Raw genomic sequence first — 144,179 nt, forward strand, 5'->3', positions numbered from 1 at the left:
CTATACCCTTCAGCAGTCACCTTTTACTACCCTCTACCCCCAGCCCATTGCAACCACCAGTTTGCTTTTTGTCTGGTTGGGTCTGCCTATTCTGAACATTTCATATAAATAGAGTTATATAGCCTTCTGTGTATGGCTTCTTTCACTTAACATAATGTTTTCAGGGTTCATCCATATTGTCACATGCATCAGTGCTTCATTCCTTTTTATGGTTACATAATATTGTATGGTTACACCACAATTTGTTTATCCATCTTTTGGGTATTGTGAATCATGATGCTATGAACATTTTCATATAAAAGTTTTTGTGTGAACACATGTTTCTAAATTTTTTGAGCAGAAATGTTGGGTCAAGTTACAAAGAAATAACTACATGTCATAAAACATTATAAATAGCATCGAATTAGTAGATCTGGATTCTAGCCCTGACCACAGCACTTATTGGTTACAAAGTAAAGCTAAGATATCTAAGCTCAGAGCCCTTTGGTTGGCTCATTTGTAAAATGAATATTTTATTCACTTTGCTTTCCATCTATCACTGTTGTGAAGCTCAAATAAATAATGACTGAATATGATATGAAATGATATGAAAAATCATAGCAATATGGTTTTTCTTGCGATGGGTCCTGGGATACCCAATCCTGCATTTCTATTGAAGTAGAAAGTCACTCACATACACTAATGATTCTCTGAAGAAACACTTACATGGTAGAAGTGGCACCCCAAATAGTTTGGAGGTTCCTCAATAAATTAAACACAGAATTATAAAGAGCAAATCATTTTTAACCATCTGTTAGTACTAAAAACTGATATATCTTTATAATGTCCAAATATAGAATTTTCATGTGTTAGGCAGAATCCAAAAGTGTGTATCTCAATATAATCAAATAAGTTTTTAAAAACATTTTAGAAAAGTTAGTGGAACACACTAAGAAATACTGTTTTCAATATCATTCTCATGGAGGGTTGCAGTTCTATACTTTCTTTTTTCTAAAAATGATTCCATCAATAGATTCCATGCACACCATTTCACTTAATCTTCATCTCAACAGCAAAAGATGGTAAAACCCTCAATAACAGCATTTTCTTGATATTTCGGGAATAATATTTGGAGGTATTATCAGTGCAGTTCAATAGCCTTAACAAAAGATTTACCTTTTTCGGCAGAGCAGAAATTTAGCTGTCCTATCTCTATAGAATCAGAATTGGTGTAGAAAACATTTTCCTTTTGCATTCTTTCATTTAAAGAAAGGGTCACAGAATGTGGGCCTGAATGAGAGTCACATAGCTTTGGATTTCATATGGTCTCCAAACACTATAAGCCGCAACCCTTCAATCAAAATGGAAATTATAGCCCAGAGCTGCATTTCTATCAGAGAAAAGCAAATGTTGTGATTTCTGAACTGAAATCAAATTTAACTGGAATGATTCAATAAAATGATGGTATCATTATGAATGTTGCACTTTTTCTTAAGGTTTGATTAGTCTAGACACCTGAGTTGAGAAATAACTGTTGCTTGGTACTTCAAAGCACACTTGGCAACTTTGATTAAATATTTATGTTAAATGTAGATGACTTAAAATAAAATGTGTCCCAATCAAGACACCAGCAAAGTAGATATACAACCTTGTCAGTTTCAGAGTATTGGTTTAAGGAGGTTTAATTTGAGATTCGACCAACCTGAGTAGCGCAGCCCTCATATTTCCATTACTTAAAGGGAGTCGTGACAGCCTTTTGCCTCCCGTGTAAGCAGCGCACTCTCCAGTCCCTCCCAGAGACCCTCCGAAAGAATAAATAGTGAGTGAAGTGGTCGGTTGTTTCTCTCTTCACAGCTCCTCTGTAACAATAGTGTGGCCCCATACTGCTCTCTCTTGTACACAAAATTGTAAAATACTTAGGGCAACTGTAACTCATCATCTTTCCTTTTAAAAAATGTTCTTAGTTCTTATTCTCAATTACTTGAGAATGAATATCTATTTCCTCAATTCAGAATGTTCCGCTCTCCTTTTCCTTTAACCTATTCGAAGTCCATCATGCATTTGTATTACATTCTCACAGAGAGCGTTAATACCTTCTAATTTCCCAGGCAGGACCTTGGAAGTCATTCAGTTTTTCGTTTTCATTCTCCCCACATTCCTTCAGGTGCTAAGTGTTGTCAGATGTCCCCATTATGTTTTGTATCCACCGTCGTCTCGCATGCTTCCCAAGGCTCCCCTCCCTCACTCTAACACTAGTTAGGTCCTGCCTTGCTGCACTTCTAGTCTACCTAGCCACGTGATTCCAGAGAGATCATATGTAAGTCAAACCTGAAGTTTTTAGCTGTTTGGATTCCACATTTAGACCTTGATCATTCTGAAGGCATTTCTTTCTCTCTTTTTTTAAGATTTATTTATTTATTTTAGAGGGATGGAGAGAGAGCAGGGGGGAGGGGGCAGAGGGAGGGAGAGAGAGTCTCAAGCAGACCCTGCACTAAGCATGAGCCCAATGTGGGGCTCGATTTCACAACCCTGAGATCAAAACCTGAACCAAAACCAAGAGTCCAACGCTTAATCCTTAATCGACTGTGCCACCCAGCCTTTCCAAGGCGTTTCTTACATATTTACAATTTGACTATGTTTTGGCTTTTAAATTTTGTATCCTATGCTATGGAGATAATCAAATCATTTTTATTTTTATTTTATTTACTGGACATGCCTTAAAAAATTTAAATAATCCGTATTTTCAAATGTGAAACTGAAAGACCCCTATGCTATGCTCGCTCATTCAAGAGGAATCGCTGCTGTGTGTTGTGCACTTCCCAAGAAATTAAATGTCTTCAGTGGCTTCCTAGTGCTGACAGAATCAATCACACTCTCCTCAGAATTCCATTTTTGGACCTTCCTTCTCTTGTTTCTCGCATATTGGAGCAATGTAGAATGTGTAATCTGTGGCTCTGCTTTGCTGTGCTTGTTCATTTCTCAACGTTCAGACTAAGCAACAACTTCCTCTAAAAATTTTCTTATTAGCTTCTCTTTTAATTAGGTCTCTTTGTTAAAAACAAAAACAAACAAACAAACAAAAACCAATTGAAGTTAGGAACTAGCAGTGACTTTTCAGGATATATCAGTTATTTAAAAATAAGAACTTTGGGGCACCTGGGTGGCTCAGCCATTAAGCGTCTGCCTTCAGCTCAGGTAGTGATCTCAGGGTCCTGGGATCGAGCCCCGCATCCGGCTCCCTGCTCCACGGGAAACCTGCTTCTCCCTCTCCCACTCCCCCTGCTTGTGTTCCCTCTCTCGCTGTGTCTCTCTCTGTCAAATAAATAAATAAAATCTTTAAAAAAATAAAAATAAGAACTTCAATTATGGTAGATTTCATGGAAACTGGCATTAAAATGGAGGCACCATGATTATCTCCTTCCATGCTGTTTCCATTTTTATCTTATGTCATTTCTGATGCTCTCTAAAACCAGGACCTTCTTCTCAATAATTCACACTTTTTATTTACTGTTTCCTCACGATGTTAATTTATATGTAATTTTGATTGCCTTGGCCCTGCTTGAAGTCACATAAGCTTCTACCTTTTGTCTCTCTGATTGCTTCCCTAGCTTTTATACTTTCCAATCACAAGTTCCTAGAATAAAAATATTTTTCGTACAATGTACTTTTTCCATCTAGGTCACAAGACATAAATTCTGGATTCTCCTAGGGTCAGGTTCCCACTCTTGGTGGCAATTGTAAGATGGTTAATTATACCTATCAACTTGGCTAAGTTATGGTTTCAAGTTGTTTGGTCAAACACTAGTCTATATGTTGCTGTGAAGGTATTCATAGATGTGATTAAAGTTCACAAACCAAACTTAACTTTAAGTAAAGGAGATCATCTTGCTTGCATTGGCAATGTGGGTGGGTCTTATCCAATCAGTCAAAGGCCTTAAGACCAAACATAGATTTCCCAGAAAGAAGGAATTCTGCCTCAAGAGTGTAATGTAGAAATCCTACCTGAATTTCTAATCTAATGGCTTATCCTATAGATTTCAAACTCAATACTACAATAACAACTCTTACCTGAGTTTCCAGCCTGTCAGGCTGCCCTCAATTTTTTTTATCTTGTCAGTTCCTACAATCAGGTGACCCAATTTCTTAAAATAAATCCCCATATTTATATCATTTGTATCATCTATATCCATATTTATATTTTATATATCCTGTTGCTTCTGTTTCTCTGGAGAAGGTTGACTAATACAGATTATAGGATCAAGAGTGCTTCCCGAGGAACAGAATCTTAAGGATGATTTTCTGGATTAGGTTTGGTTTCTAGAATTGGTTCTCTATTTTTATTTTATTTAAATACACTAATGATTTTATTTCTACTAGTAAAGAAAGCACTGACAGTCCATGACATGTTGTGGTAATAGAGATAGGCAAAATATCACCATTGGATACTTTTAATCAATACATATAGAAGGTGAGGTTCTGGGTGACCATGTACTTGATACCTTTGAATGTTTTTGTCAAACGAAGGAGAATAATGAGATTGGCAGTTTGCTTCTCATTGTGTTGGACAAAATGTCGCCAAATAACACCACAAAGTGCAGAATGTCTATTGTTAAAGAGACTATTGTTTGGAAAGTAGTGGGATCCCAGAAACTGGAATGGGAACACTGAACTAAATTCTACTAAATACTGTGGAATCTCCTTTCACAATAGAAGCAGCCCACTCACCCCCACCCGATGAGGTTATTCCTGCTTTTCCTGAGGTAGTTGGTCTCACCAAAGGTACTAACCTTGCAAGGCAGTACTGATTCTCCTCATGGTCCTTCTCTCCAGATTTATCCCCACCACCCATCTTTGCTTCTAGACTTGTAATTAAACTCAAGTTCTGGCAAATCCCAAAAGGTGAGATTCAAAGTGTGACCCATGAGGGGATGTGCTCCAAAAGAACTGCATGATTTTTCCAATTCATACAGACAGAAATCCAGGGGCTAGGGATGGAAATGAATATGAAAGATGTGGGATAAGTGTAGAAGGAACATAAATTTGAAGCTGGTTTAATTTACTGATATAAACACACCAAACAAGATCTGCATTTAATAGATAGCTGGAGGGGTAAGAAAAGACTCTAACAGTTTGTTGGGTTGGTTGACTAAAACATGGACCAAAAGGTGCTCTACATTAAATGAAGTTGAGATGCCAGAACTATCTTGGTATACTGTAGAGGAAGGGACAGAGAGGCTAAGGGGGATTGGAAGGTTAGAGTAGATCTACCATGTAAAGCCTGTTCATCTAATTCAGGAAGGTCCAGAAGATGCATCCTTCACTAAAACTCTGAGGAACAAATTTGTGAGGGAAACTCCAGCATTCTTGAAGAACTCTCTGGTTGCTCTTCTCTGTAGATGAAAAATTACAGTGTGAACTGCTGCCAGTGAACTGGTATCCTTAAATACAATAGGAATAAATGGTACCAGGGTACCAGAGACCAAGCAGTGCCAATATATCATCAGAAACAAGGTGGGCATGGTTAACATAATGCACAGTGGAGCCAAAGCAGTAATCAGAAGAGAATGATGTATAGACATCTATGGTTAGTTGATCTTGGTCCTGTCAGAAGAAAACTAGTTTGACAGTCTTAAATTCTCACTTGATCTGTACAAGAGGAAGGGTTCTAGATCAATTCTAGAGAATCACAGTTCCACATTCAATTCCCACACATGAGCCAGTTTGTAGATCCAGAATGCCTTGAATGAAAGGGAACCTGGGTCACCCTGAGGAAGGACCATGGTACACTGCCAAAATTTATTCTGATGATCTTTCTCCCAGCCCTCCATAAGGGACCTATGGCTTTCCACCAGGATGACGGTGCATTGTGGAAAAAGGAAATAATCAGAGTTTGGGGGGATTAATGGACACTGGCTCTGAACTCACACTAGTTCCAGGAGACTGAATATGTCACTGTGACCCACCAGACAGAACAGGGGCTTATGGAAGTCTGATATCAATAGTTTTCAATCAAGTCCATCTCACAGTGTGTCCAGTGGGCCGCCAAATCCAGGCTATTGTTATTTCCTCAGCTCTAGAATGCCTAACTAGAATAGATGAACTCAGCTGTTGGCATAATCTTCACACTGGTTCCCTGAATAGTTAAATAAAAGATACTATGATAGGAAGAGCCAAGTGGAAGTCATTAGAACTACCACCCCCTAAGAACAAAGCAAGCCAAAAGCTTCACATTTTTTGGAGGAAGTATAGGGATTAATGTCACCATCAAAGACTTCAAGAAGGATTCAGGTGTGGTGATGCCCACCACATCTCCATTCAACTCACCTATCTGGCCTGTGCAGAAAACAGATGGATCTTGAGGAATAACAATGTATTATTGTAAATTTAACTAGGTGGCAACTCCAATTGCAGCTGCTATTCTAGATGTGGTTTCACTGCTTAAGCAAATTAACATATCCCCTCACAAATGGTATGCAATTACTGATCTGTCAATTGCTTTCTTCTTGATACTTGTTAGCAAAGACTGCCAGAAGCAGTTTGCATCAAGCTGCTACCAGCAATACACCTTCACTGTTCTATCTTCGGGCTGTATCAGCTCTCCATCCCTTTATCATAATTTAGTCCATAAGGATCTTGATCATCTTTTCCTCCCACAAGATATCATACTGACCAACTATACTGATGGCTTTATGCTGATTGGACCTAGCAAGCAAGATGTAGCAATTACTCTAGACTTTTTGATAAGGCATTTGTATGTCAGAGGATGGGATATAAATCCAACAAAATTTCAGGGGCCTCTTACCTCAGGGAAATTTCTAAGGATCCAGAACTGTAAGACATGTTGAGATATTCTTTCTAAGATGAAGATAAACTGTTGCATCTGGTCCCTCTTATAACCAAAAAGAAGTATAAAACCTAGTGGGCCTTTTATGATTTTGGAGACAATATATTTCTCACAAGGGTGTGCTACGAGAGCGCATTTACCAAGCGACTAAAAGATGCAGTTTGGGGTGAGACCCAGAATAAGAGAAAGCTCTGCAAAAAGTCCAGCTTCCTGCCAATGATGCTTGAAGTAGCAGTGCAGATAAGGATGCTGTTTGGAGCCTTGGGCAGGCCCCATAAGGGAATCACAGTGCAGATCCTTAGAATTTTGGAGCAAAGCCCTGCCATTCTCTGCAGATAACTACTTTTGAAAAATAGATTTTGGCCAGCTACTCCACCTTAGTAGAGACTGAATACTTAACCGTGGCCCATTAAGTCATCATGCAAACTGAACTGCGCTTTACGAACTTAGCGTTGACTAACCCAACAAGCTATAAAGTTGGACATGCACAGCAACATTCTATCATAAAATGGAAGTGGTGTGAATGAAACTGGGCTCAAGCAAGCCCTGAAGGCACAAGTAAGTTAAATGAAGACCTAGGTCCAAGTGCCCATGGCCCACATTCTTGCTACGTTACTTTCCACCCTCCCCAGCTCCTATAATTGCCCTCGTGGGGAATTCCTTATTATCTGTTGACTGAAGAAGAGAAAACTCAGGTCTGGTTTATAGTTGGTTCTGCACATTATTGAGGCACCACCTGCGAGCTTCTGGGATGTCCCTGAAGGATGGTGGTGAAGGGAAATCCTCCCAGTGGGCAAACTTTGTGCAGTGAACCTGGCTGTTTATTGTACTTGGTAGGAGCAATGGCTAGAGGTGTGATTGTAAACTCATTCATGGACTGTAGCCAATGATTTGGCTGGATGGTCAGGGACTTGGAAAGAATATAAGAAATTGGTGACAAGGAGGTCTGAGAAAGAGGTATTTGGGTAGAACTCTCTGCATGGGCAAAAAAAAAAAATGAAGATATTTGTGTTTCATTTGAATGTTCATTAAAAGGTGATCTTAGCGGAGGATTTGATAATCAAATGGATAGAATTCCCCATTCTGTGGATGCCAATAAGCATCTTTCCCCAGGCATCACCCAATGGGCTCATGAACAAAGGGGCCATGATAACAAGGATGGAGGCATGGAATCAGCAACACAGACTTCCACTTACCAAAGCAAGCCTGGCTACAGCCACCAGTGGGTGTCCAATCAGCCAGCAGCAAACACTGAGTCTTCCATGCAATACCATTCCTCAGATGACTGAACAGCTACCTGGTGGCAGTTTGGTTATACTGGGCCTCTTTCAACATGGCAGTATTTTGTTCTTACTGGAATAAACACTGTTTGAATATAAATTCAATTTCCCTGTGCACAATACTTGTGCCAAAATTATCATCTGTGGACTTACAGACTGTCTTATCCACTGCCATGATATTCCACACAGCATTGTTTCTGTTCAAGGAACCCACTTCACAGCAAAGTAAGTGTAGCAATGGTCCTATGCTTATGGAATTCACTGATTTTACGTGTTCCTTGCTCTCTGAAGCAGCTGGCTTGATACAATGGTGGAACCACCTTTTGAAGATTCAATTACAGCATCAGATAGGTGGTAATACCTTGTACGACTAGAGCAAGCTTCGTCAGAAGGCTGTCTATGCTCTCAATCAGCATCCAATATATGGTTTCTCCCCTAGCCAGGATCCACGCATCCAGGATTGAAGGGGTAGAAATGGAAATAACACTACTCAGTATTATTCCTAGTATTCCACTAGCAAAATGTTTTACTTTCTGTCCCCATAACCTTATTCACTGCTGGTCTAGCAGGAGGAATTCTTCCTTCAGGAAACACAACAGTGATTCTGTTGGATTGTGATGATTGCCACCTGGCCACTAAGGGCTCCTCTATTTCTGAACCAACAGGAAAATTATTGCTGAGATGATTAATCCTGATTAACAAGGGGAAATTGGACTGCTACTCCATAATGGAGGTAAGGAAGAGTATGTTTGAAAGACAGAAGATCTGTTAGGGTGTCACTTAGCACTACTATGTCCTGTGATTAAAGTCAGTGGAACACTACAACACAATTCAGGCAGGACCACTAATGGTGCAGATCCTTCAGGAATGAAAGTTTGGGTCATCTCACCAGGTAAAGAACCATGATTATCTGAGGTGCTTGCTGAAGGCAACATAAATATGGAATGAGTAATGTAAGAAGGTAGTTATAACAATCAGCTACAACCATGTGACCAGTTGTAGAAACGAAGACTGCAATTATTATGGATAATTCTTTATTTTGTTATGAATATGTTTGTGCTTATGTGTACATGTGTGTGTAATATCCTTATTTTCTTCCCTTCCTTATTCCTTTAATATATCATGTATGGTATTTAAGCATCACACAAGGAATTTGCATCTGATTCCAGGGGAAAGTTTGCTTAGTTGTATGCAGGCTAGTTGTATGTTAAATGGATGTATTACTTAGGATTGTCTTTATTTGGAGATTAAGTATGGTTTAAGGGAGTGTATGTAGATACCAAGTTGACAAGGGGTGAGCTGCGATAATTAATTTTATGACCATATATAGTCAACTTGGCTGGGCCATTGTTTGGCTCAACCACTAGTCTACATGTTATTGTGAAGATATTTTATAGATGTGATTAACATTTACAGTCAATTGTCTTTAATAGGAGATTACCCTGGATAATGTGGTTAGGCTTCATCTAATCATTGAAGGCCTTAAGAGCAAATGCCTAGCTTTCCCGGACAAGAAGGAATTCTGCCTCAGAACTGTAACATAGAAATCCTGCCTGAGTTTCCAGACTGCTGGGCTGCCTTACAGATTTCAGACTTGTCATTCCCATAATCACATGAGCTAACCCAAGTTCTTAAAATAAATCTATTTATCTGTCTATCATCTATATGAAACTCATATCTATCCTATTGGTTCTGTTTCTCTGGAGAACCCTGAGTGATACAGAGAGCAATCTCCATTTTAAGAAGATGATGGGTTGACACCATACAGCATTTCTTTGACAGGACTCTGCTGTATTATTAGGGTAATGTTAACTGCTATTACAAATAAACCCCAAGACAACAGAACTGAGAATAGAAAGTCATGTCTTGGTCACAGAGAGCATGTGTTCTTTGTAAGTAGTTTGTTCCACATAGTGGAAGACACTCAAGTCTCTCCTATAGCATGTGTTTGCCTTCCACCAAAGCCTCACTGTCCTTCCGACTAGATGTTGGATCAGGAAATAAAGTAGAGCAGTTACTCTTTTTTATTAGGTTCCTTGGTCCAGAAGGAATACACATCAATTCCATCCACACTGTATTGATAGGAACAAATCACGAGTCCCCACACATTTTTAAGAGAGCTTAGAAAATAGAGTCCCTGGCTGGGTTGTCACACCTCAAAGGCACGTCTATAATGTGTAAGAGAAAGAAAAATATTCAAGTGCATCCACACTCTCTATCATACCCACCACATATAGTATTTTGGCAATAGCAACAATACCACTGTGTGTGTGTGTGTGTGTGTGTGATATTCCTTTGCTAAGCTATATGGTTTTAAATGTCTGGAGCAATAATGACTTGAAAGTCTATAAATATTAATATATTAAAGTATATTTCCAATTAAAAAAAATGATTTTTTGGAGGCAAAGTTAAATACACAGTAGTTTGTCTTATGATTTAAGCCAAAGAAAACTAAGGCAATTTTGAGATGCATTATGGATATTATGTCACAGAAAAGGAACATTATTCTCCATTTTAGGACACTGCAATGTTCTGCTGACCTGCACTTGGAATGCACTGTTCTGTCCTGATGACTCAGATATAAGAATAATGAAGTGAACAGGTTGGGATTTAGGGAACAATAAAAAAGAGAACAGAGTTGAAGAGAGTGGTTAAGGGAAGGGCAGAGGAACCACATAATACCTGCCAAGTACTAAAAATAGGAATCTAGAACCATGTAATTCAATTCTGACCATGACTGATGATTGAACTTGATTTTATTTTTCAATACTTTCATTTAATTCTATATCCTTCATTATAAGTGAATAACACTCCAGTATAGTAAATCACAAAATGGAAATGAAGGCTGTAATTTTAATTAACATATTTTATGATGTTTCTGATTTGTAGGCATTTGATCAAATTTTCATTTACAGTGAGCTATTTTTTCTTTCTCATGTAGTAATGTTTGACATTACCATTTCTTTCTTTAATGAAATACTAATATTTAATAAAATGAATTCAAATTGTAATATGACTTGTCAGGAATTTTTCTCCCTCAAATATTTGTATAATGGAAACTAAAACTCACAGCCAGATTCAATCACATTCGATAGGAAAAATTAAGCATGTTTTTATTATTGTCTTGTTTCCTTTCAGCATTCCCTTCCTCTTACCTCCAAGTGGCCAGAATAAATGATTCATGCTACTCGTTCTTACTCCTGATTCCCTTTCAATGCCTTATCTGTGTTCTAGAAACAATGGAAACTCACAGATACTCATTCAGGATACAGACCTGGGGCATTCACACTACTAAAACTAGTATTAAAATATGTATTTATAACCTAAAGAGACACTATTTTAAAATACTTTTTCTTCATCTTTGGCCAGATAGATAACAATTTTATCTGCTGATTTCATAGCAAATAGAGGTTCTAATAGATCTTGATTCTGGTGCTCGATAGCCGCAGAGTGCTGCCGCGCTCTTCTAGCCAAATTCATGATACATCCATGTATTCACTCACCCATCCATTCAGTCAACTAGACACATAAACAGATGGTTAAAGTACAGTAAATCACCTCTACCAGGATATCTCTGAAAGCAGGGATCATATTTAACTTTCTTTGCACTCCCTGGACTTCATGAGCATCCAATAAATTCTTTTTGCCTTATATGGCAGTTAACAAATGTGTTTTAAATTTAAGTATGAAACAAAATAGTCCTGCACACATGAACTTCCTCAACTCCCCTCACCTCATCTCTGTGAACTCTTCCTCATCCCCGCGAGCGCCCCTTCTCCTGTCCCTGCGAATTCCTGTCCCCCATCTCTGAGAACTCCCCCTCCCCAACCCCCAGGACTCCCCATCCCCCATCTTCCCCAGAACTCCCCATCCCCCATTTCCCCCAGAACTCCCCATCCCCCATCCACCCCAGAACTCCCCATTCCCCATGCCTACAAACTCCTCCTTCCCATCCCTATGAACTCCCCCTCTTTCATCTCCACCCATTCTTCACCACCACTTCATCTCTCCGAATAAGAAAAGAGATAGAAGTCAACTAACTGCCACATCCCAAAGTCTCTCCTCAGTTTCAACTCATTTAACATTTCTGTGGAATTTATCGAATTTGCGTATTCACTTGTTCCAGAAACGGGACAGTGAAAAGGAAAGAAAGAGAGAGGAGAAAAATATTCTCACATTGTGAGATGACAGGTGAAATGTGAAACCCAAAGGAAATCAGTTATCACACTCCTGGCAGGTGGTAATTTCTCTGAATATGTTACTATTATTATTACTTTGAGATCATTAAAGACATCAAAAACATTTGTGCCTCCGTGCTTTTTTCTATGCAGCTATTAGTGTTTAAGATGTGTCTTTGTTTACATTTTCACTTGTCAGAAAGATGCTTATCTTTGGAGAATAATTGAAATGTCACTTTCTCTGATTACTTCCCTGATCCCCTTTATGGGGAAAATTACCAGTTCCTCCCCTGATTCTGTTGTTTCCAACAGAAATAATGCTAAATCCGTAGCAATGAGAAGTCAGGTATAAAGTAATAGTTTGACACACGGTATTGCCCCTGTCTCTCTACGTGAGCATTAATTCTGGGAGAGAATAAGGATGGAGAGAAGGCTGTGCTGGTGGCCTCCGTCTCCCAGCTGCCAAAACACAAAATGTCAAGTTAAAATTACAATTTCTAAAAAATTTTAATCAAACCAAAATGGATCAGAATTGTGCTTAGTTTTTACATTATGTAACACCGTATGTTTAATGCATGAAAAAGAAAATACTAACATTTAATCTCTAAATTTTAGTCTTTTTAATGATTTAATCTCATCATAGTATATTTGCATATATACAAACAGCACATTCCCTAGGTACCTGCACATGCTTCTGAAAAATAATATTATGACATAAATCTGTTTTGTGTGTATATATATATATATATTTTTAAATTAGCAATATATTATGAGCATTTTCTCCAGTCAGTAGATATTATCCTATGTTGTATATTTTCATGCCTTCATTTCACATTAGGTGATGTTCTAGGTTCCTGATTGGACCAAGAGTACAGGATTGAAGGTGACTAGGGACTGGGATTGCGTTTCTTTGGATGTCATTGCCATTCTTAAATGGGTAGGAGCACCTTGTACCAGCAGTGAAAATTCATGGAAATACAGAAAAAAGAGATGATGAATACTTAACATGGCATATTCTTCTCTCTCTCTGTCTCTGTCTCTCTATATTATAGTCTTATTTATATACTTTAAATATATAATTGTTAGCATTTTTTGCTCTTACAAATAATGCTAAAACATATATTCTACACACAATAGTATGAAAAATTACTGGGAAAGGAATTGTTTTACCAAAGCATACACAAAATTTTAAATTTTATTTAATATACATTCTCAATCATCTCTATAAAATGTTCCTACCACATTTAACTCCCTTCCCCCTGCCCAGTAACTGCCTCACAGTCCAACCAGGACTGTGTCCCCATTTTTGCACATGATGGCCTATTTTGCAGGGTAAAGTGAACAGTCAGGAGAATAGAGCTTATCTTTCATTTTTCAATTAAAATTTCTTTAGTTACGGTGGCGCCTGGGTGGCTCAGTCGTTAAGCGTCTGCCTTCGGCTCAGGTCATGATCTCAGGGTCCTGGGATCGAGCCCCGCATCGGGCTCCCTGCTCTGCGGGAAGCCTGCTTCTCCCTCTCCCACTCCCCCTGCTTGTGTTCTCTCTCTCGCTGTGTATCTCTCTCTGTCAAATAAATAAACAAAATCTTTAAAAAAAAAAAATTTCTTTAGTTACTACTGAGTGCAAATATTTTACATGCCATTTCATTTGGGGGAGGGCGTTAATTTGTTATATATTGAAATTGTGGAGACTAATCATTTGTCTCCAGTCTACTTGGCACATAATTTATTTAGCACTAATCAGAATAGTAAAGGTATGTTTATGTGCCATGATTTAAAAAGTACATCTCTTCTCATTTTTAACTTATTTAATTTACTTTCATTCTCAATAAATTGTACTACTTCATGTAGCTTTTCTTTTTTTTTCAATATTCTTTCTTATAAATCTAGATCTATAGAAATCTAGATTTCTATAGATTCTAGAGCATAAAGGGTGCTCTCAGAAGTAATTTAAAGACCTGTTCAAATTACTCACAGATTACACTTATATATGACTCCATGTGCCATATCAGATAGGCACAAAGGAGAGGGTTAAAACCAAAGGAAAATGCCATAGGAAGCACAGTATTAAGAAATAAGTTGCATTTCCTGGGCTTGCCATGGTGGTTACCTTTACAGGAAAAGTGCTGTCCTTGTCTTCATTAATAATCTACCCTGAAGAAAAACTTTTTTAAATTAAAAAAAATAAAAATAAAAGTGGCATTACTTAAGCATACAAAAAAGCTAACTACTTATTTTCCATAGCAAAAAGTCAATCAATATAGTCAAGATTTAGTAAAAAATCTTAGCTTTAAAAGTCAAAACCAGCACAATGAGTTTGTCATTTAGAAATATGGAGATAAGCAGCCGAAGAAACATAGCAGTTAAAAGGATGCACAAAATGGCCGCATGTAGGAGCTCTACTCCAGGTCACGAGCAGGCAGGAGCTCAATGGAAAGTTGGATGTTTTGGCTTTTTAAAAACATGAACATAATGTTTAGAGATATTGAGAACTTCTACACATACCTATTGGCCATTTGTATGTCTTCTTTGGAAAAAAATATTTATTCAGATCCTCTGCCCATTTTCTATTAGATTGTTTTTTTTTTTCTATTGAGTTATATGTGTTCTTCATATGTTTTAGGTAATAACCTTATCAGCTTTATGGTTTGCAAGTATTTTCTCCCATTTAATAGGTTGCCTTTTCATTCGGTTGATTGTTTCTTTTGCTGTGCAGAAGATTTGTAGTTTGGGGGCGTCTGGGTGGCTCAGTCATTAGGTGTCTGCCTTCAGCTCAGGTCCTGATCCCAGGGTCTTGGGATCCAGCCCCGCATCGGGCTCCCTGCTGGGTGGGAAGCCTGCTTCTCCCTCTCCCACTCCCTCTGCTTGTGTTCCCTCTCTCACTGTGTCTTTCTGTCAAATAAATAAATAAAATATTAAAAAAAAAAAAGCTTTGTAGTTTGATGTAGTCTTACTTGTTTTTGCTCTTACTGCTTATGTTTTGGGTGTCATATCCAAAAAATCGTTGCCAAGACCAATGTTAAGGAAGTTTACTTGTTTTCTTCTAGGAGTTATATGCATTCAGGTCTTAATATTTTAGTATTTAATCAATTTTGAGTTAATTTTTGTGAATGATCTAAGATGGAGGTCCAAATAATCAGGGAAATGCAACCTAAAACTACAGTAAGAGAGCTTACACCTGTTAGAATAACTATTATCAAAAAGATAAGAGATAAATGTCGGTCGGGATATGGAGAAAAGGGAAACTTTTTTCACTGTTGGTCGGAATGCAAATTAGTACAGCCCTCTTATGGAAAATAGTATAGAGTTTCCTCAAAAATTACAAATATAACTTCCATATGATCCAGCAATCCTACTTCTGGGTGTATATCTAAAGGAAATGAAATCACTATCTCTTTGATTTGATTCTTGGGATTTCATTTTCTTCACCATTCTTCATGATACTGTTATTCATTTTCCTCACCATTCATCTCTTGATAGACACTAAGATTGTTTCCAAGCCTTGTGAGTAACTTATTATTTGTGAATATTATTATTATTATGCATCCCCACAAAAAGAAGGATATCTTACTATTTGTGACAAGATAGATGAACCTTAAGGTATTATGCTAAGCAAAATAAGTCAGACACAGAAAGACAAATATTGTATGACCTCACTTATATGTAGAAACTAAAGTAGTCAAATTCATAGAAACAGAGAGTATGTTGGCAGTTGTCGGGGGCTGAGAGGTAGAGGAAATGGGGAGATGCTGGTCAAAGAGTACAAACTTTCAGCTATAAAATGAATACACTGTGGGGATCTAATTTACAACATGATGACCATAGTTAATGATACTATATATTAAACTGTATGGTTAACAAAATTGTACACTTGCAATTTGCCAAGAGATTAGATCTTAAATGTTCTCACCACACACATAAAAATGATAGCTATATGAGGTGAAGTCTGTGTTAACTGCATTGTGGTGATCATTTCACAATATATATATATGTCAAATCATCATGTTGTACACTTTAAACTTACACAATGTTACTTGGCAATTATGTCTCAATAAAACTCGAAGGGAAAATAAATGTTTTAAAGACACCAAATTTGGAAGGCTTTATATGAAAAATAAGAATGCAAAGAAGCCTAATGAATTTTATCTTGATTACATATTTAAAAATGTTTATGTGCATAACTTTAATAAAATAGCATTTTAATTAAATACAAATAGGAAATCATGTTGAACATTGTAAGGTAAGTTCCCTTTCTTCCTTTGAGTCTATATTCAGTTCTAACTATGATCCATGTCCTAGTGCAAGCCAACTCTGGTTAGGAGAAACCTGAAAAAAGAGCACTGGGGACAAATTAGACACACACATAAGCAGAGGGATGTTGCTTGTATCAATGGGGTATCAGTCCCTTCCTGCCCTTCTAGTTAAATACTAAGCAAACAGGTGGAAGGGAGTGCCAAAAAATTTGCCTCCTGGGTCATTCAGATAACAGAGCCAACAGTTTCACGGAAAAGAACCAAACTCTTTTACTTACCAGTTTAAACCAGATGTCCAAATACTTACTAATTAGTGAAAAAAGGAAACAGACTAAGCTTATTTTTCATGAACCTACAAAAAGATTATTGACATTTTATGGTTAAATCGAATTTTATGTGAATGGCTTATTTATGATGGACTCTACATAATTGAAGTAATAACTCCATAAAAACCATTCACTTTTGCCTTTTCCCAAGTGGCTTTATTTACTCTTCCTCATGTTTTCTGCATGTGTTTGTTTGGATGCCTATGTGCATAGAACACTCTCAAAATTCAGAAACTGACCTCATATCCTGTGTCATTCTCCTTTCTCTTTTTCTGCCTCTTTTACACTTAAACAGCCTCTTGTACAAAGTATCAGTATGAGTCTTGTAAGTATGTGTTTTATTTGTTACAAGTTCAGGGGAAATGAAAGTTGTTCCTGATCATGGATGGTTTTGTCTCAGCTTAATGACATTAACCAGTGAGGAGTAATTTTTTCCAGAGCCACTGGATTATGAAGAAAGGTAATGACATGTTCTCATCTATTCTGCATTCAGGGCCACATTTATATTACTCACCCACTTGCAACTGCTATGTTTGAAAAAGATTGATAATTTTACGTTATTCCTTGCATTGGAGAAAAATCAGTAATATACAATCATTCTATTCAGTAAAAAGCATTCAAGTTTTCATATAACCAGAAAAGCAAAAAATAGTTATATGAAAATAAATAACTGAAAAGGGTTGTGCTATTTATATCAGTGATCCTAGGGAGACTATTTTGTTCATGCAATGACTATAGCACCTTACTGTATACAGAACACTATGAATCTTCAGAGTGTTAAAAATTATGAAGAATGGGTCCAATTGAAAGCACTGCAACTATCCTTTGAAAAATCTGATGGAACATATCAACATTTTGCTCTGTGTTACATTTGATGTAAGGGACCAAACAAAACTTAAAATATAAAGATATGTTGACATCTATGTTAGCGTAAGAAAGGAGTCAAATAAAATAACTAAATTAATCTGAATGAAGTAGACTGAAGATAATCAAATAACTCTTGGAATTTACATATTCCTTACTTATTACTGAGTGAAGAAGTTCTGATATTTAAGAAACTTTAATATAATTATTAGCATTTGGGGATATCTGCATTTGGATGATTATAAAATCAAATGAATATAGAATAATATTAATCAAATAATTAAACTATTTCTGTATAAATGGGTATTGTTTCAGGACTTATTGGTTCAAAAGTACACATAAATAACTACTACAATCTTTAAAATTCATAATAAGACATTTAAATACTAAATTATTTATTCATTCATTTAAACCAATGCTTAATAGGTACCAAAGAAGCTGTGTTAAATAAAATGTAGGACTCCCAGATTTATAATGGAGACAGTAATCAAAAAAATAATATGCTACAAAGAAGTATATGGTGCTACCAGAATGTATATTAACCTCCTACTCATGGGAATAAGGCTATCAGACATCTCAAACTCAGCTCAAGAAATAAATCTTTAAGTTTCATATTGGAAAAGCATATACCCATTGCTTGCACTATTTGTCATGAATATGTCCCAGTTGAACCAACATTGTAACAGTCCATATCCCATTAGAGGGAAGAGTACTGTCAGAGCAATTGGAACAAGTGTAGGCCCTTCACTGTCAACCGAGAGGTAATTGTAACAGGAATCTCCAGCCCTGATCTTGCCATGATCTCATGGACTTTTAGATCTTATGAGTTGCAGCATTGTCCATTGATATTGGGAAAGTCTCCAGATGGATATTAAATATGGCATAGATCCAAAGATATGTCACCCCAGCTGCCACACAGGCACAAAAAATTTGAAGAACCCCGCTAAGACTGTAAAACTCTGTAAAATGGATGCTACAAAATGATTTAAGAGAAGGCTCATAGTGTCTTTGGGAGATAGATACACAAACCATTATGAAGGTTCTTCCCAAGAAAAAGAGGGGAGGAAAAGAACGGTCATCAAGGTAACATTATTTATTTCTTTATTTAATATTCTATTTATTTATTCAAGAGAGACAGAGATAGCGAGAGAGATCACAAGTGGGAAGGAGGAGAAACAGACTTCCCGCTGAGCGAAGAGCCGGATGGGGGACTTGATCCCAGGACCCTGGGATCATGACCTGAGCCGAAAGCAGACGCTTAACTGACTGAGCCACCCAGAGGCCCGAGGTAGCTTTAAAGACAGACTCTGCACCAGTAGTCCTTAATGGGACACAGTAAAACTCACTAAAATTCAACTTCAGTACCCTCCTTATCAAGATTCCTCAACAGGAAATGCTGCTCTGGAATACTATGCCACAACCATTTTTTTTTTTTAATAGAAGACATCTGCTGAAGGTGGATCTTGTCAGATGTTACATTCTGAAAAATAATTTAGATAAAGAAAGTTTCCTCTAGTTATATATAGATAGCAAGTAAAAACATCCTACTAAAATTTTTATCAGTTGTTCTCCTCTCCTACCAAGTTAGACCATTAGTTTATTTGCCACAGATATTTTTTTTTCCATTTATCAGATGTGCCTGTGTATGTGAGTGAGTGTGTGTGTGTGTGTATGTGAGTGAGTGTGTGTGTGTGTGTGTGTGTGTGTGGTGAGAATATCTTGTCAGTCGAGCAGTTTTACTTTCAACTCAGGCAAGTTCCAAACATCGTACGGATTCACAGAAGAGCAAATTGCTTATTGCCCCAGAAGACTCCCTGTGTTGTGTTATATGAGCAGGGCCAAGGCAAGTTCATGGAGATCTGTTAGTTGGAGATTAAAGAGGCACTTTTGCGGTACAAAGTAAGGCAAGAACCTTCTTAGAATGGCAGGGAGCTTGTTCATAAATTCATTTTTTCAGCAGTTCCCCTGATTAAAAGTCATCACAGACCAAAATTCCCTGGACCAATTCAAATATGTGAACTTACTGTAAATCATTAGAAATGATCATTTGGGTCATTTGTGTTTATGGGTGACATACTAAGACAAGCTTCGGGAAGAAGATGAAAGTATATTTTATCTTTCTTCAGGTTATTACTGACTGAAAGGATGTTTGCAAAAAAGTCATAATATTTGATACTAATTATTGAGTAGCCAGTAAAACAAAATGTGTGCAAAAAATTAATAATTGACAGATACTGCCAATTTACTAATATAAAATATGTAAATTTTGTTTCTTACCTGAAAGTATCATCAATTTTTAAAGAAGCATTAAAAATGTTATGCATGGTACCTATTTTCTCAAAGTTAAAGGTGTTTGTAGGAAATATACCACTTATTAGATATGACCTAAAGAATATAGGTAAACAAACGACATATAATTACCTTGGAAAATAAAGGGCATCAGTAAAAGAGAGTAACTAGGTATTCGATTCAGTCTTACTCAGATTAGAGTAGATATTTTGGATTTCGATAATTCAATAATATCATAAAATAACAACTTTAATTACATGGGCTTTGTGTGGCATTTCAAATATAAACATTCACAGAGGTAATATACAAGTCTCTCAAGTTATGCTTACTGAAGATAGATTAATAGGGGAGAAAATCATTCATTACAATACTCATGAGATTAAATACTTCATGCCTTAAACCTATTGCAAAAATCCCTATGTTTCATTCCTGTGTATAGTTGAAATCAATTAAATTGGTGGATAAATAATGAATGCTTCCTGTAAATAATGCAAGGAGTTTATTTGGCTAGTATCACATTTCCTCTATGTGAGTGATTCTCTATGTTGGATGGATACACGACCAATAATCTTACATCTTAAAACAAATGAACAAAAAATACTGCAGAGATGTATTCATTAAAAATAATTCAAGGACTGGGCACTTGGGTGGCTCAGCTGCTCAGTGGGGAGTCTGCTTCTCCCTCCACCCCTCACCCCACTCCTGCTCTCTATCTCCTTCTCCTCTCTCTGTCAAATAAATAAATAAAATCTTTAAAAAATAATAAAATAATAATTCAGGGGTTATTTTGTTGAATGTATATAACCTTGTATATTTTCCTTCATTAAAGCATTAATAAAATTAATATCAAATAATATTTATCTCTCTCTACATATGAGAATATATATATCTCTAGAGATAAATGCCTGTCTTTAGGGATGTACTCATAATTTATTTCAAAGAAAACCATCAATAATTCTTTAGAAGTTTGTTATATCTATGTTTTTATTTAATTGGTAACCAGAATAATCCAACACCATTCTACATGTTATTTTTATCATATTAAAACTTGATAAAAGAAACTATTATTTGACAAACTAGATAAATTAAATACACACTTAGATTTAGGGAAGGGGTTTGGAAATAATTGCAATTTAGGATGAGGTAATTGTATAGACAATGATATAGGAAAGTGACCCAGTTGGTTATATCTAGGAATTATTAAAATAAGCGGTATGGAGCTTTGGGCTGACCATTGACTCTAAAGCCTCCAAGGAATGGCACTGGTCTGTCATACAATTGCATGAGTGCTTGTTGCTCACTGGAAAGCACCCAGATGAAGATCACCTTAGGGCTGACCAGTCATACATAAGCTCATAAATAAGTTTTTATCTTGGAAAAGTGGTACAGAAGGTAGAGTCTATAAGGGAGCTTTGATAGTGGCCAGAGGGAGACCAAAAAGTTCCAAGTGGAACTTGGCCTCATATATCTCAGGGCTAGTAAATGAACCTGATTTAAGAAAGAAACACAGTATATATTATAAAAGCTTATCCAGTGTTGAGTGTCACTGCATGCCATGCAATGTAATTGTAGTGACAAAAAATACTTGATTCTTAGTCTTAATTTAAAAATAAACAGCTTATTTGAGGTGGAAGTCACAGTTCGTTGTCTTTTAATAGCCACTTCTTCCTTTCTTCAGCAAATGAACCCAATTTTCTTCATCCACTGAGCAGCCATGTCTTCCATGGGAAGCTGGAATCCTCCCTAGAGCCAGGAGCAGCTCATAATCATTGACGTAGGCCAGTTATGGTCTCATTCCCCTTACCAGGTATGGTTTTAACATGGGTGTGAAACAAATTCTGCCCAACAGATACTAAAGAAAGTGTGCCGGAAGATCCTGGGAAGGTTTTTCTCATTTGTGAAAACAGACATAAGATAGGAATTTTCTCTATTCTGCCCCTTCGTGCACATGAAAGTTTGAATGGAAGCAGCCATCCCAGCACTCTTAGGGAACAGCAGGAGAATTATTAGAGAAGGTGAACAGGAACCATGATAATACTGAGACTTAATCAAACAACCATTGCCCCTTACCTTATATTTGCTTTTTTATGATATAAGAATGTTCTGTTGTTTGTAGGCAAAGCATTCTCATACATATGCTAGCAGGTTGTGCGTAAGACTGCAAGGTCTTAAAAGCAGGTCAAGAAAAGATTATCAAGGAGGCAGAAGCCAGACAAAGGAGTGTGGGCTTTACTTGGTAAACAATGGGGGTCACTGATGGCTTTTGAGCAGGGGAGTGACATGACGAGAGCTGTACTTTAAAGGATTAATTTAGAAGTTGTGTGTGGGAAGGGTTTAAGAGAGGCTTAGAACATTTCACCACTTGGAAGGCATTGTTGAATATTCATAAAAACTAGTTTATCGCTCAGCATAAATAATTTTTAAACACAAAGTAAAATACAGTATGTGTTGCCATGGAAGTGACAAAGCTTAGGAAAGATAATGACAAGCAAAAAAGATGGTGCCATTGTAATTTAAATTAGTATAAATCTTTCTAGAATTTAAGTACGTTTTCAGACAGAGTGTTTTGAATACATAAGGAAAAGATTATGGTTATTTTACAGTTCTTACTAAAAAAGAAAATAGCAAAAGAGGTTTCTACACATGAGACTTAATAAAGCTAAAGGAGGTCAAGTTCACAGAGTCAAAAAGCTGACTAGGGTTTAAAAGAGTGAATGAAGCTCCAATGCAGAGCACAGCTCTGGTCTCAATGTTAGCCCTTGTGATAGTGGTAGTCATTGTGATCATATGATGATAACCACTAGACGGTATTGGCCCCAGTCGAGAGCTAAGCCCTGGATGTGATATGCAGGGGCACGCAGCTTCCCGACATCTTCCACAATCATTCACATTTGCTTAGTGATGAGGCAAAAACACATCACTGCTAAACTCAGAGATAGGAGAAACACAAGTAAGTGAGAAACATAAATGGTGAGCACCTGCGTGGCTCAATCGTTGAGCATCTGCCTTCGGCTCAGGTCATGATCCCAGGGTCCTGAGATCAAGCCCCGCATCCGGCTCCCTGCTCCGTGGGGGGCCTGCTTCTCCCTCTCCCACTCCCCCTGCTTGTGTTCCCTCTCTCGCCGTCTCTCTATCTCTGTCAAATAAATAAATAAAATATCTTTTAAAAGAAGAAACATAAATGGTTAAACCATATTTATGCCCAAAAGCATGAATTAATAAAGGGTTTGAAAAAGAGGATAGGTGTGCTATGGATGTGAATCTAAATTTCAGAGTTTAAAATTTGAAAGAAGTTTTGAACAACTACTTAGGAAAACACTGTATATACAAAGAGAGAGAGGTTATGAAAACTAAAATATTTCCTCAAATAAACCGAGTGCACACAATAAATGTTACATTAAGTCAATGGCAGGGGTGGGGAAGTTGGTGGAGAGGAGCAAACACACTAAAAATATTAAACATCTTTGAACATAGAACTAAAGACAGCAACCTCACAAAACTTGACCGTGATATTCTGGCAAGGCGTTTCATATTTCCTAGAGTCACTCTTTCCTATTTCTGGTACAGAAGGCAGGGCATATTTCCCCTCACTGGACAGAAATAAATGAATTAAAAGAATTAAAAATTGAGCCATAAACTCCGTCAATTATAAGGGCTTCCACACTTTATAGTTCATCCCCATACACTTTAAATAATATTCCAAAAGCAGTGGTTCTCTGAGCCCCGCCCCCAAAGTTTCTGATTCAGTAAGTGGAAGGGAAGGGTGCGGAAGTTGCATTTTCCAAGTTCCAGGTGATGCTGCTTCTGCTTCCTCACGCTGAGAACCACTGCACACAATTAGAGGAATCTACAGATGCATCTGTCCAAATGTCCAGGGGTTCCCATTCAAACTCCCTCCAGGCTTCCCAGCCAAACTTCTCAAAGAAGCTGCCTGGAAATGCTGTGTCCATTTCTTGAACTCACATTCCCTCCTCAGGCCACTTCAGCTTGGTGTCCATTTGGGGGTCCCATCCCAGCCTGGACGCACCCTGCTGACCACCCTATGCTCTGTGTTTGGTAACAGCTCTCCTTTCCTGTTTTGCCCTCAGACACCAGTGTCTTTACTTGTGTTCAGTCTCCTCTGTCCACCCAAGCTTCTCACTGATTTCCACATTGCAGCTACGTTTATCTCCTGAAAATTCCAATAAGGTCAGATGAACTGCCTGTTTAAATTCCTTAAATTTCTTCCCACCTCTCCTAGTGTTTCTTCTACCTGGATTGCATCCACAGGACCACAGGCAGTTACTCATTACTGAGGCTTAGCAGTCTCTCCCTATGGAACGCAGTCCTTGCCGATTACACTTTGTAAGAGCACCTTGAACTTATTTGTTTCCTAGGAATGTTGTAATAAAACGCCACAGACTGGATGGCTTAAATAGAAATTTCTTTTCTCACAGTTCTGGACACTGGAAGTCTGAACTCAAGGTTATGGGTCAGATTGGGTTTCTCCCGAGGCCCCTCCCCTTGGCTTGCACGTGGCCACCTTCTTGCTATGTGCTCACATGGTCTTGTACGTGTGCAAGCACACTCCTGGTGTCCCCCCGTGTGCCCTAATCTCCTCTTTTTATCAAAACACCAGTCAGATGGGAATAGGGCCCACCCTAAAGCATCACTTTAACTTAAGTACTTCTTTAAAGGCCCTATATCCAAATACAGTCACACTCTGAACTTCTGGGTGTTTGGGCTTCCACAGATGAATTTGGGGGAACACAATCAGCCCATAACAAACACTGCAGTTCTTTTTTTTTTTTTTTTAAGATTTTATTTATTTATTTGACAGAGAGAGGGATAGCTAGAGCAGGAACACAAGCAGGGGGAAGTGGGGAAGGGAGAAGCTTCCCGCCGAGCAGGGAGCCCGATGCGGGGCTCGATCCCAGGACCCTGGGATCATGACCTGAGCCGAAGGCAGACCATTGCAGTTCTTATTAGAAGAACTAACCTAGAAGAATTAACCTCCATGTCCTCCCCACTGGGTATTCAATGCTGAATCTGAAGCACCTGCCAGAGTGCGCCCAGCAGAAGGGACCGAGGGAAGCTTGTTTTCTACTGAATGATGGGATCGAGGTTGGGAGAAACAGGGATAAACAAACTCAGAGCCAACTTTCCCTCCACTTGAGTGGTGGTTCCCAAACACAGACTCATCAAACACAGTGCTGGTAATCCACATGGTTTTGTGGTGACCTGGAGTCTGCTGTTCCAAGACAGAAGAATCAAATGATTTAAGGCAAAAGTGCTCAGAGTCTAAAAAACCACTGAATGATTGTGTGAAGTGGATCACCCAGCCTCAGTTCAATCCCCGGTTTATATTCTCAAGCAGCTAAAAATGGAGAATACAAATAATCAATATCTAATCTCTTAGTTCAAATTCTCATTATTGAATCTTACACTGCCTGAGCAAACATGGGTACAACACTCAAGGCCAACCCATTCATTCTATTATGCTGCTGGTCAGGCTGACCAAGACACACTTCCTAATGTAGACTATTGTCCATCACCAGATTCCTAGATGTTCCATTGCAGTTATATAAAAAACACTTGATACAATGTTCCACTTTGTTATAAAACAAAATCACTGCTCCTTGGAGGGGAGAAACAGAGAAAGTTTACAGAAATATGTAAAAGTAGAAAATGTTGTCATGCAAGAAATAGCCATCATTAACACATTTTTCTATGTGTCTAATTTCCTATGCATATATTAAAAATGGATGAATGCTTTATGCAAATGTACATATTTTTAAAATGCTAATACTCTGCTTACTGATTTTTTTCCCAGGGCTTTAGTCCTTCTAATTTTGATAAACCCTTTAGATATTTTAGGTCTCACTTCTTATCTTTTATCCATGTAGAGTGGTTTTGGTATATGTTGTAATGTGGAGAATATAATTATTATTATGTTTCTTTTATTCTTCTTTTTAAAGTAAATAAAATACTTCCTAGCTTTAGAAATTAAAAAAAAAACAAAAACAAAAACACATAGCTCATTAAAAAGTTCAAGTGAGGGACGCCTGGGTAGCTCAGTCTGTTAAGCATCTGCCTTCGGCTCAGGTCATGATCCCAGAGTCCTGGGATCAAGTCCTACACCGGGCTCCCTGCTCAGTGGGGTGTCTGTTTCTCCCTCTCCCTCTGCTGCTCCCCCTGCTTGTGCTCTCTCTCTCTGTCAAATAAATAAATAAATAAATATCTTAAAAATTTTTAAAAAGTAACAAGTTCAAGTGATTCAATGAACCTTTGAGTAAAATGAGATAATGATCCAGTACCGCTTCTCTCCCTACACCCTAAACCCACCCCTCAGAGGTTACTACAGTTTATATTTTTCATGTAGATTATAGACGTTCTCTCTGTTATGGATCATTAGTGGGCTAGTTTATCTTTTTTTTCAAATCGAATTTGGTCAATAAATCATACCACAACTTGCTTTTTTATACTTAACATTTGCTTGGAGGTCATTTCACGTTACCAAAATAATTTACATCATTTCTCTTTAAAGTTGTACAACATTCCAAAGTATGAATGTTCTATAATGCGTTTAACTATGCAGCCATGGACTGGTATTTAATTTGTTTTTAGGTTTTTTTTCTATTGCAAATAATATTGCAACAAATATTCCTGTACACACTTCATTTTACACAAGAGTTATGAGGTATGTGGGACTAAATTCTGAGTTTTAAGTTATCAATTAAATTTTGACAGAATTCCAAACTGGTTCTAAAAAGTTTGGATCGATCCACATTCCTACCAACAAGTGTATAGGAGCAATCTTTTTTCACACATCATCACCAACTTAGCATATTTAAAATTATCTTCATTTGTTCCAACAAATGGTCAAGAATAGTATCTAATTATGTTAATTTGCATTCCCATATTTTCTTGTATGTAAGATGTTTTATTTTTTATGTTATCACTTATTTTTATTTCATTATCTTTAAATTATGTTTTCAAATTATTTGAAGGTTTTATATTCATTTGTTTGCCTTTTGTTGAAGACTGAAGTCTTTTACCTGCTTTACTGATGGTGAAAACCGGTCTATTGTTAACCTTAGCTTACAACTATTTTCACTTTTCTGTGGTACAAATTCTCAATTTCATATCTTGCTTAAGTAGGTCCCACTGTAAAATATAAATATGTCCCTACATACTCTTATTCAGTATTTTTAAATTCTGTAATTTAAGTTTAGATCTTTCATCAAGCTGGACGTGGCTCTTCATGCCATGGAGGGGTCAATGGTCATGGATGGACATGTAATCAAGGAGGATTTTTATCTCCTGTCCCTATAGCTTTCCTTCCCATTCCTTCATGAATTTGTCCCAGATTTTTGTCTCTACCAGCTTCCCCAGTGATCTCCACATTACCAGATCCACAGGTTATACTTTAATCATTTGCATTCAACCTGATAGTTGTCTTTAGTATTGACATCCACCCCCCCTTTTCATGGTGCATTTTCTTAGTGTCTGGAACTCTACTCTTAATTCTGGCCCCATTTCCTTTGATCTCCTTGGCCGAACCTCTAAATATTAGAATGCCCAGGGCTTACCCCCTGGACATTTTCTCTGGGTCAATATTCTCTTCCTCAGTGATTCCATGCGGCAAAATGTCTCGGTTTTGGCGTGCCTAAAAATGTATTTATTTTTTTTCTCACATTTGGATAATAGTTTGCCCTACATGCATTTCCCTCAGCCGGACAAAAGCATGGGCTTTGGAGCCCTGTGTTTGAATCTCTATATACTGTTACCAGCTGTGTGACCTTAGGCAAATTATTTAATATTTTTGTGTCTTCACTTCTTTCTCAAGAAAAGGAGGGTTATAATAAGTACCCACCTCATCAGGTTGATAAGAAGATTAAAAGAGGAAACAGTTTCAAAAAACTAGACAAAGCCTGTGCTAAATATGTTAACTACCATTATTATTTGATGACATTATGCACGAAAATAGTTGATGTTAATTCTGTGTCTTTTTACTTTATAAGTAACCTCTTCAAGGTTTTCCACTCTGAAAGGTTTTAGGATTTTCTCTTGGAGCATAGAAATTTTATGAGGTTAGCTCTAGATGTGAATCTTTTATTCTCCCAAAATATATTGCCTTGGCACCTGGTAATCCCTTCAATCTGAAAGCCTATGTCTCCTCAGGTCTCAAAATATGTCAACAATCAATTCTTTGATTTTTACCTTTTTTCCATTCTTATGGCTTTTCCTACAGAACTTCTATTAAATAGACAGGGAAACTTTGTGATAAATGCTCCGTGTCACTTATCTCACTTTTCACACAGTTTTAATCTCTTTTTCTTTTTATACCATGTTCTTGAAAGTCTTTCAGCTCAATCACCCAGATCACTAATACTTCACCAGTGTAAATCCTGCTTTAAATTGTATTCTTTTGGAATTTACTGGCAATTTGTAGAATAATTTAAGTTCCTTCTTTGCTTATCATCATGCTCATTTATTATATAGACTAACACTCTCCAAGAATACAAATTATATTTTCATTAAAATCTTCTCTTTTCTGTTATCAAAAATAAAATGCAGCAGACAATTAAGGAGATGACCTTATTCAGGCTATTGCAATAAGGAAATGTTCTTTAGTGAAGAATATTTCAGAGAAAAGGAAGAGGATCTTGGGTTTTATAAGGACAGGTAAAGAAGTAAGCCTTAAGGTAGAATGGAAGTAGGTCTTATCTGAGAATATATGGTAGTCCTTTGAGCTTAGCCATTTGTCAAAACACAAAAAGGTCAGGGATTTCTCTACCTTTGCTGCTTTCCAGGAGCAAAGGAATTAGATAATACCCCTAAATCTGTTTTTTGTTTGTTTGTTTCATCTAATGGTTGAATTTAGTAACTCACTTTCATATTATTGAGTTACCATAAATTTATGGTAATTCTTTACTTTATGGTCATGTGTGTATACATGTGAAACAAAACATGATACCCCTCAGTTATTTTCATTAGTCACATAAATCATCATAGGTGCAAACATACTCTTTAACGAAAATAATCTGGAAAGTTAGGATTTAGGAACAAATGCATATATCAATATATCATCTACTTCCTTCTTAACTTTGCTATGGTTCCTCTTGCTGAATCGTTTGTGTTGTTTCTGTGATATTGTCAAGTGGTGAACACAGGGCCATGGGTCATATAGTGAGTATCCCTCTTTTGCTGTTTCTTTTAATTTGAATAGCCACATATTGCTACTGAAATGCCACCAATGCCAAGAATATAAGTAGAATTTTTGAGGTAGATTTTTAAAATTCAGTAGAAAGTATACACAGGGCCTCATTAGTAGTCCTTTATCAAGCTAGTTGTAGAAACTCAGTTATGCAAATAATGGTCGAATTTGATTTCCAGATAATTTTAATAGTCAAATAAAGAGGAACAAAGATCTCAGGGACTCATCCATCCTGCCTCACTCCCCTAGTCCCATTTATGATCTACAAGACAGAGATTGCAGAAGTCTCCAAATCTGGCTCGTCTCATAGCAATTTTAAGGGATGGATTTATTTAAAACCATGGTGACCAGAAGTATACTGTGTGTTTGTATTTACAGTTGGGTGTCTCAATAATCAGTTTGGGAGTGAGTGAGGAAAATTATACTGCTTCTCACAGGACTACAGTCCATCTGGGAACTTCCAGAATCAGAATACTCACATTTATTTTTAGTCGCAGCACTCCAATAATCCTGTTGAAAACAACTTAAAAATCAAGAGAGAAAATACAGAGAGAAAACCTGTTTGAAGACATTGGAGAGATACTGAAGCAACCAGGACTTAAAGGAAAAAAAGTCCAGACAAAGGGGAACCTCCCGGACAGGTAAGCCAACATTCCCTCAGGCCAGGCTCTTTGCCAATTCTAGATCTACAGCAAAACAAAAACAAAAAAGTCCCCAAAACCCCCCAAACCAAAACAAAAATGAAACTGAGATCTACGCAAAAAACTAAGATCCACACAGAAAACAAGTACAAAAAAACAGAAACCTGAATTTTTGTTTTGTTTTGTTTTACGATCTTGCAGAATAAGAAGGGGGGTGGGCAGGAAGAGATCCAAAGAACTGGATTCTAGTAAGAAACAAAGGTCAGAGAACTCTAAACTCAACACTATAAACTCACAATCCCTTTCCCAAGCCATTTATCAAATTCCAAAACAACTCAGAACAGAAGATTGAGCAAAAAGCCAAACAAAAAGCCTGACATCCTTAAGGTCAAAGAAAACAAGGATTAGTGTTGAGGATCCAACTCATCTCTCTTGAAAACCAGAATCCAGGGATCACCTAATCCCTCAGAATACCTGAGGTAGATAAACCCTAGGAATGAGAGGAAATTTGAGGTTGATAAAGCCAGCCCTACACAATTTTGAGTTAGCTTACTCTCTATTTGGATTGTGGTAATTAGCCCATCTTATCTGTTGTAAGAAAACAACTTATTAACCTACAATTTTCCTAATGTAATGTATAGCATTTAATGAAAAATTACAAATCATTCCAAGAAATAAGATTAAATGAACAAAAAAAGCACAAAATATTTTTAGAAAATCAGTTTCAAAGACAGTCTAGTTATTGGAGTTTTCAAACAAGGATTTAAAAAAGGATTTAAAACAGTTATTTTAGGGATGCCTGGTTGGCTTAGTCAGTCAGTTAAGCAGCTCCTTCAGCTCAAGTCATGATCCCAGGGTCCTGGAATCGAGACCCACATCGGTCTCCGTACTCCCCGGGGAGTCTTCTTCTGTTTCTGCTGTTCCCCCTGCTTGTGCTCACTTTCTCTCTCTCTCTCTCCCTCTCTGTCAAATAAATAAATAAAATCTTAAAAAATAAATAAAAAATAAATAAAACAGATATTTTATGTTAAAAAATAAAAAAAATGCAATGCATTAAAAATAGTCAACAAGCTACTAGAAAGAAAATGTTGCATAAAAAAATCTTATGTTAATCAAGTTGAAGGAAAGAAAAAAGAAGAAAAAAAGAAACATAAAACAAGTAGTTTGAATAGGAAATAAATAAAAGGCAGAAGGAAAAGAGACAAATATATCACTAATTACATTAAATGAATATACCTAAATATTTTAATTAAAAAGTGACGGTCATCTGGATTAAAAGGGACTATATGCTGCTTACAAGAGACAGAATTTAAATATAAAGATGGAAGTTTAAGTAAATTTAAAGTAAAGAAAAAGTCACTACAAAAAACTAACCAAAAGAAAGCTTATGTTGCTTTACTAGCGTGTGCGTGTGTTTTTAATATATAATGATGTGATAACATAAAATGTGCAGTGCATCTAGACATCTGCTTAGAGCAAAATTTGTAGTCATTAATACAATATTAGAAACTAAGGAAGTTTGGCACTAAACTCATGATCATCAACCTTAATTATCATGCTATAAAACCTTAATCTATTTTCTCTCTTTGCATGACACATCTATTTTATGCTTTCTTCTCTCTCCTCAAATGCAGTTACATATTTCCTACTGAGAAATTAAAGTAATTGTGTGAGAATTTCCATAGGCCACATGTCCACATCTCCCCACCTACCAGCACGTTCAAGCTCATATTCCGCCTTTCTGTCTGTTGATAAAGAACACACAGTCCATGTGTCTATCTAATGCTAACCCCTCCAACTAACTGTGAGGGCCCATCCTTCTTAAATCTTCTTTAATATAGAATTATCTTTATTGACTCATTCCCATCAGCACACAAATATATTTGTGTCTCCTAAATAACAACAACAACAGCCCTTTCCTTCCCCCCCCCCCCCCCAGCTTCCCTTTCCGGCTTGTTCCCATTAAACACACTCTAATCAGACCTTTGACCCATCACTCCACCAAAACTTCATCTTGTCACAGCTAGAAGAAACTAGGACAGTGGCATGAAAATGATGTTCTTTGTAATTTTCTGTTGTCATCTTTGGCAATAAGGCTCTTACACTATTAAAAACAAAAACTTCTCTTGTCTAGTCTATCAGTTACCTCTAGTACCTAAATCCATTATCAACTCACAGATGTCCTTGAATTTGATCTATCAATGGCATATGACAATATATTATTCTCTGCTCCTTAAAACATATCCTCACTTGATCTCCAAATACCACATTCACTCAGTATTTTTCTACCTCATTAGTTCCTTTTATTCAGCCTTATGCTGACCCACTGTCCACCCTGTGTTCTTCACACTGCAATAACCCTGGGCTCAGTCTCTGTTCTTCTATTGTCAACCACACTCACTTTCTTGGCAATCTCTTCAAGTCCCAAGGATTTCTACATCTTTTACATACCCGCAACTTCAATGTTTATATCTATAGTCCAGCACTGTCTCCAAAATTCCAGATTTACATATCCAACTGTCTGCTTGATTTATCCATGTAGAGATTTAATAAACCCCAAACTGAATTCCTATGTTAGAAAATCATCACTGGGGCGCCTGGGTGGCTCAGTCGTTAAGTGTCTGCCTTCGGCTCAGGTCATGATCCCAGGGTCCTGGGATCGAGCCCCACATCAGGCTCCCTGCTCAGCGGGAAGCCTGCTTCTCCCTCTCCCACTCCTCCTGCTTGTGTCCCCTCTCTCGCTGTGTCTCTGTCAAATAAATAAATAAAATCTTTAAAAAAAAGAAAATTATCACTGCTATAAAAAAGAAAGAAAGAAAGAAGAAAGGAAAGAAAGAAAGAAAGAAAGAAAGAAAGAAAGAAAGAAAGAAAGAAAGAAAGAAAGAAAGAAAGAGAAAGAAAGAAAGAAAGAAAGAAAGAAAGAAAGAAAGAAAGAAAGAAAAAAGAAATGACTAGAATAAAGAGAACCTGGAGTGACACTTGGGATAGACAGCGGGGATGGGGTGCTGAGTTATTTGGGATGGTCCAGGTAAGCTTCAGTGAGTAACGACATGGAGCTGGTAATGGAGTCAATCAAGTAGATACTGTTCTGTTCACCAGAGGTACCTGAATAAAGAGAAAAGAGTGAAACAAAGAGAACACTATTGTTAATAAAATTAACAATAAAAATATAAATTACAGGGGTACCTGGGTAGCTCAGTCAGTTAAGCATCTGACTCTTGATTTCTGCTCAGGTCATGATCTCAGGGTCATAGGGCTCCATGTTCAGTGGGGAGTCTGCTTGAGATTCTCCTTCTGCCTCTCCCCACCACTCTCTCTCTCTCTCAAAAAATAAATAAATCTTTAAATATATATATATGTTACATACAAATAAATATGCATTTTATTAAAATCAGGGAAATAAATAAATTATACATTTAATGTTTTGTAAATAACAATAGTCTCTTAATTTTCTTCCCCTAGAATCAACATCAAGTGAATGAATATTTTTTCCTAAATCAATCTTTTAAAAATTTCCCATTTGAAGTTCAGCTACTCTAAATACTAAATAATAAATAACAGATTATTGACCTTATATATATTTACTTTTGTGCAATTGAAAAATATAAGTAAATATCATTTAGAAAACCAGTTCATTTTTTTCATCTCTCCCTCCCTACCTTGAAGTTCAATTTTATTGTATTCATGGTCCTTTAACATTTTATTTTAAAATAAATTGACACTTTTCTTTTAATTTGTAATAGAATATTTTTTAGAGCAGTTTTAGGTTAACAACAAAATTGAGCTGAAAGTACAGAAATTTTCCATGCATTGCCTTCTCTGTTAAAAACACCTCACATCAGAGCCATGCATTTGCTACAATTATCATCCAAAGTCAGTAGTTTCTGTTAGAGTTCACTCCTGGTGTTGTATGTTCTAGGATTTGGACAATATATAATGGCATATATCCACCATTGTAGTATCATGCACAGTGAATTCCATGTCCTAGAAATCCTCTACATTCTGCCTATTAATCCCTCTCCCTTCCCCCAACCCCTGGCAACCACTGATCTTTTTTACTGTCTTTATACTTTTGCCCTTTAAGGAATGTTATGTAGTTGGAATCATACAGTATGTAGCCTTTTCAGATAGGCTGCTGCTTCTTTTTTTTTTTTTTTTCTTTCAGATTGGCTTCTTTTATTTAGTAATATGCATTTAAACTTATATGTCTTTTCAGGGTTTGATAACTAATTTTTTAAGTGATGAGTACTATTTCATTGTCTGGATATACCCCAGTTTATTCATCTATTCACCTACTTAAGAACATCCAAGTTTGGTTGCTTCCAAGTTTTGGCTGCAATAAACATCCACATATAGGATTTTATGTAGACATAATTTTCAATTCCTTTGGGTAAATACTAAGTAATACAATTACTGGATCATATGGTAAGAGTATGTTTAGTTTTGTAAGAAAGTAACAAACTGTCCTCCAAATTGGTTTTACCATTTTGCATCCTCAACAGCAATGAATAAGAGTTCCTCTTGCTTTATATCCTCATCAGCATTCATTGTTGTCAGTGTTCTGGATTTTGGCCATGCTAATAAGTTTGTAGTGGTTTGTTATTATTTTAATTTGCATTTTCCTGATGACATATGACATAGAGCATCATATGTATACTTGCTCTCTATATATGTATATGTTTACTTGCTATCTATATATCTGTTGATGTGTATGTTAAGGTCTTTGGCCCATTTTTTAGTCAGAATGTTTTCTTATTAAGTTTTTTTTTCTTTTTTTTCAAGATTTTATTTATTTATTTGAAAGAGAGAGAGAAAGCACACATGAGCTGGGTGAGGGGCAGAGGGAGAAGCAGACTCCCTGCTGAGCAGGGAGCCTGATGCTGGGCTCAATCCCGACTCTGGGATCACCACCCGAGCCGAAGGCAGACACTTAACCAACAGAGCCACCCAGGCGCCCCTCTTATTGTTAAGTTTTAAGAGGTTTTTGTATATTCTGGATAAGTCTCTTCTCAGATATATGTTTTGCAAATATTTTCTCCCCATCTGTGGCTTGTCTTTTCATTCTCTTGATGGTGTCTTTCACAGAGAAGAACTTTTTAATTGTAGTGAAGTTTAGCTTATCAATTCTTTCTTTCATGGATTATGGCATATCAAAAAAGTCATTGCCACACTCAAAATCATCTAGATTTTCCCCTCTTATCTTCTAGGAGCTTTATAGTTCTGTATTTTACGTTTAGGTCTACAATCTACTTTGAGTTAATTTTTGTAAAGAGTTTAAGTTCTGCCTCTAGATTCTTTTTGTTTTGTTTTGCATGTGAATGTTGTTATTCTTTTTTTTTTTTAAGATTTTATTTCTTTATTTGACACAGAGAGAGAGAGCACACAAGCAAGCAGAGTAGTTGGCAGAGGGAGAGGGAGAAGCAGGCTCCCCCCTGAGCAAGGAGCCCAATGAGGGGCTGGATCCCAGGACCCTGGGATCATGACCTGAGCCGAAGGCAGTAGCTTAACCAACTGAGCCACCCAAGCACCCCACGAATGTTCAGTTATTCTAACATCATTTGTTGAAAAGTCTATCTTTGCTTTATTGTCTTTACCTTGTTCCTTTGTCAAAGATCCATTGACTGTTATGATGTGGGTCTGTTTCTGGGCTCTCTATTCCAATGATCTGTTGGCCTATTCTTATGCCAATACCACACAGTTTTGATTACTGTAACTTATAATAAGTCTTGCAGTTGAGTAATATCAATCCTCCAACTTTTGTCTTCTTCAATATTGTGTTGGCTATTCTGGGTCTTTTGCCTATCTATATAAACTTCAGAATCAGTTTTTCAAGGGTGCCTATTTAGCTCAGTCAGTGGACCATGTGATTCTTGATATCAGGGTTGTGAATTCAAGTCCCACACTGGGTATAGAGCTTACTTTTTAAGAAAAAATCAGTTTTTCAATATCCACAAAATATCTTGCTGGGATTCTGATTGAAATTGTATTGAATCTATAGATCAAGTTGGAAAGAACTGACATCTTGACAATATTTTTAGTCTTCCTATCCAAGAGCATGGAGCATGGACTATCTCTCCATTTACTTAGCTCTTACTTGATTTTGTTCATCAGAGTTTTGTAGTTTATCTCATATATATCTTGTATATATTTTACTAGATGTATACCTGAGTATTTCATTGGGGGGTTGTTCATGTAAGTGTTCTTTTTTTTTTTTTTTTTCCAAATTCCATTCTTTTGTTGCTGATATATAGGTAAGTGATTGACTTTTGTACATTAGGTTTGTATCCTGTAACCTTGCTATAATTGCTTATTAGTTCCAGCAGGTGTTTGTTGATTCAGATTTTCTGCATACACAATCCTGTCATCTTGTTCAGACAATTTTATTTTTCCCAATCTCTATAACTTTTATTGACTGATTGCATTAGTCAATACTTCCAATATGATGTTGAAATGGAAAGCTGAGAGAAGACATATTTATCTTTTTCCTGATATATTTTGATTGATGCATTTAGACCGTTAATGTTCAAAGTGAGTGTTGATACAATTAGATTAATATTTACCATATTTATAACTTTATTATTTTGCCATTGTTCTTTGTTCATATTATTGTCATCTACACTTTTTATGCCTGTTGTGGTTTTAATTGACCATCTTACATGATTATATTTTCTCTTCTTAGTGTATCAGTTATACTTTTTTCAGCTTTATTGAAATGTTATTGACAAAGAGAAATTTGATATATTTAAGGTTTACAACTTGATGTTTTCATATAGATACCATTCTGAAATGATCACCACAGTCAAGCTAATTCATATATCCACCACCTCACGTAGTTACCATTGTGTGTGTGAATGCTTAATTAAGACCAATCCTCCTGAAAATTTTCAAGTAAATGATATAGAAGTGTTAATTACAATAAATGTACTATACATTTGATCTCCAGAACTTATCTTGTGTAACTGAAACTTTATATTTTTTACCCAACATCTTCCCATTTCCTATTCCACCATATACCTGGTAACCACCACTCTACTGTCTGCTTCTATGAATCTATTTTAAATTCACATACGAGTGAAACTGTGCTTATTTGTCTTTCTGTGTCTAGCTTATTTGACTTAGCATAACATCTTACAGGTTCATCCTTTTTTTTTTTTTTTCAATGGCAGGATTTCCTTCTTTTTTAAGGCTGAATAATATTCATGTGTGTGTGTGTGTGTGTGTGTGTGTGTGTGTGTGTATGACATTTACTTTATCAGTTCATCTGTCAACAAACATTTAGATTGTTTCCTTGGCTTGGCTATTATGAGTAATGTTGCAATGAACATGAGACTGCAGATATATCTTTGAACAAGAAGTGGGATGGCTGGGTCATATAGTAGCTCTATTTTAAATTTTTAAAGGTTATTTTCCACAATGGCTATGCCAATTTACATTCCCAAAAACAGAGTACAAGATTCCTCTTCTCCACATACTTGCCAACACTTACTATTTTTTGCCTTTTTGAAAATAGTCATTATAACAGGTGTGAAGTGATATCTCATTGTGGTTTTTGTTTGCATTCCCCTGATGATTAGTGACACTGAGTAATTTTCATATACCCATTAGCATTTGCATGTCTTATAAATGCAGGTTTTTTGGAAGGAGTATAGAAATTCCTTATATATTTTGGAGATTAACTCATCAGATATATGGTTTGCAAATATTTTCTCCCATTCCATAGGTTGTTTTTTTGCCCTATTGATTGCTTTCTGTGCAAAAGCTTTTAGTTGATGTAATCCTGCATGTCTATTTTGGTTTTTTGCCCTTGTGCTTTTGCTATGAGGAAAAAATCATTGACAAGACCAATCTCAAAAACTATTTTCCCTACATTTTTTAAAGTAGTTTTGCAGATGCAGGTCTTTTATTTAAGTACTTGATCCATTTGGAGTTTTTTTTATAGTGTGAGATAAGGATTCAATTTCATTCTTCTGCATGTGTATATCAATTTTTCCCAATACCATTTATTAAAAGACTATTCTTTACCCATTGTGTGTCTTGGTACCTTTGTCAGAGATCAGTATGCCATAAAATGTGAATTTATTTGGGAGTTCTCTATTCTGTTTCATTGTTCTGTATGTCTGTTTTTGTACCAGTACCATATTGTTTTGATTACCATTGCTTTGTAAAATTTTCCCACTTTATTGAGAAATAATTGACATACACATGATGGTTTGATTTACATATATTGTGAAATGATATCCACAGTAGGTTCACCCAACATCCATTTTCTCATATAAATACAATAAAAAGGAAAAAAAGAAAAAAAATGTTCTGCTTGTGTAGAGAACTCTTAAGATTCATTCTCTAATGATTTTCCTGTATTTCAGACAGCAGTGTTAGTTACAGTCATCATGGATATTGTACATTATATCTGTAAGACTTATTTATTCTATAACTGGACTGAAAGTTTGTACCTTTTGACCAGCTTCCTCCACTTTCCTTTCCCCCACCTTCTGCTTCTGGTAACCATATTCTTTCTATGAGTTTTGTTTTGTTTTTAGATTCCCCATGTAAGTGAGAGCATACAGTATTTGTCTTTCTATGTTGGACTTATTTCACTAAGCATAATGCCCTCAAAGTCCATCCATGCTGTCCAAAATGGTAGGATTTTCTAATTTCTTATGACTGAATAATATTTGGTTGTCTATATATACCACAACTTCTTTATCCATTCATCCACCAATGGACACTTACGTTATTTCCATGCCTTGGCTATTGTAAATAATGCTGCTATGAATATGTGGGTGCAGATATCTTTTTGAGTTATTGTTTTTTATTCCTTTGAATATATTCCCCAAAATAGAACTGTTAGGCCACTTAGTAGTTCTATTTTTAATTTCTTGAGGATCCCCTACAATTTCCATTGTGGCTGTACTGATTTACAATCCCACCAACAGTTTGAAAGGTTTCCTTTTTCTCCACATCCACTCTAGCACTTGTTATCTCTTGCCTTTTTGATGATGGCTATTCTAATAGGTGTAAGTCAATATCTCACTGTGGTTTTAATTTGAATTTCCACGATGACTAGTGATATTGAGCATCTTTCAATGCACCTGTTGGCCTTTTGTATATCATTTTTGGGGAAGTGTCTATCCAAGTTTTTTATGCATTTTTAATTGGGTCATTTGTTTTTGGTTTTTCTTTTTCATTTTTTTTATTATTGAGTTTGTTAGTTCTTTATATATTTTGGATACTAGCCCCTTGGCAGATACATGGTTTGCAAATATTTTTTTTTCCATTCTATGGGTTTTGTTTTCACTTTATTGATTGTTTCTTTTGCTATACAGAAGTTTTAGTTCCATGTAGTCTCACTTGTTCACTTATTTTGTTGTTGTTGTTGTTGTTGCTTCTGCCTTAGGTGCCATATCCAAAATTCATTAATAAAACCCATGTCAACAAGCTTTGGTCCTATGCTTTTTTCCTAGGAGTTTTATATTTTCAGGCCTTATGTTTAAGTCTTTAATCTACTTTGAGTTAAGGTTAGTGATTTTTGTAAGATAGAGGTCCAGTTTCATTTTTTAAATGTGAATATCCAATTATCACAGCACCATTTATTGTTAATATTGTCTTTTTCTCATTGAGTATTCTTGGTTCCCTTGTCAAATATTACTTGATCACATATGATTGGGTTTATTTGTGAGCACTCGATTCTCTTCCATTGTTCTGTCTTTTTTTTTTTTTAATGCCAGTACCACCGTTTTGATGAGTATAATTTGGTAGTACAGTTTGAAATCAGGAAGTGTGATGCCTCCTGCTATGTCCCCCTTTCGCAGTATTTATATGGCTATTTGTGGTCTTTTGTGGTTCCATACAAATTTTAGGATGTTTTTACTACTTCCATAAAATATGTTACTGAAATCTTGATAGGAATTGCATTGCATCTGAACATGGCTTTTGATAGTATTGACATTTTAACAATATTATTCCTTTTAATACATGAACACAAGATACCTTTCCACATATTTGTTTAATTCCTTTCTTCAATGTCTTACTTCAGAGTAGAGATCCTTCACCTCCTTAGTTAAATTCATTTCCTAGTATTCTATTGTTTGATTCTATTGTAAATAAGATAAATGTCTTTCTTTCCCAGAAAATTCATTGAAATTGTATAGAAATGCTACTAATTTTTGTAAGTTGATTTTGTATCCTGCAACTTTACTGAATTTGTTAATTAGATAACAGTTTTTTGATCGAGTCATTAGGATTTTCTATATATTAAGTCATGACATCAGCAAATAAGGACAATTTTACTTCTTCCTTTCCAATTCTAATAACTTTTATTTCTTTATCTTCCATGGTTGCTCTAGTTAGGAGTTCTAGTACTATGCTGAATAGAAGTGGTGAGAATAAGGACCTTTGTCTGATTCCAAATCTTGGAGGAAAAGATTTCAACCTTTTACCATTAAGTTTATAACAGACTTAGCTGTGGGCTTCTCATATGTGCTTTTTCTTATGTTCAGATGTGTTCCTTCTACACCGAATTTATTAAGGATTTTTATCTTAAATTGATGTTACATTTTGTCTAATGCTTTTTCTACATCTATCGTGATGATCATATGATTTTTGTCTTCATTTTATTTATGTGATGTTTCACACTGATTATTTGCTTGAAGAACCATCCTTGTATCCCAGGGTTAAATCCTACTCAATAATTGTAAATGACCCTTTTAATATGCTGCTAGATTTGGTTTGCTATTATTTTATTGGTCTTTTTCCCATCTATTACTCATAAGGGATATCGCCTTGTGGCTTTTATTTTCTAGTACTGCTCTTTTCTGGGTTTGGTATCAAGATAATACTGGACTTGTAAAATGATTTTATTTTTTGGAAGAATTTGAGAAAGAGTGGTGTTGATTTCTCTTTAAATGTTTAGTAAAATTCACCAGTGAAGCCATCTGGTTCTGGGCTTTTCTTATTTGAAAGATTTTTTTTTTTTTTATTACTGATTCAATCTCTTCATTAATAATTGGCCTATTCGGATGTTCTATTTCTTCCACATTCAGTCTTGATAAATTCTATGTTTCTAAGAATTGTTTCTATTTCTTCTGGGTTGTCCTGTTTGTTAGCATATAGTTGTTCATAGTAGTCTCCTGTGATCCTTTGAACTTCTGAGGTATCTCTTGTAATGACTCTTTTCGTTTACAATTTTGTGGACTTAGGTGCTTTATCTTTTTTCCTTGTTTAGTCTAGCTAAGTGTTTGTCAGTTTTGTTTATCTTGTCAAAGAACCAACAAAGTTTGGCTAAACTTTTCTACTGCTTTTCTGTCCTTTATGCTATTAATTTCTGCTCAAATGTTTAGTATTTCCTTTCTTCGGCTACCTTTGGGCTCAATTTATTCTTCTTGTCTGGTTCCTTAAGGTACTATGGTCTATTTTTTTGATGAGTCAAGTTTTTGAGCTCTGAAGATGAAGATGGTGGTGTGATGCTGGCTGAGAACAGTTGAGTATGACTACTGGCTTGGTTCCCTACATAGCGAGGCTGCAGGATGGGCTCTGCATTTGCCTGGGCTAGGCTTACTAACTGGTTGGGACTTAGTACTCTATATACAGTGGTAGATGGGCTATGAATTAGTTTTCCTGTCCTGGCAGGGCAGTAGAACAGAACCCAGGGCATGTAAAATTTATTATTTGAGGATGTGAATCAAGCCAGAGTGTGCACTGAGCTCCCCAGTCAGGTGAGGCCACTGGTTTTGCTCTGCAGATAAGGCTAGTTATGGGTTGTACTCTCTGTCACCTCTGATTTATTTTGATTACCATTTGCTGGAATTATCTTTTTTCATCTCTTCACTTTCAGCCTATGTATAATCTTAAATCTGAAATTAATTTCCTCATTCATAGCCAGCATACAGTTACATCTTGGTTTTTATCCATTCATCTACCCTGTCTTTTGATTGAGGAGTGTAATCCATTTCCATTTAGAGTAAATACCAATAAAGACAAATTTACTATTGCCATTTGTTAATTGCCTTCTGTTAGTCTTGTAGCTCTTTTGCCCTCTTTTTATCCCTGTGTTATTTGTTGTTTGTAATGTAAGCTTAGATTTCTTTCTGTTTTTCTTTTGTGAAACTTCTATAGGTATTTTCTTTGTGGTTATTCTATGGTTTATATAAAAGATCCATCTTATAAAAGTAGAATAAAGGCTGATAGCAACTTAACTTCACTTTCATACAAAACTAAACTTTTATTTTTCTGCTCCACATTTCTATGTTATTAATATCACAATTTACATCTACTTATATTGTGTACCCATTAATACATAATTTAGTTATAGTTATTTTTAAAACTTTTGTCTTTTAATTTTATACTAGAATTAAAGATGATTTACCCACCACCATTATGATAATTCTGTATTTGATAATTATATTATGATAATTCTCTATTTGTTTATATATTTATATTTACCTATCAGTTCCATATTTATTCTTTCATGTTGCTATTTAGCTACGTTTTTTTCCACTTGAAGAACTCCCTTTAACATTTCTCAAAAGGCAAGTCTAGTGGTGATTAACTCCTTCAGCTTTTGTTTGAGAAAATCTTTCTCTCTCTTTAATTTTTGAAGAACAGTTCTGCCAAGCATAGTATTTTTGATTGGCAGTATTTTTCTTTCAACACTTAGAATATATTATCCCACTCCTTTCTGGCCTGCAAAATTTCTGCTGAAAATCTGTTAGTCTTATGGAGATTCCCTTTTCTGTGAAAAGTTGCTTTTCTCTTCCTGCTTTTTTCAAAAAAAAATTTTTTTTTGAATTTTGATAATTTTATTATAATACTTCTCACTTTGGGTCTCTCTGGATTTATTGTGTGTGTGAGTTCTTTGAACTTCCTAAATTTGGATATCTGTTTCCTCACACAGATTTAGGAAGTTTTTAGCTATTATTTCTTTGAATAAATTTTCTGCCTTTCTCTCTCTCTCTTCCTTCTGGGTCCCCCATTTTGCCTACTTGATGGGTATTAATAGTCTACTTGATGGTGTCTCATATTCATTTTTTATGCTCCTGTGGCTTGCAGATTTCCAGTCATTTGAATTCAAATTTGCTTATTCATTCTTCTACTTGATCTAGTCTGCTGTTGAACTCTTCTGTTGAATTTTTAAATTCAGTGACTGTATTCTTCAGCTCTATGTTTTCTATTTTATACTCCTTTTTTTACTATATCTTTTTTGAAATTCTCTGTTTATGCATTTCTTTCCTGATCTCAAAGAGCATCTCTATGATCATTATTTTGGAGTCTTTGTTAGGTAAATCATTTATCTCCATTTAATTATGGTTGATTTCTAGACATTTATCTTGTTCTTTTATTTGGAACATATTTGCCTATTTCTTTATTTTACTTAATTCTCTGTGTTGGTGTCTGTGAGTTATATAAGATAGTAACTTCTCGCCACCTGGATAGGCTGACCTTGTGCCTGAAAAGGCCTTCAAAAAGTATCCCTATCAGATTCCAGGTGTCTCTCACACCTCTGTATTCATCCCAACTACCTTTTTTTTTTTCTTAGCAGGCCCAGTAATATATATTTTTCCATTCTAATCAGTGCCCCAAGACAGACAAGATAGAAGCCAGTTCCTTGAATAGTAGCTGGAAAATTGGGGTTCCCTAGTTGTATAGATCAATTCTTCTCTCTTCAAAATGAATCTGAGAGCTAGACTTTATTTCCCAATACCTCTGCATTGAGCTGAGAAGAACTTTTGCAAATGTCTTCATGCTTGTTCAAACCTCATGCTTTCTCAAACTGTTGCTTTGCTGTCTGTAGCCCCCAGGACACTAATGAATGTCTGGTAGCATCAATTCTTGGAGAAAAGCCATAAGTCAGAATCTTGGGTAGCTGCTAGAAAAATTGGGAGGCACATGTGTAGTTCAACTCCTTCTAGAGAGAACCTGGAGGTTTGGTTTATTGCTGGAGTAAGCCAGGAGAGGAGTCACAGAAAGTATCTACACACCTTTTCAAAGCTATTGCTCTGTTTTCTAAAGCCCCGAGGAAGCTAGTGAATGCCGCTCTCACTACCTCCCAGGTACAGGGGAATTAGAATCCAGACCCTAAGGGAGCAGCCAGAGAAGTTGTGGTGCTAGATGTGCAGTCTACTTCCATGGAGAAGCTAGGAGCTTATCAGCTGCTCACTTTGTCCTAAGCCAGAAGGAAGAGCATGAAAAGTGTCCATTTGGCTATTCACAACTGCCACTTTGTTACCAATAGTCCCCAAGGGACTAGAATGCCAGGCCTGCCAGCTTCCAAGGACAGGCAAGTTAGTAGCCAGTCTCTTAGGAAGAAGCTGGAAAAGTTGAGTTATGAAACGTGAGTTCCAAACCCTTGTGTTCTAAGACAGAAGCTGGGAGTTGGGGATTCCCTCCCAATTTTATGGCGCTGTGCAGAACATAGGGTTGATGACAGCAAAAGCATGTTTCAGTGATTCCTACCAGTTTCAATGTAGGTAGCCTCTCACTTGCTCAGTATGCAGGAGTCTCTCAACCAGTTTTTTTATTTCTCACAAAGGGAATTGAGGCATGTATGGCTGTTGAGTCAGTATGTCGTGAGAGGAGGTAAAGTCCAGGGCTTTCTATTTGGTACCACTTCACAGGCAGCACAAGTACCTTATAACAACAAAATAATCCTAATTCCTTTCTCTTGTCTCTTGTATTACTACTGGCGTTCATTATACTTATACAAAAGCATATACCTATATAATATAATCACATATATATAATATGTGATATATATATACATATGTGTGTGCATATATATGTGTGTGTATGTAATTAAAAACGTTGGCATTATTATTTGCAACAAGCTTTAATCTGTTAGATCAATTAAGAATAAAAAAAATGTCAGAAGAAAAATAAATCGCCTCAATCACCTCCCAAAGACCAGGGAGTTAGAATCCAAGCCTGCAGATTTTCTTTTTAAGATTTTATTTATTTGAGAGTGAGCAAACGAGAGAGAACACTAGTGAGGAGAGGGAGACTCCTCGCTGAGCAGGGAGACTGATGAGGGGGCTCGATCCCGTGACCCTGGGATCACAACCTGAGCCAAAGGCAGATGCTTAACTGACAGAGCGACCCAGGCGTCCTGAAGCCTGCAGATTTTTATTTTACTTTTACTTATTCCTTTTCTAATGGTTTTCTTTCATTATGTAAATCTGGGTTTCTGGACTATATAATTTTACTTTTTTCTGAAGAACTTTTTAAAATTTCTTGAAAGGCAGGTCCAATGGAAACAAATTCTCTCAATTTTTGTTTCTGAGAAAGTTTTTATGCTTTCTTTACTTTTGAAGCATAATTTCAAACAGAATTCTAGGTTTGTAGGATTTTTCCCTCAACACAAAATATTTTACTCCGTTCTCTCCTTGCTTGCATGGCTTTTTATGGGAAAACAGATATAATTTTTATCTTTTCTTCTCTATGGATAAGAGGTTGTTTCAACTGACTTCATTCAAGACTTTTCCTTTATCTTTGATTTTTTATAATTTGAGATGATATGCCTAGTTGTAGTATTTTTGTCATTTCTTCTACTTGGTGTTCTCTAAACTTTGTGGATCTGTGGTTTGCTATCTGATATTAATTTGAGTGAGAGTCTCAGTCATTATAATTTCAAATATTTCTTCTATTTCTTTCTGGTTTTTCTTTTCTATAGTCTTCCCATTACCTCTTTTGTAGTTGTCTCACAGTTCTTGAATATCTGTTCTATTTTTTCATCGCTCACTGTATCTCTTTTTAATTTTGGAGCTTCTACGGAGATATCCTCAAACTCAGAGAATCTTTCATCAGCTGTGACCAGTCTATAATAAGTCCATCACAGATTTTTTTTTTTCATTTTCTGTTACAGTATTTTTCATCTCCAGCATATCTTTTGAGTTTTTTCTTACAATCTCCATCTCTGTGCTTACACCGGCCATCTGTTGTTGTTTGGTGTATACTTCACTCATTAAAGTTCTTATCATATTAATCACAGTTGTTTTAAATTCCCAACTTGAAAATAAAAATAAATTCCTGATTTAATGATTCCAACATCCTTGCCATATTTGAGTCTGGTTCTGATGCTCACTTTATCTCTTCAAACTATGTTTTATTTTTTCTTATTTTTTTTCTTTGCTATTTAGTGTGACATGTAATTTTTTCTTCATGATAACCAGACATAATGTAATAGGTTAAAGGACTACTATAAGTAAGCCATTAATAATGTGGTGGTAAGGTGGAGAAGTGGGGAGGGGAAGATTTCTGTATCTTATTAGGTCTCAACTTTTAGTGATCCTGTGTTGTGAACTGCAAACTTCACAGGTCTTTTCAGATCCCCACCCACCCACCTTAGGTGAGGCAGAATGGCGAGAGGGATCTGAATTGGGTATTTCTCTTCCCTCAGGTCGATTAGGTTCTGATAAAACCCCAGCAGGTTATACTCTGGTTAAGTAGTTTCTCCTGAGGGTAGACCTTGTTAAAAAGAACAGGATGCTCTGGAATATTTAAAATAGTTTCTTTTCTTGTTCTCTGCCAGAAGGACTATGGGATTTTATTCTGATATTCCCTGTGAGAACCTGTTCCAGTTCCTGGAGAAAAAGCTCACTAAAGAGTGGGCACCTCTGGAATATTTAACTCTTAAACTTTCCCACACTGAGCTTCTAGCAATTTGTCAATAAAAGTTAGGTTTTTCTACCTGGCACCTGTTTCTGTGGAAGCTTCTGCTTATGGGTTTCTGTTCTGGTAAATCAATATTATCTGTTTCTCTCTAACCAATTTAGGGGGCAGCAATTTGCCACATGACCTCACTTCTCATATGGGTCTAAGAGGTGTTGACTTTTCTGTTTGTTCAGCTTACATTTTTTTAGCACAGAGTGGTAACTTCCAAACTCCTTACATGCCAGGCAGAAAAAAAAGTTCTACACTTTTTATTTTTAAGCTTACTCTACAGAGAAAGAAACACAAGTTGAATAACATGCTAACCATTTTTGTCAGGTTTTATCAGTTCTAACACAGATTAAAACTAAAAGGAGATTTTATTACCCTTAACTTTTCTCTCAAGGTTTAGTTCATTCTTAGACTTTATTTTCCTAACACTATTGCTAAAGGTCAGCCCCACTCTTTTGAAAATAGGAAAGGATGACTGCACCATTCTATGTAGTTAATTACATTATATTTTTATTTTGCTTCAAAATTTTACCAAGACTAAATCAAGTATTTATGGTTACTCTATACTTATATCCGGACACCAACTGTTTGTCCCTCAGATAAATGCACTTCTAATTAGGAATGGAGAAGAGAAAACTGAAAATGCACAACAATCTTTTTTACATTTACTGAAAATTTCTTTTATCTGTTTGGAACACATCTTTGTTCTGGAAATGATCATCCATCTGTCATAGTAGGAAGAAAATGTAATCCTTTGCTCTTTAGTTCCTATTTTCCCATTAGGCCATACAAGGGGAGGAAATGAGTTCTAAGCTATACTTTTGATTTATTGCATAGCTGAACACATTTACACAGAGAAAAGTGCTATTTTAATTTTACACACTTCAATAAACACACATATATATGTTCAACCTTTAAATGTAATCATAAAAGTGACTGAGAATTCTTGAAATAGAATAAAAACATACATAAAAGTTTTACTTATAATAGTATTGTTCAGAATCCTATTGTCCAAAATTAAGGGTAGGTTTCTAGTTTTTTTTAAGTGCACATTCTTAATTTAGCCTTCCAAAACTATTTACAAATTACATTGTATTATCTTTTCTTCATTACAATATGTTCATGCTTATCATGCTGGAACAATATGTTATGGAATTTAAAATTCTGTTAGTAGCCCTACAATGTTTCATGAATGCCTGAAACATTTTTTCTTGTGGTCAGGTTTTTGATACTGTTATTCTAAGATTCAAAACAGATCAAATAATTTTTTCATAAATGTTTTTCTTCAGGAAATTCTGATTCTTACTATCACAGAATTTTCAAAAGTACATTATCACATAATCTCTTATATTTATCGAGTACTTACTATTTCAGCTAAGGCATACATTTTGAGTGAAATTTCCACATCAGCTTCCCCTTCTACCCCTCACAAAGTATCCAGATATATATCTAGGTATGAATATTTTTAAATGTACTAAGTGCCCATTGGTGACGTTTTTTAAAAATTCTTGAAACTTGACTTTTTCTTCTTTCGTTGACTTAGTGCTATTTTCTCCCCTTATGTCCTCAATGTCTGGTCCTCATCTACCTAATATTGTATTTCTATCCTTGGAATGGCTTTTGCGAAGCTCTTGTTAATTTTCTCAGCAACTCTTATCTGCACATTCGTATTTATTTCTTTATTTTTACATATGAATTTCCTCATCTAATTTCTATTATATCTGCTTTCAACTGTATTCAGCATGTTTTTAAGTACCTCCTTTACACTTGCTATTTACTCATTTGAAAATAGTATTTTCTAATCTCAGGTTGTTTCCTCTAAACTAGTAAAAATTGGGGGGATGTTCTGTACAATGAAAACTCTGCCTATTTGTGCTGGAGTCTCAATAACATTAATGGAAAATAACTTATAAAATAGTATATGTTAAACCAAGGCATATGCCACTTTCCATTTCTACTCATTAACTTATAAAATAATCACTGTAGCTGCTGTCTATGTAGAGAATAAGGTAGAGGTGGGAGGCAAATGAAATCACTGAAGGAGGAGACCATGCAGATTTTGACTGTAGAAGTGGGAAAAAAAAAATAAGAATGACCTCATTAAAACATCGTAAATAGAACCAGCTAGACTTAGTGATGGACTAAGGGCTGAAGAAAAGAAAAATGTGAATAATCATTTTGTTTTGAATTTTATCACTGGTTGTCTTTTACTAAAATGTGGTAAAGTGAGAGTTGCATATGGGTGAGAGATCAGGGGCTCAATTCTGAACACCTTATGCTTGAGGCACATGTGACATAACCAAGTGGTTATGTCAAGTTGGGAGTGAGATAGAAGATTCAAAATTTCAAAAGAAAAATCCAGGGGAATTATAAATCTGAAAGTTCATGGTATATAGGTGACAGAAAATAATAAAAATATTGCTAAAATTTCTTGAGTACTAAGGCACTGTGCTAAGTGTTTTAAATGTGTTATCTCAATTAATACTCAAAACACACTTTACCCTAAATATTACCAACTCCATTTTACTGATGATAAATCTGAGACACAGAAAAGTTAAGCAACTTGTCAAAAAAAGACCATAAAGCCTGTGACTGTCAGAATTCAAAACCTTAAACCCTGTCTAAAGACTGCACTATATTATACCCATGATGGACCATGAGAGGGGAAAAAAACATAGAGACAAAGACTTAATGCTAAATAACTTGGCATTTAGAAGATAGGTAAATAAAAGTAATGACTAAAGACAACTAAGAATCCCTGATGAGAAATGTAAGCAGAACCCCAGAATAATATATCATGTAATTGAAGAAAAGGAAACTTCAGAAAAGAGGAAATTGTTTATCTGTTTCATATAGTGCTGGGGTGTATCGTAAGATGAGGACTGAAAATGAGCATGGGTCTTGGTAGCTAGGAAACTTATAGTATCCATAATGTTTTGAGTAAGAAGAGTTTTGATGGGCATATAAAAGCCAGACTGAAATGGAGGAGTCAACATGGTCACGTGTGTTCACACGTAGACGTCTCCTGTGCTCCAAACGACAACCGCAACAATAATGGAACCAAAAAGATATACTCATGCTCAGTAACAAGAACAGAACAGAAATGCAAACCTCAGAGCAATTGCTGCGAGCCTTCTAATCTCTGAGCCTAGGAGACCAAAACGATCCAGTTAGGATAAATTAAAAAAAAAAAAGTAAGAGCCAGACTTGAAAGTAAGGGTAGAAATGGGCCACTCTACTGTTTACCTGTCTGCTTTCAAAGAGAGAAAAAACAATCTTGTATGTAACCTGGACCAGGTGCTAAAGGTTTTAGAAAGTGAGCCTAGGAAAGAGAATTATCTCCTCACCAGGAATTCAGCCGAGTTACTAGCTGGGTCTATGACTAGCTCTGCACAGGAAGAAACCCCTCACCTGCCTCTTGAAGACACTGTCAGACTGGGACCTGGTGCACCGGGTGGAAAAGGCCAGGTAAATACAGCTAGGAAGAAATAAGCGTAGGGTGGGGTGAACCAAAAGAGAGAAAAAATTAAAGACATTTTTTAAAAACACTCAATATAGGTCTGTAAGCCATAACAACAAAATGTTTGATGCAATGTAATGCTAAGAAAGGCAACCAACAGAATGAATCACTGAAACATGAATGCATTTCAAGCGAAAATAATTTTATGAACAGCACGACTCTAGAATAAGTATATTTTGGATGAGATAAAGAAAGATGTAATGCCCAGTAGAACAACACAAATTTGTAAAGCAAAAATAGACATAAGGAAAACCGTATCAAGTTAATAAGCAGAAAACTTACTAGGCCCTTTATGGTATATATATATAAAATGGTGTATATACATGAAAAAGTGCTCAATATCGCTCGGCATCAGGGAAATCCAAATCAAAACCTCAGTGAGATACCACCTCACACCAGTCAGAATGGCTAAAATTAACAAGTCAGGAAATGACAGATGTTGGCGGGGATGCGGAGAAAGGGGAACCCTCCTACACTGTTGGTGGGAATGCAAGCTGGTGCAGCCACTCTGGAAAACAGTATGGAGGTTCCTCAAAAAGTTGAAAATAGAGGTACCATATGACCCAGCAATTGCACTCCTGGGTATTTACCCCAAAGATACAAAGGTAGGGATCCGAAAGGGTACGTGCACCCCGATGTTTATAGCAGCAATGTCCACAATAGCCAAACTGTGGAAAGAGCCAAGATGTCCATCAACAGATGAATGGATAAAGAAGAAGTGGTATATATATACAATGGAATATTATGCAGCCATCAAAAGGAATGAGATCTTGCCATTTGCAACGACGTGGATGGAACTGGAGGGTATTATGCTGAGCGAAATAAGTCAAACAGAGAAAGACATGTATCATATGACCTCACTGATATGAGGAATTCTTAATCTCAGGAAACAAACTGAGGGTTGCTGGTGTGGGGGGTGGGGTGGGAGGGATGGGGTGACTGGGTTATGGACACTGGGGAGGGTATGTGCTCTGGTAAGCGCTGTGAATTGTTGAATCTCAGATCTGTACCTCTGAAACAAATAATGCAATATATGTTAAGAAAGAAAAAAAGAAGAAGAAGAATGTAGCAGGAGGGGAAGAATGAAGGGGGGAATCAGAGGGGGAGACGAACCATGAGAGACGATGGACTCTGAGAAACAAACTGAGGGTTCTAGAGGGGAGAGGGGTAGGAGGATGGGTTAGCCTGGTGATGGGTATTGAGGAGGGCACGTTCTGCATGGAGCACTGGGTGTTATGCACAAACAATGAATCATGGAACACTATATCTAAAACTAATGATGTAATGTATGGGGATTAACATAACAATAAAAATTTTTTTTAAAAATGGTGTATATATATATATATATGTATGGTATATATATGTATGTGTATATAAGGTAATATAATATAATATTACATATAATATATTGTAGACTTACTATTTTTCAGATAAAGAACATTACATTATTTAATTCATTTTATCTTCATAACAATTCAGAAGGCAGCTGCTTTTTGTTATTTCTACATAAAACACCAAGACACTGAGGAATGGGCATGGTCAATGACTTGCCCAAGTTTACACAGCTGGAAAGTGATAAAGTGACATTTGTACCCATGCAGTCTGATTGCGTGACCCATGCTCTTTATAATTACTGTTTGCTACTTTTTCCTGCTTCTCCATGCTTTCCTTCCTCATTTTTCCCACCTATTCCATCCTCTTACTTATTAATTTTATATTCAAGTCATTCATTCAGGTTTGCTTGTTTATCATTGCCTATTTAATTTGTCCAGGAACACAAGTAGTGTTAAGGAATTTCACATTTAATATTTTTCCCTCAATTTTTTTGTGTATTGTAGTTTTTAACTTCTGTATTTTGTAATGTTACATAAGAAAATCATTATTAATGATTTTATAGAAGTTAAAAATATGAAAAAGCATATGGAGAAAAATGGAAAGATCCTCTTCAAATATCCAAAAATTACTTCTCTTTTGTGAAGTAATCACCACTGGGAAGTTTTAGGTTGTACTTCCAGATCCTTTTTCTACTATATATTTCTTCAGTATATATTTACATATATGTTGTTTACATATATATTAATATATATATTGCTTATTTATAAATATGTTTTTAAAATTCATTTTTCTTTAATTTTTTCCAATTAAGAGTATGCGTAGGAGCTATTTTCATATTATCACTGCTAATATATGTCACCCATTTAAATTGCAGTATATCACAGTATAAAATCCTAAAACTTGGCAATTTTCTTATTGGTATTTATAAAGGTTATTCAAATTTTTCACTCTTAAACAATGAATCTTAAAAGAATATTCTAATTCCTGCCTCTTCTCAATTATTTGTACATGATATTATTTCTATAAAATAGAAACCTAGAAGTAAAAGTCTTATTATTAACAAGATTAAACATTTATTCAAGTAAATATTGCCACTCGTACTTCTAATTCTATGCATTGCAGTTTATATGCTAACAACTCTGACTTCTTTTGTTTTGTCTTACTGATCCACAGAAGTTCTTAATATATTTTGAATGTTAACCCAGTCTAAAATCAACTGCAAATAATTTATTTTATTCTGTCACAAATTTTTGATTTGTTATTTTTTTCCTATCAAAACGTTAATTTTCTTGTGATTTCTGAGCTTTGTCATGATTTTATTTTTTTAAGATTTATTTATTTATTTTAGAAAGAGAGAGGGAGAGAGAGGAGGGACAGAAGGAGAGGGAGAATTTCAAGCAGACGCCCCACAGAGTGGAAAGTCCAATGCAGCATGACCCTGAGATCACGACCTGAGCTGAAATGGAGTCGGATTCTTAACCAACTGAGCCACCCAAGCGCCCATGAGCTTTGTCATGTTTAAAATAAGCATTTAATTCCCCAAGACTGAATCTATATTCTTCTGTATTTTCCTATAATAATAACTTTTTTATAATAGGGAATTTAATCATTTCCTCTTTATTATGCTTACTAATGTATTGGGACATCCATATTCTTATTTGTTTCTTGCCCTTACTACACCTTATTTTTGTTGGTTCTTTATTTCTCAACATTGACCTTTATTTGATTCATTTAAGGTTCTCATCAACTCTGCAGTTATTCTTTCTGGGATTTAATAAGCAAATGTACCGTGGTATCACATGACTATCAGATGTCTATCTGCCATTTTGGTGCCACATATCCCTATCTGCAGAAAGATCTGGACTTAGGTCTAGCTTCCCCCTGGTTGCTCCTTCCAGTGATGCAGCTCTATTAAGCAGAATGAGATCTGTGTGTAGTGTTCTCTGAATTTTAATCTATAAATTAAGGGACAAGTGTGAGGTTTGCCTCCACTCCCTGACCTCAGGAAGAGGACTTTGCTAGCCATACTCTCATGCCCACATTCTGTCTTATGCTGGTGGCATTGTATCCCTCAATAGTTTATCAAAATGATTTATGACAAACCTCCCTAATTACTAGAGATAATAATAATTTTTTTCCCATTTGCCTTATTTTTATCAACAATTGGTTCTTTCAATGTGAAACACCTGTCCTCACACTGCTACTTATTTCAAAAATCTCCTTGACTGTACTTTAAAATATTGCTTACATTTTTATGTTTCATATAGATGATAACCATAATACAAACATACCTTTTGTCTCTTGTGGCAAATTTATGCACATATTAGTCTCAGTATTTCACTAATGTATTTACTCTGGTGACCATCAATGTAATCATTGACATACTTAATTTTTTGACTACTTATTTTATTTCTTTATAAAATGGGAAGTTGAATTATGTTTAAGAATGACCATATAATGTTAAAAGATTCATCCAACTACAAAAGAGGGATATGGAAATATTCTCTTCTAAGTCAATTCCAGAAGCATGGCAAAAACAATAACAGAAAGTATTGAAAAATAGACACTGCTGGAGTTTTTACTTACTGTTTTTTTGTTTGTTTGCTTGCTTATTTGTTGTTTTAAATTCCAACTGTTTTTTAAATGGTGTACCAAATGTTAACAAACAACTTCAAGATAAATAAAGGATCCAGGCACACAGGTGATGATGTGATAAGGTGAAAAAGAAAAGACTGGAAGTACAATACTAGCTAAATGAACAAACAAGAAGCTGAAATCACATGTTCTAACATGTTGGAAGTGAGGCAGATGAAACAGCCTCTGAAAAATAGATTCAGGACTTGCGATGTCTGTGAAGTGATGGATATGTAAAATATTGGGACTTTCCTGGCTTGCTTTATAATTCTCACATACAGTCTCTGAGACTTATTTAACACTCTATTGAAGTTTTAATGACTAGATAGTATTTATATTCTTTATGCCTCTTTCTGTAATTTTGTTTTGAGATGGCATTAGCAGGAAACCTGTGATTTTCAATATATTAGATATTCTTAGTTGTAGAGTGTTGATTTATGACAAAATGTGAGGGTCAGTCTTACATAAGTCACCTGAATTCATGACAGTGTATTATTACCATAAAAGCCTGCTCTAGTTTCAAATGTTCAGTTTTATTATTTTTCTACTCCTGCTACCTAAGTTGATTTTTCTTCACTATTTAATAGCAAAGTGAAACAGATCTTTCCCCCACATGACCTAGTTGACAAAAGTCAGAGAAGCAGGGAAAAATAAGATTCCTTATGAGAAATAATCAAGCAAAAATTAAGGAGAAAATGTCATGCAAAATAGCTATCGTAGTATTATAAGGTTTGTAATATTTAAACTATTAAATTTGTATGTGGAATCATTGAGGTGTTTTAATATCATTAGGAACAAAAAATTTTAAAGGCAAGAGAAAATAGATTAAAAATAAATTCAAAGCAATGAAGTAAATTTTTGGTAATCTTAAATTTGATTCAAAATATTGATACAAACTCAAATTTATTTTTCTTTCCAAAATAATACTTATCTAGCTCTATGCCCTGAGAAGACCTGAAAGATATGACAAATCTGTAACAATAAACACCCTTAAAACTCCAAGTGTGTCTTCAAATGCCAACCCCAACAAAAAGAAATCTTGGGGGCACCTGTTTGGCTCAGTCAGAAGAGGATGCAGCTCTTGATCTCCAGGTTGTGAGTTTGAGCCCCAATATAGCCTGTAGAAATTACATAAACAAACAAACAAACAAGCTTTAAAAACAAATAAGTAAAAAAGAAATGTTGGGGTGCCATAAGCCTCATGATGGTGGTCTGAATCATTTCTTTTTTCTCTTGCCTAGGATTTGCAACTAATCAGACATCCATAACGGAAAAAATTGCCTCTGCACAGCATATCAGGTCACCAAAGAAATCCACATATCTATGTACCCAAAAGTGAGTGGACTGGACCATAGAGGAGGCAGTGGTGTAGAGAAGGTGTTAAGTCCAGGAGTGGGACAGTGTGACTTCCTGGCAGAGGAGGTACAGGGAAGGCAATGAATGGGAGTCTTCCCAGATACGCAGTCTGCCCATAGAGAGACCTGTTGCTGTCTTTGAGCAGAGACCGTAGTGACTGAGGGGGTGAAAAGGAAAAGGAGGGCACCTGGGTGGCTCAGTCGGTCAAGCGTCTGCCTTCAGCTCAGGTCCTGATCCCAGGATCCTGGGATCAAGTCCTGCATCGGGCTCCCTGCTCCAAGGTGGGGAGCCTGCTTCTCCCTCTGCCTCTGCCTCTCTCTATATCTCTCTCTCTCTCTCTGTCTCTCATGAATAAATAAAATAAAATCTTTAAAAAAAAAAAGAAAAGGAAAGGAAATAGTGAGACAAAAGGGTCTGAAGGAAAGTGTCTCCTGCTGTCTGCCCCAGGATTCTGGACCAGGGACTTCTTGGACCCTGACCGCCACAACCAGTGGACGGTTCCCCAACCAGGCTGTGGGGCACGCTCAAAGCCCCAGCTGCTAAGAACACGACTCCTGCTGGCACCCTTTTATTACTACTGTGTTTTTGTTTGTTCGTTTGTTTGTTGACACTCTTGCTCCCAATCTTAACTTCCAGTCTGCCGTGGTAAGACAAATTAAACACTTTGACTAGAAGCACCCATTCTAGAAAACAAAAGGAAGATTTCTAACTGCCAACCTGTTGAATTGTTAGAATCAAAATAAGCAAAGCTTTGCCTAGATAAGAAGGGTGCTGCTACTTTAAAAGTGATGGAAGAGGCACTTTTCATCAAATGCCCTTAAAATTTGTGGTAATATGTTATCATAAAATGAAAAAAAATAATTTCCTAAGAGCCAAACCCAAAGATATAGAATATTGTGATCTGATAAAGAATTCAAAATAGCTCTTATGAAGAAATTCAGTGAACTACAAGAAAACTCAGAAAGACAATATAATAACCTCAGGAATAAAATTAATGAACAGAAAGAGTACTTTACCAAAGGGATTGAAATTCTAAAAAAAAACCAAACAAAAATTCTGGAACTAAAGAACTCAATAAATGAGATAAAAAATGAAATGGAATACACTGCAAATATAGTGGATTCAATGAAAGAGAGAATTAGTGAGCTAGAAGATAGGATTATAGAAATGATTCAGGTAGAAGAGGAGAGAAAATTAAGGTTTAAAAGAAGTAAAGAAACCCTATGAAAGCTATCAGACTCCCTTAGAAAACTAAAATAAAAATAGTGAATATTCAAGAAGAAGAAATGTAGAAGGGGCAGTTTATTTAAGGAAATAATAGCCAAGAACATCCTAAATCTGGAGAAGGAACTAGATAGGCAAGTCTATGAAGCTAATAAAACATCTTATTATCTTGATGCAAAAAGAGCTACTCCAAGCCACATTATATTAAAACTGTCAAAAGTCAATGATAAAGAAAGAATTTTAAAGGCAGCCAAGGAAAAAAGACAAGAATCTACAAAAGAACACCCATTAGGCTATCAGCAGATTTCTCAGGAAAAACTCTACAGGCCAAGAGAAAGTGAAATCACACATTCAAAATATTGAAAGATAAAAACTGCCAGCCTAGAATACTCTACCCAGCAGTTATCCTTCATATATGAAGGATAAATAAAGGCTTTCCCAGACAAACAAAAATTAAGGTAATTTACCACCACTAGACTTGCCCCATGAAAAATGTTGAAAGAAGCTCTTCAAGCTAAAGCAAAAAAATGAAAATACACAAAGTTGATAAATTGTCATAATTAGAATACTGTCACTCTTTTTTAGAATAATATATTAGGCTCTTAATTATAGCATAAAAACTAAAGCAAAAGAGCATTAAAAATAACAATAGGCTATTACAATTTGGTAATCGGCATAAAAAGAGATAATTTGTGACATCAGAAGTATAAAAGGAGAAAAATAAAAGGATGGAAACTTTATAAGCAAATGAAAATAAATTGCTATCAGCAGTAAAAGGAATATTTTATCTATGATTTTTTTTTTTTGTAAACCTCATGGTAACTACAAAGCAAAAATCTAGAGCAGAGACATAAAGCATAAAAAAGAGGATACTGAACATTGAGCAAATCACCATGGAAAATCACCAAATTACAAAGGTAGATAGAAACAGAAATAAAAATAAACAATGGAGAGAAAAATAATCAGAGACCAAAGATAAAATGGCAACAGTAAATCTTTATATATCAACAATCACCCTACATGTAAATGAATTGAACTCACCAATCAAAAGGCACAGAGTGGCTGGATTGATTAAAAAAGAGAAAACAAACAAACACAAACAAGATCCAATTATATGATGCCTACAGGAGACTTAGCTTTGAAGACACACATACGCTCAAATTGAAAGGATGAAAAATGAAATTTCATGCAAACAATATCCAAAAGAAGGCAGGGATAGTCATACTTACGTCAGATAAATAGGACTTCAAGCCAAAATAGATAAGAGACAAGGAAGGTCACTATACATTGATAAAAGGGGTCAGTACATCAAGAAGATATAAGAATTATAAATATTTATGCTCCCAGGCACCTGGGTGGCTCAGTTGGTTAAGCGTCTGCCTTCGGCTCAGGTCATGATCCTGGAGTCCTAGGATCGAGTCCTGAGTCAGACTCCCGGCTCAGCGGGGAGTCTACTTCTCCCTCTGACCCTCCCCCCTCTCTCTCTCACTCTCTCTCTCTCTCTCTGTCAAATAACTAAGATCCCAACACCTGAGCACCAAAATATATTAAGCAAATAATAACAGATCTTAAAGGAGAGATAGACAATAATACAACAGTAGTAAGGGACTTTACTACCCCATTATCTACAGGGGACATATGTCCTGACAAAAAAATCAAGAACACGTTGGGATTGAGCCATACTTTAGAACAAATAGACTTAACATACATATACAAGGCATTCCATCCAATAGCAGCAGCATACACATTCTTCTCAAGGGCACTTGGCACTTAGCAAATTTAAGAAAACTGAAATTATACCAACTATCTTCTCTGACCATAATGGCATGAAACTAGAAATCAAAAAGAGGAAAGTAAGAATATCTACAAATATGTGGAAACTGAACAACAAACCTGTAAACAACCACTGGGTCAAAGAAGAAATCAAACAGGGAATTAAAATTTATCTTACAGGGGCACCTGGGTGGCTAAGTCAGTTAAGCGTTTGCCTTCAGCTCAAGTCATGATCCCAGGGTCCTGAGATCGAGCCCCGCATCAGGCTTCCTGCTCAGCAGGAAGCCTGCTTCTCCCTCTCCCACTCCCCCTGCTTGTGTTCCCTCTCTCGTGTTCCCTCTCTCGTGTTCTCTCTCGTGTTCTCTTTCTCTGTCAAATAAATAAATAAAAATCTTTAAAAAATAAATAAATAAAATTTATCTTACAACAAATGAAAATGGTAATACAACATATCAAATATTGTGGGATGCAGCAAAAGCAGTTCTAAGAGGAAAGTTTTTAGCTGTAAATGCATATATTAAGAAATTAGAAGGATTTCAAATAAGCCTCCTAACTTTAACTAAAAAAAGAAGAACCAATAAAGCCCCAAATTATCAAAAGGAAGGGAATAATAAAAATCAGAACAGAAATAAGTAAAATAGAGAGCAGGAAATAATTGAAAGAATCAACAAAACTAAGGGCTTGTACTCTGAGAGTATAAACAAAATTGATAAATATTTAGCTAGACTAACTAAAGATAAAAGAGAGCAGACTCAAATAAGTAAAATTAAAAATGAGAGAGGAGACATTACAACCGATACTATATAAATACATAGAATCATGAGAGACTACTATGAATACATTTCTAGAAACACACAACCTACTAAGATTGAATCACAAAGAAATAAAAAATCTAAACCAATAACAAGTAAAGAAATTGAATCAGCATGAAAAAAATAAAACAAAAAACAAAAACAAAACAAACAAAAAACCCACAAAAAACAAAACCTCCCAATAGAGAAAACTCCAGAACAAGGTATCTTCACTGGAGAATTCTACCTAATGCTTAAATAAGAATTAACATTAATTTTTCCCAACCTCTTCCAAAATATTGAGGTGGAGGAACACTTCCAAACTCATTCTAAAAAGCAAGCATTACCTTGATATCAAAATCAGATAAAAATATCACAAGAATTTAGACCAATATCTTTAATGAACATAGATGGAAAATTCTCAACAAAATATTAGTAAACCAAATTCAACAACACATTAAAAGGATTATACACCATGATCAAATGAGATTTATTCCTGGGGTAGAAGAATGGTTCAATACACACAAATCAATAAATATATCACATCAATAAAATGACAGATTAAAATAATCTCAATAGACACAAGAAAAGAATTTGACAAAATACAAGATTCTTTCATGATCAAAACCCTTAACAGATTGGGTATAGAAGGAACATACCTCAACACAGTAAACACATATACGACAAACCCAAAGCTAACATTATAGTCAATGGGGAAAAATTGAAAGCATTTCCTCCAAAATCAGAAACAAGACAGATGCCCACTCCCACCATTTCTATTTAATATAGTGTTGGAAGTCTTAGCTAGAGCAATTAGGCAAGAATTCAGAATAAAAGAAACAGAAGACATCCAAATCAGAAAGGAAGAAGTAAAATTGTCATTACTTGCTAACAGTTTGGTCTTTTATATAGGAAATCCCAGAGTCAGTCAAAAAACAGTTGGAATTAATCAATGATTTCAGTGGAGTGGAAACATACAAAATTAACTTATAGAAATCAGTGGCATTCTTTTACACCAACAATGAAACATCAGGAAAGGAAATAAAGAAAAGTATTCCATTCACAATAGCATCAAAACCAATAAGATACTTAGAAATAAATTTAACCAAGGAAGTGTAAGATCTGTACAATGAAAACTATAAGACTTTTCTGAAAGAAATCAATGAAATGGGAAGATATCTCATGTTCATGGGTTGCCAGCATTAATATTTTTATTTTTATTTCTTTTTTTTCCATTTGCAATAACATGGGTGGACCTAAAGTGTATTATGCTAAGCAAAATAAGTCAGTCAGAGAAAGACAAATACCATATGATTTCACTCATGTGTGGAATTTAAGAAACAAAATAGATGAACCTATGGGAAGGAAAATAAAAAAGAGGGAAGCAGGGGGACACCTGGGTGACTCAGTCAGTTAAGAGTCTACCTTTGGCTCAGGTCATGATCCCAGGTTCCTGGAATTGAGTCCCACATTGGGCTCCCTGCTCAGCGAGGAGTCTGCTTTTCTCTCTCTCCCTGTGCCTCTCTCCACCTCCCACCCCCGCTCGTGCTCTCTCTCTCAAATAAATAAATAAATCTTAAAAAAAAAAAAAGAGGAAAGCAAACCATAAAAGACTCTTAACTATAGACACCAAAGTGAGGGTTGATGTGGGGAGCGTGTGGGGGATGGGCTAAATAGGTGATTAGTATTAAGGAGGGCACTTGTGATGAGCACTGGGTGTTATGTGTAAGGAATGAATCGCTAAATTCTATTCCTGAAACCAAAACAAAACAAAACAAAAAATCCCCCCAAAAAACAGAATTAATATTTTGGAAATGGCCATACTACCCAAAGCCATTTACAGATTCAGTGCAATCCCGATCAAAATGCCAAAAGCATTTCTCACAGAAATAGATACTCAAAATGTGTGCAAAACTACAAAACACCCCGGATAGCCAAAGCAATCCTGAGGAGAAAGAACAAAGCTAGAGGTATCATGCTTTCTGATTTCAAACTATACTGCAAAACCATGGTAATAAAAACAGCATGGTACTGGCATAAAAAATACGAACATATATCGATGGAACAGAATAGAAAGCCCAGAATTAAATCCCAACACATAAGTCAACTAACACTGAACAGGAAGCCAAGAATACCTAGCGGGGGAAAGATAGTCTCTTCAACAAATGGTGCTGGAAAAACTGGAGAAAAGCATATAGCACAATTGAATTCCACCCTTGTCTTGCCCACTCACAAAAAATTAACTCAAAATGATTGAAAGACTTAAACATGAGACCCAATACCATAAAACTCCTAGCAAAAAATATAAAGAAGTTTGTCGATATTGGTCTTGGCAATAATTTTTTGGACATAATGCCCAGAGCAGAAACAACAAAAACAAAAATCAAGAAATGGGACTACATCAAACTAAAAATTTCTGTACAGCAAAAGAAAAAAAATTACCATGGCCTATTTAGGGTGGGGATTTTGAGATGGGGAGATAATGCTGGATTATTAACAAAATGAAATGGGAGAGAAATTTTGCAAACTACATACTGAATAAAAATTAATATCCAAAATATATGAGAACTAACACAGTTTCACAACAGTGACAAAACTAACAATCTGATTTACAAAAAAGAGTAGAATTAAGTAGACATTTTTTGAAAGAGGATATCAAAATAGCCAGCAGATCCGTGAAATGATGTTCAACACCACCAAGCATCAGAAAATTGCAAATCAAAACCACAATGAGATGTTATCTCATACCTGCTAGAATGGGTATCATCAAGAAGACAAGAGACAACAAGTGCTGATGAGAATGTGGTGAAAAGGGAATCCTCACACACTGTTGGTGGGAATGTTAAAATGGTCTAATAACTAAGAAAAACAATATGGAGTTTCCTCAAAAGATTAAAATATATCTACCCTATGATCTAGCACTTCCACTTCAAGGGTATATACCCACAGGAAATGAAAACAGGATTTCAGTGATATATATGCACACCCATGTTTATCACAGCATTAATCACAATAGCCAAGATAAGAAACTACTGAAATGCTCATCAACAGATGAATGGATAACAAGATGTGGTATGTATACCTAGTGAAATATTCTTTAGCCATGAGAAAGGAAGATATCTTTTCACATCCAACAACATGGAAGGACCTTGAGCATATTAAGCTAAATGAGTCAGAGAAAGACATATACTGCATGGTATCACTTATATGTGGAATCTTAAAAGTTAAATTGTAAAGTAAAATGGTGGTTACCAGTGGATGGGGTGGAAGGATAAGCATGTGTTGTTTAAGGGTACAAACAAGTAATGGGTAGTAAATAAGCCATAGAGATCCTAACCAAAGGACTGCCCTTGAAAGAAGCTATTTTATCAGAGCCTAACCGATCTAGAAGAAAGGAAACACCCAAATTGACCCTCCTGTAGCCTTTAGTGTTGGGAAGGGAAATACCCAATTCCAGCCCCCCTGGACTTCCTGTATCACCTAAGTTTGGGGGTGGGAATAAAGCTGAAAAGTACTTGTCAAGGTCACAGCCCGTGGACACAGGCTCACTAAAACACTGAAACTTGTTAAAAGATAAACTGAAGTGTATCCAAAAATAAAAATAAAAAAAATAATAAAGTTTATCTGAAAAAATAAATAAATAAATTCTGATTGGGCAGCGCCAGACCAGAAGTGATTAAGAGTTCGGGGAGAGACTTTATGGAGAAAAGGTGGAAGCAAAGTGAGGAAATTATTGACTGGCTCTAGCTTAAAGCCTACTTGGCTCTTTATGCTTGGTTATCCTTAGGTTTCAACTTTGTCATTTATAGGTTAAGATTTGGTTGGCTTAGGTAGACCTCTAGAGCATTAGGGACACTGCAGTCTACTGGACCCCTTGTTTAATTAGTTCGAATCTAATCATTTCAGTTGCCTGAGAAATCATACAAACATATGGCAAGAAAACCATTAAACCATCATCAGTTATCTGAAGATGTTCATTTAAAAAAATACTTTGCTTCTTAATAATTTCATTTCTATGTCTACAGTGAAGTGGCAGTTTGAAATACTGGCATTAGGTGAAGCTGTAGAAGAGGCTAAATCAGCATTTCAGCCCTGACTCTGCAGTGTCCCTTGGGTTAAATACCATGGCCTATTTAGGAGTCAGTTTTCTCATTTGTAATGAGGATATAATGCCAACTTCTTAGTGGTATTTGTATTCATTTCCTCTGGCTCCTGTAACAAATTACCCCAAACTTGGTGGCTTTAAACAACAGTTTTACAGTTCTGGAAGTCCGAAGTCCAAAACGGGGTCACTGGGCTCAATACAAAGGCATTTTCCAGGCTATATCCTTCTGGAGGCTACAGGGAACATCCATTCCTGTGTCTGTTCTAGCTTCTGGATGCTGCCTGCATTCCTGGTTTCATGCTGCCTTCCTTTATCTTCAAAGCCAGAAATGGCTGGTCAAGTCTTTCTGGTGCTGCATCTCTCTGATGTTGACTCTCCTGCATCCCTTTTTCACTAATAAGGACCCCTGTGATTCCACTGGGCCCACCCAGATAATCCAGCATTATCTCCCCATCTCCAGGTCTTTAACTTAATCATATCTACAATCTACACATTCCCTTTTGCCATGTAACCTAACATATTCACAGGTTTCAGGCATTAGGATGTGGACATATTCGGGGCCATTACCTGATTCTGCCTACTACAGTATTTTTGGGCAACTTATAAGAGGAAATATGTATAAAGTTTAAAATCATGTTTCCAAAAAAAGATTCCATTTTTTTCTTACTCTATCCTCTTCCTCCCCTTCCTCCTCCTCCTCCTCTTCCCCCTTCTTCTCCCCTTCCTCCTTCTTCTCCTCCTCTCCCATTTTATGGCACGATGTATCTTTAAATTGATTTCCACAACTTTCATTTGAGGATCTAATCTGATTTTAATGTACTGTATTTTTCCTCCTTCTGATATTATTTTCTACCCTCTCCCTTTCAATATTTATTTTAGCATCCTTGAGTTTTACAAAAAGTAATCCTGCTTGACAGTCAGTTTCTGCCTGCTATTCCCTCATGATTGACTATTTATATCTTCTTTCTATATTCTCACATCATCCACATGCTTTCTATTTGCCTTTGCTCTGTCACCTCTTAGGATGCATCGTTTATGAACCATTTTCTTGAGTGTTTTGACAATTATGTTACCTCTAGATGAGCAGTTTTCCTCTTGAGATACTAAATACATTGACACTTCACACTTGTGCAAAACTCAAGATATCTCCTTGTTGCTCTGTTTTAAGGGCAATGTTTCATGGTAGGTTTTCACATTCTAATGCTGCTCGCACATGTTTGGAGAACTATTAATGGGAAAGAATTTCATCACTCTATATCTGAGCAGTACAGCAAAGCAGAACTTTACCAAAGTGTCTAGTGAGCAAGATCAACACAGACAACTAATATAGCTAACCTAGTACACAAAATGACGTTAAAAGGAAATTGAATTCTAGAAGTGCATCATTTAATTTAATATTGCTTTCATGGATTGTGAAATTGACTGTGTTCCCTCTGATTAATTATTAAGCATTAATAGTAATAATTGAGACATGCTAGAGATAAGTATATTGTAGAGAAATGTATTAATTACTAAAACTGTTTAAAATGACCAATAATATAATATTATGTTGTAATATAAACAAAATCTAAGTCTAAATAATTCCAAGAATCTAAAAGAAACCAGAAAATGTCCAACAAATATTCAACAATTGGTCAAATAAATATGTGGAACTATCTAGTTAATATATTATTTTTTTAAATTCTATCTCAATATTTATCATTATAGAAACACATTATCCAAAAAAATAATTGCTTTTGTCCCTTTGCGTTTGCCTTTGCTGCCCGGATGATATTCCACTGAGATAGAATGTTATAGTTACCCTGTAATAATACATATTTTCTTGTAAAGACAGAGGTCATCAGCCCTCCATTAGCAGTGTAGGCAAATCAGCAATAGTCGAAATTATATATGTGCTTTGCATAATATTATAAATAAATAAAAATAGATGACACTGATCTTGTTTGACCAGAACTCAAAAGCATCACTGCTATTTCTTTGTAAGGCCCTGAATTAAACTGTAGTGCCCTGGAGAAAAATTATTTTAGTAATATGGTACTAAATTTCAGATGTTATACTTGAAACTTGATTCTCAATGAGTGGAGCTTCCTTCACTTGGACCAAGTCAAGTTAGCCAAGACTGGGCCATACAAAATATATTTGCACCAGCAATCTCTAGGTCTAAAATCTAATATCAAATGTAATGAGAAATTGGAATTTCAAATATAAAACTTGACTTAGATTAACACATCCAACAGAACTTTAGGACATATGGTTTCCCAAAATATGAGAAAATATTGGCCTGCGAGATGTTGAGTTCTGATAGGAGGAACTAGAAAATATGGACAAAATTAGGGTACTCTGAATTCACAGATAAGTGACAGGAAAAATGAAGCAGACTCCCTTAGCTAGGGTGAAATGAATGAACCGACTCCCTCAGCTAGGGTGAGGTTTGTAGGAGGAATGCATATGAATACACCTGGATACTGCCTTTCCCGGGACCTGGACCAAATAGTTGACATCTGGAAGGGTTTTGGCAATTTGAGGAGAAAGTAGAGAGGAAATGTCAACCATTTCTCATCCCTGGATTTAGATGGTGGTGTTCAAGGCATCAAGGCATGCTTCAGAGGAACGTGGCAATTATCTCAACATTCTCTGGGTTTGAGGCTGTAACACTGACTCATGAATAGATAATGAACCCAAGCTCTACAGGAAGTGATGACGGAGCTGGTCACTCAGTTCAGTGAGACCAAGAAGTCAAATAGAAAATCCAGAAGAGAATGGCTCTCAGTAAAACGTGTTAGAAATTCCTTTGACCTTGAGGAGACAACAAGCACAGACAACTGTTCCAATGAATCTTGCTGTGAGCCTGATTATGGGATGTTATAGATTTTGTTCTCTGGAATCATGAGAGCATTGTTACTAGTATGTCCTGGAAAATCGCAATTGCAAATGCAGTAAGCACGATTCAAAACACATTATATCTTTTACATTGTGCAAATGACTTGACATTGTCTGATTTAATAAAGCAATCGTACAAAAAGAATACTCTTTACAGATGAGAAACGTGAGGCATGGAAAGGTCAAGTCTTTTGTATAAACTTACTAAACTAAAAGCTAAGCAGGCATTCAAGCCAAAAGGTCTGATTTCATCATTTTTCTATTAAACATACGAATTCAAAAAACACTTAGATTAGGCTGAGAGATAGATATACAGCCCACCCTTCATTAAAAGTCCTCTAGCCTTTGAGAACATACATCACTAATAAATAAATGCATAATGAATCTTAGTTTCAATATTAACCACGTAAAAGTAACAAACTATCATTTTTATCTGTAAGCTAGGTTAATATTTTCTAAAGCTCATTTGCAATTGAAAATAACATAATGTGTTTGTTTTATCTGGTCTTGGCAAAACTTAATCCCCCCGCCAAAATGCAAGATGATGTATTACATAAGTATGAATTTTCATATAAATTCTATTATATATGCAAAATCATGCAAAAAAGGACTTGAGTTATAAAGAAGATACTGGTAGTAGTTGAAAGTTGAAGAGGGAGACAGGACTTCAAGATTAGAGTATTTTATCCTTTTCTCCCTTTGTATGTGAATCCATGCTTCTATTTCTGATTGGACAGGAATCAATCATAAATTTCCTTCCACCTTGTCTCTCATCTCTTCACTTTCTCCCTAATTTCTTTAAATTTGACTTATCTATCCTGTTTCCCCTTCCTTCCTTCCTCAAGAGAGGGAGGACATAGGAGAATGTATATATTGCAATTCTTTGGTTTTCCTCTTCAAGTCTTAATGGAGACAAGTAGTGATTTATTTGCATTGCTAATTACCACATATAGTGTTACATAAAACTTTAAAATGGTGAGAAATATCACCATCATTTCTTTTTTTACTTTATTTTTTTATACATTCTTGGATGAGATCCCTACTAAAATATGTAAAAGTTCTAACGTTTGGCAACTCTATATTTATTTTATATAAAGAATCTTTATTGCAACAAATTTAATTGACTTAATTGATTTAATTTCATTAAAATAATAGTCTCAAGACATCCAAATAACTGTATTGACTTAAAAAGAGCTTTGTAAATTAAAGGACAATTGTCAATTGACATAAAATTGAGTAAGTGGTTAATTCATGGAAATTAACTATTTAAGCTAATGAATTGTAAAACTGTATTAGTGTTATCTTGATCATCATAAATGAATTATTCTGTTATCTGTTAAGCTTAGGAAGGAAGCAATTATAAGACTCTTTCCAATCCTATTAAGTAAACCAAGGACTCCTTTTCTTTTGTAGTCCACTTAATTTGTATGTTTAAGAAAACTATTTATAGAGAAGCTTCAGTGCATTGGGAAGATCAATATTCTCCTAAGGTTGGTATTTTTCAGCATTTTCTTTAGTTGATGATTTATAAGGTGCCAGAAATACTAATGGAATCTTTAACTCTTTGTCAGTCTCTATTTTCTCTAATTATCTATATTTTAATTATGGGTAAATCTTATACAAATTAAATAATACATTTGGAAATTTTATAATTGTATTCTGAGTTGAATTATGGTGTCAGAGAGTTCAGTCTAGTCTAGAATATAGAGATTGTGAAAAAATAATCACTAAAATTAATGGCTACTCACATTTAAATCACCATAAGTGTAATATCTCACAGAACTGAAAATATGATATAAAATGAAATTTCAAATTTAAAAATCTACTAAACAATGTTAAAAAATTCAAACACAAGACTTAAGTTATAATTAATAAGAAAAATGCTGGAACAATATAAAACCATCATTTTTCACATCTGATCAAGTACAAGTGGTGCTATATAATGCTAATATTTAAACTAAATATACCAATAGCATTTTTCACAGAACTAGAACAAATTATCTTAAAATTTGTATGGACCCACAAAAGACCCTGAATAGCCAAAATAATCTTGAAAAAGAAAAACAAAGCTGGAGGCATCACAATTCCAGATTTTACCTTACACTACAAAGCTGTAGTAATCAGCACAGTATGGTCCCAGCGTAAAAATAGACACACAGGTCAATAGAACAGGATGGAAAGCCCAGAAACACACCCATGATTATATGGTCAATCTTTGACAAAATAGGCAAGAATATGCAATAGGAAAAAAGGTCTCTTCAACAAATGGTGCTGGGAAAACTGACAGCTATATGCAAATGAATGAAACTGGACCACTTCCTTACACCACACCCAAAAATAAACTCAAAATGGATTAAAGACCTAAATGTGAGACCTGAAACCATAAAAATTTTAGAACACAAGCAGTAACTTCTTTGACACCAGTCATAGCAAATTTTTTTTAGATAAGTCTCCTGTGGCAAGGGAAATTAAAAGCAAAAATAAACTAAGGGGACTATGTCAAAATAAAAAGTTTCTTTCAGTGAAGGAAACAATCAACAAAACTAAAAGACAACCTAGTGAATGGAAGAAGATATTTGCAAATGACATATCAGATGAAAGGTTATCATCCAGAATATAGAAAGAACTGATACAACTCAACACCTAAAAAACAAATAATCCAATAAAAAAATGGGTAGAAGACATGAACAGACATTTCTCCAAAGAAGATTTACAGAGGGCCAATTCATGCATGAAAAGATGCTCAACATCACTCATCATCAGGGAAATGTAGGTGAAAACTAGATATCACCTCACACCTGTCAGAATGGTTAAAATAAAAAACACAAGAAACAACAAGTGTTGGCAAGGATGTGGAGAATAAGGAACCCTCATGTACTATTGGTGGGAGCACAAACTGGTGCAGCCCCTGTGGAAGACAGTGTGGAGGTTCCTGAAAAAGTTAAAAGGAACCCTACAATTCAGTAATCACACTACTGGATATTTATCCTCAAATACAAAAACAGTAATTCAAAAGGATACATGCACCCCTATGTTTGTTGCAGCATTATTTACAGTAGCCAAATGAAATCTTACCATTTACAACAACATGAATGGAGCTAGAGTATATAATGCTAAGTGAAGTAAGTCAGAGAAAGACTAATACAATGATTTCACTCATTTGTGGAATTTAAGAAACAAAATAAATGAATAAAGGAAATGAGAGTGAGAGAGAGAAACCAAGAAATAAACTCTTTTTTTTAAATTTTTTTATTATTGTTATGTTAATCACCATACAGTACATCATTAGTTTTTGATGTAGTGTTCCATGATTCATTGTTTGTGCATAACACCCAGTGCTCCATGCAGACCGTGCCCTCCTCAATACCCATCACCAGGCTAACCCATCCCCCCAACCCCCTCCCCTCTAGAACCCTCAGTTTGTTTCTCAGAATCCATCGTCTCTCATGGTTCGCTTCCCCCTCCGATTCCCCCCCTTCATTCTTCCCTTCCTGCTATCTTCTTCTTTTTTTTTTTTTAACATATAATGTATTATTTGTTTCAGAGGTACAGATCTGTGATTCAACAGTCTTACACAATTCACAGCACTCACCATAGCACATACCCTCCCCAGTGTCTATCACCCAGCCACCCCATCCCTCCCACCCCCCACAAACTGAGGGTTGCTGGAGTGGTGGGGGGTGGAAGAAATAGACTCTTAACTACAGAAAACAAACTGATGGTTATCAGAGGGGAGGTGGGTGAGGGGAGATGGTTGAAATGGGTGATGGAGATTAAGAGAACACTTATCATGATGAGCACTGAGTAATGCATAGACCTGTCGTATCACTACATTGTACACCTGAGACTAATAAAGCACTGTATGCTAACTCTACAGGAATTAAAATAAAAACCTTAATATCATTTTAAAAGAACAATAAGAAAGCAGGTATCTGATGTAAAAAAAATATATAAATAAAATTTAAAAAGTAATAGGATACATTATTCAAAAAAATAGCAATAATGTAAAAGTGGGCATAATAGTGTATCAAATTGTACAACTACACAAATAAAATGTGACATCATTCTTACATGTTTTATAATTATCAGGATAAATTCATAGTTAAAAAAATTATTAGGGGGAAAAGGATTTGATATCCTGAACTCACTCAGTTCAATAAAACCTTAAGTAAAACAGTATTTTTAGCAATAAAAATACCTTAATCACCAAATGTTTAATGTTTCATTATAATTAAGTTCTATGATATAATTAGTTGAGAAATAAAGCAGCTGATGATTAAAATACACTACTGACTTATCCCAATGTAGTCCTATCTGTTTTCAGAGATTGACTAGGTAGTTATAGTTGTGCTTTGGTTAAATAGAAGAAAGACACATCCATGTGGATACCCAGCCATCACTCTTGTCCCAAGTCTGAACGTCTGTATTCTATCAGGAGAAAAGTCAAGAAAAGCTATATGACATCCTTGTAGAATACCTTTTGATAAATTTCATTCTATTCCTCTATTTTTCCAATGTGACCAAAAAGTTTTAAAATGACAATAAGAAACTATGGATCATAATGATGATTATCATAATAATTATATAAAATTCCCTAAACATTATCTTGTAAAGTAGAGGGTACTCAACTTTAAATATATTCATACTGATATGTGATTGCAAGATTGGTACACCTCCATTTAACCTGTAAGTCACATATAAGCTCAATAAGATTAAATGATTTGACCAAAGTACACTGCTGGGAGGTGGCAATATTCAATTATCAGATGCCAATCCCAATACAAATGTCATTATAACTCAAAGCTGCCTTCAGTTCTAGTTCTGTTTCTACCAATAAGTATCTGATCAACAACTGGGCAAGCTCACAGTAGATATGCACTGCCCTGGGTGCCAGGTCATGTGGTAAGCGTGCATTTAACTCAATGAGAAACTACCAACTCGTGTCCACGGTGTCTGTACCATTTTGTATTCCTACAAGCGGTGGACAAGAGTGTTTCCAATTGCTCAGCATCCTCACTAGCAACTGATATTATTACTTTTTAAAAATTTCAACCATTGTGGGGCGCCTGGGTGGCTCAGTCGTTAAGCGTCTGCCTTCGGCTCAGGTCATGATCCCAGAGTCCTGGGATCGAGCCCCGCGTCGGGCTCCCTGCTCCGCAGGAAGCCCGCTTCTCCCTCTCCCACTCCCCCTGCTTGTGTTCCCTCTCTCGCTGTGTCTCTCTCTGTCAAATAAATAAATCTTAAAAAATAAATTAAAAAAAAATTTTAACCATCGTAGTAAGTTTGTAGTGTATCACCTCAGAGTTTAATTTGCATTTTCCTGGTGGCATCTGGCTGGCTCAGTCAGAAGAGCAGAACATGCGACTCTTGATCTCAGGGTCATGAGTTTGAGCCCCACACTGGGTGTAGAGGTTAGTTAAGTAATAAATAAATAAATAAATAAATAAACTTAAAAAACAAAGACTGTGCGGTACTAGCATAGTAATAGACATATAGACTAATGGAATAGAATGATGTTGAGGAGCTTTGAGTGTACAAAATTTACATTTGCATATTTGTTTAGATATTTTGCCCAGTTTAAAAATTGGGTTAAGTTTTCTTTATTTTTTTTTTTCAGTTTTGAGTTTTGAGATTCTGTATATTTGGGATACAAGTTCTTCGTCAGAAATTTGGTTTGCAATGTTTTCTTCTAATCTGAAATTTGTCTTTTCATTGTCTTGACAACGCTTTTAGCAGAAAATATTTTTAAATTTTGATAAAGTCCAATTTAACATTTGTTCCCTTCATGGGATGTGCCTTTGGCATGGTATCTAAAATCTCTGCATCACTGAAGGGTCACGTAGATTTTCGTCTATGATTCCTTCAAAAACTTCTTTAGTTTTACATTTTACCTTTAGTGTATATGATTTATTTTTTCTTAATTTTTGGATAAAGTATGAGATTTAAGTTGTGGTTCATTTTTTTTTTTTTTGCGTAAGTGTGTAAAATTGTTCCAACTCCAAAGCTCTCCTTTCCCACCACATTGCCTTGTAACTTTCATTAAAAAATCAGTTCACTATATTTGTTTTGGTCCATCTCTGTATTTCTTATTCTGTTCCAGTAACTCTATTCTTTCACCAAAACCACTTTTTTTTTGATTACTGTAGCTTTATAACAAATGTTGAATCAGGGCGCCTGGGTGGCTCAGTTGGTTAAGCGACTGCCTTCAGCTCAGGTCATGATCCTGGAGTCCCGGGATCGAGTCCCGCGTCGGGCTCCCTGCTCAGCGGGGAGTCTGCTTCTCCCTCTGACCCTCCCCCTCTCATGTGCTCTCTCTCTCTCTCTCTCTCTCACTCTCTCTCAAATAAGTAAAAAAAAAGTCATCAAAAAAAAACAAAAACAAAAAACAAATGTTGAATCAGGTAGTATATTTCCTCCAACTTTGTTCTTTTCAAAAATTGCTTTGCCTTTTCTTGTCTTTTCATATATCCCCTTTCCTTTTTAATTATACAAAGTTCTGTCTCCCCCACCTGGCTCCTTCTCCCCTTCCAAGCATAAGACTATTCTTGGAGAGGTTTAGTTCCTACTTAGACAAAGATAACTGTCATTGCGAGGTATTGAGGGATGGAGATGTAGTAGTGCACAGCCTCTGGCTGGTGAGCCTGCCCCTTTTACCTTCTCCTAGTGCAGTTCTTTTAGATGTCAAAATCTTATGTTAGCTTATGAATTTGCATTGTTATTTTTCATAACAACTTCCTCTGAACAAAATCCAGGTGTTTGGTCACAGGAGAAAGACACACAGATGGTGACTCCTTTTCTTCATTTTCTGGTCAGTCTTCCTAATAGATCTCATGACTGATATATTAAGATAAATAAATAAATAAATAAATAAATAAATAATAACAGAAAAAGCAACTTAGAAAATGATAGAGTAGCCAGTGTTTCAAAGAAAAAATCTGGAAGAATGGCTAGTCCTCAATGTCAAGAATGAATTAACCCTTAAAAATAGGTTATTATTGGACAAATTACACTAAAGAATAGATTAAACAGATAATAACACAAAGAATATTTGGTGGAAAACTGTAATTGTCCTGCGTAACACCATCCCATTATTTAAAGACTGTTATCCACCCAAAATCTAATGGCTTCATAAAATGACTTTATGAAAACATTTCTAAAAATTTCCCTGATGAAGAAGAATCCCAGAAAATTCACATATAAATATAAGAAGACAAATAAGTCATACATGTATAATTTTGAAGGATTGTAAACAAATAATGCCAAGCCCAGTCATTGTTGTTCAAGTATTAAATAGGAAAAAAAAATCCGATATTGATCATAGCTCTCAGTAACACTGTATCCTTCCTGCCAAACATGGGAGGGGAATGTACATGATAGGCTACTCCAGTTACATGCCATATAATGGAAAATATGAACTTTTCACCACCATAGCTAGTGAATACCACCACCACAGCAGGAAGTCATGGTAAAGAAGGGATAGGCACTAAGCATTCCAGGTTCTTACAGATCTATATTAATATTGCTTCAAAATGTACTTACACAATAGAATCTAAACATTATTAATTAATATTGAAAGATTAAAGATGGATTAAGAAATAACAACCTAATATGTAAACAGAATCTAAAAGAACCATACTGTGCTATCAAAATCAGGCAAGTCAGTAAATGACAAAAAGAAAGCAAAAGTGTGCTAATTTCTTCATCTTAACTTGAAAAGGGAGTCAGTAGATATTATTTCACATATTAATAAGTAAATTTAAAGATAACCACTGGAACAATTTAAAAATGGAGACATAAACCAAATAGCTACTTTTTTTTTAATTTAAGAAAAATTTGCCTCCATAGGAAAAAATGGAAAGCCCAATAAAACAGCAATTTATTTTTAATGAAGAGGGAAAGAAATGAGCTAAGCGTATTCCTCAAAAATTTGGAAAGATAACTTTGAACATGTAGAAGGAAAAAATAGATTAAAAAGTTTTAATTAAAGGCATGTTTAAAGTAACTTTAAAAAAAACCTGGGATCCCAATTTTCAAAACAAAATAATAAAATGTATAATATCAAATCTCTAGCTTATGTGATAAAGAAAAAGGAGAAACAAATCAAATGAGAAAAAAGAGATGACTACAATGAACAGTTAAAAAGATATATATATAGATATAGATATATAGAAAAATATAATAAATAATAAAGTATTGAATAATAAATTAGAAACTATGAATTTTTGGTTTTCTTGGGAAATACGCAAAAAATTGGGTGAATTCAAAGAAATTCTGAACAGATCAGTAACCACCTGATAGAGATGTGGAGAATCCCATCCTAGAAAGAAATTGGTTACATGCCCTTTTTTTAAAACAATCAAGGAAAAAGATAATTTTCTTTTCATGAAAACCAATCCAAAGTATGAAAATTGGAAATATTTCTAGTTTAACTCGTGAAACAGTCTCATTTCTAAAAAGAAATACTGAAGATCTGATGAAGATTGAACGGAAAAGAATATCAATCTCAGGAAATGAGGAAGGGAAGTCATCTGAAACAAATATTTGCTAATTAAGACAAATTAATAAAAGCTAATGCATAGAATATAACGTAGGGAATTACTGTTAGGAAAAATGCTCAGATGATAGGTCACATCACCAGAGAATAACCATGTGACCACCTTAACAGCTGTCTAATATGTGTGATAGGATTCAAATCCATCCTTGATTTTGAAAAGAGAAAATGATCTACATAGAAGGATATTTCAGTAACATGACTGGATAACTACTTAATAAAAACAATTTAACCCATATTTAAAACAGACACCATGATTAACCATTATAATGTTAACATTCACTGAGATGTCTTTGCCATTTCAATAGACTTTCTCAAAACTACGTATAATGTTCAGAAGTGAGATGATAAATAATTACTGTTGCACAAGAAAACTAAAGAGAACAAAATAGAAAATTACTAATAAGCTAATAAAACAGATCAGTTTGGTGCATTTTTTAAAAGATGCATATAGATAAATGTGTTGGCTGACACTACAGTGGTTATCATATATGTAAATATATGATATATACACAATATATAAATGTATCCAATGAACATGTTGTACCTCTTAAACTTACAGGGTGGGACATGTCAAATGTATTTCAATTACAAAATATATTGAAGAAAGATAAAGAAGCAACCTATTTTCTCTATATCAAAAATTATGATTAAAAAAATTTAAAAATAGGCAGTAGTAACAAAAGTCTAAAATACCTAAGAATAAAAGTGATAAGAAGTGCATGATACACATATGAAGGTAGCGTAATTCTTTACTGGGAAACCTAAAATTAATCTCAATACATGTAAGTATAACATCCCATTAGAAGAATCAGTATTCTGAACATGTCGATTCCTCCCAAATTAATTTATATATTTTATATAAAGCAATCAAAATCTCAAAGATATTTTTAAGATCTGTTAAGATAATTCTGATGTATATCTAGAAAAATGCATGTGTGGGTATAGTCAGGAAAGTATTGGAAAAAGTGGAAAGTTTGTATTTCCAAATATGAAATTAGGCAAGAAAATACAGAAATTGAAAGAGCACAGAAAAAGTGACTAAGGAAACAGAATAGTGAATCTAGAGAGACTAAAATTTTGCAAGAATTTTGTATATGAAAATGGATATATTCTCTATCAGTGAGGAAGGAGTGCATTATTCAGTGGAGGAGATTTAAACATTTAAAAGAGAAGAATGACAGAACCTGGAGAGAGGGGGAGAGGCGAATAGGAAGGGGGTAAAAGCAAAGGATGGGGGAGAGGCGCGAGGGGAAAGGCTAGGATGGTGAAAGGGAGAGAGAGGCCTCTGAGATTAGGCACCTTGCTGGGGACCCATAATACTTTTAAAGATCTACAAAAATACTTTATTTCCCTCAAAAATAAGAAGCAGCAAATTAGCGTTTAGGTCGAAGGCAATGTTCTAAAACATATAATATGAATGTATCCCCCTTTATACTAATGCGTATCTCATATGCATATATATTATAACTATATATATGCATATAATTATATACATATGGTTCGGTTTGGGTTTGGGCGCGCACAGGCGTTTTAAAGCGGGGAGGCCCCACAGGGGACCCTGGAGGCCTTGAGGGGAACGGGCGGCAGGTCGCCCCGCGCTGTCCTCCGTGCGCGCTCGGCTCCGCGCCTCAAACCCATGCTGGTCGTCCGGCTCCCGCGGGCCGAGTCCTGGGCTAATGCCGGGCTGCTTCTCCTCTCCAGGCAGGGGCCGCAGGGGAGGCTCCCTGCTCCCTCTGACTCCAGCCAAGGACAGGCCTTTCTCGAGGGGAGCCGAGGGCGCAGCGGGGGTTGGCCCCACCGGTGCCCGCAGGTCTCTAGTCCGCGGGCGCTTTTGTCTGGTGGGGGGCGCGCAGCGCGCTTGGCCTTGAGCCCTTGTGTCCCTCCCACCAACTCCCTCCCACCAACTCCACTCCCATCCTGCCTGGCCAAGCGCGTCCTCCCCCCGAAACCTCGTCACAAATGTGGGTTACTCTGCCCAGCCCTGGATCGAGCGCTGGGTCCAGATGCTCGTGGAGTTTGCACGCCGGTGGGAGGACACTGTTACCAAATCAGTAAGTTCGTATAAAGTAATAGCAGCTCTTCAAGAAGCAAACCAGCTTTCACCTTTCTTCATGACAATGGCAGATGGCATTCTGAGCACTTGAGTAGGAAACCAGAAGATTAATGAATTGTTTACCTAGGAGTAGAAAACTTTTGTATTTCCAAAGTAAGGGGAATAAAATTAAACCGCAAACAACAAACAAGAAAATGAATTCAGATGCATTAAAAATTCAGTACTAAGGAAGGAGCCATTCATGTGCTAGAAGAACACATATGTGAATATGTCTTGTGGCAAAGAATATCTAGTTGTGCTCAGTATGACAAATAGTAGAAAATATTAGATAAATTCTGTATTTCAAAAGTATCACCTACAAAATACACAACTGACAGAAAAAAATATTTTTAACGTATGTGAAGGATAAAATATTAACTCAGAAATATAAAGCTAAAATCAATAGGTTAAAACAAAACAAACAAAACCAAACAAACAAAACAAGCTCCAAAATGGGCAAAAGAAATTAGCAAAGCAACTCCTTCTCATACACAGAATTCAATAATCAAGAAAAGATCACAGTGGGCGTAAGTAACCAGACATGCAAAATATAAAGAAGAATGAGGTATGACTGACAGAAAAGGGGACAGTTTATTATGGGATTCACCCTCTTCAAAATATTCGTGGGACATTCTCAGACTGTCTCATAAATTTAGCATTACGTATAAAAAACCTTAAAAATATATGCCTGTTGAATCAGCAATTGTTCTTCCATAAATGTATGCAAACAAGAGTCATGAAGGTCTGTGTGCAAACATGTCCACCCAAACCCATTTGAACTCATATGTGTGTCTAATTGGGCAGCAGTGGAAGTTGTGAGTAAATCATGGAGCAACTGAAGAATGAAACTCAAGGCTATGAGTTAACAGGAAGATGCATATTTATCGACATAGAAGGAGACACCAAAAACAATCTTGAAGAATATTTACCAAAATATCTACACTAGGTATGTTTTGGTTAAAACAACAACAACAACAAAAGCCCCTTCCTTTCCCTCCCCTTCCTTCTCCTCTCCACCTTCTCACTCTTTTTCCTACACTAACCCATTTCTCTCTTTCTTTGATTATTACATTTTACTCTTTTACAGGTACTATACATCATCTGTGTAATGAAAACAATCAAAATTTAATTTATAAGTCTATTTGCATAACTGGCACTTCCTGCTTGGTTTTGTTTTCCGTAACTATAGACCTAGATAAATACATGAGTATGTGTGGATATAGATGAAGGGTTAGAACCAACTGTAACAAACAAAACTATCGGCTGAAAGGCCAACCTATGACTTATAGGACCTATTTACAACTTTGAGTAATAATATGTCTCACATAGTTGTAACAACTGCTTACACATTATTTTGAGTTTTGCTGCTTCCTTAAAATATATCTATAGTGTTTTCATAACCTTTGCTTTTAATGACTGCATAATAATCTATTAAATAAATTCCCCAATGCATATATTCAGACCTGATAATATGTGCTTTTCTGATCCATCTAACATAAGAAAGGTAAGTAAATAATATTTTCTACTGTATGATAAATATTTTATGTCTTCTAATTTTTTGCTTACTTATATTTAACCCATAATGTAAATTATATTTATTTTCATATTTAAGATACAAACAAAACTTTTTTTCCATTTATTCCAATGTTATCAATCACTTGTCCTTTAACCTTTCTCTATGAAAATATCAGTTGTCTGGGGCGCCTGGGTGTCTCAGTCGGTTAAGTGTCTGCCTTCAGCTCAGGTCATGATCCCAGGGTCCTGGGATCGAGCCCCGCATTGGGCTCCCTGCTCGGCGGGAAGCCTGCTTCTCCCTCTCCCACTCCCCCTGCTTGTGTTCCCTCTCTCGCTGTCTCTCTCTGTCAAATAAATAAATAAAATCTTTAAAAAAAAAAAAAGAAAATATCAGTTGACCTCTAATGCAGTAACAAGTATTATCTTTCAAAATTGTCAAAATATTATACCACATGGTAAATCAAATTTTCCCAAATGTTAAGATCATTTTTATAATAATCTTAAATTTATGATTTGTTTTATCCAAAATTAACATATCTTTACTCTTTTTTCCCTATCTTTCCTATAAAATATGTATGTTGAATTTTGGTTTTAGATATAATACCTATGCTATATTGAGCAACTACCTTTTTTTTTCTATTTAACTAGGTTTAATATCAGAATATATACCAAATGTTACCACATCAAAAACAAAGTCTTTACATTTGTGATATGATATTTCTAACTGCTTTTATATTAACATTCTTGCATTACTAAATTAAAAACTTTTAGCTATTACTATTATGATTGATATTATTATTACTTAGTTATCCTTTATTTATCTATTACTATTTGAAAGTATTGATGATTTCAGTTTATCATGAGATTAAGACATTTCATCCTATGATTACTAAAGAAAAAATCTGTAATTTTTTAGGAACTAAAAAGCTTTATGATTTTTAGTGCATATAGATATCAAATCTGGGAAACCTGCCCCCACCTTTTGTAAGGAAATTTTCTGCCCTCTAATAAAAACAAAAAGCAACAACCAAAAAACAACAACCAAAAAAAAGACCTCTGGTTCCACGGATAAGGAACTTGGAAATCGCCAGTATGTTTTACCAATAAGTAGTAAAAAGCTGAAAAAACTGAAACAATCAACAACTGTTCTTAGATCCATAAGAGAAATGAAGTCCCAGGGCAAACTGATGTCCCCAAGATTGGAGGAAACAATAGGTGAATACAGAGAATCACAAGTTACCAGAGCAGAAATTTATAAACTGAAAGCTCAACAGGAACCAGTACTACTGTAGGAAAATCTGAACTGTAGTAGACTAATTGCTGGTAGCTTAGAATGGTTAAGTCTGAGAGTTAAAAACTTCATGAGGACCCAGTCATAGGGGCACCCCCACACTTTTGTGAGTTTTACTTCCAGGAGCTGAGTCAGGTTCTCACACTGAAGATCACAGGAAAATCCCTTGTGCTTCTAGCAGTGTGCAGGGAAAAGAATCATTTTGAAATATGCCAAAGCATTCTGTTCTTTTTTTTTTTTTTTTAGATTTTATTTATTTATTTGAGAGAGAGAGTGAGCACACACAGAGTGGGGAGGGGACCAAAGGCAGAGGGAGAAGCAGACTTCCCCTGCTGGACACGGGGTTCAATCCCAGGACTCTGGGATCATGACCTGAGCCAAAGGCAGACACTTAACCCACTAAGCCACCCTGGCACCCCACATTCTGTTCTTCTTAACAAGGGCATCCTCAGGAGAAACTATTCCACCTGCTGGGGTTTTATCAGAGCCTGACTGACCTGGGGGAAGAGAAATACCAACTCTAGCCAGCTTTGGCCTTCCATGTGAGAGAAAGGAAATAGTGAACTGTAGCCCACTCTAGCTGTCTTGTTCCACCTAAGGCGGAAAGAAAAATCTGAGAAACACATCTGAAGTTCACAGTCCAGAGGTATAGGCTCACTAAAAGACTGAGAACTGGAGTAATAATAATAATAATAATAATAATAGTTGGTAGTATAATAATAATAAAGCTATAGAAAACTTCCCTTCCCCCCAGTATCAGACTGAGAATTTGAAACAACCATGATTAATATGCTAAGGGCTCTAATGGATAAAGTAATGGGAATACCAGAAGGAGAAGAAAGAATGAAAAGAACAGAAAAAATATTTGAAACAATATTGACTGAGAATTTCCCACAAAATATTATCAGACACTAAACCACAGTTCTCAAAGCTCAGAAAACAACTAGCAACATAAATGTTAAGCATATCATCTTCAAACTACAGAAAATCAAAGATAAAAAATCCTGAAAGAAACCAGAGGATTGAGAATATAGAAGAGCAAAGATGAGAATTGTATCTGACTTTTCCTCAGAAATTATTGCAGGCAAGAAGAGAATAGAGAGAAATATTTAAAGTGTTGGGGGAGGGGGGAACAAAACAAAAAACAAACAAAAAATCCACATCAACTGAGAACTCTGTATCCTGTGAAATAATGCCTAAAAATTGAAGGAGAAATAAAGACTTTTTCAGATAAACAAAAATTGAAAGAATTTGGAGGGTGCTCAGGGACCAATAAACTGACTTGACTCCCTGCTTCCACAAAAAAAAAAAAAAAAGAGAGAGAGAGAGAGAGAGAGAATTTGTTGTCAATGAAACTGCCTTGAAAGAAATATTAAAAGAAGTTTGTTAGAAAGAAAATCATACAGGTTAGGAACTCAGATCTATGGAAAAAAAAAAAAAGAAGAAGGAAAGGGAGGGGAGGGGAGGGGAGAGAAGGGAAGGGAAGGGAAGGGAGAATAAGTGAAGGTAAAAAATATATATATTTTTTTCTTATTATTACTTGATCTAACAAGTAACATTTGTTCAAAATCATAATGGCAAGAATATATTTGATTATGTATGCTTATGTATACATCATATATGCTTCCTTGTAAGTGAAATGAATAAAAGCAATGACACAAGGGATAGGAAAGAGGGGTTAGGATTATTTGTTATTAGAAGGAACTTACATTACCCATGAAGCAGCACTATAATGTAATTTGAAAGTGAGTTTTGATCCATTTTAAATATATATTAAGCAGCCATCAAAAAAAGTGAAATCTTGCCATTTGCAACGACGTGGATGGAACTAGAGGGTATTATGCTAAGTGAAATAAGTCAATCAGAGAAAGACAATTATCATATAATCTCACTGATGTGAGGAATTTGAGAAACAAGACAGAGGATCATAGGGGAAGGGAGGGAAAAATGAAACAAGACAAAACCAGAAAGGGAGACAAACCATAAGAGACTCTTAATCTCAGGAAACAAACTGAGGGTGGCTTGAGTGGAGGGGGGTGGGAAGGATGGGGTGGCTGGGTGGTGGACATTGGGGAAGGTATGTGCTATGGTGAGTACTATGAATTGTGTAAGACTGATGAATCACAGACCTGTACCCCTGAAACAAATAACACATTATATGTTAATTAAGAAAAATAAAAAAAGAAAAATAAATAAATATATATTGCAAACTCTAGGGTAATCACTAAAAAAGGGAAAAAAGAGTAATATAACTGGTATATTAAGAAAGGAAATCATATAAAATACTCACTTAAAACCACAAAAGGCAGAAAGAGATTGGAAGACAAAAATAGAAATAATAAACAACGTTAAAAAATATAGCACAGTAACAAATATGGTAGGCATTATTCAAACTATATTAATTACCACTTTGAAAGCCAGTGGTCTAATTGTACCAATCAAAAGACAGAGATTGTCAGAGCAGATCAAAAACCAACATGTAACTCGAAGTTGTCTATAAGAAACCCACTGTAAATATAAAGACACATATAGATTAAAGCTAGATAAATGGAGAAAGATACACCATGCTAACACTAGTCAAAAGAAAACTTGAGTTACTAGATTATATTTAGGCACAGCAGACTTTAAAACAAGAGAAGTGGAGGGGCGGAGCAAGATGGCGGAGGAGTAGGAGACCTGGATTTCGTCTGGTCCCAGGAATTCAGCTGGATAGGGATCAAACCATTCTGAACACCTACAAACTCAACAGGAGATCGAAGAAAAGAATAGCAACAACTCTCTGAACAGAAAAGCGACCACTTTCTGGAAGGTAGGACGTGCGGAGAAGTGAATCCGAGGCGTTATTCGGGAGGATAGACGGCGGGGGAGGGGCCTCCGTCGGCCGCTTCTGGCAAGTGATAGAGCCGCGGAGCACAAAATCGGAACTTTTAGAAGTCTGCTCCGCTGAGGGACGTCACTCTGGTGGCGAAGTGGGGGGTGGAACCCTCGCGGGACAGTGTGGTATCAGGACCCTCGGGGTCACAGAAAGACCGGGGGTGCCTGAGTGCGGCAGAGCTCCCAGGGATCGGAGCAGGGAAGCCGGCTGCAGAGACGGAGCCCAGGCGCGGGCTCTCAGCTCGGGGTTGCCATAGACCGTGATCCGCGGCACAGTCGGGCCACTGCTCCTCCAGCAGGGACGCAACAAGCGGCAGATCCGGGGAGACTCACCTTCTTCCCCCGGGAGGAGCGGCGGGGAGCGCACCGCGGGGATCTGCTGGGTTTGGAGACTCCACCCGGGGTCGGGTGCCAGATAGAAAGGCGCGGTCACAGGCCGGGTGAGCGCGGAGTGTGGCCAGAGACGGGAGTGACTGACGGCTTTTCTCTGGGGGCTCGCTGAGGAGCGGGACCCGAGTTCTCGGCTCCTCCGGGGCGGAGACTGGGAGGCCGCCATTTTCACTCTCCGCCTCCAAAGCTGTACGGAGAGCTTGCAGGGAACAAAAGCTCCAGAGAGCAAACCCGAGCAGATTACTTAGCCCGGACCGGCAAGGGCGGGGCAATTCTGCCTCCGGCAAAGACATTTGGGAACCACGGCAACAGGCCCCTCCCCCAGAAGATCAGCGAGAACAGCCAGCCAAGACCAAGTTTACCGATCAGTGAGAACGGCAGAACTCCAGCGCTAGGGGAATACTGCACATAGAATCCATGGCTTTTTTACCATGATTCTTTAGTCTTTCAAAGTTAATTATTTTTTTTAACTGTCTTTTTTTCTTTTTTCCTTTTTTCTTTTTTTTTGAATTTTTCTTTTTCCCTTTTTCAACCAACATCTTATCAATCCCTTTTTTAAAAAAAAACATTTTTATTTTTCATTTTTAAAGCCATATTCTATCCCTTCATAGTAGTTACCCGTATTTTTGGCATATATATATAAGTTGTTCTCTCTTTAAAATCTTGAGATAGTTTCTTCTAACAGATCAAAATATACTCTAAATCTCTAGTGTATGGTTTTTTTCTACTCCCCTGCCTGATCACATTCTCTCCCTTTTTTCTTTCTTTCTTTTTTTTTAATCCTCTTCTTTCTTTTTTCAAACAACTTATCAAATCCTTTTTTAAAATTTTTTATAATTTCCATCTTTACAGTCATATTCCATCCCTTCATCATATCAACCCTTATTTTTGTACATATATAAGTTTTTCTTTCTTTAAAATTTTGGGAGGGACTTTCTTTTAACAGACCAAAACACACCCAAAATCTAGTGTGTGGCACTGATCTATAATCCAGCCTGATCATATTTGATCACATTCTGTTTTTGTTCTGTTTTGTTTTGTTCTGCTTTTGTTTGTTTTTATCTTTATCTTTTTCTTTTTTCTTTTTTTCTTTCCTTTTCTTTTTTTTCTCTTTCCCTTTCTTTTCCCACTGCTTCAGGTCTTTTCTGATTTGTTTAGAGTATATTTTCTGGGGACGTTGTTACCCTGCTAGCATTTTGTTCTCTCATTAATCTATTCTCCTCTGCACAAAATGACAAGACGGAAAAAATCACCTCAACAAAAAGAACAAGAGGTAGTACCGACTGCCAGGGACCTACTCAATACGGACATTAGTACGATCTAGAGTTCAGAATCATCACTTTAAAGATACTAGCTGGGCTTGAAAAAAACATGGAACTTATTAGAGAAACCCTTTCTGGAGAAGTAAAAGAACTAAAATCTAACCAAGTCAAAATCAAAAAGGCTATCAATGAGGTGCAATCAAATATGGGGGCGCTAACTGCTAGGATAAATGAGGCAGAAGAAAGAATCAGTGAGATAGAAGACCAAATGATGGAAAATAAAAAAGCTGAGAAAAAGAGAGATAAACAACTACTGGATCACGAGGGCAGAATTCGAGAGATAAACGATACCATAAGACGAAACAACATTAGAATAATTGGGATCCCAGAAGAAGAAGAGAGAGAGAGAGGGGCAGAAGGTATAATGGAGCAAATTATAGCAGAGAACTTCCCTAATTTGGGGAAGGAAACAGGCATCAAAATCCAGGAAGCACAGAGAACCCCTCTCAAAATCAATAAAAATAGGTCAACACCCCAACATCTAATAGTAAAACTTACGAGTCTCAGAGACAAAGAGAAAATCCTGAAAGCAGCTCAGGAGAAGAGATATGTAACCTACAATGGTAGAAACATTAGATTGGCAACAGACTTATCCACAGAGACCTGGCAGGCCAGAAAGGACTGGCAGGACATATTCAGAGCACTAAATGAGAAAAATATGCAGCCAAGAATACTATATCCAGCTAGGCTGTCATTGAAAATTGAAGGAGAGATAAAAAGCTTCCAGGACAAACAAAAACTAAAGGAATTTGCAAACACGAAACCAGCCCTACAACAAATATTGAAAGGGGTCCTCTAAGCAAAGAGAGAGCCTAAAAGCAACATAGACCAGAAAGGAACACAAACAATATACAGTAACAGTCACTTTACAGGCAATACAATGGCACTGAATTCCTATCTTTCAATAGTTACCCTGAATGTAAATGGGCTAAATGCCCCAATCAAAAGACACAGGCTATCAGATTGGATTAAAAAACAAGACCCATCGATATGCTGTCTGCAAGAGACTCATTTTAGACCCAAAGACACCCCCAGATTGAAAGTGAGGGGGTGGAAAACCATTTACCATGCTAATGGACACCAAAAGAAAGCTGGGGTGGCAATCCTTATATCAGACAAATTAGATTTTAAACCAAAGACTGTAATAAGAGATGAGGAAGGACACTATATCCTACTTAAAGGGTCTATCCAACAAGAAGATCTAACAATTGTAAATATCTATGCCCCTAACATGGGAGCAGCCAATTATATAAGGCAATTAATAACAAAAGCAAAGAAACACATCGACAACAATACAATAATAGTGGGGGACTTTAACACCCCCCTCACTGAAATGGACAGATCGTCTAAGCAAAAGATCAACAAGGAAATAAAGACTTTAAATGACACACTGGACCAAATGGACTTCACAGACATATTCAGAACATTCCATCCCAAAGCAACGGAATACACATTCTTCTCTAGTGCCCATGGAACATTCTCCAGAATCGATCACATCCTAGGTCATAAATCAGGTCTCAACCGGTACCAGAAGATTGGGATCATCCCCTGCCTATTTTCAGACCACAATGCTTTGAAACTAGAACTCAATCACAAGAGGAAAGTCGGAAAGAACTCAAATACATGGAGGCTAAAGAGCATCCTACTGAAGAATGAATGGGTCAACCAGGAAATTAAAGAAGAATTAAAAAAATTCATGGAAACCAATGAAAATGAAAACACAACTATTCAAAATCTTTGGGATGCAGCAAAGGCAGTCCTAAGAGGAAAGTATATAGCAATACAAGCCTTTCTCAAGAAACAAGAAAGGTCTCAAGTACACAACCTAACCCTACACCTAAAGGAGCTGGAGAAAGAACAGCAAATAAAGCCTAAACCCAGCAGGAGAAGAGAAATCATAAAGATCAGAGCAGAAATCAATGAAATAGAAACCAAAAGAACAGTAGAACAGATCAACGAAACTAGGAGCTGGTTCTTTGAAAGAATTAACAAGATTGATAAGCCCCTGGCCAGACTTATCAAAAAGAAAAGAGAAATGACCCAAATCAACAAAATCATGAATGAAAGAGGAGAAATCACAAGCAACACCAAAGAAATACAAACAATTATAAGAACATATTATGAGCAACTCTATGCCAGCAAATTAGATAACCTGGAAGTAATGGATGCATTCCTAGAGATGTATCAACTACCAAAACTGAACCAGGAAGAAATAGAAAACCTGAACAGACCTATAACCACTAAGGAAATAGAAGCAGTCATCAAAAATCTCCCAAAACACAAAAGCCCAGGGCCAGATGGCTTCCCAGGGGAATTCTACCAAACATTTCAAGAAGAATTAATACCTATCCTTCTGAAACTGTTCCAAAAAATAGAAATGGAAGGAAAACTTCCAAACTCATTTTATGAGGCCAGCATTACCTTGATCCCAAAACCAGACAAAGACCCCATCAAAAAGGAGAATTACAGACCAATATCCCTGATGAACATGGATGCAAAAATTCTCACCAAAATACTAGCCAATAGGATCCAACAGTACATTAAAAGGATTATTCACCACGACCAAGTCGGATTTATCCCTGGGCTGCAAGGTTGGTTCAACATCCGCAAATCAATCAACGTGATACAATACATTAACAAAAGAAAGAACAAGAATCATATGATCCTCTCAATAGATGCAGAAAAAGCATTTGACAAAGTACAGCATCCTTTCTTGATCAAAACTCTTCAGAGTATAGGCATAGAGGGTACATACCTCAATATCATAAAAGCCATCTATGAAAAACCTACAGCGAATATCATTCTCAATGGGGAAAAACTGAGAGCTTTCCCCCTAAGGTCAGGAACGCGGCAGGGATGTCCACTATCACCACTGCTATTCAACATAGTATTGGAAGTCCTAGCCACAGCAATCAGACAACAAAAAGAAATCAAAGGCATCCAAATTGGCAAAGAAGAAGTCAAACTCTCACTCTTTGCAGATGATATGATACTTTATGTGGAAAATCCCAAAGACTCCACCCCAAAACTGCTAGAACTCATACAGGAATTCAGTAAAGTGGCAGGATACAAAATCAATGCACAGAAGTCAGTGGCATTCCTATACACCAACAACAAGTCAGAAGAAAGAGAAATTAAGGTGTCGATCCCATTTACAATTGCACCCAAAACCATAAGATACCTAGGAATAAATCTAACCAAAGAGGCAAAGGATCTGTACTCAGAAAACTATAAAATACTCATGAAAGAAATTGAGGAAGACACAAAGAAATGGAAAAACGTTCCATGCTCATGGATTGGAAGAACAAATATTGTGAAGATGTCAATCCTACCTAGAGCAATCTACACATTCAATGCAATCCCCATCAAAATACCATCCACTTTCTTCAAAGAAATGGAACAAATCATCCTAAAATTTGTATGGAACCAGAAAAGACCCCGAATAGCCAGAGGAATGTTGAAAAAGAAAACCAAAGCTGGCGGCATCACAATTCCAGACTTCCAGCTCTACTACAAAGCTGTCATCATCAAGACAGTATGGTACTGGCACAAAAACAGACACATAGATCAATGGAACAGAATAGAGAGCCCAGAAATGGACCCTCAACTATATGGTCAACTAATCTTTGACAAAGCAGGAAAGAATGTCCAATGGAAAAAAGACAGTCTCTTCAACAAATGGTGTTGGGAAAATTGGACAGCCACATGCAGAAGAATGAAACTGGACCATTTCCTTACACCACACACAAAAATAGACTCCAAATGGTTGAAAGACCTGAATGTGAGACAGGAGTCCATCAAAATCCTAAAGGAGAACACAGGCAGCAACCTCTTCGACCTCAGCCGCAGCAACTTCTTCCTAGAAACATCACCAAAGGCAAGGGAAGCAAGGGCAAAAATGAACTATTGGGACTTCATCAAGATAAAAAGCTTTTGCAAAGCAAAGGAAACAGTCACCAAAACCAAAAGACAACTGACAGAATGGGAGAAGATATTTGCAAATGACATATCAGATAAAGGGCTAGTATCCAAAATCTATAAAGAACTCATCAAACTCAACACCAAAAGAACAAAGAATCCAATCAAGAAATGGGCAGAAGACATGAACAGACATTTTTCCAAAGAAGACATCCAAATGGCCAACAGACACATGAAAAAGTGTTCAATATCGCTCGGCATCAGGGAAATCCAAATCAAAACCTCAATGAGATACCACCTCACACCAGTCAGAATGGCTAAAATTAACAAGTCAGGAAATGACAGATGTTGGCGGGGATGCGGAGAAAGGGGAACCCTCCTACACTGTTGGTGGGAATGCAAGCTGGTGCAGCCACTCTGGAAAACAGTATGGAGGTTCCTCAAAAAGTTGAAAATAGAGCTACGGTATGACCCAGCAATTGCACTACTGGGTATTTACCCCAAAGATACAAATGTAGGGATCCGAAAGGGTACATGCACCCCGATGTTTTTAAGCAGCAATGTCCACAATAGCCAAACTGTGGAAAGAGCCAAGATGTCCATCGACAGATGAATGGATAAAGAAGAAGTGGTATATATATACAATGGAATATTATGCAGCCATCAAAAGGAATAAGATCTTGCCATTTGCAACGATGTGGATGGAACTGGAGGGTATTATGCTGAGCGAAATAAGTCAAACAGAGAAAGACATGTATCATATGACCTCACTGATATGAGGAATTCTTAATCTCAGGAAACAAACTGAGGGTTGCTGGAGTGGGGGGTGGGGTGGGAGGGATGGGGTGACTGGGTGATGGACACTGGGGAGGGTATGTGTTCTGGTAAGCGCTGTGAATTGTGCAAGACTGTTGAATCTCAGATCTGTACCTCTGAAACAAATAATGCAATATATGTTAAGAAAGAAAAAAAGAAGAAGAAGAATGTAGCAGGAGGGGAAGCCTGAAGGGGGGGAAATCGGAGGGGGAGAAGAACCATGAGAGACAATGGACTCTGAAAAACAAACTGAGGGTTCTAGAGGGGAGGGGGTTGGGAGGATGGGTTAGCCTGGTGATGGGTATTGAGGAGGGCACGTTCTGCATGGAGCACTGGGTGTTATGCACAAACAATGAATCATGGAACACTATATCTAAAACTAATGATGTAATGTATGGGGATTAACATAACAATAAAAAAATTTAAAAAATAAAACAAGAGAAGTTATCAGGGATAAAGAGGGGCATTGCATAATGATAAAATGGCCAATTCTCCAAGAAGACATGCAGTCCTTAATGTGTAGGTATCCGACACACAGCATCAAAATACATGAGGTAAGATCTGATACAACTGTAAGGAGAAACAGATGAATCCACTATTATAGTTGGAGACTTCAATACCCTTCTATCAGAAATGGACATATCCCAGAAGCAGAAAATCAGTAAGAACACAGTTTAACTCCACAACTCCACCAACCAACTGTATATAATTGAAGTTATCTATAGATACCTTCACCCAACAAAGGCAGAATACACAATCTTTCATGCTCACATGGAACATTCACCAAAATAGACCATATTCTGAGCTATAAACATTCCTTACAAATTTAAAGGACAAAAAACGGTACCATCCTCCCAAACCTACTCATTCTCCAAATTATTGTATGTATACACATATTTTTTTTTCAAGAATCTGTCTCCAACACATGGCTCTGCTTCCAGTATTTTGGAACCCTTTATAGACTTTCCCTTCTTAGTGTCGGTGTGGTGAGAGAAAACCAGATCAGTCACATTTGAAAGCCAACTGAAAAGAATTTCTGGAAAGAAGGTGTGTCCAACTGTGTCCATTGCTGACAAGTGAGACTTGGCCTTTGGATCTGGCACTGGAGAGGGTTCTCCCCACCTTAGCCACAACAGTGCCCATGGACACATAGCCTGGTTCAAGAGAGTATGAGAGTGTATTGAAAGCAAGCCCATGCAACTCTTTCTAGAAGCTCTTTGCAAAGGGGACAAGAGTAATGAGGCTGCACCTGCATGGGCATGTCGGTGGATGTTTTCATGCTAAAGGGAGGATTCAGTCCAGGTAAGCACTAGCCACCCATTGTCACAAGACCAAACTCTAGGAGCTGTCCTTGATTTCTCTCTTTTACTCATGATCCGCTTGATCAGCAAGTGTTGACCCTCAAAATACATCGCCATTCTTAACTATCCCCTATGATTATGTGAGGAATCTGCATGACTTAAAGTCCAAGTGACAAATCCTGCACCATCTCACCAAGGGGGTGTGTACCTGCAGAAAGAACCCCAATTTCTAGCACATCACAGGATGGTGGGTCCTGCTGTAGCATTTACCACAGCTGATTACTTTCTTGTTTGTTTTCTGGCTTGTTTTCTCACTGTTGATGTTTTGTTGTCTTCTCTCTGGAGAAAACAATCCTATAAAAGCAAGAACATTTTCTATCTCATTAACAGTGTCCTCTGCATGCAGAGAAGTGACTAGCATAGACAATGTGCTAAATAAAATTTTGGGGGATGCTGTTAATTAGTGAATAAAAACAATGTGAATATGTAAGCATAAGCAATAAATAATATTAGAATTAGAATATCCATTGGATTAGCATTTAATTTAAAGATTTATTTCGGTAAAGTTGACTTTTCATTATAGAGTCTCCCTGTATAGAAAAATAGCTGATCTCCTCATTTTGTAAGATATTCTTATGTGGGGGCACCTGGGTGTCTCAGTCAGTTAAGCATCCGACTTGTGATTTCTGCTCAGGTCATGATCTCAGGCTTTGCACTCAACACAGAGTCTGCTTGGGATTCTCTGCCACTCCGTCTTCCCCTCCCCCTGCTTTCTCTCTCTCTCTCTCTCTTTCAAATTAATAAATAAAATATTTTTTTAAATTTTAAAAAAAGACATTGTGTCCTTCATATATATGAATATATTTATTGCCAATTTTTAATTATTCCTAATTACTTTATAATTTTATTTTATTATTGAGCATTTTAATCTGCCACTTATTGGTGATGACATATATATATTAATAGAAACACATTTTATTGTGTGTTGACTTATTATCCACCCAAGCTGATAAAACACTATGATGAGTCTTAATATACTTTTGCTTATATTCTTTTAAGTTTTCCTTTGCGGAAAATTATACTATTTTGTAAGTAGTTACCTTATTTCTTCCTTTATTATTTTTAAATTGCTATTTTTTTAAACTGGTCTTTTTACATTGCCTAAAACTAACAATGATCCATATATTTTTATGTAGTTAGTTGATTACATAAATGACATGAGATAGATGAGATTTAAAACTCCTTGATAATGGCTTAAAAAGGGCGCCTGGGTGGTTAAGCATCTGCCTTTGGCTCAGATCATGACCCCAGGGTAGTGGGATCGAGCCCCACATCGGGCTCCCTGCTCAGCGGGGAGCCTGCTTCTCCCTCTCCCTCTGCCCGCCACTCCCCCTGCTTGTGCTCTGTCTCTCTGTCAAATAAATAAATAAAATCTTTAAAAAAAATAATAATGGCTTAAAAGGGAATCTAATATGGCCCTGCAAGCCTCAACCCTCAATTCACTGTTAGTTTGCTCTAGTTTTTCCTAACCATGTAAGTAACTATAGCTGAGATAGAGTCTGTGTTTACCTAACTAGATTAGCTAATGATTTTGATTTATTTTATGAATTGGTTGCCACATGATGACATATAACTGTAAGTGTGCCTTTATTTACTTTTTTTTTTTTTTAAGATTTTATTTATTTATTTGAGAGAGAGAGAGAATGAGGTAGAGTATGAGGGGGGGAGGGTCAGAGGGAGAAGCAGACTCCCCGCCGAGCAGGGAGCCCGACGCGGGACTCGATCCCGGGACTCCAGGATCATGACCTGAGCCGAAGGCAGTCGCTTAACCAACTGAGCCACCCAGGCGCCCTTTATTTACTTTTTTACATTTACTTAGCTATTTTTGGTCACGTGTCGCTTTATTTGGCATTAAGTCTAATGTTAGACTCTCTAATCTGATTCATATGGAAGACTGGTTTGCACATTCATTGGGGCAAATAGGTGCATCGTTTCTCTATATGAAGAAAAGAAGAAATTCTAGAATATTAAAAAGAAGAGCCTTTCTATTACATGTAGAAGGCGTAATGAACTATGCTAATAAAATGTGGCAGAGCAGAGGACCTAATGGATCTTCAGTAATGTACAGATAAAAATCTTTCTGAATTAACTCAGCAAATTGATGTTGTTAAAGTGACTAAAAATTCCTTCTCTTAGAATATAGATAGTCCCAATAAAATCTTTGTACTTAACTTACTTGTGAAAATTATTTATCCATAAATTGCATAAATAGCACTCTTGCTTTTCAAGTGATCTCAAATGCTGTATTAACGGGCTCTAAATTAATAAGGCTTTTCTGTATTTCAGCTATTCCATAATTAAACTAGCAATTTTTATCAACTTAGAATTAAAGTCTTTCAATCTTGAGAGAACTAAAAATAGCAAACATTAATACAATTGAGCTATATTAGGGTATCACTTTCCTGATTTTTTAGGCACCATGATAGAAACTGTTCTAAAAAGGTTTATATCTTTCTGTTATATGTGTAAAATTTTCCATTTTAAGTTGTTTTCAGCAGGAAACATTTTCAAATGAATTTGCAAGGTAATGAAATAAAGGTAATACTTAAAATCATTTTTTTAGACTTAACCTTGCCCATGCTATATAAATATAAACACTGGTCATATAAAGTGGTATGGAGTAGTGGTGATGTATGACCATACAAAAAGAAAATAAAAACCTTAGGAATGAACTTAGGAATTAATAAAAAGTTTTTTTAAATAAATTATTTCAGGTATGTGTGTAATTTTAAAAGTATTTATTACTAATCATAATCTTATAATAAAAATACTCTGAAGCATTTGTTTTGCCCATATATGTATCTTGTTTGTTTATGAACGTGAGTTTCTGAATAGCTGGTTTCAAACCATTTGACTGGATTTACATCAGAAAGGTGAAAGAAATTCAAGCAATGCTTCTCAATATATGAATATGTAAGTTATGTGTGTACACATTCACAGTTGGATTCTCCCAATTAGGCAAATAAAGGCATTTTTAAAATTTGGATGGAAAAGGAATTTTTCTCAGACTATTCAAGCCAGGTCAGGAATTTTTAACCTTGTGTCCATGAATAGACCTTATCCTCTGAATCCCTGACACTATATTTATATTTTGTGTTATAAGCATCTCCCTTTTTTGGTTTGTTTGTTTTTTGTTTTTGTTTTCTTTTTTTCCCCTTTCTTTTCTTTTTTATTTGTTTATTTATTTTTTAGAAAGATATTCAGAGCTTTCATCAGAATCTGAGTGGCTTCTATGACAAGGAAGTGAAAGCAGTCCTTAGCTAGATGAAGGTAAGAATATGTATCTGAGGAACAACCCAATGACCTCTAAGGAATCTACTTTTACTGGTCTGGGAAAATATGTGGAAGTTTTATTGAAACAGAAATGGGAGGCATCTCTCCATATATCCTCAAACTCTGTGCTATCTTTAAAAATTAACATTCAAGAGGGTTTTGCTTGTTTATTCTGTATTTTTGGCGGATCTCAAAAATTGCCCAATAGAGAAAATTAAGTCATTTTTATTTACTGATAAATTTAACTGTGGAGATGATGTGTATCCTTCATTACACAAATGTCCAGAATGAAAATTCTCTATTACAAAGCTGTCCGTATTTTAAATGTCTAAATAAAACATTTTAAAATAATCACATTTTAACTTTCAGATTACTCTTGCTTTAAAGATGACAGCAAAGAGTTTATTTCAAAATGAAATGGATGGAGATCTGCTATCAATATTATCAGAACAGGGAATTTGAACTGGTTTCTCCAAAAGAACAACTGGACAAGCTAAAGAAAATAATTAAACATATGTAAAGCAGGTAGAATTAAAGAGATGGTGAGGTATTATGTAGTTGAGATCCAAGAAGAAGAATATTAGGAGAAATAAAACTTTTTTCTTTGTGTTTTCATAGGGGAATCTGTTCATCATAATGGAAGCTCTCATCCAGAAGGTAAGAAAATGAACAGTGTTCCAAAGACTCATGGGGCTAAGAAGAAAAAACATTAGGGTTCAGAGCCCATTAAGAAAGGAGAAAACAATGAATCATGGAACAATACATCAAAAACTAATGATGTACTCTATGGTGACTAACATAACATAATAAAATAAAATAAAATTTAAAAAATAAAAAAAAAAAGGAAAGGAGAGCTGTTTATTTTTGAGGATAGCACCATAGGAGAGCAGTTTTCCAAGTGTGGTCCATGTACTCTTCATCTAAGTTCCAGAATAAAGCACAAAGAAACAAATGATGAAAAATATAGAAAAGATCTAATACACATAATACATATAAATTGGAGTCTTGGAGTCGGAGGAGTGAGATTGGAGAAGAAGCAATAATTGAATAATTAAAATATTTAATTAAAATATTTAACAACATACAGTATAAATTTTTTTTAAAAAGCACATCTAATGCTGAAAAACAAAGTCAAAAGAAAGCTCTGAAAGCAGATGGAGAAAAAGCCATGTTACTTAGTCAAAAGAGCAACTAAGACTGATAATGCAAATACTAAGCTAGTCAAGGGAAGAAATAGAGTGATAGAAAAATACTTAAAAATACAAATGAAGACAAAAAAAGGAAAGAAATGGGAAGATAGATCAAATGATATAAATAGCAAACCAATAATAAGAGGGTAAATTGAAACCTGTACTCCAATTAAAAGCCAAAGATTTGTCAGATGGAAAGCAAAACTTTCAGAAAGCAAAGATTTACTTTATAGAACACACTTAAAATAAAAGAATAGAGAAATTGAAAAGACAAAAGAAGATAAATCAAAAGGTCTTTAAGGAAAAAAATGATAACAGTAGATGGAAAGAGGAGCAAGAGAACATCATAATGATAACATTTTCAATTTACTGGAAGACTAGGTTGGGACAAGGTGAGGCAAGTGAGGCATGTAGGCACATCATTTAAAGAAAGACTCACTCTCAGGTACCAATCCTGCACTTGTATAACTCTGAGCATGAGAACCTCCCTCAATTGATTCATCCTGGTCCTGGTCTTGGCCCTGTCAGAAGACAAAACAATTCTAAATGTCTATACATCTGTGAACTTAGCCTTAAAATAGTAAAGCAAAACTTGATAGAATTAAAAGAGAAAATAACATATTTATATTCATAGTTAAAAATAATAATATGAGTCTTTTATAATCAATTGAACAAGCAACACAAATCAACAATAAAATAAAATATTTGAAAAATATGATCAACAAGCTTAATCTAACTGGTGTATATAAGAATGACCTGTGTATATAGAAATTACACTAATTTATGCATATTTATCCAAATATGTATACAACATTTAAATATTCACCATATGCCAAGCCATAAAACAATTCTCAACAATTTATAGAATTTAAAGCATGCAGAGCATGTTCTCTGACTACAGTGCAATTAAGCTAAGAGTCAATATCCAAAAGTTTACTAAAAATCCTTACATGTTTGGAAATACAGAACTGTACTTCAAATAACCCATGAGTAAGTGCGCCTGGGTGGCTCAGTCAGTTATGCGTCTGCCTTCAGCTCAGGTCACGATCCCAGGGTCCTGGGATTGAGCCTTGCATCAGGCTCCCTGCTCAGCAAGTAGTCTGCTTCTCCCTCTCCCTCTGCTGCTCCCCCTGCTTGTACATGTGCACTCTCTCTCTCTCTCTCTGTCAAATAAATAAAATCTTTTTAAAAAAATAACACATGAGTGAAATAAGAAATCAAAAGGGAAATTAGAGAATATTTTGATCTCAATGAAAATAAAAACAGTTCATATTTAAGCATGTGGGATGCAACTAAAACAGTAATTAGATGAATTTTTTTAAGTACATTGCAAGTGTCAAAAGTGTATTAGAAATTATTGTATAATTGTTTTGAGGAATCTACCTTAAGCAAATAAATAGTCAAAGATTCAGGTAATTAGGGGCGTCTGGGTGGCTCAGTTGGTTAAGTGTCTACCTTTGGCTCAGATCATGACCTCAGGGTCCTGGGATTGAGCCCCATGTTGGGTTCCCCACTCAGCAGGTAGTCTGCTTCTCCCTCTCTCTCTGCCTCCTCCCCCCCCCCACCCCGCTCATGTGTGCTCTCTCTCTCTCTCAAATAAATAAATAAAATCTTTAAAAAATATTTAAAAAAAAAATTCAGGTAATAATATTTTAATAATATTTCTCCAAGGTAGGGGAATAGTTAAAATATTATACTAAATCCATGGTTTGCAATACTACACAGTCCTCAAAAATGTTATTTTTTTCTCATATTGGAATGTATGCAAGATATAAAATTAATTGAATGAGCAGACAATAAAATTGTGTAAGTTAGTATAGTCTCAACTATCTTTGTATGTCGCCAAATGTTAATCATGTTTACTCTCAGATGTCTGAATTAAAGTTAGGGGTTTTACAAAGGAATAAATAAATAAACAAAAAAAAATCAGATGGATGAATACAGAGAACAAATTGATGGATGACAGAGGGGGAGGTGAGGTGGGGGGATGAGCAAAATGGGTGAAGGAATAGTGGAAGATACAGGCTTCCAGTTATGGAATGAATAAGCCATGAGCATAAAAGGTACAGTATAGGGAACATAGGCAATGGTATTGTAATAGGGTTGGATGGTGATGGATGGCAGCTACATCTGCAGTGAGCATATTATAACTTATAGAGAAGCTGAATCTTCTGTTGTATACCTGAAACTAATGTAGCATTGTGTGTCAACTATGCTTAAGTATTTTTTTTTAATTAGGGGTTTATTATTATTATTTATTTTTATTTTTACTATGTTTTTGCCCTTTGCTAGTTTTTTAAAACAAGTTTTTTAATCAGAAAAACAAAAAGTTACTTCTAAATACTTGTGTATTTGCAATGCTATATAGTGGAAGATCCCATGTTACCAGTCAGCTTTGGTGCTTTACTGAGTAACGAGCTTGGAACAACAGCTATTGTCATATGGAGCTGGTGCAGCTAGGGGATCCACAAGGACCCAGGGCCTTTTTGTATGCTCTAGCTTTAAAATGGCAGAACTAGGAGCAGAACTATGGAGACGGGCACTCTCACAGGAAGAACTCTCCCCCAACTTAACTTTCCAGGAGAGATCTGCAGAGGCTGCATCTTGTGGACCTCGAAGGGCTTTGTTCTTCTAGGGTATCCTTTGTCATTCCTGGGTTTTCTTTTCCCTGGGACAGAAGAATTGAACAAACATATCACTCAGGGTTCTTCTTCCATCCCAAACCCACTGCTTTGGGGTTTCCCAATGACCATTCTGCTTTCAGGATTTGGCAGCCTGAGTACAAATTCACAGCAAAATGCTGGGCTTTACGGGTCTGTGGCTCTAGGAATTGACCATTCACTTGGCCACTTTTTTTTTTTTTTAAGATTTATTTATTTGTTTTAGAGAGAGAGTGTACGTGCGTGGGGGGGGCAGAGAGGAGAGGGACAGAAGGAGAGAGAGAGTGACTTGAGCAGACTCCCCACTGAGCACAGACCCCAAAGCAGGGCTGGATCCCAGGACCCTGAGACCATAACCTGAGCAGAAATCAAGAGTAAGACGCTTAACTGACTAAACCATCTGGGTGCCCCTCACTTGACCACTTTTTATTAAGCACTGATGGGCATTGGTTTGGGCACTGGTAAACAAAAGGACTGCCCTGTGGAGCTTACAATCTAGTGAGAAAGACAGAGAATCAGCAATATGCATAAAAGTAAGTAGATTACACAAATGTTATAGGAGATGAGAGGTATGGGGGAAATTACTGTAGGAGTGATAGGGTGAGCCAGTGGGAGGAGGAGGTGAAAGAGAAACCATTCAAATGTGGCTATCAGGACAGAACTTCAGATGATTAGAACCATTTGACTTTTCAAAGTCCTGACCATCTTAAGTGCCCTCCCTGACTTACATGGCTTCTAGGAGGATACAAGGACTTATATATGTCAAAGTCCCCAAGAACTTGAAATCCAGACTTGTTTAAGCTGTTATTTCTGGGTTTTAGTATAATATTAGTGTCTGGGGAATAAACTCCCTTCATAGTTTCTGTTGTATGCATGTCCTTTGAAACAGTTGAATTAGGCCACCCAGAAATATTTCACTATAATCAAACAAACCAGCTTCTTTATTTGCCATCTTTTGACAACTTGGCATTGCCATTTGTAAGAGATTCATGCAAACAAATTTTATCCAACACATGGCACCAGAAGCCCATGAGTACTCCATGCATTAACGAATCTTCACCAAATAAACTTTCTGGATCTGGAAATAAATTTAGGTGAATGGAAAATTACTTATCAGAAAATCTAGTGCACATTTTACCCCATCAGCTAAATTGTTCCAAAATTTAACAAAAACAAAATCTTATCAGCTTTTAGCATTTCTAATACATTCCTTTATTGCAGACAGCTTTTTGAATCACATTAAAACCACAGGATTGGAGTTGCCATGAGTTGCATTTTATCAGCACAAATAAGAGTGCTTTTTTTGCCATACAAATTAGAGCGATTATTTCAACTCAAGCTGTGATAGTTCTGGGGCGAATGATTGCACATATATTATTCAAAAAAAAGGGGGAAAAGAAAGGAAAGAAAAAAGAAAAGATCACAGTAGGATTCTGCAATGCAGTGCTTAGTTTTGTTTGTGTGTGTGCTTTCTTTCTTTTTTTTTTAAATCCAGCCACTTAGTAGTAATTTATTGCCCTATTACTTCCACACTTTGCTGAATTTAAAAAGTCTATACTTGTCATGTTTACAACTAAAGATACTCATAATCTTTTTTCTGTACTGAAACTTTAAAAATGCCACAAACCAAACTAGACATCACTTAAAAGCTGCTGATTACAAATTTAGAAGACTAAATGAAAAAGAAAGAACTGTTTTCTAAATTTCCATATAGTCTGGCATCATGCATTTAATAAATTCTTCAGCTGGTGCTTGTCAAAAGTGCATAGCTTTGTGCTCTGTGCCAAGGAGTGTCTAAAAGAAACAGATGCAGAGCTTCCTATAAAATGCCTTTCCTCAACCAACTCCCCTTGAATATTTTTCAACCCCAGACCAGATTAAAGAGAAATTCAGGAAGACCTGCACCCTGCATTGAAATATTTGAGCGTAGAGCAGAATATGTAAAATAAAAGTCCTTCTCACTTCTATGTATAAAAATAAATTTCAATGTTTTACAAACCTCAATAATTAGAAACAATTTTGCTTTCAAAATTTTGAAATTTACCTTCTTATATATTAAATTTAAAATTCAAATTAATGTTGAAATAAGAATTCTAACCCCTCAAAAGCTATTTATATTTTTGGTTCAGATCCTGTCACAAAATTGAAGCTGAATCAAGCCCAGCAGATGAAGAAATGAGTGCACAGACTTTGATGAGTTCATCAGGGGCTGTTTGGTGGCACAGGTAGGCAAAGAGCTAGGTAAGGAAAAACAAGATGGCATCCTCCAACTCCAAGGGAAGGGACTCTGCTCCTTTCCTTTTGGTTTCAATCAGCAGCAGAAGAGTGGAGATATCAGGCAAAGCCGAAAGATAATTCTTAATCCTTCCCAAATCAGTGCTTTTGGGAAGCACTGCTAGCAGTTTACTTAAGAAGTAAACTGACAATTTTATATATCAGGTAGGAAAAAAAAAAAAGGAAAAACACATTCTGATTGCTGGTGAAATTAATAGAATTGGTATATAAAAGTCATTTAGAAATTCTTAATTTTTGCAGGTTATCCATTCATTGTTTGGTATGTATGGATAGACACTAGTTGGTGCCAATTGATTATAACTTGATGGAAGATCATTTATGTATTAATGGTGTGATCAGCAGTGATTAGAAAAGGAACATACCACCAATCAATATCCCTTGAAAATAATTTGTGTAGGAATTAGTAAAAATTTCATGAATGAATATCCTCAAGTGTGATTCTATTAAAATCCAGAGTCATATTTTCCAGGGTTTTGTGGTTTTTCACTTGGAGTTTTAAAAACCACACTGCATACTGCTGCCATGTGGAAGAATTCCTTGAGCTTGTTAGAACCATAAATCAAGTGTAGGCGTTAATTAAAAAAAAAAAGTCTCCTTCAAACTCCTATGAGATTTTCTCACACTTGAGAAGAATGTCAGAGGTATAAATGCTAGATATTTTACTTCTTCTTCTCCCATTCCAGTTTGCTTCCTTTGATTTGGTTTCATCTGAAGGGGCAAAATTATTAAAGATATACATTTATATGATAAACTAAACTTAGTTAGTTTTAAAAAATAAGTAAGGTATTTGAATTCAGACCCTTCTATTTAAATATCAGACAGTATCTCAACTCAATGGAAAATTAGCGAGCATCTACATTATTTCACCTGAGGCATAACTAACTGGAAGGTGCCCTTCAATCAGAGCCATAAATTATATCTTGAGTATCAGAAGAAAATTGCAATATGAATATACATAAATCATTAAAAATGCAATCTGTCTTTGCAAGCTGTGTATGAAATGAAATGAGATAAACTACGTGGCTGTATTTCAAGACAAGAAGGAAACCCAGAGTAATTTCCACTATATGGAGAACAGTGACGTTATTATGATAAAAATTTCCCCAAACTACCATTAATGTCTAGAACAGAGAAAAGATAGCAACTATGATTATTAGATTAAATAACAGAAATAAAAATAACTGAATATGTGGTAGAGAAAGAGTAGATTAAGTATAAGAAAATATATTTTAATTATGAGGCAAGTTAAGTAATGAAACAGTTGGCAAGGGAAGTTTACTTTCATCACGGTCAAAATTGGCGTCAGCTTCAGTAAGACATTCTTTCAGAAAGCTTTTTTAATGATATCATTTACTAATTTGCTGATTTTCCTGTACCAAACAGTTTCTGAGGGCTCCTCATACTATCACAAAAGATATAATCTAATTAAATATGATTTGATATTAAAATTGGCTAATCTCAAGGTTTTTTCAACTTAGTTTCAAATGTTTACCATAGCTCTAAAAACCAAGATTTTAATGAGGGAAAAAATAACTACTTAAAATACACTTTTGGATCTTGACTACAGAGAACACACTGATGGTTACCAGCGGGGAGGTGGGTGGGGGGTGATGGGAGAAATAGGTAATGGGGATGAAGGAGTGCACCTGTTGTGAAGAGCACTGGGTGTTGTATGGAAGTACGGAATCACTATATTGTACACCTGAGACCAATATTACACTGTATGTTAATTAACTGGAATTTAAATATAAACTTTAAAAAATAAAATAAAATAACACTTTTGGTATAGAGAAAACATGGTACATATGTAAGATATTATAGCAGAAGGTATAAAAGTCCATTTCTATTAACCCAGAGATAATTAGGTAATGACAAAATTGCCTACATAGGGGGAATTAAGAGATGTGCTCACTTCAATCTATTGCTGAAATAAATGATTTTGTATGTGTAGAATAGTCTTTTGTGTAGAAAAAAAAGTATATTTATTCATTAGGTAAATATAGAAAATAAAATAAGTACTACTGAAGCAAAGAATGACTTAAGTATATTTTAAACCTGTATGAGCTTGATCATTCCCCACACAGCTTTCAAAGATTTTTTTTGCCTCTATTTCAATTTTCTTCTATCATTTCAAATAATAATTATAAAAAGAGAGCATTGCTTAGTGGTTAGCATAATGGGATATCATGATGCAATAATTAACAGAGGAATTTGAAGCCTTGAGATAAAAAGAAATCTAAGGCACAATCCTTTAGTTATAAGTGTCATTGCTTAGATTGGGCTCACACCAGTTTTAAGTTCAGAGATACAGGACACAAAAAAAGGATATATGACCTATATTTATTGAATGCTTCTAGGTGCCAGGTACTTTGTTAATTGTTGAAAATGAAAGACGAAGACACAGTGTTTATTTTTATCAAATGGAGGATTAGAGCAATAAAATAAAATAATTGATTGATTACAATTAGAATCAATGCCTCAAAAGAAAAGCATGGGGTGCAAATAGAGAATATAACTAGAAGGTCTGATGTTTGAACAATAATGGAAAGCTTTCTTCAGAAAATTGAAAGGTAAAGGAGTAAACCAGGAAAAATAATGAAGAGAAGATATTCCAGCCAGGGAAAACTACATGTTGAGAGGTCTTAGCACATGAGAAGAAAAGAAAGAGGGGCAGTGTGGTTGGTACATAAAAATCCACAAAGAAAGTGAAGCCAGATGAGGTTGAAGAGCCAGGCAGGACCTAGATCCTGCAAGCTTTTAAGGCTCTATTAAGAGTTTTTCACTTTATCGTAGATCAGTGCAAAATGATTCAAGTGTGAAACAGGAAAGGGAAACAAGGATTTCCTATGTTAACTCGATGAGTCATTGACCACCAAAGCCACTAGGGAGTTGACTAGAAGTCTAATTTCCAGTGGCAAGATAAATCAGACAAATCCAGACTTAATTTAATTATAAACTAATGTTCAGGATGACTTAATCCCACAGATAAGATATGGTTATAAGAATATTTATTTATTCTGCTGATACTCAAATTGAATTTGTGATAAACATAGCAATCCTGGGCCTGGTTCACTCCGAATCAAGACCCAAGTCAGTGAAAGGGAATGTGAAAAACATGATTTGCCAAGTCCCGGGGATGAAGGTTTGCAAAGGACAGACTAGATTGGAAGGCTCTGGAAGAAAACATTTACTCTTGCCTTTTTAACTTCTAGACACTACCCACATCATTTGGCTCATACCTCATTCTGACATCTTTCCAACCTCTGCTTCTTTGACTCCCTGGGTCCCTGGTAAAAACCCATATGATTACATTGGGCCCACCCAGATAATCCAGAATAATTTTCCCTGTCTCAAGATCCCTCACTTGCTCACATCTGCAAATTCCCTTTTGTCATGTTATGAAAATAAAAGATAAAATAAAATAATTATTTGGTCTTTGCCCCCAGTTCTTGGCACATAGTTCCTAAAACCCTTGGAATATTTAGAGTTATAAGATTGTGGTTTTATTCTAATGAGATGATTGGTAGCCTGAGGCCCCTAGAGAGCTTCAGGATAGGGGCTGGTCCCCAGAAAGACAGAGGCATGTGTAATCAGAGTTCTCCAGAAACATAGAGCCGACATATATATATATATATATATATATATATATATATATATATATATGATATACAACCAACCCCTGACTTACAATTTGTTCACTTTATGATGATGCAAAACCAACACACATTATGTAAAGACCATACTTCAAATTTTGAATTTTTATTTTTTCAAAGGCTAGCAATACCCGCTCATGATCTTGGGTAGCAGCATCAAGCCACAGTTCCCAGTTAGCCAAGCAATCACGAAGGTAAACAACCAATAATGAAGATAAACAACCAATATACTGACAGCCATTCAGTTTTTCACTTTTAGTACAGTGCTCAAAAAATTATATGAGATATTCAACACTTTGTTAAAATAGGCTTTGTATTAGAGGATTTTGCTCAACTGTAGGCTCAGGTAAGTGTTCTGAGCACATTTAAAGTAGGCTAGGTTAAACGATAATGTTTAGTAGGTTAAATGTTTTAAATGCATTTTCAACTTACTGTATTTTCAACTTAAGATGAGTTATTGGGACAGAACCCCATAGCAAGTTAGGAAGATCTGTATATAAAGGAAGATTTATTATAGGAATTGGCTCACACAGTTACAGAGGCTGAGAAGTCCCACAGTTTCCCATCTGCAGTCTGGAGAACCAAAAAAGTTGGTGGTACAATTTAGTCTGAGTACAAAGGCCTGAGAACTAGGATCTTCAAGGTCCCAGGTCAGGAAAAGATGGACATTCCAGCTGGAGAAAGAGGGAATTCACCCCTCCTTAACCTTTTTGCTCTATTTTGGCCCTCAGTGGATTGGATGATGCCCACTCACATTGCTAGCAATAGGTCTGTACTCTACCGAATGAAATGCTTATCTCTTCCAGAAACACCCAGAAATAATGTTTTACCAGCTATCTGGGTATCCCTTAGACCAATCAAGTTGACATGTGAAATGACCCATCATAGGCTAAAAGGTTTTTCAGCTCCACCCCCAAACCTTCAAGAAGAGACGAGGGGCTAGAAGTCAGGTGAATCACCAATGATCATGCTTGTGTAATAGAAGCCCCATAAAAACCCCAAACAACAGGGTTCAGATTGCTTCCAAGGTGATGAACGTCCTGAGGTCCTGAGAGGGTGGCATACCCTTGGGAGCCTGGAAAATCTATGCTCCTTTCTCTGTGCATCCCTTTCATTTGGCTGTTGTTGAGTTTTATCTTTTATAATAAGCTGATAAACATAAGTGAAGAGAGTTCCGGGTTTCTGTGTGCCATTCTAACAAATTATCAAATCTGAAGAAAAGAGGGGTGTTTTGGGAACCTCTAATATTGCAGCAAGTTCAGACAAAAGGGCAGTACCTAATACTCATGACTGGTGTCTGAAGTGACAGTGATCTTGTGAGACTGAGCCCTTAAACTTGTGGGATCTGACATTAAGTCCAGGTATTTAGTGCCAGAATTAAATTGAATCATAGGATACCTGGTTGGTGTTTTGAGAATTTGAGAATTAGTTATTGGTGTGGGAAAAACAAAAACAAGACAAAAACAACAAAAAAACTCCCATGCATTTGGTGTCAGAAGTGTTGTGAGTAAAAACAATTTACTTGTAAAGTCAAATACTCACAGGTTCACCAATTAGAACATAAACATCTTTGGGAGCCCATTATTCTGCCTAGCACAATCCTCCCTTTGATCCTCCCAAATTTATGCCCATCCCACATGCAAAATACATTCATCCCATTCCAACATCCCCAAACATTTCAACCCATTACAGCATCACCCCCATGTCCCAAGTATCATCTACATCTCAGCAGCTCAAAAGTCCCCAATTCCATCATGTAAATTATTTAAATCAAGGATGGATGAGGCTCCGGGTAAAAATCCATCCTGAGACACATTTCCTTGCCATCTGGAACGCTGTGTAACTCTAGAAATAAGTCATATGTTCCCAAAGTGAAAGTCTGAGATGGACATAGGATCACAGTTATAGACATTCTCGTTCAAAAAAGGACACCGAAGGAAAAAAGTATGACCAGTCCCAAATAATTTTGAAATGCAGCTGGGCAAACAACAATGGTTTTCCAGACCTGGGACTAATTTTCTACAGCCTGTGGCTTCAGCTGTTTGCAGCTCAGTGGTTCTGTTTTGTGTTTGTTTGTTTGTTTGTTTGTTTGTTTTAAGATTTTATTTATTTATTTTAGAGAGAGAGAGAGAGCGCCCGCACAAGGGGAGGGGGAGAGGGAGAGAGAGAATTCCAAGCAGACTCCACACTGAGCATGGAGCTGGACACAGGGCTCAAGCCCAAGACCCTGAGATCAGGACCTGAGCTGAAATCAAGAGTTGGACACTCAGCTGACTGAGCCACCCAGGTGCCCCAGCAGCTCAGTAGTTTTATCAGCATATTTCCTGCCTATAGAATGTTGCGTGTCTGACAGTCCTCTTTCTTTTACCTTCTCTGCTATCTCTTTCGGACCACATGGCAGTGTTTCTGCTGGGATAAAATTCTCAAAACCTTGTGTATCTCCTGTGTGTGTGGCAAGAACTCACTTCATTAGATAAGAGGCTCCACCTGAGATCTTTCTAGGTAATCACATCTCTATTTTTGGCTTCTGCAGAGGGGCTAAAGTGATCCATGACCACATGCCTAATCTCTTCAAGGGGCTCTCTGTGTGACGGAAGGCTACAGTGCCCTTTTGTTCTTTCTGAGGCACTAGCAAAAGAAAAAACACCAGCCACACTCTTGGCTTTCTATCCAGAGCAAGCTTTCCTGATAGCAAATTTCCCAAGTTTATCATCTTTGGCAATCTAGAGAGGCTGAGAATTTCCAAAATCATCAAGTCGTGGTTTCTTTATGCTTAACCATTGTTCCATCAATTCGTCTCTTTCATCTCATGTTTTATTATAAGCAATAAGAAAGAAAATAGGCCACACTTTCAACACTTTGCTTGGAAATCTCCTAAACTAAATGTCAAAGTTCATTGTTTTCAACTTCTGCTTTCTACTTAGCTATAGAATACTGTTTAACGAAGATTTTTGCCCCTACCTAACAAAAATTATCTTTCTTCTAGTTTCCAATGCCGTGTTTCTGATTGCTTTTGAAGTCTCATCAACAGCACCTTGAGTGTCCATATTTCTACCAACAATCTAGTCATGATAATTTAAGTACTCTTAATATTGTTTTTCTCTACAATACTCCTTATTTCCTTCTGAGTCTTCACTAGCAAAGGAATCAAGGTTTATATCTCTGCTAATAGTCTATTAAAGGTAATCTAGGCTATTTCTATCATGCTCCTCAAAATTCTTCCAGCCTCTACCTATTACCCTATTCCAAAGTTGCTTCCACATTTTTAGGTATTTATGACATCAGTACCCCATATCTGGTATCAAGATGTATATTAATTTCCTATCAGTGCTAGAAAAAATTATTGAAAATTTAACCTCTTAAAACAATACAAATTCTTTATCTTAAAGTTCTGGAGGCCAAGAGTTTAAAATGGGCTTCAATGGACTAAAATCAAGGTGCAGGCAGGACTGTGTTCCTTTTGGAGGCCCTAGGGGGGAATCCATTGTTTTGCCTTGTTCAACTTCTAGAGGCTGCCTGCATTCCTAGGATTGTGGTCCTCTTCTTTTATTGTCATCTCCTTCTCTGATTATCATTGTCTTGACTCCTTCTTTCACTTTATAAAGGCCTTTGTGACTGTTAGACCTACCAGATAACACAGGATAATTTCCCCATGTCAAGATCCTTAATCACATCAATAAAATCATCTTTGCCATATGAGGTAATATAGTCACAGGTTCTGGGTATTGGGGCATGGGCATCTTTGGGGATCATTATTCTGCCTACCACAATGACATAGGCAAATTTCTGGGAATAATAAAAATATTGTCCTAAACATCCAAACCTCCCTTCCCAGAAACTAACCGAAATTAAAAACATATTCAGCAATAGCAGAAATCCAGAATATTTATCAACTGTATTTTCTTTCAAATAGGATAGAAAAGAGTTAATTAAAGAAGGACTCAAAGAGCCCACTCAGACTTCATCAGATTTCATCTTCTGGATGAAGCACAGATTTGTTTTAAGGCTTTGGTAGAAAGATCTAGGCAGAACATCTCAATATAGCCTGAATTAGATGAGCAAAGATGGCAAGAAAAGTTTACCTTGGGAGAAAAAGGAACTAGTTCACATGGAATCTCGCTGTTGTAGGTCATTGTCTAGGAAGGTATGCTAAGCTGCCTGAGGGAAACAGTCACACCAAACTGAAAACTTCTCCCTAATTTATAATCAACCTAATGCACTGAAATTCTTTTTTCTGCTATTCATTCATCCATTCATTCATACACTTATTCAACAGATACTTAAGGAGTACCCACACACCTAACATAGTTTCTTGGAAACAGCAGTGAATAAAACAAACTCTCTCCTCTAATAAAACCCACATTCAGTTAGGAGGGAAAGATAATAGAAAACAAGTAAATTGTGATAGAATCAGGTAGCACTAAGTTTTATAAAGGAAAATAATGCAAAATGAGGTAAGACGGAAGGGAAGAAGGGAATTAAAGACATTTGAGCAAGAATATTTGGGCAGAGGCCTATAAGAGAGAAAAGGAGTTAGCTGAATGGATATTTAGGGGATAGGCAGAGAGAAGAGCAGAATCAAAGCATCTCCACATGATATGTTCCAAAGACAGTGAGGAGCCAGTGTAGCTGAAGAAGGGAAAGCAGGGGATATTTAGAAAGTAATAAGATTAGAAAGGTGGTCTAGGGTCTGATCATGTAGGTCAAGCCTCTGGATTTTATTCTAAAGCTTTTGCAACAGGAGAGTGCAGAGATTTAATTTACATTTTAAAAGGTAGGCAGCAGCTTACCAGCTACTAGGGAGGTGTAAGAGCCAGTAAAAGTAACACGGAGAGTAGTTTGTTGTTGCAGTAAGTAGGGCAGCTTTAATTAGAACTCCGCTTGTACACTGTAATATGGAAAGGGAAAAGAAGAACATGATAGTGAGCTGCTGGAGAAAAGGTGGTATTCTTCTCTTATTCTACCTACTACTTAGAGAACTCTGTCAGCTTCCTGAACAGACCCAAAGGCCTCAGTGATCAAACTTGCAGAGAACTGGGCTTCTCCATGGCAATGTTCTCTATAAGGTGGAGAGGCTCTTCCCCAAAAGAGAGACAGAGAGTCACACTAAAATGGAAGCTGTGAATATAGTATGCATGGTAGTAGAGTGGAATTAAATTCATGATAATTTAAGTATTCTTAATATTGTTTTTCTCTACAATGCTCCTTATTTCCCTCTGAGTCTTCACTAGCAAAGGAGTCAAGGTTTATATCTCTGCTAATAGTCTATTAAAGGTAATCTAGGCTATTTCTATCATGCTCCTCAAAATTTATTATAAAAACTAGGAAAAGAAAGGAACTTGTTTTTATCTGATAATGGGCAACTATAAAAAATCTGAACAGCTGTAAATACCCAGTAGTGCAATTGCTGGGTCATACGGTAGCTCTATTTTCAACTCTTTGAGGAACCCCTCCCCCAAAAAATGAGTGGAAACTATAATAATAATAAAAAAAAAACTTAACAGCTGGCATCAAATGAACAGTGAAAGATCAAATACTTCCCTCCCAAGATCAGGAGTTAGGCAAAGATATCTGCTCTTCTCACTCCTACTCAACATAGTACTAGAGGTTCTAGACAATGTAACAAGGCAAAATACAAAAGGTGTACAGAATGGGGGAAAAAAAAGATAAAATTGTCTCTTTTCCCACACATTATGACTGTTTACATACAAAATTCCAAAGCATCTACCAAAAAAAAAAAGACACTAAAACAAATCTGTGAGTTGGCAGACCACAGGATAAAAATCAGTATACAAAAATCAACATTTCTACATACTATGAATGAAAAGTTGGAAACTGTGATTTGAAAATATATCTTTTACAATAGCAATAAAAATATGAAATGCTTATTAGCTATGATTATTATAAAATATGTGTAGAGCCTGTAGGCTAAAAAGGGCAAAATCGTGATTAAACAAAAATTCATGGAGATATATACCATATTCATGGACTGGAAAAGTCAATATTGCTAAGATATTAATTCACCTAAAACTGTCCCACATATTCAATATGCAATTGCAATAAGAATTCCAGGAGTATTTTTTAGAAAAATAAAATAATTTATTTTAAAATTGTATGAAAAGAAAAAGACACTACTATAGCCAAAAATAGATAAATAAACACAGATAAAAAAACAAATTTGGAGCACTCACACTACCTGATTCCTAAATCTACTTAAACTACAGTAGTCAAGATAATACTGAAATAGTGAATTAATAATCATGTAGATAAATGGAACAGAAGACAACGCCAGAAACATACCCACATATTTTTGGTCAATTGATTTTCAACAAAAATGCAAAGGCAATCAAATTTTGTTTGTTTGCTTGTTTGTTTTTAAGTTTTTATTTAAATTCTAGTTAGTTTAGAGGTGCCTGGGTGGCTCAGTCAGTTAAGCATCTGCCTTCGGTTCAGGTCGTGATCTCAGGGTCCTGGGATTGAGCCCCATGTCTGGCTCTCTGCTTAGTGGGGAGCCTGCTTCTCTCACTCCCTCTGCTTCTGCCTCCCACTCCCCCTGCTTGTGCTCTCTCTGTCAAATAAATAAAATCTTTAAAAATAAAAATAATAATAATATAGTTAAACATACAGTATAATTATAGTTTCAGGTGTACAATACAGTGATTTAACACTTCCATACAATACCCAATGCTCACCACAGCAAGTGCACTCCTTAATCCACATTGCCTATTTAACCCATTCCACCCCACCCACCTCCCCTCTGGCAACCATCAAGTTTGCTCTCCACAGTTATTAGTCTATTTCTTGGTTTGCTTCTCTCTCTCTTTTTTCTTTCCTTTGCTCATTTCTTTTGTTTCTTAAATTCTACATATGAGTGAAATCATATGCTATTTGTCTTTCTCCTCCTGACATTTCACTTAGCATAATACTCTCTAGCTCCAGCCATGTCATTGCAAATGGCAAGATTTCTTTCTGAATAATATTCCATTATATACCTACCTCATCTTCTTTATCCACTCATTAGTCAATGGACATTTGGTCTCTTTCCATAATTTGGCTATTGTAGATAATGCTGCTGTAAACATAAGGGTGCATGTGTCCCTTTGAATTAGTGTTTTTGTTTTTGTTTTTTGGTATTCTTCGGGTAAATAGCACAATTGTCGGATCATAGGCTGGTTCTATTTCTAACATTTCGAGGAACTTCCGTACTTTTTTCCAGAGTGGCTGCACCGGTTTGCATTCCCACCAACAGTGCAACCAGGTTCCTCTTTTTACACATCGTTGCCACCTGTTTCTTGTGTTGTGTTTAGCCATTCTCACAAGTGTGAGGTGATATCTCAGTGCAGTTTTGATTTGTATTTCCCTGATGATCAGTGATGCTGAACATCTTTTCGTGTGTCTGTTGCCCATCTGTATGTCTTCTTTGGAAAAATGTCTTTTCATGTCTTCTGCTCATTTTTAATTTGATTATTCATTTTATGGCTGTTGAGCTTTATAAGTTCTTTATATATTTTGCATATTAACCCTTTATCAGATATGTCATTTGCAAATATCTTCTCCTATTCAGTAGGTGGCCTTTTAGTTTTGTTGATTGTGTCCTTTGCTGTGCTAAAGCTTTTTATTTTGATGAAGTCCCAAGAGCTGTTTATTTGAGTTTTTGTTTCCCTTGTCTCAGGAGAGACATATCTAGAAAGAAGTTACTACTGCCCGTGTCAAAGAGGTTACTCCTTGTGCTCTCTTCTAGGATTTTTATGGTTTCCTGTCTCACACTTAGGTTTTTAATCCACTTTGAGTTTATTTTTGTGTATGGTGAAGGAGAATGGTCCAGTTTCATTCTTTTACATGTAGCTGTCCAGTTTTCCCAACACCATTTGTTGAAGAGACTGTCTTTTTTCCATTGCATATTCTTTCCTGCTTTGTCAAAGACTAACTGACCATATGGTTGTGAGTTCATTTCTGTGTTTTCTATTCTGTTCCATTGATTTATGTGTCAATTTTTGTGCCAGTATCATACTGTCTTGATCACTGCAGCTTTGTAATATAACTTGAAGTCCAGAATTGTGATGTCTCCAGCTTTGCTTTTCTTTTTCAAGGTTGCTTTGGCTATTTGGAGTCTTTTGTGGTTCCATACAAATTTTAGGATCGTTTGTTGTAGCTCTGTGAAAAATATTGTTGGATTTTGATAGATTGCATTAAATGTGTAGATTGCTTTGGGTAGAATAACCATTTTAACAATGTTAGTTCTTCCAATCCATGAGTATGGAAAGTTTTTCCATTTCTTTGTGTCATCTTGAATTTCTCTCTCCAGTGTTTTATAGTTTTCAGAGTACAGGTCTTTCACCTCTTTGGTTAGGTTTATTTCTGGGTATCTTACTGTTTTTGCTGCAGTTATAAATGGCATTGATTCCTTAATTTCTCTTTCTGCTGCTTCATTATTGGCGTATAGAAGCAACATATTTCTGTGCATTTATTTTGTACCCTGCGACTGTACTAAATTTGTTTATCAGTTCCAGCATTTTTCGGTCAAGTCTTTCAGGTTTTCTAAATGGAGTATCATGTCGTAATAGTGAGGGTTTTACTTCTTCTTTGCTGATTTGGATGCTCTTTATTTCTGTTGTCTGATTGCTGAGGCTAGGACTTCCAGTACTGTGTTAAATAATAATGGTGAGGGTGGACATCCTTGTCTCGTTCCTAACTGTAGAGGAAAAGCTCTCAGTTTTTCCCCATTGAGGATGATATTAGCTTGGGTTTTTCATATATGGCCTTTATTATGTTGAGGTATATTCCCTCTAAACCTACTTTGTTGAGGGTTTTTATCATGAATGGATATTGTGTTTTGTCAAGCACATTTATTCAATTGATCATATGGTTCTTATCCTTTCTTTTATTAATATGGTGTATCACACTGATTGACTTAAGGTAATTAAATTTTAAAAAAGATAATCTTTTCAACATCTCAACCCATACATCACACCTTATACAAAAATTAGCTCAAAATAAATTATAATCTGAATATAAAACCTAAAATTCTAAAACTGCTAGAAAAAAACATGTGAAAATATTTATTATCTTGAATTAGGCAAAGGTTTTATAGATACACCACCAAAAATAGAATCCATAAAGGGGAAAAAAAATAAATTGGACACCATCAAAATTAAGAATTCCTGATCCAGGGCGCCTGGGTGGCTCAGTTGGTTAAGCGACTGCCTTCAGCTCAGGTTATGATCCTGGAGTCCCGGGATCGAGTCCCATATCGGGCTCCCTGCTCAGCAGGGGGTCTGCTTCTCCCTCTGACTCTCTTCCCTCTCGTGCTCTCCGTCTGTCATTCTCTCTCTCTCAAATAAATAAGTAAAATCCTTAAAAAAAAAAAAAAAAAAAAAAGAATTCCTGATCTGTTTCAACAAATGGTGTTGGGAAAATTGGACAGCCACATGCAGAAGAATGAAACTGGACCATTTCCTTACACCACACACAAAAATAGACTCCAAATGGTTGAAAGACCTCAATGTGAGACAGGAGTCCATCAAAATCCAAAAGGAGAACACAGGCAGCAACCTCTTCGATCTCAGCCGCAGCAACTTCTTCCTAGAAACTTTGCCAAAGGCAAGGGAAGCAAGGGCAAAAATGAACTATTGGGACTTCATCAAGATAAAAAGCTTTTGCACAGCAAGAGAAACAGTCAACAAAACCAAAAGACAACCGACAGAATAGGAGAAGATATTTGCAAATGACATATCAGATAAAGGGCCAGTATCCAAAATCTATAAAGAACTCATCAAACTCAACACCCAAAGAACAAAGAATCCAATCAAGAAATGGGCAGAAGACATGAACAGACATTTTTCCAAAGAAGACATCCAAATGGCCAACAGACACATGAAAAAGTGCTCAACATCGCTCGGCATCAGGGAAATCCAAATCAAAACCTCAATGAGATACCACCTCACACCAGTCAGAAGGGCTAAAATTAACAAGTCAGGAAATGACAGATGTTGGCGGGAATGCAGAGAAAAGGGAACCCTCCTACACTGTTGGTGGGAATGCAAGCTGGTGCAGCCACTCTGGAAAACAGTATGGAGGTTCCTCAAAAAGTTGAAAATAGAGCTACGGTATGACCCAGCAATTGCACTACTGGGTATTTGCCCCAAAGATACAAAAGTAGGGATCCGAAGGGGTACGTGCACCCCGATGTTTATAGCAGCAATGTCCACAATAGCCAAACTGTGGAAAGAGCCAAGATGTCCATCCACAGATGAATGGATAAAGAAGAAGTGGTATATATATACGATGGAATATTATGCAGCCACCAAAAGGAATGAGATCTTGCCATTTGCAACGACGTGGATGGAACTGGAGGGTATTATGCTGAGCGAAATAAGTCAAACAGAGAAAGACATGTATCATATGACCTCCCTGATATGAGGAATTCTTAATCTCAGGAAACAAACTGAGGGTTGCTGGAGTGGGGGGTGGGGTGGGAGGGATGGGGTGGCTGGGTGATGGACACTGGGGAGGGTATGTGCTCTGGTAAGCGCTGTGAATTGTGCAAGACTGTTGAATCTCAGATCTGTACCTCTGAAACAAATAATGCAATATATGTTAAGAAAAAAAAAAAAGAAGAATGTAGCAGGAGGGGAAGAATGAAGGGGGGGAAATCGGAGGGGTAGACGAACCATGAGAGACGATGGACTCTGAAAAACAAACTGAGGGTTCTAGAGGGGAGGGGGGTGGGAGGATGGGTTAGCCTGGTGATGGGTATTGAGGAGGGCACGTTCTGCATGGAGCACTGGGTGTTATGCACAAACAATGAATCATGGAACACTATATCTAAAACTAATGATGTAATGTATGGGGATTAACATAACAATAAAAAAAATTAAAAAAAAAAAGGAATGAGATCTTGCCATTTGCAACGACGTGGATGGAACTGGATGGTATTATGCTGAGCGAAATAAGTCAAACAGAGAAAGACATGTATCATATGACCTCACTGATATGAGGAATTCTTAATCTCAGGAAACAAACTGAGGGTTGCTGGAGTGGGGGGTGGGGTGGGAGGGATGGGGCGGCTGGGTGATAGACACTGGGAAGGGTATGTGCTCTGGTAAGCGCTGTGAATTGTGCAAGACTGTTGAATCTCAGATCTGTACCTCTGAAACAAATAATGCAATATATGTTAAGAAAAAAAAAAAAGAAGAAGATAGCAGGAGGGGAAGAATGAAGCGGGGGGAATCAGAGGGGGAGACGAACCATGAGAGACGATGGACTCTGAAAAACAAACTGAGGGTTCTAGAGGGGAGGGGGGTGGGAGGATGGGTTAGCCTGGTGATTAAAGAGGGCACGTTCTGCATGGAGCACTGGGTGTTATGCACAAACAATGAATCATGGAACACTACATCTAAAACTAATGATGTAATGTATGGTGATTAACATAACAATAAAAAATTAAAAAAAATAAAAGAATTCCAGATCTGTAGAGGTTAGTTATCAGAACGAAAAGACAAGACAAGCTATAGATATGGAAAAAATATTTTCAAATCATATATCTGATAAAGGACTTGTAATCATAGTAAAGGCTCTTAAAACTCATGAATAGGAAACCAACACTTTTTTTTAACAATGGGCAAAATATCTGAACTCACAATTCACACAGAATATATATGAATAGCAAACAAGCCTATGAAAAGTTGCTCAACATCATTAATCATTAGGAAAATGCAAATTAAAACTGTAATGGACTGCTATACACCTATAGTAATGAATAAAGTTTTTAAACAAGGAATTCTAAGTGCTGACAAGGATGCTGAATACCTGGCCTCTCATACATTGCAAAATGCTACAGTCACTTTGTAAAACACTTTAGCAGTATCTTATAAAATTGAAAACATACTTAACAAACTTACCGCTTTTAGACATCTATCCAAGTGAAATAAAAACTTATGTTCACACAAAAAGACTGTATGAAAGTGATTTTATTCATGAACTGAAAGCAACCCATATGCTCCTCAACTACAGTGTGGAGTACGGATATACAATGGAATGCGCCTCAGCAATAACAGAGAATGAGCTACCGATACACAGCACAGCATAAATCAATCTCAAATGAATTGTGCTAAGTAAAAGAAGCTGGGTGCAAAGGTTGCATACTACCTCATTCCATTTATATGTCATTCTTTCAAAAGCAAAACTATAGGCAAAAAGTAGATGAGTGTATGTCAGAGCTGGAAGCGGGGAATGAGGGGTTAAGGCTGCCTCTGAGGAGTTTATTGGGGTAATGGAACTGTTCTAAATCATAATTATTGTGGTGGTTAACAGACTGTATACGTATGCCAAAACTCTCAGAATTTTACATTTAAAAACCTGAATTTTACTCTATGTAAATATATTTTAATTAAAAACAGAACAAATTAAATACTAAAAAAAAAACTAATAAATTATCCTAATAAAATCAGACATGTGAATAGAAGTGCATGTGGAATAGATTTAAAATCATTTTTTTCCAATAAAATTTATTAATAATCTAAATATTCACCAGGCAGAAAATATCAAAAGATAAAGCATAAAACAATATTTTTTTAAAAATGAAATAAAAACAATTACAAGAAAAATTCTAAAAGTATATTGAGAAACACACTCACATACAGTGTCACTGTATAGCAAAATACTTGAATATTTTGTACTATGACTGTAATATCTTTCTACACTAACTCTTAAGGGCTTATAACAACTTAAATATTGTTATCTTATCCCTGTGCAAAGACATTTAGAAGTTTCTAGTAAAGAAATTACATGCATTTGCAATGTCCCATCAAAGGAGCATCATTGTGTCTGTGTTAAGAGATTGGGTAGGTCAGAATGATTTCACTAGAGGATGTTCAGAACAGACCGTGGCATTGCAACCAGTGTGAGCTGCAATTTCAATGGAGAGGCACTTTTTACTCAAAAGACCCACTCTGATTCAGGGAATACTTCTCCGTTTGTTTCACAGTGACTAACATGCTATAAGTAGCAACATTTTGGTTGGTTTTAACCAAAATTAAACCAGACATGTAGGTTTAAAGGTAGTCGATACCGAATGGGGACTAGCAGGTTGACCTTAATCCCATTGCTAACTCCACCACACATTAATCACGCAACCACAAAGCGATTATTTGGCCTCTTTAAATTTTTATTTTCTGGATTTAAGAAATGGAGATTAGAAAAAGAGCAGAATGGAAATTCTCCATTTATTTATTTGTTGTCAAATTCTATCTACTGTGTCTATATCCTATCCATTGTGACATGCACTTGAGCTAGAAAAATCAGCAAGGGAATTCTCCAAAACTTTCTGCAGCTGGACAGAAAGCACATTCATCAAATGATAAAATTAATAAACACATAAATACTCTAAAGAAGCTCAAAATATCATGGAAAATATCATAGAAAAGAGGCTCTGGTGTAGACTGGGCTTAAAGCTGGGAATGAGGAGCAGGGAAGGTTTTTCTCTGAAGAAATGATGTTTGAGCTGAAATGGCAAGCAAAGAAAAAGCCTGTAAGTGGCGTGTTACCTGCCATTAATTAAGTGCTCAATAAAAATGTCTTATTTTGTGTGAGAAAAGCAATCAGCCTATAGCATTAATGAACCACCTGTGAAGTGTAGGCAACACAGAGGAGCTAACTCAGGAACATAGGCAGCTGCTGTTGTAACTATCGGACGCAGGTGGAAAGTTAGGCTCAAGGAACAATATCCAGCGCTCACTGAAAATGACTTTTCCTGAATACTGAGGCTAACTGCTTACCTGGCTCTCTCCTCTTTCAAGCCATGCAAAGCTTTTAGTGAAAGAAATTTCTCACCACCTAACTGGCTACAATCAATATTATCCACATCACTTTCCACTGTGAGGACTATAAAAATAGAATCTGAAATTCAGCCTTAGGACTCTGGGGAAGAGAAGCACACATAAGTAAGGGAAAGTGTTTCACTTTGAATTCTGAATCCTGACATTTGGACCTGAAGAGTCAGTGGAAATGACAGAAAAGTAAAGTAATGTGAGAAATGAGAGCCACATAGGGAAATGATGTCACAAGATTTTTCCTATTTATTTCCCTTCTCTTTAAACTTTGACCTGAAGGTTATAAGAAGACTTCTCAGAGCTTTTTAATACAATTTTCCGTGGGTGAGGAACTTACAGGAAATGCTTATCTTTGGAACTGCTCATCCCTGGAACACTTTAAACAAACCAGGATTGGAAGAATTATTCCTTCTCTTTATCTGTCAGTGTCTGTGCTCTCTGTGGGAAGAAACCCTTCTTCCAGAATCAGGATCAGAGCAGGAGGACAAAACAGAAAGCCAATACTGAGCAGTTTGGTATATTTGTTTCATTTCCCTAGGGTTTCCCTCAAAATGAGTAAAAGTGTCAGATAACCTTCACTATCACCTTCTAAATGACCCTAATCCTTAGGTGTTTTTCATCTTTATATAAAGGAGAAATTTGTCTCCTGGTAACATAGGTATAAAAATATATAGCTTTAGATGAGTTGGAATAATCTTATAGAAAATCTAGTTCACTACCCACTTTTTAAGGCTGAGATCATGGAGACCTACATAGATTCTATGACTTTCTCAATGCATCACTTTTTGTGTCATGGACTTAAAACCTAACCAGATGCTGGGGGGGGGGGGAGAGGGTGGAGCGACTGGTCTATTACACTATCCTTTGGTTAATAGCCAGTGTTTTAAATGGTGATCTGTCCAATAATCCAGACCATGTTAATTGGCTCTTCAAAAGATATTCTTCCAAATACATTTAGTCATCTCCACACTTTACTTGGTTTCTCTAAGCATTCTTCCTATGCTCTATCTCATTTGAGACAGGTTCTTTGTGGCAGACTGTATTTCCCAAAGGTGTCTGCATCAGTACCTCCCATCCTACATGCTCTTCTACAATGTGACCTTGTTATCTTCTACCCCAAGAGTGGGTCTGTGTTTCCTCCCCTTCAAATTGGGCATGCTTTTGACAGCTTCATCACAGAATATGACCCTGTGACTACCAAGGTTGGGTCATAAAGTACATTCAGCCTCACCAAAGAAGATATATAGATAGCAAATAAGCATATGGAAAGATGCTCCACATCATATGTCATCAGGGAAATGCAAATTAAAGCAACAATCACCTACCACCCATTTATCAGATTGGCCAATATTCAGTACACCAACAACACCAAGTTTTGACAAGGATGTGGAGCAATAGGAAGTCTCATTCATTGTTGATGGGAACGCAAAGTGGTAGGGCTACTTTTGAACACAGTTTGGAAGCTTCTCACAAAACCAAACATACTCTACCATGTGATCCAGCAATTGCACTCCTTCGTATTTACCAAAAGGAGTTGAAAACTTATGTCCACACAAAAACCCATACAGCAATGTCTATAGCCTCTTTATTCATAACTGCCAAAGCAACCAAGATGTCTTTCAATAGATGAATGGTTAAATAAATAAACTGTGGCACATCCAGACAACGGAATATTACTCAGTGCTAAAAAGAAATGAGGTATTAAGTCATGAAGAGATGTGGATGAATCTTAAATGCATATTGTTAAGTGAAAGAAGCCAATCTGAAAGGGCTACATACTGCATGATCCCAACTCTATGACATTCTAGAAAAGGCAAAAGTATGGAGACAATTAAAAAATATATATCAATGGTTATTGGGGGTTTAGGGAGAGGAATGAATAGGCAGAGCACAGAGGGTTTTTAGGGCACTACAACTATTCTGTATGATACTACAATGGTGGGTACGTGTCAAATCCCGTGGAATGTAGAGGACCAGGAGTTAACCTTAATGTAAACTATGGACATGTCAATATAGGCTCATCAATGGTCACAAATGCACCACTCTGGTGGGGAATATTGGTAGTGTGGTTGGGAAAGGCTGTGGGTGTGTGAGGGCAGGGGTATATGGGAACTCCATAGTTTCTGCTAAATTTTTCTGTGAACCTAAAACTGCTCTAAAAAGTAAAGTGTATAATTTTTTTTTAAAGCAATGTGTCTTCCACCTGAGTGCCTCTCTCTCTGAATGATTGTTTTTGGAGCTTTGAGCCACAGTGTGGGAAGTCATATTGTAAGGAAGCTTTCGGGGTTTCCCCATTCAGGGAGAGATCTGTTCCTACTGGGGACAAATCCTAGTTACTGCTATTTGTTTTATCTACACTGGGATTCAGCCACACCCTCTTCTCTTCCAATTCCTGCCTCCCAGGTCTGCTGTAGGCTCAGATGCTTATCTCCCCACTTTTATATAAATAAGGTTTGTTTCATTCTCCTTCTCCTGGTTCTACACTGGCTTGGGCTCTGGATACTTTTGTTTACCCTCCTTGCTGATTTATATGACCTCTCCCAGGACATATGGAGAGATCTTACCCTTCTTATACAAAAACCATGTATTTTACTTCTCTTAGGTTTAATTCTTTCATGTAACTAAAAATTCATCTGACATCATTTGATCTAGTAATTTTATTTCTATGAAATGAAACTAAAGAAAAGTATGGAATTTAAATAAAAGTTTATGTATAAGACACTAATGAAAATACTAATTATAATAGCAAACTTAGAAATAAAACTGTCCAAATAAATGAAAATAACTTAGTTACAGCCATAGTCTAGAATATGTTTTAGCTTTTATAAATTATGTTTGTGAAGAATAATTAATAATGTGGGGAAACATTCTTAATTGAAAAATTATGGCACAAAATTGTATATCCAATGTAACTTTGCTGTTGGTAATTATGCATGAATATGATGTAAAAAAAGCAAGAGGGTAATACTCAATGCACAAACAATGGTGGGATGGTGGGTGATTATGTTTGTTTATATATTTCTATAAATTTGAAAAAAAAAATCCTTCAATGAGTGTATGCTTTTTTCTGTACTTCTTTTTATACTTCAAAAAAATGTATGTTAGGTCATTTTAGAAGTTAGAAAAAATTCATGAGGTGCCTGGGTGGCTCATTTGGATAAGCATCTGCCTTGGGCTCAGGTCATGATCCCAGGGTCCTGGGATTGAGCTCCACATCGAGCTCCACATTGGGCTCCCTGCTCAGCATGGAGTCTACTTCTCCCTCTCCTTGTGCTCCTTCCCACTGCTTGCTCTCGCTCCTGCTCTCTCTCTCAAGTAAATAAATAAAATCTTAAAAAACAAAGTTACAAAAATTCAGAAAGGCGACAATAACAATAAAAATGGGAACACCAACAACAAAAAATTTCGTAAACCAAAAATAATCCATTAGAATGCAATGGAGGAACAAATCTAGTGCATAGCAGCAAGTAAAAAGCTTTTTAAAATCAAGTAACAAAGTTAACTGGACTCATCTATTACCTGAAATCGCAAAGTTTTACAGTGGAACATAAAGGAATATGTAAATTTTGAAAAACTGGCGTTATTTACTACATTTGTAGCTAAAATCTCAAGATTACAACATGCATTTCTTCCCAAATTTGCCCAAAAATGTTATGCAATCACATCTATGTGTGTTTATATTCATAAAGCTAAGGTCACAGAAGATTTTGTAAGAGTATGAAGTTCAAAAAAATAAGAACACTGGAAAGAAATTCAACCATTTCTGATAGTTAAATATATTCAGTAGATTCATTGATTAAATGAGCTGTTGGCATAAATAAACATCAATGGAAATAAACATAATTTTGTAATTATGAAAATAGTATTTTAAATCAGTGGGGAAAGTGTGGAATACAGTGCCAGTACTTTGGAAACAAATGGACATTTATCCAGAAAAGTAAAAAAATAAAAGTGGGTTACAAGACCTTTGGTTTTTAAGTAGTAGCTGGTGTTGCCCCTTCTTAGAAATTTCTACTTGGGAAGAAAAAAGGAGAATGAAATACAAAAACCAGACTCTGTTTTCAATCATACAGGCTGTATATTTAATAACGCCAATTCAAAAAACAGGAGGATGTGCTACCAGATGCAGTTATGATCAGGTGGGCGTGTGGCAAGAGTTTAAGAGCAAAGGGCTTTAACACAGATTTCAGAAAGAGTTGGTCTGGTCAATAAATTCATGTCTGGATCAATGGAGATAGAGATGAAGTGTAAAATGGCAGCAGGATATTACCTGGGAGCCCCATAGTCATCAACATTATCATAGTTATTGAGAAAATTTTACTGCAGATGGCAGTAGGGTAGCTTCTGATTTGCACCAAGCCGTGGTGCACACTGGTGGGACCTGCCCCTGGCCTCCAAACCTTCAAGAGAGTCAGATCATTGCCAGCTTCCCCAACACAGGAAAGTGGGGGTAGGAAGGTAAGTCTCCAAGGAAGAGTAAAACAGAACATCCAAGAAGTCCCCAAGGCAGTGTCTTTTATCTCTAATAAGGGATATAGAACCCAGGTTACATAAGTCCTGTGGCCTTCTGAGATTACACCATCACATCAACTGCCCATCCCAATCACTGGTATCCTGACCTCACATGTAGATGGGAAGTCACATTTCACTCCCTCCTTTGGCAAGTGGCTCTCCCTCTACCTCCCCGTTGGAGGGATGCCACCCAACTCTTCCTTGTGTGTTTTTGTTATCAACCCCACCCATGGAGAAAAAGAGAGAGAAGTTAAAGCTCTTAAATTAAAAGGAAATATTTTGAAATAAATGTCATAAACACATATCCAATTAAGACGTTTTCTCCTAAATTCAATTATATTAAAATTTTAAACTCTAATTTGGAAATTTAAAAGGATATTACATAAATCATTAAACCATAACACTTGTTAAAATAGGCCTTTAGAAGTGCTTTCTTTCAGAAATAGGGCTAGTCAGCTTCCTTCTGGTGCTGTGGTAGCCAGCAGTGTGATGAGACTAGTCCACCAGAGCAAAATTTTATATACCAACTCCTTCTTGTTGGCAAGCATTAGGGTCCAGCTGAATTGTTCCTGAATGTGATTCAGCTGAGTGTGACATGCTGTTATCTGAATCATTTGATAATTTAATCGGGAAAAGAAGGAAAGTGCTCTCCTGGGATATCTGCCCAGTATGTACCATCTCTAACCTCAAAGCACCGGGACAGTTCCCAGCATTTTGCATAATTTCAAGTTAATCTTTTAAACATTCACTGATGTAAATGTATTTCAAAGGCATCCCTGAAGTATAAGACACCAGATCTTCCTGGTGAATCCCAGGAATGTAGTGCATTGATATATACTATTAGAAGATTTTAAACTTATTTTGTATTTTTATTTAAGATTTTATTTATTTATTTGAGAGAGAGAGCAGAGAGCACAAGTTGGGGGGAGGCGGAGGGAGAAATAGACTCCCCACTGAGCAGGGAGCCTGGCGGGGCTTGATCCCAGGACCCCGAGATCATGACCTGAGCTGAAGTCAGACACTTAACCGACTGAGCCACCCACCCTAATGATTTTAAATTTATTAACCAGAAAAATACAGTGTTGAAGATATCAGGCAACTTATGAAAAAATAGACGTGTAAGCACAAAAAAATTCAACTAACATGACATTAGACAAATATGGCTAAGAAATTAAAGTATGTGAATATATATCAATAAATAGGCTGTATACGTTATTTTGAATGTTCAGTGAATTAATATAGAGACAATTATTATTTCGCTTAACTAGGCAGGGATATATGTTGCTTTTATGAAATTATTTTATTTTTATTTTTTTATTATTATGTTAATCACCATACATTACATCATTAGTTTTTGATGTAGTGTTCCATGATTCATTGTTTGCGTATAACACCCAGTGCTCCATGCAGAACGTGCCCTCTTTAATACCCATCACCAGGCTAACCCATCCTCCCACCCCCCTCTCCTCTAGAACCCTCAGTTTGTTTCTGAGTCCATAGTCTCTCATGGTTCATCTCCCCCTCCGATTTCCCCCCTTCATTCTTCCCTTCCTGCTATGTTCTTCTTCTTCTTTTTTTTTTTAACATATAATGTATTATTTGTTTCAGAGGTACAGGTCTGTGATTCAACAGTCTTACACAATTCACAGCACTCACCATAGCACATACCCTCCCCAATGAAATTATTTTTAAAAATTTATAAATTCAGCAATATAATAAAACTATCCATTACTCGAGAAATAAATATAACAAAAAGTTTATAAATTTAATTATTTTTAGTGTCATTTCTCAAAAGGTTTCCATTTTGGGCAATAAATTATAGACACCTTTACATAGATTACCTTCTAATAATTATTTAACAAATATAATAATAATAAATATAAGTTGAATTAATAGATCAATACTATGTTCCCCTATTACCAACTCTACTAAAATTTTGCATTTCCTGCTTATTCACCTTCCCTCTTCTTTTTTTTTTAAAGATTTTATTTATTCATTCATAAGAGACAGAGAGAGAGGCAGAGGGAGAAGCAGGCTCCCCTCTGAGCAGTGAGCCCGATGTGGGACTCAATCCCAGGACCCTGGGATCATGACCTGAGCCGAAGGCAGATGCTTAACCATCTGAGCCACCCAGGCACCCCCTTCCCTCTTCTTTTAGCAGATGGCTTTGGTCCTTTCTAGGAGTAAGCCTAGGTAGAAGGACTTTCTTCTAGACAGATAATGTATTCACTTTCTTATAAAGTCACTGTGTTTAGAATAAGACTGCTATTTCTCCACAGTTATGTCTCAAGACCTTAAGACATTCATAAGAAACCCACTTCCCAGAAGCAGAACAGATGACTTGCTTAAAGGCAATGAAGTATGATGGTCAAGAACACGAATTCTGGGTCATGTTCTAAGTGTGTATCTTGATCAGAGTATTTGCTGATCGGTCTTAGTATGCTATTCAAATCCCTAAACTTGAGTTTCTTCTTCTCTGATGGAGATAATAATAGTGCCTACCTCTAACTGTTGTTGAAGGATTAAAGGAGATATTTGAGAAATATGTGTAAACACAGTATCTTGCAAAAATATTTGATAAATATAGGTATTGAATATCGCATATTTGACCAAAAATACAATCTACCTACCAAAACAAAACATTTTGAATCATAATTAAGGAAAAGAGAATAAAATGATAAGGAGATATCCTTGAAAGAGGTAATAAATTCACTTAAATTTACTCAAACTTTTGAATAGTGTATTGGGAGAAAGTTTCAGTAGGGAGGAAAAGTGACATTAGAAGGGTACTAAACTCTTGAGGAATCACCAAGAGAATCACTATTTTAGTCTGCTCAGGTTGCTATAACAAATACCACAAACTGGAAAAAAATTCTTTTCATGAAGTCTGGAGACTGGTGGTCCTAGTGCAGGGTGTCAGCATGATCACACTCTTGAAGAGGTCCCTCCCTGGCTTGTAGGACAGCAGCATATTCACTGTGTGCTCTGTCCTTGGGGTGTGCAAGCAGAGAGTTCTGGTCCTCTTTCTCTCCTTATAATGTCACTTATCCTATTGGATCAAGGCCTCACCCTTATAACCTCATCTATCTAAAACTACATCTGAAAAGGCCATATCTCAAATATAGCTACATTTAGGGTTAGGGCTTCAATTTATGAATTTTGAAGGGACATAAATATTCATTTTATAATAGTTACCATTGGGAATTTTTCGAGACATAAAGCAAAATCAATTTTACATATTTAGTATTTGTCTAGATCTGACTAGACAGGCACTGAACAAATACCCTGAAACAGGTATAAGCTGGTTTCCCTATTGTACTTTTAGAAAGACTAAAGATTTCATGACCAATTTGGAATACCAGGGTGTAGATCCTTACAGGAAATCAAAATAATAAACATGGGAGTCAAAGCCCTCAGAAGAGGAACATGGCGATGGTATATGAATATGGATCTTCCTGAAAACCCTGATACTAAGGAGTGATCCATGATTCAACAACATTGAATCTGTAGATGGAGTTAGATAATATAGCCATTTTAACTATATTAATTCTTCCAATCCATGAACATGAGATGTCTTTCCATTTCATTGATTTCTTTCAGAGAAGTCTTGTAGTTTTTACTGTATAGGTCTTTTACTTCTTTGGCTAAGTTTATTTTTAAATATTTTACTGTTTTTTGATGTTATTATGATTGGGATAGTTTTATTTCTTTTTCTGAAGTTTCCTCATTAGCATAAAGGAATGCCACTGATTTCTGTAAGTTAATTTTGTAACCTGCCACTTTACTGAAATCATTGATTAATTCCAACAATTTTTTGACTCTTTGGGATCTTCTATATATAAGACCACACCATCAGCAAATAGCAGCAATTTTGCTTTTTTCCGTCCTGATTTGGATGCCTTTTATTTCTTTGTCTTACCTAGTTGTTCTGGCTAAGATTTTCAGTACTATACTGAATAGGAGTGGTGAGAGTGGGCTACGTCGTCTCCTTGCTGATCTCAGAGGAAACTCAGTTTTTTCTTCATTAAGTATAATGTTAGCTGTGGATTTGTTGATATGGCTTTTATTACACTACAGTTTTGTTCTTTCTACACCTAATCTGTTAAGGGTTTCTATCATAAAAGGATGTTGTATTTTGTCAAATACAAACAAAATACCAATACTATCATAAGTTAATCTTGTACATATATAAGAAGAAAAATATAAACAAAATTAATTTATTAATATATTCCTAAACTTCTTCCTCATTGGAAGTTTCTGAATAATTTTACACATAATATTGTTGATAGCCTCATGATTCCACACAATATTGTCCTTTGTGCTACCGAGAGTGTTTGTCATGGAACATTTCATAAAAGTGGTTCCGTATTATCTCTGGGAAATTTTTTTCAAGCCACTGACACCTTTCTGCAAGTTTTGATGCTCTCACCTTCTTGTTTCTAACAAATAACAACTGGGACTCATATTCCTTCCTGAAATGGTTCTTAGAAGTTCTACTGTCTGAAACACTATACCTGACTTGTCATGTCACCAAGAAGAAGAACAAGCTGTGTGTATGCTGGATCAGTGGTCCTTTCTGGCAAACAGACATTATAAGCCCCATATTGCAAAGTGCACACTCTCTTCACAGATGCAAATATATACATATACAAATATAAGATATATATGTATATACAAATATATACATACATATTTACAAACTGAGTGTCTATATAGCTTATTTCTTTCATCCTTTCTTTCTCTCTTTTTCTTCCTTCCCTGTTTTCATTTCTTCCTTCCTGATCCTTTCTTCCTTTCCTACTTCTTTCCTTCCTTTTTAAAAATTCATTATTTCAGTCTAAATCCTTTCTCCCTCTCACCTTAACTTTTCATGAAAACCAGCTCAATGGGAATAACACAGAAGAAGGAGTTTGAAGGGAAAATAGGCACAGACTTTTTAAATTTGCTTTGCATTTTTATAGAATGGTAGCTTTGAGGATTCAATAATACAGAAAACACAGCAAGCTGCCCATTCCAGGAGAATATTGCTGCACTTGGAAGTCTTTTAGAACACTAGTAAATTATATTATTTAGAATCTGTAGGGACCCATGAACACATGAAAGGAGATAGAAATGTTATACAAATTGCCATTCTCTCAAATAGGAAGAACCTAGGTTTATTTCCTCATTTTTACAATTGTAGGAAGTAGCACATAGTGGGCATGTTATTGCATAAAACTTGAGAAATTGTTTATGCATATACAGTTTGACATAATGAGAGACTAGAGGATTTTAAAATTTTAGCAATAAAAAAAAAAAAAAGACCAAAAGCAGTTTTGTATTTCCTTGTTGCACAGCCCAGCTTCATATCCTTTGGGTGTACTAAAAGTCCCTGTCCTCATAAATTTTCTGCATACACAAATGGAATCATGATGAAACTAAATAAAAGACAAGTTGCTTAAAATTTGACTTAATATGCAATTTGGTTTGTTTGTTAAAAAAGATATACTAGTATCAGGAATTACAAAACTTGTAGTAACTATAAGTTAGACAATGATTAAAATTTCTAATTTGACTTTTTAAACACTTAATGTACAAAATAAAATTTGAGTATTGAAAATTAAAGTTCTTTAAAATAGATACCATGCTTGTTATTTCAAGTGTGGAATAAAAGTATATAATATGCAAAATAATTTTCAATTGTTTTTATTGATGTATATTTAGTATGTGCATTTCAATGGCTGAATGTTTATTAGTGTATGTGGCTGAAAAATGACTCAAGCTCTATATTCTGTCCTGTGACATGGTTGGCTTCTTTCAATCAACAGAGAATTTGGGCTTTAGTGGTCATATTGACTCTTTTTAATAAAGAAGAGTCCTGCAAATTAAATAATGAAAATGATTTAATTCTTCTGTACATAAAATATTCTCAATTGCAAGAAAAAAGTCATTTGAAAATAATAATACTTAATAACTAAGTCCACACATAATAAATCTGGAAATCCAGGGAAGTAGTAACTTTAGTCTAGATGTGTTGCTAATATATGTTACCACAGAAGATATATACCATATATACCATATACCATAAGTTGTGATTTTTTTTAAATGACCCAGATGTAAGCTCAAGGAGGAAAAAAAATAAAAATTAGACAAAAAATGGAGATAGAATAATGGTAGACCAAAAATTATGTTTTTTTCTAGAATTACGTAGACCTGTACATGCCTTACAACATGTATTGCAAGTAATTGTGCATAAAAGCATGGGCAGACCTATGCTCAAAGTCTGGTTACTGCCTTAATAAGTCTGTTGCTTAGTTGCTCAACCTCGGTTTCTTTGTCTATAAAATGAAAATATTAGTGCTTATCATTAAGAATGTTGTGAGGCTTGTGTGAATCAATGTATGTAAATCCATAGTGCTGGGTATGTTCAGAAATGGTAGTTATTACTAGTAGTAGTAGCAGGACTAGTAGTAAAACTAAAGTGCCATTGAAATAAACAATAATGATTTTATTTCAGGAAGTGTGTAAGAGATGATTGTAATTGTTCTAGCATATTCTTGTTATTAAAGCCAGGATTCCTTCTGTTGGGGGATTCGAGTTAAGTCTTACAATTCTTCCACATCATGGCATCAGGGTCCAGTCCAATTCAAGACATCAAAGAGATTTTCCACAAAGATTTTTGTACTTTGAAATGTTCAAATATGGTCTTCAGTGCTCATATCATCACCAAAGTCCATGTTGCATAAGGAAGGGGAAAAAAAGTAGAAGAAGGAAGGGGAAGACGGTGATTGTATTTCTTTTTCTAATGTACATAGTACCATTGAAAATTTATCATCATGTCAGACTCCTCACATTGTGCAATGTTTTATTCCCCACTATTTACAATTATCAGAGATTATCTCTGATAATTGTAAATAGTGGACCAGGAATGTTTAGATTCCTAAGAAGACCATAATGAAGAAGAATGTGAAGAAAGTATTCTAAAGTAATTGGCTGGGACTACAACAAAAGGAACACACACACACAAAAAGCCATTATGCAAATAGACAGTCATTCTGAACTAGTCTTGTGGAAAAAGTGCAAGATCTTTTTTTTTTTTAAAGATTTTATTTATTTATTTGAGAGAGAGAATGAGATAGAGAGATCATGAGGGTCAGAGGGAGAAGCAGACTCCCCGCCGAGCAGGGAGCCCGATGAGGGACTCGATCCCGGGACTCCAGGATCATGACCTGAGCCGAAGGCAGTCGCCCAACCAACTGAGCCACCCAGGCGCCCCAAAGTGCAAGATCTTTGGTTTGCATTCCAAAGAGGGCACTCTTTTAAAAATCCTCTACCTTTCAAACCAACTCTTCATTTTAGTGTGCTCCATTTTTGGAATATTCTTTAAGACACAATGCAGAAATTATGTCTAGGTGCAGAAATATGTTTTCTGTGCCAAAAGACTATATCATCCCTGAGTTAGTCAGCTTTTGCTTCAGTAACAAACAATCCCAAAGTCTCAGTCCTTAACACAAACGATAATTTCTTGCTCATGTTACATGAAATAGCAAACTGGTCTGAGAGTTCTCACACCTTTCTTTTTATTCCAGCTCCCAGGTTGAACAAACTGCCCTACCTGGAATACGTTGTTTTCCTACTAGAGAGGAAAGGTACAAAAATGCTCAGCTGAGCCCTGCAATAACATTTAAAGCTTTTAGGTAGATGTGGCATTTATCATATCTGTTCACATTCCACTTTATAAAGTGTTTTGCAGGGGTAAACCTAGCATGGATTAGTAGGAAAGTATACTCCTCCTGTTGTAGAGGTGAGAATGAATATTTATGAAAAATAAAACAATACACTGTAGCCCCATTGGTGACATATATAAGTATAAAACAATGTAAGCCAAATAGCTAAAATTAGCAGGAAAAAAACAAAACATGTAACTAGAAGTTCAAAGTAAAGAATTAATAATGCAGGCTGAAATAATCTGGGAAGATTACACACAAAAAACCCTCAAAATTTGGGGAATGATTGGATCATCGTTTTAGCCTCCAGTCCTATCAATCCCTAAATTATGTCAGTTCAGTGTATGTAAAATCTTGTAAGTCTCCCATTTCTCCCTGATCCATATTGCCACTCTCCTGGCTCAGGGTAACAGTGTCCCTTGTCTGGTCTATTAGAATATATATATTTTTAGTTTTCCTATACAGGCCTCTCTCCAATTCATCAACATATGGTTGCCCTATTGTCTCTCCACTTAAAAATCTGAAAATGCCACTACCTACCAAAGATTCTTCAATATATTTCCATTGCTTACTGGACAAAATCTAAAAATCTTTTGCATCAAAGTGCTTCATGCATTGGCCCCTGCCTACCAATATAGCCTTCATCTCTTCCTTTGCTTCTACTCACATTTGCCATTCCAGTGTGTCCTGAACTATTAGTTCTTGACTGCGTTTCATGTTTCTCACCTCCCTAGCCCTGCACAAGATTGTCTGTGATTTTGATTGAAATGGCCCATTCCTACATTCATAAACTCTTGTTCATTTTTCAAGTCTCAGGTCAAATAACAACTCCCTTCTGGAGTTTGCCTGGAATCTCTGAGACAAATTAGGTCCTTCTTTTTCTATGTTCCCACTGAATTTGGTACTTATCATTTTAATAATTATTATAATGCACTATGTTTACTGGTATATATTACACTTACTGTCCATTGGGTTTCCTCCCTGTTTCTTTAACTTTTGCTGACATAACCATATATATTTTTTTCTATAGTCTGTGTTCACATGACACACATGACAGCACACTAAATGTTACCCTTACTCTAGCCTCACGTCTTTCTCTGAGAACTCTAATTTTAGTTTTATTGTAAAAGAACAAAAAAAAATGGTTCCAATTGTTCCCAACCAAAATCTTTGTGTGTGATCCTAATCAATAACCACCTTTTGCAAAGAAATTAGCTTTGCTAATTAAATGTTCAAGCAATTTTTAATGTCACTATTATTGTCAGGGAATAAGAATTTGTGTCCCTTTCAAGGGTCTTTCTAGCTGGGCTCAGAGTCAAATTAATAGGAGAAAATAAAATTAAAAGCATACGCATGGGGAATCTACACAGACAGGGAAATTCCAAAGAGAGGCAAAATGCGGTCTATATATCACCCTGAACTAAGGAGAAGGGGATGGGGTCTGGGACTTCAGAGGAAAGAAATGCAATTCACAGGGTATTGAGAAGACGAGCAGATGTGTGGTAATTAGATATTTTTCCTGCCATACAGATGGGTCACTCAGACCCATCTCTGCTAATAACCTTTATTCTGAGAAAGACCACCAATTAGATTCTTCAATGTATTTTAAGGGAGGGACAAAAGTTTCTTGAGCACAGAGGGTCTCCATTGCCTTAAACTCACAATAATCTTCCTGCCGAAGTGGCCCATCTTGTGGTGAACTGCCCTCGGGTCCCATAATCCCCTCCTCTGAAACGTCCCTGAAGTTTCATATACTAAAATTTGAACTAATAGGTTGCCTCATCTCCCTGAACCAGACTTAATCCTGACAATAGGTCAGTTTTGTCAAACTCAATTCAGGAGGCAGCAATGCAGGTGTATTCTCAAAGTTAGGCCTATAGTTCAAGTAATCAGGTATTAAATAAGAGTCATTTCTACGGAAACAAAAGAAAAACAATGGTTAATGATTGGATCAAATGCTAAACCAGTCTCTGTGTTCTGAGGGTAGCCAGTCAAGAAGACTTCTACATGGCAGGCTTGGAGCATGTTCAGATAGAGTACGGGCAGGTAGTGGCAATCTGACAGGTCTTCCTAGTTTGTAGCTCAGATGTCTTTGATGATTTTGAGTGGCCTTTGAGCAACACGAATGAAGATTGTCTATATATGAGCTATTGTGTCAATTTCTCTGAAGTTTATATCAGTATATATTTCTTTTTCAGAGCTTTAGGAAAAAAGGCAGTTTTAGTTCTCAAATGATTCCAAGTCAGAGAGGTGGGAGAAAAATCAAAATATTAATTTGGAGAGTTGTGGCCAGAATTTGAAGGAAACTAGAAGAAATCAGGATGCAGTCCAGTTTATATGAATAATATTAAAATATAATATCTACACAGATGTGTTATTGAAACATTTTTTTCTCTATAATCACCCTTAGTTTTACCAAAGATAACCAAATTAACATTACTTTGTTTGCAAAATAAGTCTAGTTTCAAAAAAAACTTGGTCTGATTATTTACATAAGTGCAGCAAGAATAGAGGTTGATCATATAAACTCTTTAAAACCTGCTTTTGAAGGGGCGCCTGGGTGACTCAGTCATTAAGCGTCTGCCTTCAGCTCAGGTCATGATCCCAGGGTCCTGGGATCGAACCCCGTATCGGGCTCCCTGCTCAGCGGGAAGCCTGCTTCTCCCTCTCCCACTCTCCCTGCTTGTGTTCCTGCTCTGGCTATCTGTCTCTCTGTCAAATAAATGAATAAAATCTTAAAAAAAAAAAAAAACCCTGCTTTTGAAAACTCAAAAGACTCTACCCCAAAATTGTTAGAACTCATACAGGAATTCAATAAAGTGGCAGGATATAAAATCAATGTACAGAAATCAGTTGCATTTCTATACACCAACAATGAGACAGAAAAAAGAGAAATTAAGGAGTCAATCCCATTTGCAATTGCACCCCAAACCATAAGATACCTAGGAATAAACCTAACCAAAGAGGCAAAGGTTTTGTACTCAGAAAACTATAGAATACTCATGAAAGAAATTGTGGACACAAAGAAATGGAAAAATATTCCATGCTCATAGATTGGAATAACAAATATTGTTAAAATGGCTATGCTACCCAGAGCAATCTACACATTCAATGTAATCCCTATCAAAATACCATCAACTTTTTTCACAGAACTGGGACAAATAATCCTAAAATTTGTATGGAACCACAAAAGATCCAGAATAGCCAAAGCAATGTTGAAAAAGAAAACCAAAACTGGTGACATCCTAATTCTGGACTTCAAGCTCTATTAAAAGTTGTAATCATCAAGACAGTATGGTACTGGCACAAAAACAGACACATAGATCAATGGAACAGAATAGAGAGCCCAGAAATGGACCCTCAACTCTATGGTCAACTCATCTTTGACAAAGCAGGAAAGAATGTCCAATGGAAAAAAGACAGTCTCTTCAACAAATGGTGTTGGGAAAATTGGACAGCCACATGCAGAAGAATGAAACTGGACCATTTCCTTACACCACACACAAAAATAGACTCCAAATGGATGAAAGACCTAAATGTGAGACAGGAATCCATCAAAATCCTTGAGGAAAACCCAGGCAGCAACCTCTTCGACCTCAGCCACAGCAACTTCTTCCTAGACACATCACCAAAGGCAAGGGAAATAAGGGCAAAAATGAACTCTTGGGACTTCATCAAGATAAAAAGGTTTTGCACAGCAAAGGAAACAGTCAACAAAACCAAAAGACAACCGACAGAATGGGAGAAGATATTTGCAAATGACATATCAGATAAAGGGCTAGCATCCAAAATCTATAAAGAACTTCTTAAACTCAACACCCAAAGAACAAATAATCCAATCAAGAAATGGGCAGAAAACATGAACAGACATTTCTGCAAAGAAGACACCCAAATGGCCAACAGACACATGAAAAAGTGTTCAACATCACTCAGCATCAGGGAAATCCAAATCAAAACCTCAATGAGATATCACCTCACACCAGTCAGAATGGCTAAAATTAACAAATCAGGAAATAACAGATGTTGGTGAGGATTTGGAGAAAGAGGAACCCTCCTACACTGTTGGTGGGAATACAAGCTGGTGCAGCCACTCTGGAAAACAGCATGGAGGTTCCTCAAAAAGTTGAAAATAGAGCTACCCTATGACCCAGCAATTGCACTACTGGGTATTTACCTCAAAGATATAAATGTAGTGATCTGAAGGGTATGTGCACCCCGATGTTTATAGCAGCAATGTCCACAATAGCCAAACTGTGGAAAGAGCCTAGAGTCCATCAACAGATGAATGGATAAAGAAGATGTGGTGTATATATACACAATGGAATATTACACAGCCATCAAAAAATGAAACCTTGCCATTTGCAATGACATGGATGGAAGTAGAGGGTATTATGCTAAGCGAAATAAGTCAATCAGAGAAAGGTAATTATCATATGATCTCACTGGTATGTGGAAGTTAAGAAACAAGATAGAGGATCATAGGGGAAGAGAGGAAAAAATGAAACAAGACAAAACCAGAGAGGGAGACAAACCATAAGAGACTCTTAATCATAGGAAACAAATTGAGAGTTGCTGGAGGGGAGGGGGGTAGGAGGGATGGGGTGGCTGGGTGGTGGACATTGGGGAGGGTATGTACTATGGTGAGCACTGTGAATTATGTAAGACTGTTGAATCACAGACCTGTACCCCTGAAACAAATAATACATTATATGTTAATTAATTGAATTTAAATTAAAAATATATTTAAAAAATAAAATATTGGCAAGAAAAAAAATAAAGTAAAACCTGCTTTGCTGGAACTTTTCACAATGAATCTCTAGATTAAAGTTTAATAGCCTCTGGAGGTCAGAAGCCAAGCCAAATACTTGCCATCAGATTTAACCTGCTATATGTATAGATTTAGGTAAATTCCTCTCTTCTCAAGATCCCCAAAATATCCTGAGGTTCCTGCACCTGCCAGGAAGTGACCATCTTTACTTACCTGGTAAAACTGCTGGAAACTCTGTAAGCAAGATATTAGGCTGATATTTGTAAGGGGCTTTATTGACTCCATAAAGTCAACCTTAGTTCCTTAAAGCTGTCTGGTCATATCTGAGTCTATGCATGTCTCTCTCAAATATGACATTCCAGTCAAAGCCTTGGTAATATAACCAATGTTTTCAATTTTGTCCTGTCATAAGAACAGATTCTTATTGAATTTATGCAAATAAATATATTGTTATAAAAATATTCACTGAAAATTTCTGAAGTCTGGAGTGTTCAGGAAGGGAGAAAAGATAAATGTTTCAATTTGTTCACAAAGATACATTTCATCAAATTTTTATAAGTCAGCTTTAGAGAAAAAGTATTCGTAAATCTTGAAAAAATAAAACATTTTTTAACAGTCAGCAATGTTTCAAAGAGTAATAAAAACTATAATTATTTTCCTCCATTTAGTCTCAACGTTATTAATTCTTGTTCGGCTTGAAACTAATTTTTTCACTAGTTCTGGAAATTTTTAGCTAGTTCAGCTTTTAATCTTAAGATTATCAGAAACCAGTACTCATCATTTTTCCGTGAGTCTCACTGAAGATACAACACATTTGCAGGACACTTTTATAGAGGCTTCTGAGTAAAAGTATAACTGTCTCTAAGTGACAAAAGACTTAAAAATGGCCATGGTTAAAGATCTGATTAGAGTTCATTATAATGCAACTGACAAGGAGATTTGGTTATTTTGGTGACATACAACACTTTAAGATAACATACCACGACATCAGTTTTCTAGGAGTTTCATATAATTTTTAGAAGACTTACTTTACTAACATATCTACATAAATATAATCTAAGAGGGTTTAATATCACTTATTTGACAATGCTTTCTATATAATTTAAAATACCAAATAAGCCTCATTAGTTTAACTTTTCAAAAAGATTGGTTTTTTTTAATGTTCCAGGAGTCTGTTAGAAAATTTCAGTTAGATTGTGGCCGAAAGACTGTATTAGGGGCGCCTGGGTGGCTCAGTCAGTTAAACGTCTGCCTTTGGCTCAGGTCCTGACCCCAGGATCCTGGAATCGAGCCCCGCATTAGGCTCCCTGCTCAGCAGAGAGTCTGCTTCTCCCTCTCCCTCTGTCCCTCCCCCCAATCATGCTTTCTTGCTCTCTCTCTCGCTCAAATTAAATAATTAATTAACTTTTAAAAAGACTATATTAGAATTTGATTTGGGAAGTATGTCAAAAAGCACCAAAAGATTTTAACACTTGATTAAATAGGATCACAAATCATTATGAAATTATATTTAAGTATCTATTTAACCAAAGTGACAATAAAAGATATCAAAGGCAAATACAGAAGTCTACATGGTTGTGAGCAAATTTAGCAAAATTAATACTCAGTTTTCTTAAGTCATCAGAGACCTCATAAACATAGAAATTATTTTGGAAAACAGAATCATTGTTTTTTATTAGGCAGATACCTTAAAAGGTCAAGAAAAACTTTGTTTACAATTTCTTATGAAGACCAGACCAATAGTTCAGGAAAACTTTGTACTTTTAAACAGAACAAAACAAAACAAAACAAAAACTTTGTACAATTGTGATCTTGATATTAAAACTCATTTACATATTAAATTTATCCTAATCTTAGCCAGTACTGACCACCCATAAAATTTTTCTTTTTTACATTCAGATTTTGTTCTAAATTTTTCATCTTTAAATAAACAGGCTCACTTTAGGACACCACTACTTTATTTCTCTTCAACAAATATGTATTTTTATTCTTCATACTTTCTCTTACCAAAAAAAAAAAATATATATATATATGTATATGTATATATATGTGTGTGTATATATGTATATATCCTATTTTCCTTACATACAGTGCTGTTTCCCTTGTTTCCAGTAGGTTACCAAAGATTTTGGAAGCTATTTAAAAGTTTACCTACAAATTTTTTTATTTTACTTATATCTATTTAATTTACTTGTTCTTAACAATTATACTTAGACTACCCACAAAACTTCATGAGGTATTAGGTAAAGTCAACCAATCTGGTTTTTTTTTCTTTCTGATAAATTTTGCAACAGAAATATCATGAACTTATTTGACTATTAGTAAACACAAGCAGAATAAAAGTTTTATATTTAATGTTGATAACTCTAAAGACATGTCTATTTTAATTAAACCAACAACCTTAAATTAGCTTTAATACTGAATGTTTTCCCAGATCACGTGAACTTGAAAAGCATTTGGGTTAGTTTTTATCTGTCTGAATTTTAGAATGCTCAATTCTCACAAGTGCTTTTCTTCAAACCAACTAAATAGAGCTCTTTTACAAATTAATTTTAACAATGTCATTCGGAATTAGAGAAAATATTTCACATTTATAACATACATGGAGATACACACACACACACACAAAAAAAAAAAAAAAACAGTGGCAAGATGTTAAACAATATTTGTAGGGGCACCTGGGTGGCTCAGTCGTTAAGCGTCTGCCGTCGGCTCAGGTCCTGATCCCGGGGTCCTGGGATCAAGCCCCGCATCGAGCTCCCTGCTCCTCGGAAAGCCTGCTTCTCCCTCTCCCACTCCCCCTGCTTGTGTTCTCTCTTTCTGTCAAATAAATAAATAAAATCTTAAAAAAAAAAAAAAAATATTTGTGGAGAGGACACTACAGACCCAACCTTTAAACACCTATATAACACTTATATAAAAAATATATTTGTGAATATAGGTATGAATATATATGCATTTATACGAATATATAAGAATGCCCAGAAAGTGGATGTTTGCATGACAAAAAAAATGGGTTTTAAGTCTTAAAGAAGATGGAGGTAAAAAATTTATATCACAAAGGCACAGAGAGAATAAGTTTTTTTTTTGTTTTTTTTTAAGGTAGATATATATATATTGAGTAAATCAGCCTGTTATTAGAGGTGCTAGAGTCTGGGCATAAGAGGATTTTCATCAGCGTGAATATTTAAAAAGTCTCTTTGTGTCTCTGTCTCCAATCTTTCTGTCTTTCTCTGTCTCTCTGTCTCAGGAAATTGTGGGCTGTGTTTATATTTAAAAAATGTCATAAGGCTTATAATTTCAAGAGATGGAAAAAGAATGCAAAAAAAATTTCTGGAGTTTCAGGGTAATTGCTATTTAAAATTTACCTTTTGTTAAAGGTAACAAAACGATTTTGTTCCAATATCTAGGGGCTTTTTGCTTTATTTTGTTTTGTTTGGTTTGGTAATATTCACAAACATATTCAGAGGAATAGGAAAGTTTTGGAGATTGGTCAAGATAGGCAGGCTTTAAATTGTTTCTAGAGTTGTATTTCTGGTTTTGTAGAGATTTGTAAGATAAGGACAGTTGTTCCAAATTCCCAAAGACCTGGATTACAATTTAGATCTCAAAGGATTGACTCATCTTTTTAACTAAATTTGCTTCTTTGTATCAGGGAGAATTTTAACTAAAATGACAACTGAATGATTTATGCCTTTATAAAGTATGTGTACAACATTTTAACAAAAGCTTTTTTTCTGGGTACACAATTCAAACTTGGCCTCTATTAGCACCTGAATATTGGCCTTTTGCAAATCATTTGTAGGAGAACCTTGGAGAAATTCGGTCATTTATTTCCTCAGCAGGAAGGTTGTGAATATAGTGAAATAATATTTCTAATTACTCTCTAAATTCAGTAGGATCTTTCAAAAGCAGAGGTAGAATAGCTTTATGATTTTTTTTAATATTTTATTTATTTATTTATTTGACAGAGAGAGAGCTAGAGCACAAGCAGGGGGAGTGGGGGAGGGAGAAGCAGGCTTCCCGCCGAGCAGGGAGCCTGATGCAGGGCTCAATCCCAGCACCCTGGGATCATGACCTGAGCCGAAGGCAGACGCTTAACCGACTGAGCCACCCAGGCGCCCCAGAGCTTTATAATTTAAAACATCTGCACAAATTCTTTTTCTGTTGGGGGGGCTGTCTAAGATACACCTTCTAAAGACACTGTATAAGAACGCCTGTGGGCTGGCAGAGCCTGATAATAAAGTCCTGGAAGGTAGGAGCAAGGTGAACCTTATTGTCAGTGTCAGGTGTTCTTGTTAAATTCATTGTCTGGCTTTCTGCATTTATATGAGCAACCTCTATGCTTTGAACCTAGAGATTAAGCCAGAGACATCTCTGTAAATCTAGTAAGGAAAGGGAAGTTAAAACAGGCAATGAGGCCTTATTTTAAGAAAGAAAATTTACAAAATTGATGATAATAATAATAATAAGAGAGAAAGAAAGAGAGAAAAAGGAAAAGGAAAAGCAAAGAAGGAAGGAAGGAAAGAAGGAAGGAAGAGAATTTACATTGGATGGGGACATTTCTTGTCTTATGTCTAATTTCTGTTTTTTATCTTGTTAAGGGAGTCCCCAGGGCTAGCTGTTATACTAATAAGACAATTGTGAACTCTTTATTTTATATATATTTTATGTATATATTTAATATAGCCAAATTAAAGGATCCATCATTTGGCAATTGATGAGTGGGATCTATTAAAGTGTCTCAAACCAATAAGCCTCTTAATGATTTAGCCAAAGATATAAGAGGCATCCCAAGAGGGCACAGATGTTGCAGCCCCATGATCCAAAGTTTGCTCACAAAATTAGTCTAAGAAAGCAAAGTCATCCATTGCACGAACAGTAAGGATAGTGTAGTAAAAACAGTGTCTCTGGTCTCCCATGGAAATGTAAGATGCCTTGAGTCACAGATCCAGTAATCTGCAACACTGGGACTTTCCAGCACAAGCAAGCAATGAAGGTTGAGATGACAAAGGTCCCTCTGGGTTGGGACCTCTAATGACAAATTCCCTGGAGAGCTGGCACAGCCAGACAGAGAGAGACTCAGATCCCCTTCTATTTGACTGGCCACCAAGGTGCACCCTGGTAAGTGCAGCCTCCAAATGGTAGAGACCAAATAGGATTTTCTCACTGGTGACAAAGCCAACCTCTTTGGACATAGAACAAGATCAAAGGAAAAATCTTATGTACGCCTTGGGTCTCTCAGAGCCAAACTAATACCTAGGAAGTATATGCCACTGGGTTGGGGGCTGTGTGTTGTTTTATAGTGTACCTCACTGCATGGAAGGTTTCTTGTGGTTGGCAGGTGACCTAGTACCAATCAAACCCATTCCGTGACCAGCTGGTCCTACCATGGGAATCTTCTTGAGGTGGTGAGCATTCTAACAGCGTTTAAGTGCTGGACCTGTGCCCACCAATTTTGTGGCTTTGGTTTCCAGGATGTCCCATAGCAACAGATGACAAACACCATGAGAGACACAGACAAAGGAAAACAAAGACCATCTCTGGGAGGGAATGAATCAGTAACCAAAGACTAATCTACCAAATTTAACCAAAGAGTCCCCTAGCTCAAGGAACTAGGTTCACAAATGTTTTCTTCTGCCAATCTAAATTTAGAAAGAGAGGACTCTCACCACTCTCCTTCTATCAGACTCGACAGACCGAGATTCCAGGGAGCTAAGAGGGTAAGTAATGTGACCTTCTGTGGCTGTACATCAGATGTCTCAAAGATATCTCAGCTGCAGCAGTGTCTGGGGCGAGAGGTGTCTAGTGAGTTAAAGTATCCTGCTGACTATGTCAACTGTCAGGGAGTAAGAATTCCTGTTCCCTTCAAGGTCCTTCTAGCAGGAGTAAGATTCAAATTAACAGGAGACAGATTAACAGAAGAAAATCAAATTTAGTAGCATACCTACAGGGTATCCACATAGACATGGAAATTCCAAAGACAGGCAAAATGAGGTATACATGTTATCCTGAACTAAGAGAAGAGGGAAGGGGTCTGACACTTGAGAGGAAAGGAATGCAATTCATGGGGTATTGAGAAGGCAGATAAAATTTCTCTCTTCCAATAACCCTTATTCTGAGAAAGAACCCCAATTTAGATTCTTCTGTATAGTTAAGAAAGGGGCAAAAGTTTCTCTTGAGCCCATAGGCTCTCAGTTACCTTCAGCCCAGAATAGTCTTCATGCCAAATGACCCGCCCTCAGCCCCTACACTCTATGTTATTTAACTGCTTTATATTTCAGTACCAGGGTTGTGGGAGAAACAGTAAAATAGAGACAGAAAAGTTGTAGCTGGGATTGAGATATGCCTGAAGTTTGCAGAAAGAAATTATCTCTGGTGGGTAAAAGGTAGTCAAAAAGCTTAACATGTATTTATATATTGCAGGTCTAAGAGTATCATAATAACTTCATAAGACAAATGGAACTTTTTCCATATCAAAGGAGTGAGGATATTCTAAAGAATATCCCTGTGGAATTTCTCTTAAATTTTTGAGGACACTAAATTTTTTAAAAATGTGTCCTATGTGACTATAAAAATGTTGTTGTTGTTGTTTTTTACAAAATAATAATAATAAAACACATTCAGGTAAGAAATTCAATGATCTGTTAGCTAATGTACTATGGTTGAGAAAGACTCATCTTGTAAAGTATTTCTTTTTTCTTTGATGAATGTCATATCTAAAGCTTCTGAGTGCTGAGAGTCCCTCCACCTTCATGGCATTTCCAATGCCATCTTCACTTCGGAGCTACGCAGGAACTCTACAAATGACCTGACATCCATCCATCCATCTACAAATGAGCATGCAGTGGGATATGTCCTTGGATGGCACAGTTGTCATTTCTCACTTCCCTCTCAGTTCCAATTACCTTGTCGGTGAAATTCAAATGCTTATCTTTCTATGTAAAGACTATAGAAAGACAAAAGGGAGACTTCTAGAGCTTCTTGGCTATTGTACCATATTTTTTGTTAAACCTCTACTGTTCATGGTTTTCCTCTTCTTTTTTCTTACTCATAAAATTAATTTTACCAGTGTTCCAGGGTTGATAAGACTCCCAGACGCTTACTCATATTAACCAAATCATAGGAGACTCATTGACAAAATCAATTTATAATTTAAAATTCAAATTTTAATTATAAGGCAAACTAGATATTTGTGTCAATTCCACTAGTACATACTCTCCCCAAAACAAAGTAAATTTTAATGAGGTTGTACTATTAACAGCCTCGACAGTGGGAGCTAAATTATATGATTAAAAGTTAATATTATTAGTCTCCGATAGTTTTGTACACCTCTCTAAATAAAACTCCTACCGCAAGGCTGACTGAATATATTATTTAACCTGGGAGGGACCTTTTTCCCAGTAAAGAGTTTAGATAAGCATGATTAATTTTTGCCTCTGTAATTCTCTCTCAGTCTTCCATGATTTAATGACTTTAATTTTTATTAACATATCCTTTCCTTACATACGTCATTAATGACTTCAGCTGACAGATACATGTTCTGCTGGCATTACATATGTACTATACATAAAGTTTTAAATTCACTATTCAGTGGCCAATATTATTTACAAGTTAAGTACATATAGGGAAAGTGAATAATTTACCTTTCCATAGCTTCAGCCCATTAATCCTCTTCGAATCTCTAAAGCTACATATACTTTTTTTTTCAATTGACACCCTTGTCAAGCACTTGAAGATGGCTCTGCTCCTTCTCTTGAGCCAGTCTGAATACCCCTCTCAACTCTTTTTAATTGCAAGTCTCCTTACCATCATATGTTCTCCAGTTGTCTGCATCCTTCTCAGAGAACAGTATTAAGAATGAGAAACGCTATCAAAGTATGAAAAAGGACCAGGATTACCTATTTCCATCTCCTTTCTCCTTTTATTCACTCAGCATTTGTGGGTCATCTGTCCTGCACTGACAAAGAGTTAACTGAGAATTGTAGGGATTTAGACATGTAAATATATTACGTATTCTTGCTATAAAAGAGTTAGACTCAGTTAACCTGTCTCAGGGGAAAGATGAGAAGAATCTCTAAGAGGAGGTAGTGGCTGAGTTGTTTATTGAAAGATGACAAAGAGTTCGCAAATGAGACAAAATCATTAAAAATGGACAAGCATTTGCGAAGTTTTGAGGCAACCAGGTATAATTAGGAAAAGCAGAGAGTCCAAAAGACAGAAAGACTGAATGTTTGTAGGGACCCCATGAGATGAGACATCAGAATAGAAAAGTAAACCATAAAATGGGAGCTAATGATTAAGAATTCTATTTGGCATGTTAAAGAATTTGGTTTATATAATGGAGGCAACAGGGAGAACTTACAGGAATTTAAGCAGTGCCATATTATGTCCTATCAGTAGATAAAAGATATCAGGTGAATAAATGCAATATGTGTGTGAGCAAAAAAGAAAACCCCAAGAAGACTCCCTGCTGGCAGGTGGAAACACATCAGAGGGATACTGGAAGAACTATAATTAGACATGATGGAGGCACAAATTCAGGTGTGATTTGCAGTAAGTTGGTAACAGAATTTATGGAACTAGAGATTGGATTAGTACAAAGCTGAGATGAAGTGACCCATGGAATCCTGTTTCTGCCTCCTCCAGTGACTGAAAGACTAGAACAGCCACACGCAAACACGGCGAACTCAGTAAGGGAGGCAGGTTGGAACAAGAGAAGGAGTTGAGTTTTAGGCAAAAAAGTACTCTTCAAAAATCAAGTATATTTTAGGAGATAATTTCAAAGTTAGTTTAGTAATTTCTACTATAAAATATATTACTGGAAGTAGAATGTGGGATGTGGGAAATACCTAATGAATAAAATCAGGTAACTCATGAAGACTTACATCTCATTGTTTAGACCTCACAAATAGCATATAAGTATCAAGAACTTTTAGTATATATAATTAATTTCTATTCCTAGAAGTTAAGAGCCTTCTTATAAATGTTTAAGTTTGAATATTTTAAACAGATTTTGTTCTAAGTAGGTTTCCTCTCAATCATGACTAATTTGGGGAAAAATAATATTTGAACATATTAATAATTAAGAGCCCTGTAGGGTTTTTTTTTCCATATGAAGGAACTGAATTAATGAGGTTCTAACATATTTGATAAGCATCCTTGAGTGTCCTGGTTTCAATTACCTCTTCTTAATAAGTGTCGCTTCATTTAGACTCTCCACTCAGTTTCCTGTAATTTCAATTACTAAACTCTAGGAAAGAATAAAGTTTTATCTTGTCATTTTCAACTCAGGTTATACAGGGAGATTGTTACTAGGACTCCTTCAGTAAGATGATGCTGTCAGCTTTTGTTCTCAGATAATAATGCAAACAAAATTGTTGATTATTTTATACTCATTATAATCTTGACATTAATGAGAGGAAAGACAGCTTCTAGGGATGAACAAATAACAAAATGAGAGATGGAAAATATGACTGAGGCAGGACGTCACTGCTGCTGTTGGAAAAGCAACTGGAGCCAAGTCCCTGTGGCACATGTAGGTGAGCTGCCCCTCGTGGAGAAGAAAGTCATATCCCAGCCCAAACTCCTAGTTCCAGGTCCCAAAAATGAAGACAATGAGCACCAGACCCCAAGACCATGACCTGAGTTGAAATCAAGAGTTGGACACTCAACAGATTGAGCCACCCAGGCGCCCCAGAATATCAAAAAAGTTTTTGAATACTTTCTCCAGAAGAGCTCCCGAGAACAATGACTTCCACATGCCCAGCATATCTAAACTGTATCAGGCATGCTACGCCAAGGGCCACGAAAGTTGTCTCCATCTCAGGCAAGTTTCTCATCTTCCCTATGCAGGAATCACTTCTTCACTGTAGATGCTTACCCACCAAGACAATTCTTTTCTTTTCCTTAATACGTGGTCTATGTTCTCTACAAGCTTCACTGGGAGCTCAGCTCCTCCAGCTGGAGAGCTGGTGCCACACCCTTCTTCTTTGATTTACTGCCCACCCTTCTTACTTGACCCACAAGTTTGCAAT

Source organism: Halichoerus grypus, chromosome 12, assembly GCF_964656455.1.
Source record: "Halichoerus grypus chromosome 12, mHalGry1.hap1.1, whole genome shotgun sequence".
NCBI lineage: Eukaryota > Metazoa > Chordata > Mammalia > Carnivora > Phocidae > Halichoerus > Halichoerus grypus.